At 42.4% G+C, this 135896-nt stretch overlaps 2 protein-coding genes across 11 annotated transcripts; both read right to left on the reverse strand.

The window, feature by feature from the left end:
• Nucleotides 1-23039: 23039 nt before the first annotated feature.
• Nucleotides 23040-54823, reverse strand: mctp2a (multiple C2 domains, transmembrane 2a). Of its 3 annotated transcripts, none has more exons than XM_076734031.1 (23): nucleotides 54740-54823; nucleotides 52898-53905; nucleotides 51595-51654; nucleotides 51396-51507; nucleotides 48969-49111; nucleotides 48778-48854; nucleotides 48558-48672; nucleotides 48433-48456; nucleotides 45905-46081; nucleotides 45075-45205; nucleotides 44780-44966; nucleotides 44423-44516; nucleotides 44227-44329; nucleotides 44042-44144; nucleotides 43847-43948; nucleotides 43654-43728; nucleotides 43248-43367; nucleotides 33267-33386; nucleotides 32142-32183; nucleotides 27301-27410; nucleotides 27092-27201; nucleotides 25796-25893; nucleotides 23040-23661 (listed from the first exon to the last, which is right to left on the reverse strand). In XM_076734031.1, the coding sequence occupies exons 2-23, from the start codon at nucleotides 53891-53893 to the stop codon at nucleotides 23602-23604; spliced, it is 3159 nt and encodes a 1052-aa protein (XP_076590146.1). In that variant the 5' UTR covers nucleotides 53894-53905; nucleotides 54740-54823; the 3' UTR covers nucleotides 23040-23601. The 3 variants fall into 3 exon arrangements, with proteins under 3 accessions (XP_076590146.1, XP_076590147.1, XP_076590148.1); XM_076734032.1 differs by having other exon boundaries at nucleotides 23041-23661; nucleotides 51396-51504; XM_076734033.1 differs by lacking the exons at nucleotides 23040-23661; nucleotides 25796-25893 and adding an exon at nucleotides 26455-26970.
• A 2821-nt stretch (nucleotides 54824-57644) lies between these two features.
• Nucleotides 57645-115287, reverse strand: mef2aa (myocyte enhancer factor 2aa). Of its 8 annotated transcripts, none has more exons than XM_076732262.1 (11): nucleotides 115120-115287; nucleotides 97091-97304; nucleotides 89207-89410; nucleotides 73069-73203; nucleotides 71445-71667; nucleotides 70230-70289; nucleotides 65087-65271; nucleotides 63504-63527; nucleotides 61790-61919; nucleotides 61504-61627; nucleotides 57645-61319 (listed from the first exon to the last, which is right to left on the reverse strand). In XM_076732262.1, the coding sequence occupies exons 2-11, from the start codon at nucleotides 97142-97144 to the stop codon at nucleotides 60983-60985; spliced, it is 1476 nt and encodes a 491-aa protein (XP_076588377.1). In that variant the 5' UTR covers nucleotides 97145-97304; nucleotides 115120-115287; the 3' UTR covers nucleotides 57645-60982. The 8 variants fall into 8 exon arrangements, with proteins under 8 accessions (XP_076588377.1, XP_076588378.1, XP_076588381.1 ...); XM_076732263.1 differs by lacking the exon at nucleotides 73069-73203 and adding an exon at nucleotides 73271-73402; XM_076732266.1 differs by lacking the exon at nucleotides 70230-70289.
• Between the last annotated feature and the right edge of the window lie 20609 nt (nucleotides 115288-135896).

The raw sequence follows: 135896 nt of genomic DNA on the forward strand, positions 1-135896 counted from the left end.
AGTCTGATTTACCAAAGCAGGGAAATAAATTCTCATGTAAAGAACAGTAAGGCAGAAATTTAAATACATCAGTCTTGTGTTGATAATGATGGTCACCGAAGAGTTTTATAAATCTAACCAAAATACAGAATTTACATTTCATCAGTAATGACTCAGTGCGAGGCAGATGAACAATAACTGACTTCATCTGTCAACTGCGAAGCTCCTGATTCTCTGTTCTGTGGGAATTTGATTAACCATAAAACGGTGCATTATGTCATTCCTATTTATGCCATTTAGAGCTGCCAGAAGGTCAGAGCCAAGGACCTCTTTTTTACTTTTATTGAGATGTCTCAGCAATAAGGGTACTGTTTCAGCACAGCTGTATGCCAAGACAGGCCGACCCACAACAATGAATGTCTCTGTCACATTTCAGACTTTACTGTGTCCAGGAGAAGAGGGGGTTTTGGTTCATGGCTGAAATGTGGTTAGCTCATGTTACCGACAAAGTAGTTTTACATGTTCTTTTGCAAAATGTGTTCCTACTGTGTAGGTCAACATTATAATTTGGCTGGCGGTAGTGTCGGGTTTTTGTTTTTTTTTTTCACTGATTAAAATGAGAAATAATATAAACACATGGTATTGCTCCACTTTTTCTCTGTTTTCCTTGTGTGATAAAAAATTTAAAAAATATATATATAAGTATATAGGAATGAGTGTTTAGCTTCCGTTTACAGCAACACCTTTGACCGAAAATATAACAACATTCACTTCAGCACCGACGCCCATGTGTACATATGTGCATTTGGCATGTTTGAATTTGTTTTTCGAAAAGGAAAGGTGTGGATGTCTCTCCACTTGCTGCATTGTATTTCGTGCTATGACCCTTTTCTGTTGTGCTGCTGATGCGCAGTCATGTCTCCACTCTTATAGCCAACACCATATGATTAAGATCTGTCTGCTTTTTAGAGCTTTCTTGGGTGTACAGAGATCTTAGCTGACCCTGCGTAAATGCAGTTGTTGCAGAGGTGACCTGCTTGTAAATGAGGGTCATGGTTCAGGTGCTAGAGGTCACAGGAGTTGGCCCTGTCTGTGCAGGAGGGCACCATAGTGGCTGCCATTGCTTCGACCCCCAAATGCTGAACGTGCATTTGATTTTGTTAGAGCCAATAATGTATGGAGCTCCGAGGCAACAGAGAGGTCACCTCTGGGCCCATTGAGATGTGAAAGGTGACAGGCAGCAGGATCTAAGCCAATAGAACTCAAAGAGCATCTGTCAGATGTCTTCGACAGGAGTGTTTGCTCAGCAATCACATAGCATTCTTTTAAAGAGACACAAGTGCTTTGTGGGTATGTTCTTTAATGCCATCTGATACTGTGCAATTGCTGAAAGATGGTTTAATGAGAGGCAAATTATTCAAACGCTAAAAAAATAGCTGTTAAAAATAATATATCCTCTAATCAATCTTCTATTAACTAGCCTTGTTTTGACTCACCTCGATGTTTGAGAGAAACTCAATGGGATTGTTAAAGAAGTGCAAAAGACTTTGAAGGCTGCCTGTGCTTGAGAATTTCAGAGCAAAGCATCACAACGCACAGCACTTAGGCCAAATCCCAAAGGCCGTGACTGGCGCAGCGTGTCCCACATTAGCTCAACCACAGCTCACTGAAATGGACTCGCCTGAGTGGAATGAAACCCATAAGGCACCATGCACACCACGCCAGCGGCTTTATCAGACAAAGATCAATGGACGGCAGCATTCACTCTGAGCACCCAAGCTGCAAGGACAAATACAGTATCTTGGGGGGTTGTGAGAGCCATTGATAGGCTTAGGCTGTGTATGTGTACGTCTCGCCTCCTTTAATCAGGTTTCCCAACAGCAAACACTGGGCGTCAAGTGATGCGTTTCAGGCAGTGAGGCCTTTCAGGCAGGACAAAAGGTGGGAGAAGCTGTGGGACTCAGGGCCCAGCCCTCTCCTTCGCTGAATGTCTCTCAGTTTTCCAGTGGAGCTCAAAAGGCCTTTGCCCTTCCAGCTGTAAAATTGGCAGACAGGGAGCCTCTACAATCCCCCTCTAGTGTGAGTCCACACAAAACTGCAGCGTTTACTCTGAAGAAGCTGACCGGGCTTTGGTAGAGCCCACATCAGACAGTGGTCAGGACTGAACACAACATGTTCTCCATACTTTTATTGAGAGTGAGAGTGCAGCTCATGTCTACACAGTGTTTTTCTGATGTATTGTGTTTCCTTAACAGTGAATAAATGGATGTAGTTGTTCCATGAGAGAGCCATGAGAGACAAATTAACAAATTAATTAACAATTCAAATTAAAATAAATGGCCACACCCATGTTACACCCAGAGGTTAATATGACACTTATGTTTTGTACTGAATGTGGTGCAAGAAAGAGGATATTATTGTTAAAATAGTGTAATAAAATAAATTTTTTAGGAGGTATTTTAGACAAAGAAGATAGAATAATAAGTCAAATTAATATTTACTCTGCAGAAATGTGTAGTGTGTAGAGTTGAAGAAGTACATAAATGTTGCTTTGACAATGATTAGTGAGAGTTTTTTCTAATTGCTCAGTTATTCACAGCTTTAGGGAGACAAGACAACTAACTCAAATCCTTCAGTCTTTTAAAATCAGTAATTAGTCAAATTCAAAAGAAAGCGTACTGTATGTATTACATATCATATGTTAGTACCTGCTGTACGTTATGATATCACACTTTTGGTTTTCTGTAAAAAAAGATAAACAAATTCTGAAATGATACCCAACAGTGAAAAAAAAAAAAAAAACCCTTCAAAACATAACCCGTTTGTGTCTATGCATCTTTTGCTGCTGTAGAGTAGCTTCAGTTTAATGATCCTTATGCTTTAAGTCTCTATACATTAGAGTGCAAAGTGAAACTGGAGGACTTCATTCATCACTACTGCATCACAAGATAATCAGCTGACCTGAAGCTGCTCAGTGGAGAAAACCATTTATGAAGGATTTCAACAGACACTGTAACATGAAACAGCTAATGTGCATTTAAACAAAGTAACAGGTCGTCACTACTAAGCTGTTTATAGCAGCTTTGATCCAGATGATACTTAAAAGTGTCATCAACATAGAGCTTGATAAACTATTTTAGGCTTTCAGCAATAATGCTAATGTAATGCTAATGCTAATCACACTGAATAAGACCTTCTCAATGGGATGTTTAAAGTATCAGTCGCAAAGAGTTCAATCCTGGTTGACACCTGTAGTTATTTGTGGAAACAGCAAATGAGGTTTAATACTCCAGGTCACATAATTCTGGAAGCAGCAAAACAAACTATTGTCATATTCATAAAGAAGTCAGGAAAAAATTTGCCTTTTTCCATCATTCTGTAAACATGTGATCTGATTTCATGCCTCACACGGCATGAGTCTGCAGACAGCAGGGCACAGAGAAACTGAGAGGATTTCATTACCTTGCTGAGAAGTTGGAGGTTTGCAGCCTGCAGCTCCTCGTCTAAAGGCTCACTGTGGCTGCTCCTTCGTGTTCCATTACTCCCAGCGAGTCACACTTCAAACTGATCCGCTTTTAAAAAATACCAAAAAATATCATACCATGTCACATTTTTGATTAACCATAGCAGTCAGTGCCAGTCTCACACATTGCATTTCATGTGATTACTTCTAGTATTTCACCAGTTTAATGCTTTTAATGTGAAGCTGCAGTCGGAAATGTTTAATTTACATTGGCAGTAACTTTATATAACTTTTTTCTGGGAATGTCGCCACAGGCACCCAGTCTGTCACACTGCAAATACTAATTAATAATGATTTTTGATGACCTTTTCATGTACACAGTCAGAGTTGGGTTGACAAATTATGTCAAGTTTTATTTACAGCTTAATTGTTGTTAATGTCTTTCAGCTCTAGTAATGGTTCTTTGCTTCTGTTCTACAGCTTAACCTTCTATAGGCTTGAATATTATGACAATTGTGGTCTATTGCTATAATTGACCAGCTCAAAGCACCACATTAGCTCTGGCAAAACATACCATAAATGTTTGTTCTTCTCTTTCACTACTCCTATACCCACTGCTCGAGAAACACATGGCAAAGCGGCCTTTAAAACTGACACCACAAAGAGAAAAGACAGCAAAATAACTACTAATTAGAATAGTAGCTGGTCTTCTCTAACCTTTTGCAAATTCATGAAATTGGCTAACGACAAGGTTACGACATAGGCACCAAGACACATTGAAGGAAGACAGTGGAGGAGATGTGCAGTTGACACAGAGCACATCAGCCAGGGCCTGGCCATGTTGTTTACATGATTCACAGGACTCGCTGCTCATCACGGCCTGTGGCACTCTGTCAGGAAAAGAGAGAAAGGATTGTAACTTTGGCCCTATTGTTTAACAGCTCCCAAAGACGGAGGACACAGAAATTATTCTGAAGAGCAGGAGGCACACGGTGGAAAATGACCTTTAACTGCACTTCCTTAGCTGAATCTCATCCAATTAGAGCACTGTATATTTTCCCTAATAGCAGCTGATGAGGCAGGGCGTATGAGCGAGCACGCCCGACCGGCGTTGCTATGCAGCGAGATGGCTGCTTAGCACCAGAGGAGCGCTAGGGAATAAGTGAGCAGAGAGCTTTAATTTGATAGGGTTAGAATCCTGCAGGCTCCAGGGTCGTGGGTCACCAGGAGCTTGTCTCACACTGAATATGAAGAAATCAGAAGTAAATTGCTTACATCTGCTGCCAGTGGCTGTGAAGGCTGTGATTCGCTCCCAGAGGTGTGCACTATCTAACGCAGGCAGCGGAAGGGGGCCTTGGTGCAAAGAAGGCTTGTAATTGGAGTAATTCTGCATTAATAGATGTTAAAAATCCTCCAAGCAGCTGGTTTGAAAAGCAGTGCCTTCATGAAATGCTGCAGGATCACGGGGGCGTTATTCCTTTTTTTTTTTTTTTTCATCTCTCTCTCTCTCTCTCTCTTTCTTCGTCTTCCTCTTTAAATGCCTTTGCTACATTGCAATCACAGCAGCCCGGGTAGCTGTAAATGCTTTGTCTCCCTGATGAAGGCAATGATGGTTATGTCAGACAGGGGAGCAGATAAATAAGGTAAACAAAAGTGCCATGTGAAAATTACTATCCATCAACATTGTCCACGGTCTGGAATGAGAGGAAATAGCTTGTAAGATTACTGCCAATGAATAATGGTATATCAGGTCAAAGTTTGAGATGCTCCATATTGCTTCCTTCATGTTTCCATCTATAGATTCCATACCAGCTATCTGCTTTGTTTGTCTTGTCTTCGCTGTGATTACTGCGGAGCTATTTCACCATGCTACAAATACTGTACATGTTCTCTCGTCAGTGTGACACTGTCTAGTGGTTCATGCTTCTCATCACAGCCCCTACTTTGGGACTGTGTCCAACAGAAAATGGGACAGGCTGTGAATTATCACAAATGCTCTGGCAAATGACACTTCATTGGAAGGTCTTTGTCACCAATTATGTGTCTATTAAGAAACAGTCAATCAGTCAATGTGCAAATAGCTAACCCTCCAAGGGCTCAGCTATTGACAGGATGCTGTCAATAGTCCATCTGATATGATTTAGCTGTGGAAGAACTATGTGCTCACCACAGAAGCTTGACAATCTCGCCGACCATTTGGAGGCGAACTTCTACTCTCGCTAGTTTATTGACCAACAATTATTTTAATGAGCCTTTTTAATGGAAATGTATTATTCACATCGGATTTGCTGAGCAGCTTGCTGTGTGTGTGTTAGAGAGAGAACCTTTTGATTACAAGGTCTTCAGTACATCAAGTGGGGGTCATTTCCTTGCATAGCAAAATAAAAGTTTCCATTTTGCAACAAAAGCAGCACTTTTTTGTGTTATGTAAAACGGACGAACCACTTTCCTCTTGTCTTGTGGCCTCTAGCATATTATGCATCAGCTACATTTGACTAAACCAAAACGCAAATTGGATGTCTGGCAGACTAATTTGATTTCCCCAAAACCCTGAAACTGAAACCCTGTTAGTTACCTCAAATGATGGACACTAATATTGTGTTTTCAGCATGTAACTTCAGCTCAGCAGACTATCCCATCCCAATCAAAACAGTTGCTTCCCAAATGTTATTACATTATGTTGCCATTTTCAGATAAATGACTGTAAAACGGCTCTGCCTCACCACTGATGTCCATGCACAAACACATTACATTTACTGGCTTACTCTGGTTTCATAGAGTCCCACTGTCTCATTTAAGTAACTTATATACTTGAGATAATGTGCTACTATACCGTCATTGTGGATTAAAAAAGAAAACGTCTCTTTACCACATACAGCAATGGCATGGAAGCAGACATTTTTTGATCATTTAAAATCTGAATGCAGAATCTGTCAATCCCTCTCCAACTACAGGCAAAAGGAAGTTAATTTTCGATGTTTACTGTTTAGAGGGCATCTTACAGCTCAGAAAGCTGTCACCAGGCGCACAGAAACGAGAAAAAAAAAAAAAAAAAAAAAAAAACAAGCGTGCATTTTTCATATGAGTGCTGGGAGCTGCTGCTTTCAGACACTCTTCCTGTCAAAGACTGACTGGATTGTCAGCAAGCAAATTATAAAATGAATGACAACTCTGTGACATTGCATTTGCCTTAACCAGTCAGCTGGGTGCAGTAGCATTCACTCACATTCTGACGCAGCCTGATGGATAATCAAACATAGCTGCTGAACATGGCCACAGGGCACACGCTGATATCTATGCCTCAAATACAGTTATTCCTTGCCATAAAATGCATGTGATTTGCCTCAGCTATTGCCATTAGGTAGTTAAGTGCATCTTTTCAATTTTCCCCAAGCTCACAGGAGACTCTTTACGTTCAGGATAGATCAGACTGGCAGTGAGCGAGCTGAGGACCTGATAGTCCTCAACTATCCACCATAATTACCATGACAGACTCACTTAAGCTTCTCCTCCATCCAGCAGTATTACTGACATGGAGAGATCTCAGGATTCTTGTTGTGCATAATGGTCGCGCACCGCCAGAAAAAGCAGGGGTTACGGCATTCGCAGTTTAGACCTTGTTCTCGTAATGAAAGGTGTCTGAGGAACGTAGGTGGACTGAATTTATTCCACCGGGATGCTGTTTAAAGACTGACAGGGATTAGATTAATAACTCATAGACTGCGTATGGAGGGAAGGATATCTCTTTTCTTTCTGGCTTATCGCACATAAAAAAAACACCAATTTGAAATAGAAATTAAACCAAATGAGAAATTAACTTAAAAATAAACTTTTCTTAAATATCCTCTCCTCCTTTAGGGAATTTCTTAAATTTAATTTCAATACTTTTTCTCAATCTTTTTTTTTTTTTTGGCACATTTGAATAATATTCCCTGTTTACTTGTTTCTGATATGATTTGTGGGAAGGAAAAAATAAACAGATAATCATTAAAAGCAGAGTAGTCTCATAAATCAGTGGTGGGTGTTCCAGCTGAGGTAGCTCAATAAGCTTTCCCTTAAACATTGGCCCATGGTAATGGGAATATCTGAGGGTCAATCGGGGTTAGGCAGTCTTCCTCAACAGGAAATGAGCTTTTGGTGGGCTGTGTTCCCAAGGTAATGAGCAATGTGTGTGTGTTTAATCTTAGCTAATATTGTTATAATAACACGATAAATTATTAAAAACAAGCAAATGGCAACATTCTAAAGACCACCAGTGCAACTTGAATTTGCTGCATTATGTTTTAAGTGTTAACATTGGAGCTATGTTGTTAAGCATTGCATGTTTATTTGGCTCCTTTGCTGCCCAAATGTGGCCCAAATGAGCCTTGCGTAGGGTGTTGGGACCCATGATGATGCCACACACCTTAGATATAACCTCTGTTTTCTTGGGCTCAAAGTGAATGCGTCAGTACTTATACAAACTCCTGCTCCACTAGCAAACTTCCTCATCACGTTCCTGCATGCACGCCTTTCCGTCCTTTAATTCTTCGCACATACTGTATTCATTTTACCCCCACAAGTGAGCCGTCAAATCTTGCTTCTCTTCATCTGTTGTAAGGTCATTATTGCCTTGAATCTGCCGTAAAGCAGCCGCAGTGAGGGGGGTATGAAATTCATGTCCTCATATGCAAATGAATTCATGAACGCTCCATATTGTATAACCACATGCATCTGGCATGATTGGGCAGTGTGGGACAAATTGTCCTCAGCCAAGGCATTTTGCTACTCAGCAAAAGCTAATGGTGAGGAGTGGAAACGTGTTCACAATTACCATGATAAAGGTGAGCAGGGGGAGACTGAATTGTAAAATTAGGAACTTCTGTGTGCACGGCAAGAAAAAGAGATCTCCCGTATATAAATACAATACAGACTTAGTCCTGAAATCACAGAACAAATGCATCAAATAAATACTTTATTCATGTGGAGCTAATTTCACCCCGCCATTTTGATCACGTCATTCCCTCTGGAAAATTGCAATTAAGTTTGGAGAGATAAAACATGCCAACTACTCTGCATTTCAAGGCTTGATTGGCCTATCAGCTAGTCAGTATGCCGCCATGGTTTTCATCACTGTTAATTGATCCTTTCTTTAATTAATCTGGAAAGGAAAGCCCATATCTCTATCCTGTCTGATCGTCCCCTCTGTCTGTCATAACACAATAAAGGCCCTATCCTACTGCTGGTAACTCTGCCTTAGCCTCTCCCTCTGGCTCTCGGCCAAATGGACTATTTATGGTGCACCTATCTAACGACAAGCCTGCTGTATGGAGTTCAATGGCTGGGTTCATTAACAGTGCTTTACCCGGCCACTTCTAATTTGCATGCAGTGACACCTTGCTTTTAATATGGATGTGAAGGTTAGTGGTAGGCCAAGACACTTTCTCAACTACCATTGGTCTAAATATCGTTCCTCCAGCTCCTTGTCCCCCGACTGTCACTAACACCACCACATCTTCCCTCTGATTCAATTATACCCCCTCTTTTTCCCGTGCTTTGTTCCTCTGCTGGCATTCGTCATGTATGTTAGCACGCATGATGTTAGCATACCCCACTGCCACGTGGAATAAACCTTTGATTCACATGAGAGAAGACTGTTGATTTGTTTGGTTTTTAATAATGTCATGGAGAACATTGTACATTGGTAAAAAGCTCAAAATAATAAGTCATAAGATATAATGAATATATATAATTTGAGAGTTAAAATGTGTTTTTAAAAGTCATACAAAGCGGAGCACGCTTGCTGAAGAAGAGAGAGAAAGTGTGTTGAAATAATTGTAAATTTAAGAATTACGAGTATTTCTGTCTGCAAATACGAGGGTTTCCATACGTCTTTGTATGAGTAGCATGGGTGTGGTCCTCAGCCAGGAGGGTACATCAAGACTTTTTTTTAAAAAATACTTTCTTTGTCCACAGAAAAAAAAAGTCTCTGCCCTCTCTTTTGTGTATTTTAACAGTTGGCCTGTGATTCTGACAGCTCTACCTGCTGTAATGGTTGCCTCTAGGAGGTGTGAAACAAGGTCTTAACACTTGGCTTTTCACTATGAATGTGTGGTTCTTTCTGTGCTCACAGTTAAAGTTACAATTGGACCATAAAGCGTTTTTTCCCCAACAGACTGTAAAGAAATGGATGGGAGGCAGCTGAGAAATGAACATGTGAGTATCTGTTTCTGTCTAATTAAATCCGCAGAACAGCCTCAAGCCCCGCTCTGCCAAGACTGGATTCAGACAACTTGCAGATACTGTAGCTGCCTCCTGTGGTAGCACACTGCCACCTATTGTTCAAAGTCCTCATCTCGAGCTCTGAAACCTTTGTCTGCCTCCTCTCTTGATTGCTGAAGAGACAAGTTAGCTGGTAACAGATAACTGATGATAGTGACATCAGTCATGTGCTGGGATAAAACACTCTTTTAAGATCACATATCTCTTTTGAAGGCTTCTTTATTACTATTTGTACAAGACATAGGCTACCTCTAATGGCACAAATCATCTGAGCAGGAGAGTAATGTAACCCCAGCTCTTATGTGTTATCATTGTGAAATGTGTTTTCTTAGTGTGGGATTCTGCAAAGGCCCATTTGTTGTTGTTGCTCTTGAGAACAAAGCAAAAGAAGAAGTGGCAGCTGGAGGAGCAATTTTTGTCCATCAAGGGCTATTGAGAGTTCAATTATTTATCTTGTGAAGTGTTCCAAGGATGTGGTCAGCTCATCAGGGTTATAATGCATGGACTGAGAGGACATGTGCATGGAGTATAGGGAGTAGGATGTTGTTGTAGTCTGAAAAAAGTCAGCTAAAGCTTGTTTCCAGATACGAGCACTCCCACGCTCACTGCAGCTGATGAGGAAGTCTTCAGAAATGGACATTGTTCATATCTGTGCTGGTGAGGAGAACAAAAACTGCGAGTGTTCGACACGAGACAAACTTAAAACTGACAATAACTAGCGGAGAAAGGAGAGGATGAGTTCATTTCACTTTTAGTAATATTTATTTACTGCAAGTGTACAATGTGAGACTCAAGGTCAAGCCTGCTGGCCACTTGCACGCCGCAACAGACAGTTTGTCCTTCGGAAAAAAATCTGCGGGAGTCTTAATGACATTATATGTATACAGTATATAAAGTGTGAGGAGTTCATGGGGCTCACGTTCACTCAGTTAATTTGTGATGTCTCTTTATCATTTAAAGACATTTTTATTTGAATATCTAAAAGAGAAGTTAACATGTTTAATTAGCTATTAAGTTATTATTTTTACATTTTTCAATAAAAAGCATTCATTTCTTTATTAGCTGACTTGGAATCAATTAATTTACAGAAAATGGGCGTCAGACTATGCTGTGGTGACAAAATGAGCCTGAAACTGTGAGCATGTCTTGTTTACTTTTCATTAAATGGTTCCATTTGATCCTGTACTATATAGTGGACTCAAATCATTCCACCACACACAGACAAGTTTGTTTCCACCAGTATTTATCCTTTTTGTTTCTCACCGTCCTTATATGAAGCAGGGTCAAATGCTATACAATTATAAAGCCCTTTGAGGCAAATTGGATATTTATGATTTGGGGCTATATAAATAATTGACTTGTATGACTGGTAGTATTATCTGATGCTGGCAGTTTACACACTATACAGTTTGGTGAGTAGTGAATGAATGAACAATTCTGGACCCAACACAAAAGGGAACTCCCTGCTAGCAGCCCCAAGAGGCCATTTTCCTTACACACTATATGACCAGAGTGTTTAAAATCAACCAACAAAGCTCTCAGTTCTTTGAAAGACTTGATCTGGCCAGCAGGACCAAAGCGAATATATTTCTAAGCTCGGGTTACAGCTACTGTGTGCAAAATATTTATTCAAATATTGTCAGAGCGGCAGGAGAAACGCTGAACTGATCAAAGGAAAATTTATCATCCACGCTCAAAGCCAAGGAACCTTCAGCCATATTTTATCTGGCAAAGATACACAACAACAGTTAATGGAGAAAGGTTGGCGGGGGAAAACAGAATATGCATTATGGCCATAAAGAACAGCAAAGTCCTGGATGACATCATTGGCTGTTTTTGGTCCAGCTTGCTGTATAGCAAGCACCATAGCATATACAGCAACATTTATATCATCAGTGTCATGATTTACATTGTTTTTAATCAAGTCAGTTTCCAGTGAAAATGCTGCCACAAAACTCATCTTCACAGAAAGACCTACTGTCTGAGTCCTGATCTAACAGACGGTCTCTCACAAAGCTCACAATTTACCAGCATTTCGAATGAAAAAAAGTTCTGACGTTTGTTGGCCAGACTCAAAAATGCACTAGACCTTCTGGCCCTTCACATCAAGGAAAGACAAAAGCAGCTTCCAGCTATCCAGCCCAACTCCCTGCTATATGTGTCATATCCAAACTTGCATGATAACTTACAACATTTTCACATTTGACTTTAACTAAATGCATTTGTGGAGAGACAAAGCAGATCCAGAGAATTCCATGTGATTGTTAAAACAGTGCCTGAAGCAAAATCCATCACTAGTTTATCCCCCCAAAATGGATCACTTTCAGAATTCCTGCTAATGTCCATCCATTTCTCCCAGTCAAATGGACTCTGGAGAAGTGACTGATTTTACACTGAACTCAATAATCCAAAGCCTGTGCAGCTTAAGTCATGGAGCTCCACTGTGCGTATGTTAACACCATTAAATCACCTCAAATGTCTACATGATTCAATCTTTTTCACAGTGGACGACAACTGAATTGAATTTCCCCAAAGTGGCTGTCCATTTCCTGTCTGTGTGTGACGAGTGGCTATGGTTGCTGGGGAATTCAGACCCACTCTCCCATTCACTTAACTCCCATATCACATTTAGCACAAAGCGAGTGGCTGCCCATTTGTCAAAAATAAAAAAAATGAAAAAAATGCTTAAAAAAAATGTTACATGAGAATCAAAACAAAATGCACAAGACTCAAACATGCTATTTCTGATTTAAAACTCTGATTTACAGGCAAGTTTTCTCTCTTTTATGAATCCTGTATGCGTTTTCAGCTGTGTGCAGAATACTCTGGATGGACATGGATATTCTTTTTGTTTACTGTGAGGATGTCTCAACAGTAGACTGTATTCAGTGCCTACATTTTGGCGTTGCAGCCAGATGAGGCCCTGGCCTTGCACAAGCCTGTCAGTGGCACTCTATAGCACAGCAGCTCTTAGTGGCCGTGACTCCATGACCTGTTTTCCCGCTTCGTTGTGAATAGCTGCTGGCACCTGTCTCCAGACTGTCTACTAGATGAGGAGCAAGTTTAAAGAGATACAGTTTTATTTTCACAACCATTACATTTGTGCCTTGATCATGTTATTATACTATATGCTACGTCTGCACCGCTCTGCACAGTTTGACAATGCCCTCCAGGTCAGGTATAAGAATAACAAAAAGGAGTCTCCTTCTGTGTTCCTCAAAGAATCTTTGTACAGTTGCATTACTCTCCGAGCAAATGCTCAGCAGGAATTACGAAATATAGAGGAAATATAGGAACACTGTGTGGCATCAGATGAGTGCAACTGAGGAGTTTATTTGGCGCCTGGCCCTAAACAACCTTTGTGCTGGGCAAATAAAAGAAATAAAAAGACATTGCACTGCTATGTGACATCAATATGTCCAATAGCTTGTATCAAAACTTTGTTGCGTTGCTTTTGTGTCAGTATAACAATTCCACTTTTAAAGTATGAGCTCTCTAATCAATTGTAAGTTAAAACCTTCCACCAGGGGTGCAGCTGTAGACGGTGCAAGCAGGCTGGGGAACACTGATTCCCTCCGACAGACTGCGCCTGTTTGCTACCTGCTTAATCCCGAGCATTTTAAAACTGTGTTTGGAATAAATGGACTAAAGGGAATAGAGCACCTAAGAGCTGAAGAAATGGAGAGCTCTACAGGGCTTGATTGGCAGGCCTTGTCAGTAAGTCTCTTCCAGTAAGAGGCACCTGCCTCAGCCCAAGTGGGATCCCCGCTCCAAAGTGAAGCGCAAAGGCATTGTCTTAATTATCCCCCTCCTCAAGCCCCACCACCCTCCCCACCACCACCACATCTCAACAAGACGAAGAAAAAAAACACAATTAACGGTAAGCGTTTAGGGGAAAGAGATTATTTACTGGGGCCCATCCAGTGGAGACAGACGCTCACTGGTCCTGAGAGACAAGCATGTCCATCAGCTTGGGGAAGCCAGGCAATCCAATTAAGGTAGAGATCTTTCAAGCGGTCAATGCTAACTGATAGCGTTCATCATCCAGCAATGACATTGCTTCAATAATTTCTAATTGAAAGGGCAAAACACTTATTTTTCAGTGTAAAATATGCAAGATCATCATTTGTTTGTGAGAGGAATAGAAGAACCCTTAAATGGTCCAAAACACAGTTGTTACAGTTGTTTGTTACAGTGTGCATGTAGACCAGCAGACTGGAGTCTGAAGGTATGTGCTGCAGGTATTACCAGTCATTAGCCACCTACATGGAAGAGTGACCATTCTGCGATGAACAAGATTCTTATTAAGACAGCAAAAGGCATGTGAGGATGTGACAGCAGGAAGATCCCATTGCTCTCTATAGTGTGCAGACTTCTCTACAGACCCTCCAGGCTGAGGCAAAAAAAAAAAAAATAATGCTGCAATTCAAAGAGCAGGACTTTACTTTGAGAGAGGCAAACCAAATGAGAGTCTGGGCCTTGGGTCCCCAGGTCAGCTAGCAGGTGGGAATGAGATGAAGCAGAGTGGAGGGAAGAAAAAAAACAGGATGGCTGAGTGGGGACGTCACATCTGGGCTGAATTAGTAAAGTAATACGGCGGGCCCAGAAAAGTGTTTGAGGATCTGGGAGGCAGATCTCCTTTCCTTAGGAACAGCAGGTTAGTATGTCAGCGGGGAGTCCAGATGAGAATGATTAGAGCTGGCCTTTGAGGAGCAGGTGCCTCTTCTACCTCTGCTGCTTAGCACTGAATGGACCGTCATTAATCTTACATTGTCATAAGGAATTTAAGCAGATGATACTTTATGAGCTTGTCAAATTCCACCTTGTATGTGGTTTGTTTCAAAAGTAGAATTCTCTGCATGTGGACCATTATGGACAGCACAGTCCCAAAGCCTTGAAGTCCAAACTGGAAATCTGCTGGTGGAAAAAAGAAGAAAACAGGGGCCTCTTAATAACTGTAAGTGGATTACCTCACCTAACATTACATCATGGTTGAATTTGTAAACACATTATTTGACAATATCGCAGCATAAAATCATGCAGCCAGCAGATTTAACATCGCCTGACTGGTTGCTGCCAACTATTAAAATGGAGAAACATCCACTGACAAAATCCTGTAAGAAGCCAAGAGTAACAACAGTCTCTCCTTAATAGTCTCATAATTTCCCCCATGGCTCTATCATACTCACTGTCTCCCTGCTCCCCCAGCCCGCCTGCTCCGTATAGCAGGGACAGACATGTTTGAGAATTGATTCAGCGCTACATTAAGTAATCTAGTAATCATTTACACCAACTGTTTTTGGAGAAACAGGAGCATATTAAACAGGCATTGATGTCACTATGAGGAGAGTGGAGCGGTTTGGGTGCGATGTGAGTGCTTTCTGACTTGGACGGCCCACGTTGGGCTTTTGCTCTCAGTTGCCTCCTCGAGCGGTACAATGAAGCGGAAGATCTCCTTTTTCACGCCACCATTTCCACCCCATTTCTTTGCATCTCATTGTTATCCCTATCTCCAAAAACAATTCAGTCAGTCGTGAGGCTCTCCCCAAAAGAGCAAAGCATGCATCTGCTTGCAGGCGAGTGGGAAGAGCAGCTGTGGACACAGACCACTGCATGAGAACCACAGTGTAGGTGTTTGTCAACATAAAAGGCTCTAGACAGACAGAGATACTCTTTCACAATTTTAGATACGCAGTGGAGCACTGCTTTGTTATTCATTCCACCTCGTGATTGCATGCATTTTCACTACATTCAGCTCCACTTAAGCATTGTGATAGTGATACAAGTACTGATGTAGGGGGCTAGATTATGGGGCTTTTATACTTTGACAAGTTCTCCATAAAATATTTTTGTTCCTTTTTCAAAAAGGATTTAAAAACACACCTCTCTGTATTGCGCCTGAAACCTGAAGTGCTTTAATAAGAATTGTATGGTCTGTAGCTGTGAGCTATCTTAAACTTTAAACCTTGGACAAAGACGGGGAGATGGAAAAGAAATCCAAGCCAAAGGCAGTCTAGTTTGAGCGGCTTCGTAGACTTGCCTCAAGTGCATTGTGCAGATTTTAGGGTGCAAAGGAATGAAAATGGTTATCCTCACCTGGCAATGGCGTTCGCGTAAAGCAAAAAAGGCTTGTGCGCTTGCAGAATATTTCAAATAAAAGAGGTTTGAGGTGGTTGTTTGCATTTGGCGAGAAACAAAGTGATGTCTGAGGAGAGAGAAAATCAAGACTTGAAACATGAAGAACTTTAAAAAGCCCCCCCAAAAATGGTCTGATAATAGATTCCAAATCAGGATTTCTGCAAAACAATAGCTTGTACAATATAAAATAGTGCACAAATAGTAATATTTGTTTTGATTATTTAAAGAGCTCAACTTAAAAAATAAAAATTCATGCGCTCCAGTTGCTCCAAACTTCGGCCTGGGTAAAGTGCATTCACTCACGCAGAGGTTTGGGATGGAGGTGTGGGTGGCTGCAGATCAGTAATGATTTACAAATAATAAGTAGAGGAATGAACAAATCAATAAATCAGTAGATCCCTGGATATTTGTGAGGCAACCTTATTTCTTTATTTAGCTGGGTGTTTTATTTGTTTTCAGCTCTCCAAGGCAGGAGCAGGAATCCCAAATTATCCAGGGGGTTAGGGGGCGCAGTGCCCCTGAGCCCCGAGCCCCATAGCGGAGGTAACGTATTCAATGGCCTGGGGCGAGTGGAGGAGAGGAGCGGCCCTGCTGCATACTGATGGCAGGGAGAGAAGCCAGTAATTGGAGCTGCAGAGGAGAGGGGAGAGGAGGGCAAGCACTGGGAGATGATGGCTTTGTTTTCTCTCTTCCTGTCTGTGCCGCTCAAACTCCTCCCCCCCAGACCTCTCTCTCCCTCACACTCACTAAGTAGAGATATGGAGAAATTGAATAGAGATACTTGCTAATTGGTCTCTTGCTGCTTGCTTAAAGGACCATAGACATTCTTTTTCATTTGCCTATTGAAACTAATAAACTATGTCTGTCTGTGTTTGTGTGCTGGTGAGTGTGTGAGTGCAGTGAATCAAGGATTACATGAGGCACTGTGCAGTTCTAACGGAGAAAAGAGGAAGGTGTGAAGGACTGCTATTACAGTAGTTTTAAGAATGGTGGTGGCTGCTGTTGTTGTGAAGACTGAAAGAGGAGCCACTCGCTAAAATGAGCATGTCCTTTAAAAAAATCTAAGAGTATCTATAATACCACACCAAAGCTGCACCAGATCATTTACTGCTTTATTTCTCTCTCTTGTCGTAAAACATATGCATTACGTCCATGAAAGCCAATTTAAAACCAGTGCTGGCTGATATGATGTAAATTGGTAAATACTATTTTAATCAGAGCACATCGCAGTTAATTAAGAAAATTACTTTGACAAATGGTTTGAAGCTGGTGTAAGAGCTCAAGCCAACATTGCAATCAGGCTCATTCCTTATGGTGGTGCTCCCTCATGTGGGTAAGGAACGCTGAGAAGGCAGAGCATCGCCATCAAATCAGCCAGGACAAAGTAGGAGTGTGGAAGTGGATCTGTAGCCTGAATAATTCCAAAAGTGGTACATTATCCCCACGACGTCCTCTGTCGACACGGTTGAGTGGTATGAAATATACTGGCAAATGGCCTGAAAAAGGGAAGGAGGTTGCGGTGGCGTGTTGAAGTCATCACTGCTGGCCAGTCTGCCCTTTACAGGTTGAAGCCCACAGGTCACGAGAAGGACATAAGCAAGTGGAGCTTTCATTTCCTGTCAAAGAGGAGCAGAGAGATGCTTTCCAAGGCATCAGTCGCAGGCTAATTGGGCCCCGGTGGGTGACACTGCAGCATCATAAATAAAACAAACACAGTTGTGGTGTTTCTGCCACTGGACTCTTTAAACCTTCATCACAGAGCAAGCGGTTCCGATGAAACACCCAGCCTAATTACTGTGGTACGGGGCTGTTATCTGTTCTGCCTCGCTGTAATTGATCCTCTTTTTTTCTGCATGCATTTATGTTTTTAATCAGAAATGAGAGCATGCAATGCCTGAGAGCTTGAAGACCTTGTAGGAGCCAATAATTAGCCGCTCTGGTTAATGGGCCTAACTGTGCTCGTGTGCTGCGTGACTCTCTGGTGTCATAATGTGGTAGAGCTTGGAGGAGACAGTGCCCAGGGGTGATACACATGTGATTAGTCTCCTCACTTCACCGCAGCCCTCTTAGCACCTTAGCTTTGCAGTCAGCACCACAAGCCTCTGGTGGAGAAAATTACATATCCTGAACTGCACTCACTAATCAAATCGGCTCCGCGTGAACCTCTGACTGATCCATGACCAGTGTTAAGGTTTAATCGTCTTTTTTAATTCTCTTGAAAGGAACTGAAATATTGAAACACACAAAGTAGTGTCTGTGTGTTTTCCAAGTAGGAAGAGTAATACTTCAAGTTTACCAGATGAGAAAGTAATGTGGCCTCTTTAATATGCTGCATTTGTGTGTTTGTATATAGTGGCATGTATGCTAATTTGGATAAATATACAACTTGCCCTTGGCTGTCAATTATAAATCGGGCTAATAAAAATACACTTAGAGTCTCTTGCTTCTTTTAAATTCACATTGGATCAAAATACATCAGCTCCCCCAATTGTCATGTTGTGCATTCCTCATTCTGCTGGGTTTGCTGGTGATTTCACTTTGTTATTCAGCCAGTGGCTCCTTCCTTGGGACCATATATCCATATTCATTCAGAACCTATAGAATGTGTCAAATAGAGGTGTCCTAATTGTGTCCTTGATGAAAGGCTATTAATATTGAACACTTTCACGTTCACCCATGTGCCAGCACGGAGGAAATGTGTTTTCCCCTTCTTTCACGGAGACAAAAAGCAGATCAGTTCATATCTCTAATGATACCTGATTCCCCAGGGGTGAGTGGCGAGACTAGCTGTGGCTTTAGCAGATTCATCAAACAAAATATGGTGCTCTTTCCTCAGGAGGCTCAGAGTCACATTGCATTATATCACCGTTAATTAGAATGAAATATGCAGTTCAATTATTCTTTGTATTGTTTCCTGACGCATGTGCCCGTGCTAACTATAGAGCACTGATGTAACACCGAATGTTAGAAAGCTAAGCACTTCATTTCTTCTCCTTCCCTTTTTTCCCCATCAGTTTATCCTTTTTTCAACATAACAAAGGAAACCCGTAGCTATTCCACAGAAAAACATTTGATAGTTTGAAGGTTCTTGTAGTTCTCATGAGCAGTACTGTCATGACTGTCGCAGTAGCTGGCCTGATTGGCTGGGTGGCCGCGTGTCTGTTCCCATGTGACATTGTTTTTGAGGCAGGCAGTAGCTGTCCTGTGGCCAGTGTCAGTACCCAACAACCTCTGATCCGGGAACAGCAACTGTCAGGCCTGCACCTGTAACACTGGGACCTTGTGTCCACCCCCCGTCCACAACGTGGGGTTGCGCTCAGACATGCTTTGCATCTCGCCGGCACTCATTGGCCCAAGCAATACTCCTGAGACTGGGCATGATCCCAGCTGTTGTCTTCATTTTAATGCACTCTGAATAATATTAAAGCAGAATCAGTTGAATTTATTAATGCAGCTTGCCCCTTAGAGAGATGCTTTTAAAGGCCAATGATTTAATTTCAGCTCTTAAAGGCCATCGTCTATTCTTGATGCTATAAAGAATTATGGCTTTTGCCATGTCTTAACACCAGTGTGTACTGTGGCCCACAAAATGAATTATTAGTAAACCGGAGCTACTGAAAACAGCTGCTATTAGTGGCCATTTTTCTCTCTGTTGTTATCGCAGTCATACTCCCACCCCTATTTACAGACACAACATCAGTTCTGGTTACCATGATTTATATCTTCTATCATCTGGAGTGACTAAAGTAATGTGGCGTCTGGTTAGTTACAAACTGGAAAAAAACATCAATGGCTGACTACAGCATCATTTTAAAAGCATCCTGTGCGGCCACCTCAGGTAGATGTGCTCACATTGGCAAAACAATCAGCAACTGTAGCAAACTCAGTCTGTTCTGTCATTAGGATTGTGTTTCCACTGTGTTGATGCCCGGCAAATTCTGCTCTGTGTTGGTGTCAGGGTCATGTCTGGAGGCAGACCATAACCTCTGCACCTTTAATTTAGGCCGGTTGGGACTTGGAGCGCAGCCACTGATCTCCATGACCTGCTTCTCAGGTGGTACATGTAGACCAAATAACACGTGCATAAAAGCTGTAACACATGTAAGTCAACTATAAGTCGTGCTTTTCTTACTTTGTCCCACTGTGCGCATTATGTCTCTCAGAGAGGAGGTCAGGGAACCTTTGCAGCATTGCACATGTAACAATTACTAAGGAGGTGCTGAGAATAGTGGCTTATTCAAATGAGGAGGGGATTTTTTTTTTTTTTTTTTTTTTGTGCTACGCATCTCCTTGTAAAGCAGCGCAGAACTGCAACAGAGAGAAAGGGTGCAGTGTTCTCTCTCTCTGCACTTGGTAGTTTGACGCCCGCTCCGGGGCTGAACATCAGAGGAGCGGCTGCTGAAAAAACAGGTTGTATGGGTCCTTGCACACAGCCTGCCTGTGGTGCTGCCTGAAGGACTGCCATGGAAACAAGGAGTGTGACAGGCTCTGGGGGGATCCGCCACAGCTGCAGGCACTTCCTTTTTGACAGCCTGATGAAGACATCACTGCCACACTATGCACAACAACAACAACTACTGGAGAAAAAATGTGATCAGACAATGTTAACTGCTGTGTGGCTCAAATGTTCATTAGCGAGCTTGTAAAACATCCAGGGATTTTCCCCACTGCATTTGGGGACCATATTGCACAGTGACTTCCTCTGCTGAGACACACAGCCTTCCCAGGAGAAAATACATTGATAAATAATTCCTTAAATATGACTACATCTCTTTGAAGAGGGGCTTATGTGTGTTTGTGTGCGCAAACTGTATCTGTGTGTATGCATATGTGGCATGAGTGTGCATTGGCGCATGCAGACCCGAATCAACAATTGTTGCAACCCTGTCAGACTCGTCTGTATGATCCACTGACTCTGTATGATACAGGGAACATCCAAGTCCACAACCTTGGTGCCACAGATTCAAAGATTTGACAGCTTGGAAGCAGGCAACCGTATTCCCATACGACCTCTCATAATGTCACTGGCAGCATTTGCCTCAATCATATATCTGTATGACACAATATTATTTTTACTTAAAAAGTGCTCTTCACCAAAGTTAGTTTTTTACGAGTTAAATTGGCCCTTATGCGCCCACTAATTGTCACGTTCTTATTATTATTACGTCCTCTGTCAGAGACTTAGACATCCTGGTGCGGCAGTTTGGTTGTCTGCTGATATGTTGATTAAAAGTACTCTGGGAGTATTACTTAATTGGTTTCACATCTTGCGGACACTTCGTCAGGTCTCACCAGTGATCTGTTGTACCCTCCACCAATCCCTCCCCAACTCTGCCCTCCTCCCAGCACAGCCACAACCAGCACCCCCACTCCCCACAGCCCCAGTGGAGCCAAGAATGTAGGAGGGTTTCAGCCAGTGTGTGGGATTTAGCTCGTCAGAAGCTCAGGGTCACCTCCACACCCTCTCACTTTGAAATGGACCCCTGGTGGCAGCTCCTGGGAGAGCCCAGTGATGTCTCTATCAGCCTGTCAAAAGAGATAGCCCGGGGCTCCACGAGGTCCCCCTGAGCCAATCAAACTCTTCACAAAGCACAGATGGATGCTCTTTCACCAGCGTGCTACTGCTGAGGAGGGGGGCACCCGGCCGCGATGCTCAGTCCCCCAATCAGTTAGAACAAACTCCCATTGGTGGTGTCCAAGCCTCAGTTCAGCCCAACTTCAGTTCTAACTATGTATATTTTAAAAGACAGTAGCTGCCACTCAGAAAGCAGGTAAGGGAGGAAACTCACTGTTTCCTCTTTTACCTGCTTTCTGTCTTTAAAGCTGCAGAGGGTAACAATTCAATCACTCGTTGATACCATCACTGTGGCATTAAGCGTGATGAACCAGGAGCTCCATGTGGAGCCGGGACGTGTTGTTCTATACTTTGTGCCATTGTAGGAAAACAAGGTTAGAAAATAAATTAGAAATTTATCACAGGTTGAGGGATTTTGTGCAGGATTTGACTTCCACTTTCTCCAGTGCTCGCATCACTTTAAAACAAAGTGTGGAGATCGGTCTGGCTATGAGAGGCTAGGCTTTCACCATCTGAAGGAATGTCAACACGCATCTGCATTTGCAGGGTAGCCAATAGGAATGGCATCTCTCCGAAGTGACCTGTGATTGGCCAAAGTCTCCCGTCACAGCCTAGACTTTCTAAAGCCTGAAAACAGAGCCAAGAGGAGGCGCAGAAGTCTAGTTTTCTCTCAAACCACTTGAATTACAATACACTGAATTTGGTTATTATGGAATTTTGGCCCAATGAAAAATAAACAGCCTGAAACAGCTTCAACTGCTCTGTATATTGTCTATCTCAAATAATGAATAAGTGCAGTATGATTTTTTTTGAAGGAAATTGTCGCAACTGTTTTGTGAAAATCAAACTGCCAAAATGTTTCAATGATTGATTTTTTGTGTGTAAAATAAATATGGATGAGAAAATTGATGAAGGATACACTACGTCCCTGTACTTGGAAAAACTATTGTGGGGAGACAGATGGAAAAACCAGAGTATGTGTGCGTGTGTGTGTGTGTGTGTGTGTGTGTGTAACCATTAGATAGGCCAGGTGATTTTAGTGGAAATGTAAAGCACTAAGTGCTGAGGATGGAGAGAGCACTCTCTGTGAGATGAGCTCTTTCTCTCTCATCTGGACCCTGTTATTGTGAGAAGGCAACAAAGCAATGCATTAGGAAGCACACTGGAGCCACACAGCTTTGATGTGAGCTCGGTAACCAAGGCGCAGCGGTGGCCGGTGTGTGAGCTCTGTTCCAATGGCTGTGTTGTGTAATCAGATGTGTTTACTGTGTATTCAAGTAAAGAAGTGGTGTAATCCATCCTCACTAGAGTGCAGTTATTGAAAAAACACGGGCAAAAACAAGAGCTCAAACTGATCAAGATTCTTTATTCAGGATTCTTGCAAATGCTCCATTTGATGATGCACACACGATAGTAAGTAAAAATAAAACTCTAAAATTAATCAGTCTGACATACAGTAACATAAAACTTTACTTAAAAAAATAAAGTCAGCTGGAAATTCTACACATTCATATAAATATATAGTTGTTGCTGAGATAAAATGAAGAAAGCAGTATATTATGTATAGTAAATCCTTACCATAGAAAGAAAGGTAACGTGCAGAATTCTGTCCTAATATTTAAAATATACAACCAAAAATACTATTTTCATTATTATTTCAAAATTGATTGCAATATATATGACCATACATATGGCCTTTTTTGACCTTTAATTATATTAACACGTGGAAGAAGAATAAAAAATGCCATGGTTTGGTTTCCAGCTTAAGATTGCATTAACTTTACCTTGAAGCAAATTTCTCAGTTTCACCAAAGTCAAAAACAAAGCAACAGTGGAGGTCTAAGGTAAGCAAAACCTGATGCTTTTCATTCCTTTTTTAAATTATATCCAAAGATGAAGGCTGAGCCTTGCAGCGCTCTCTTTTCTTTACCTCCAGGCTTGTGATTGACAGCGCCATGTGCTGCCCTCCTAGCTGCTGCAGTTCACAGCCTCTGTCAGGGGGGTGGCAAACACACAAGCCAGAGAGCGGCTGGCTGCCCCTCAGCAGCAGGGGGCAGAGTTAGGGTGGTACGGTGGGGTGCACGGGGTCATGGGCTCTGCTGGCACGGGAGCATTGTTGTCAGGTGGACTGTGTCGGGCCGTATTCATAAGGAGACCAGCCTTTCATCCAGCGTGTCCGCCGAGCTTACCTTTTCCTCCGTGGCTGGCTCTGACTGGTGGGCGCTCTCAGAGTGCTGTACTGCACCTGTAAAAACAAACAGGAGTTTGGTCAGAGGCAGGTAATCCGAGCTCAGTGGAGCGCACGGTAATGGCTCCCCTGAGGAGAGCTGGTGCAGGGGAAAGCGAGGCGGGCTCGCCTGTAATGAATCATTTTTTAAACACAGGAGCAGAGGGGATTAATCACAGGGAGGAAGGATTTGAAGAGTCAAGGGTTCCGTACCAGTGTACGCCCCCCTCATTCTGCACCACTATCACAATATTAGAAACAGACATCAACTGTTGAGATGACCTGCCAGGCCAGTGAGGGAGTTGCAAACTGCATAATCACTCACTGTAAGTTATGTCCCCGAAAGAAAACTTTGCTAAAGACAGAGAACAGTATAAATGGAGTGCTGTTCAAGTAAGAAACATTGGTTGACGTGTAACTTTCTTCACAGCTTAACAGACCGTTTGCGTGACTTTGATTTCTTCAGCGAAACACGAGACCTGAGATGTGACATCTGAACTTAGAACCTCCTGTTTTCTTTTTTCTTAAGATAGATTTCCTTTTCCGGAAATTCCTCAATGTTCAAAAGGATTTACAAAATGAATTTATGTTGTAGGATCACGTTCTCTTTGACATTCAATAAATTTGATTCAATTGTCCGTATTTTTTTTTTTTTTTTTTTAACAGCCACCATAATCTAAGGAGGTCTGATCATAGGGAAAACTGAAAAGGAGAAGAGCTGGAATTTGAAAACTTGCTTTTGAAGCATGCTTGCTGAGCTCAAACAATGCAGTGAATCTGTTGAATAAAGGTAAGAACTCTATGCTAATTAGCTGGTCTCCATTATTAGAATGGGAGATGGAATGTGGGAACAAAGTGACTGCCTCCTGCATCAGAACATGAAACTGTCCTCAGAACTGACAGATGCTTCTTATTTCAGGACAGACACAGTGTTGTCAGAAGTCCCCGTTTGAGGCAGACTTTGTAGATGTGCACAGGCACTAATTGCCAAGTCACATTTGCAAGAAAGACAGGAGTCAATTTTCAGCCTTTGTGGTGTTTTTGTGTCCACACCTATTTGAGGATTGAAGTTCTAAGTCAACAAAAACAAAATATGTGGTCTATTGTTTTGGGTCTCCTGTGTATATGATGTTAGGGTTATTTTTCACAGTACATAATGAAACATACTTATGATGAATCTTAAAGGTGTTTTGTTTTTTATGATTGGAGCTATTTTCAAGATGTAGTTTCTCTTTTAAACCGGGCTAAAAAGTATTGTTTCCCTGAGATTTGAAAGTGAGTCATTTTCAAAGCTCAAACATTGTATCCCAATGGGGAAGAAGACACACAAAGGATTCTGAATCAAAAATGTATTCACCACCTTGTTTTGCCAACTCAGTCAGCCAAATCTCAAACAACACAGGCTCCCTCCAACATCACAGAGAAGTCAGGAATGGCTTGCTGCAGGAGGACATCAAGGGTGCAGCAGAGAAACAGACTGGGGTGAGAGTGTCTTTCCAGATCCAGACTGTCAGGGTTTCTCGCTGAATTCCGTCTGGCGAGTTACCTGGGAGATGAAGGCCCAGTGTGGCACTTCATTTCCTGGCCCGAGCAAAATTCTCAGTCAGAGAACGGCGAGCACCCAGCACCACTTACAACACCCTGACAGCTCTCTTCAGCTCTGTGATGTAAATGCAAATGACATATCAGCCATGGCTAATATGTAATCACATATGGCACCCAGCAAGACGACTGGGGCTCACGACTACATTAATTGACTCTACCACCCTGAAGTTGACTGAGGCCACATCAGAGTTTCTGCGCTGACACAACAGCCAGACACGTCAGGAGCCCTCTGCCAACCCTCGGCCAATCACCGGCTTTAATGTCACAGCGCTTCAATCAGACAGACAAAATTGCTAATAACGGACGAGGCTGCAGCAATAAGGCTGAGGACAGATCTGAGCATCTCCTCACTCAGGCACTACGGCGACTACATGGAGCTGCGCTGAGGAATAATTGGGCCAGGGCTGCTTTAAAGGCGAGAGTCCATTAATAATCAAACAAAGCCAGAGGATATATTTCTGCAACACTTGGGAATTCTGGTACAGCAAATAATGCAGACATCTTCAGGGAATTCCCTCCCTATCTGTATGTAAAATTGGACCCTTACCTTTTGAACATCAGAAGGCACCCTCTTGAGGAAATCCAGTATTTCATTATTGTCAATAGTATATGGGTTGCGCAGCTTCTTGGTAAATTTGTTAACGCCTGTGAAAACAAGAACACATTAATAAATAAAGGTGTCACACCAACCAGCATATTTTTACACAGTTTTACAGTGTAAAGAATAACAATAATAAAAAGAGTTGTGTAACCCTATCTGTGCACAGTATAGAGTTCCCACCAGTGTGTCTGTAACTGCATTATATGATGCTGTTTCAATTGATCCCTTTCAGCCAAAATGAATTTAAGCCAGGTCAATACAATGGAGACAACCATGGATAAAACCGTACTTTATCAATTAAAGCAGATGAAGAACGCTAACTCCAGTTGGAAAAACAGGCACAACATCCATGACAACTTTTCCTCACTTTTGTTTGCTTCAACCTGATCATCTCTAGCACATCTATATTTACTTTGCACATGGCTGCTTACCACAGAGAAAAAAAGATCTCTGGGGTCTTGTAATGGGACCATTATATTCACAGCTTGGTACTGCCTGTACCTCAACATGCAGACAAAGAACCTAAGGACTTAAATATGTGCAAGCAACTTGAAAGGCTTGCCTTGCAACCACAGAGATGGGGGTTAACTGGGGAGGCAGAGGAGTGTCTCAGACTGTGTGTTTTTGTTTGATATGATGGTTTTTTGGTATTGATTGTGTTGAAGGCAGTGTGGAAGTACAGTGGTTGTGGGCTTACAGCTGGAGGAGGAGAGCCTGTTATGGGCGGCATATCTCCCTGACCACTGAGATGACTGTCTATTCTGTATGACTACAGCAGATAATGAGAGGCTAGACCAGGAGGCTACAGACTGCCCAAGGACATCATGTATTATATACAGCTTGCTACTCTACCTCTGCTTTGTTTTCACACAAACCCTGGGCCTCGCCTCTGCTGGGCTCTGCTACATCAGCCCACACTGAGCAGCGCAAACCTCTGCAGCCGTCTGATCTCTGTGTATCTGCAGAGGTGTAGGGATGGCAGAGTTCTTACATTACTGTACTTCATTAAATCATGGATTTCCAGTTAGGAAGATTGAATAAGAGTTGTGTTTTGCAACAGCGGAATGGGCGTTGATTTTTATACAATTTGCTTGGATGTGTTGGTCTTAGTAATGAAAGATCTATCAAGAAACAGAAAGTGGGAGTTTGTTAGCGTTTAGTGCACTTTTAGCGATGCTTTTTTTTTTTTTTTGTCATTTACAATTTTATGAATTCGAACGTTTTTGCAGATGTAGAACTTACCCCATATCAGCACAATGTATCGAAGTGGGATCAAATACAACAGCGCTGTTGCCACAAAGAGCACCAAGCAGGCCAGGCAAGACAAGAACGGCACAGACCAGTTGAAGATGCTATAAAAGAATAATTGGGTCAGACTATTGCAACGTTGCATTAAAAAAAACAGGAATTTCAAGAAGCTTTAGAAGACACGTATAAAATGTGCAAATTACTTCTTGATTCGCTCTCCGATGTTTGCAATTTCCTCCAAGACATTCTGGACAGCCAGTACTACTTCCTGCACCATATGTATTTTATCCATCAAACCTTTTTTTCCAGATTCCTAAAAAAAGAAACAAACAAAAAAAAAGCACAGACACTGATGAGGTACACTGTATGTCAATTGTTGGGCAGGGTAGACAAAGCCCAGTTTATCTCTGCTGTGCTATTACGTGTGATTTATCTATTGAATGGCCCATAATGAGCAAACACTGTACATCTTCAGACTATGCTTTTGAAGATGAGACAGACTCGGTGCTCAGAAGCTGTTATGTGGATGGCTGAGAGATTTCAGCTTTTGTCCGCCACATACAATAGAGCTGTTGCACAAGTGCAGCACAATCAAGACTCTCTGGTAGATGAAAAGTACACAAAATGGCCATCTGCAATCAGGCAGACTAGACGACCTAGACAAGAAGTGCAGGGGGCCTCACAACTTAGGAAAGATTCCATTCCAGCAGCCTGCACAGGACAAGTCTGAACACGCTTTAGGAAATCTGTCAGGTTTGCTAACCTAACCGAACGTTCACCCCGCTCAGAACACCAGTTGGATGTTCACTCCTTCACCCGAATCGTTCTTGCCACAGCTAACACTGCACACAAAGTATTATTTGCTTTTAATGCGCTGACATAATAACGTCCGAGTCTGGCGAAGCAATAAGTCAACATGTGAGAGGGGTTGGAGGGTTTGTCTCAAAATGAAATGAATGTGATCACATCAAGGCTGAAAATAACGACCAGCGTGAAGCCTTCCAGAGGCAGAGGAGTGACTTGAGATAACACAAGTAACACAAGCTAAAGAGGGATGAGAACCCTCACATCAAACGGAGGAAATAATGACAGGAATGATGACAGAGGGAGAAGGGGAATGAGTGTGTTGGGGGAGGGCGCTCTGATGGACCCTAACAGGAGGCTTGAGGATGTCTATATGTTTATGTTACAAGTCAGCCGCAGCAGCAGCCTGTGTGCACTGACAGGGTCCAGACAGAATGCCTTTATCAGAGCTTCATGAGACAGCCCCTGGGAACACACTGTCTGCCAGCACACAGAGACTCCCCACTGTCAGGCCCGCTCTTCTCCACGAAAGGCGCAGGAAGAGAGCAATTCCCACACTAGCGGAGCCTCCCCCACTGGGCTCAGATCTGGACAGACACTGGAGGCTCAGCACTGTCCAAAAAAGGAGAAACTATCACAAATATGCTTCCTTTGAGATTAACATCTCATGGTCTCATCACGACGGAAGAGGACTATCTGTGTTTCTGCATCATCTTGCTCCACTCCACTGCGCTGAGGGCACTGAGCAAACCTTTATGTGTGTCCTTTACTCCACATCAGGTGTTAATTGAGCTCTCATCCTAAGTTTATTTTGAAAGCGGGGAACACTGTTAGAGTCTGCTAAAAGCCATTACAATCCGTGTCGGTTAGCTCCTGATGGACCCAGAGAGCCATGGATTGGGAAATGATAGCTCACTCGATATGGAGCCTCATCAGATAGGCTCACATTCCTTTTCATATTTTCATTGAAAGATGTTTAAGCGACCCAATTACATGATTTAGAATTCAAATCTAATAAGAGATATGAAGCATTATTTAGCTGCAGTGGACACACATGCAAGGTAAATTGTGCCAGAAGTACAGCTCAGCGCAGGGGGGGGGGGGGGAAAGGAGGAAACCATATTGGCTTTCATTTCTAAAAGGAAAAACAGACAAATAGACGTACTCTGAAGTGTGCATCAAGAGGCAGAGCTCTCATGATTATCATTATTCATGTGCTTTAAGATTCTTGAAATCCTCCATCTCCTTAGCGACCAAAACTGAAGTCCGTCGCACATTAATCATTTGATGATATTCTTTATCTTTGTTCATTTCTCTTTTCAGCATGTTCACGAGTGCAGAGAAAACAAAAATAAATAAAAGATCTCCTTCTGAAATGGGAAAGGATGGGTAAACTGGGGATGGACTAAATGAATCCTAAATGTGTACTGATTAGAAAACCTGTGTGAAATCATATTCTCATTTCAGATAAAATTGTAAAACCTTCCTTTTAAGGTGCGGTAATGGAGAACCAATTTGATCTCCTGCACAAAGGTAAACATACTCTCACAGACACGTGGGGCGTTATCAAAGGCTGGAAAAAGCTCATTTAGCATCACTTTAATTAGAATAAACGGTGCCAAATTTGAATTCTCAGACTGAATATTTTTCCAGTGACTTTTTCGACAAAGATAAGAATTGCATCTAAATGAAAAACACCTGTGTTCCAGGCAAATTACCGCTAAAGCCAGCTAAAATAAGCTAACAAACAATTTGCTGGGATAAAACACTGAAAAAGCTTTCATGTGCTGCTTTAATGTGCTGCTGGATCCGTGTGCGGTAGCTCTCATCATGCACACCACAGATCATGACATGGGCAGTCTGTCTGACTGGTGAGCTCAAGGAGACCCAGCGGTGACTGTGGACTATCGGGTGAGAGATGGAGTAACCCCCCAGCCCAGTCTAGCACCCCCACAACCACCTCCTCACCCTCCCCCCAACTCCCCTGGGCTAGGCTCTGGGAGCAAGTCAACCCCAGACCAGCAGTGCCAGCCGGGGGGCAATGAAAAGGCTGTTTCATCTTCCCTGTTCATTGCTATTGGAGATCTATGGGCTTGTTTTGCCTCTCTGTTTCTTTATGTTATGATTAAATATTGTCTATCTGCACAATTGATACCTAAGGCCAAAGGGAAGTCACTTTGCCCACACATAATTTGTAAGCTGTCTCTTTCCCTGAGGACAGATTTGTTCACAGGCAGAGAATCTGTTCTGTATTATCCTGCTGTAACACTGCCTTGCCTTTCGTCTCTCTTTAACGTCATGCCTTCACATTCTTGCTGCTCTGTCTGAGGTTTAAATATTTCCTTCCTCAAGGGGGAGAAAAGGGGGATAAAAACATATTTGAGTGGTAATCATAACCTTCTCAGAGGGAAAAGCCTTTATTCACATGTTACAGGAAAGACTAGGGAGGAAAAAAAAGCAAAGGCTTTGAAGTCATCAAATTTAACACTGATCACTCTTTAACCCCAAATATTTTTAAAGAAGACTTTGATAGGAGGTGTAAAGCTACACTGCTTGATCTAACTGCATGATATCACATTCAAGTGACAGCAAGACCATAACAAGACTTTCAAATAAGCCACTTTAAATTAAAGCTGACAGCTTAAAACAAACATGGGTGACTGCTTAATTAGTAAATGAAAGGAGATATTTCATTTCCTCTGAGTGTGAAAGGGCTTAGGGAAGCTCATGGAAAACCTTTCAAAAAGCTTTAAAGAGGCGAAGGCTGAGTTCAGAAACACATGCAATGCACTGAGCCAATCTTAAACCTTTCTACATTGGAAAAAGTAAAGATTCCTGAATTATATATTGAGGTTTCAAGGTAAAGACAAATGTAATAACAGTTCTATGATATTACATTCAGTGCATCTACATAATCCTGTCTGATTCAATATTGATAAATATTCATAAATGCACTGAATTTTCTGTATGACCGCTGTTTGTTTAAGCACTGATTTGCCTGTTTCCCTCGCCATGATAGCAAGTGTGGCTTGTGTGTGCAGACATATCATGCGAGTTTCATCTGTGAATTAGCCCATCCTTTCAGACAGGATTTGGTGGATGTGCCTGTGTTTTTAAAAGAATCTGGCTTTTTTCACAGCCTCAGGTCATCACAACAGAATATATTGAGCGCATTATGGATATGAATCCTGGGCCTAGACACGCAGCACAAGGGTCAACGCTCGGAGGCTTTGCGTTAGCTCCACACTTCATTGCCATAAAGCAATAATACACATCCCTGTTAACTCTTCCTTCTTTTCAGAAAACAGTGGGATGAGCATAATTGAATATTATGTGCTGTGGGGAAGTGTAATTTTCAGGCTACTTAAAGATTTCCTGTTGTTTTGTTTTCCAAGAGACACTGGAGAGATATATTAATAAACATCATCATTTATGATTTCTCACAAACGAACAAGTGAAAATGACTGATAACCTCTGGGGCAAAGTCTAAGTTTACTGCTGTGTTATTGTACTTTGTTCATTTGTCATGGTGCTAAAAGGTCATTCTCATCCTAACTATCACATTTAGACAATGATGATACGAAACAAAAAAAAAAATGTACTGATTTTATCCCCAGCAGCTGTGCAAAATCTAATTGATGGTGCTGTTTAAATTTGATTTATAGATTTTCAAAGGGCTGCAGTATCTCAGTGGAGTACATTTGTAGAATGACACTGAATACCCAGAGGAACAGAATAAAGAGCTACATGCTACAACTGTTTCATAGATGTTGCCCTCATTTGGGATGCATGAAAATATTTCTATTCTTAGTTAGAAAGGAGCCTCTGCGAAGTATCTGTCATTGTGACTATGCTAAAATACTGACTAGAGCCTGCATGGCTCTTTTGGTGAAACCTTTTCTAAGAAGCAGATGTTGATCTGTAGAAGAATAACAGCTATTTGCTGAACCAGGGATTTGTACTCACCATAAGCACCATACGAAAAGGCAGACGCTGTTATGTGTTTGATTTAACCTTGGTTATTCACAAAGAAATATTAGCATGGCTCACACATCTGAGATGTCCGAAAACGATTTTTACACAAGTCATTGAGTAAGGTCACTATGAAATGTTAAAACAGTCAGTGTTAATGGCAAACCTTAAAAGATGCATATACATTTATAGTGAAAATTGAGAAATGATAGCTTGCCTCCAAAACATATTATCCCTTAAAACGTTAGAAAGAGACAAGATAAAATACCTTCTCGTCTTCCTCTTCGTCGTCACCCATGCTCACGTTCACCTAAAAGAAAATAAAGGGTAGTGGGTGATTTCAAACGAACGCGACATGTGGGCACTGGAGCATTTTTAACAAACACCTAGTAATGAAATTTTCTTTGAGTACATTCACCCCTATTGGGAGAGGCTTGTTTCCATAGAGACTGCATCACAGGGGTGACCTCACACAAAAGGAGAGGTGAAAGAGGGCCTTCCTCACAAGAGCACTGTCACACCAAAGCAATCTCATTTCTCCACAACATAAGCACACAGAAAAACAGAAAGAGGGGAAAAAAACACATTTAATTTGGATGCTGTTGCCTAGATCACTTTATATCAAGTCATCCCTGACCCCAATGTGGTGCACACTGTGACATTGCCTGGGAACAGAGCTGTGTCATTGCCAGCCAGAGGGTCACAGAGGGGTGGCAGAGTCTCCGCACTGGATATGAGGGTGAGCCTGGGCTTTAACATTGTCCAGGGACGGCATCTTTGCCAGCAGCCATAAACACAATCACCGGGCTGGGTATGTTGCTTCAGGGAGGGTGTGTGAGCAGGCCAGGCCCCTGGCTGGCCGGTGAGAAGGCTTACAACACGGTGAAATTGGGGGGCAGTCGAAGTGTGAAAGGCATTAACCTTCACAGACATGTGTAGGGCAAACATAATTTCCATAACAGCAGATAGAGATAGTGGTATGTTGTGGGGAGAACTATAGTCTTGCATTTACAGATGTGGTGAGACTGTTTCAACAGACTGTAGGCTATACATACATTTACAGTGATTGAATTTTAGTGGCTTCTTACTGCTTTGTGTTTTATTGGGCCTCTGAAGACAATGTAGAAACAAATAGCTATAAAACACGTAGAATGCTGCAACAACTGACTGTACTGTGAGGTGCATTTTATAGAACAGCTCCAGTATTATACAGTATAGTGTAAGAGCTGTTCATTAACATCACTGTAAAACTGCAATTTGTCTAATGTGTGCAAAAAGGATTTCATTGCATCAGGGTGTGGGTTAACATGTAGATAGAACTTGCACCGCTAGGGCATGCGCCCACCGATGTGCGTGGATGAATACTGAAGGGTGCAGGGTACTCGTCACTCACCAGGTCCTGGTTGGAGCTGGCCTTCTCTGCAGTGAGTTGGAAGTAGTGCCATCCAATGAGCAGAAGCAGGAAGAGGGGCAGCATGAAGAGCTCCCAGTGCCACACCGTCACAAGGAAAATCTGAGAAGACAGGACATGACAGCATAACGCAAAGCCCATCACACTATAGCAGGGACACAGCTTTCAAATCCCAGCAAGCCTGCTCCCAAAACAAAATATATAATGGGTTTAACCACATCCTAAATCTCATGAAAAGCACTACAGACTGTAAAGCCTCTGAGATTTACAGCCGATGGCAACAGATTTTACTCTTAGTGGTTTGAAAGTAACAGACATTCAGGGACAACTTTTAATATCTTGAAATCCTATTTATATACACCAATAACACTGTGCTGGCAGAGTGCCTTACTGCAGAACAGAAAGTATGACATGGATAGGCATGGTATGCTGTCTTTTAACTAGCACATCAAATCCTCTTAGATTCGGAGACAGCGAGGCTCTCTGACGAGGCGCATATGGCAACTGGAGAAGCATTTGAAACATTTACCCCCTCCGTGGTGATGATACTGAGAAAAGCCAAGACCCCTGGTAGAAATAAGATGGATCACACTGAATGAGTAATCCCTCATAATTCTGTAAAGGAGTGGTGCTAAGCACGTTGCACAACACCCACTGCATTTCACAGTAGAGCACTAATTGGACGGCTGCATTTAAACCCATTTAGTGACAGCCTAATGAGTCTGTCTCCAACTGAAATTATCAGGAATGTGTGAGGAGGATCACACCAGCAGGTCGACAGGGATGAAATAAAAATGCCCCCCACAGCAAGTTGAATCTTAAAATCTATTACAGTGTGATTATGCACCAATACACCCAACATATGGTCCACTTTTACTTACCACAGACATCTTTCACAATGTAAATTTCAAATCTTTCTCATACTTTATATGCTACATTTTTGCTAATGAATGTATCATTTGCAACAGTTAGATTAATCCTACTTTCTTAACAAGTTTGTCTAGGTTCATTTGAAAACATTGAGTGTTACTGCTAAGCTGAACCCTCGCGATGGTAACACTACGCAGTCTAGGCTCAGAGAGCTGGAGGCTGCTTAGAGTATGAACAATATGTTCGAGTTAAGCCCGAGACAGGATGTGAAGCACTGGGGCCTTCAGGCCTCAATAGCAGGCCTGTAAACAGCAGACTGCTCCTGTCATAGCAACCATACAGAGTCCGTGCATGTTGCTCTGGGGGCCGGTCTACCTACTGCCACACCAGGCCTAGGTTCAAACGGCCACCAGGGAAACGTGAACCATGAGTAATGCAGACAACACTGTGGCCCAACCGCCCTAGGCTTCACCACTGTACTGCTTATCATCCCTCACTATAACCTGGGAGAGAATGGCTGAGCCAGAGCATCAAGCAGAAGCACAGCGGGATGACCAAGAAATAAAGAAATGAACAATATGTTATTTTTTACAAGAGCTCATTAGAATTACATATACGGCAACAAACTAGAGCTGGTGGGGGATAAAAAAGGTAAACAATGAATATGCATGATGTACAGAGGTAGCTGCAGTACATCTCCCCTCTGTTATGAATAACCTACGTCATGTGTTGTCACCTCAGTTCCCATGAGGCGATTCTAAAGCGACGCTCCCCTCACCCCAGAGGAATTCAGCTGGCTGGTGGACAGGTAGCTTGTCATATTCCCAGTATTCTCATAAAAAAGGAAAAAGAAAAGAGGGGAAAATGTGCCTGGAAACTGACATGAGCCCAGCAGGAATGTTGAACCTCCTTGCCCTCCCTGCAAAAGCTGCTACATTAACCACTAAAGTCTAATTGCTTGGTCTCTGTCTTTCTGTGCAAGTCAACAGAGGGAGCCAATTCATTTCCACCCGGGGAGCCAGCAGAGAGAATCTGTCACAGGTATTCATAATCGCCCACTAATGCAAATTTCTGCTCACCGCGTTCTGGCTCAGTGGACAAGATAAAAGCCTACAGAAATACAATGCCTTGTGTCTAAACTGAGTGCTTAAATGAGGGTATAAACCAAAACTGTCAGAAATATCTCCTCAATTCCTCCCTCATGGTATGTCAGCCCATGTGTTCAGGATTTACATGCTTTTTTAACACCAATAAAAATGATGGAGAGAAACATCTGGGAAAACCTCTCAGATTCCTTCACTCAGGTGCACGTACTGAGACTTCGCCGTCAGATATCCCACGGTAATGAGCAGAGGCAGGACTATACCTTCCCCGTGTCTCCTCGCATTCTCCAGAGTTTCAGCGAAATGGAGACAGAACTAATTCCTCACTAAGTGGTTTATGTTTTATTAGCAAGCAGCTGAGTGATTAAAGGACATGTTGGACAAAGTGCAACCTTTCAGGCGTAAGTGTAAATTTGTATAAAAAATAATCCACATTCTAATTGGCGTTAAAGATGGGCTCCATTTCAGTCTCAAGGGCCTGACAGCATATTTTTTTCATCCGTCAACAAATTACGCACGACAAGCAAAACCTTGAACTTTTTAAACATGGCAATGTTGCACGAGTGGTAACGCAGCCACTGATTTAAACAAAAGGGACATAAAGCAACAAACAAAAGCGAGGCAGGTGATAATTAATGGCATACCTGAGCATTTAGGTGTACACACAGCAGAACTGGATAACGAACGACTTGTAATTGAACAAGTGTTAGTATGTATGTCTGGGAGGAGTGTCTCTAATGTAGGAAACCTCCCTTGACAAACACCATTTAGCTGAAAAATGCCTGTATGATTATGCACAGGGTGCCTCGGGAGGAAAAAAAGAATGAATTAATAAAACTATTAGCACACGGTGGAGTAGATGATGGAGATGCACTCTCCTTAGCCACCTGTAAGCGCTTGGAGAAGGGGGCAACCCTGGGCAGAGCATTTCTGCCAGCAGGGTTAAGAACAGCCTGACAGATTTGTTTTATAGTGCCATTAATATGATTCCACTAAATGCATTCTGCGCCTTCTCATGCAGATCCCCTGGCCAGCAGAATCCAGCACCTAATAATAAAGCACTCAGCGATTAAAAGTGTGAATAAAATAACTTAAAGCTGAGCAAGCATGGCAGCTCCCACCACCCACACTCTCCCAGGAGAGGTAGAAGGGATCGTAGCAGGAACAAAGGGACAAAGACACCCTCTATAAGAGTTTCTACCATCCTGTAAATTGATTAGCAGAGTAGGGGGTGGCCCTGTCCACCAACCCAAACTACTGACTGGCAGACGTACCACCAGACTGCAAGGCTGCCAAATGCTCTCCTTATACACTACAGCAGACAACGGGCTATAAATACAGGCTTCACATCAGCCTAACACACATAATACTGTTGATGAGGCAAATTAATGTAATGTCACAGCACATGAGGCCACACAATATCAGTGTTGTTACTGTAAAAAAACAGCTAACTAAAAAAAAACAAACCCTTCCACTATTTTTTTTTAACATGGTAAATTTCAAAAATACCCTTATTTTTAAGACTATGTACCATCCAAAAACAAGTAAGATTTAATCTTGGCTATATCTTCACTACTCTCTTCAGTTGCACTCCACTTGGAAAGCTAAACAAAGCGAGAAGAGCGCCAGCCAGCATTATGAGGGTCAGTCATGGGGGCTGTGGACGGATGCCAGATTACGTGAACATATACTGAAAGAGTTTAACAAGGCTGACTACAGGCTGCAGGGTTTGTGTATATATGTGTGTGGTTGTCTGAGTGTATGCATGTATTTTTGTGCGTGTGTGCGGGAGACAGAAAAAGGGCAGAATCCGTGTGTGTGACTGTGTGCAAGTATGGGATATACAATATATTAGGAAAATAAATTAAAATTATTATAATTTTAAAATCACGAATGGGAACTGTCTACAAAACCTCGAATAGTCTTTATTCTGACAGAGATGTTCTTTTTTTTTCTGGGTGAAATCAAGGGCAGTAAAATTATCTGCATTACTTCCTCAATTAAAATACAAAAAAAGAGATTAATAATGAATCACAGGCACAAGTAGCAGCTCAGCTCACGCAGGTCTTTTTTTTTTTTTTTTTTTTTTTCTTTCAGCCGGGCTGAAACAGAGTCTGGCTGAGGGCTTATGTTGGGGATAGGAGCGGCAGGCTTTAAAGTAGCTGTAAACGCAGAGCAATGAGACATGTAATTTGTGTTGAGCTTGGGCCAGAGTGGGGACAGGCTTTCAGGGGGTGTCGGAGGCAGAGGAAGCACAGATAAGATTTCTCTTCAGGGCAGGTAGAGTGTGTGGGCAGCTATGGTGCTCTGAGCTAACGCTGAATAAATATTTCACATATGCTCAGCTCAAGTCTTATCGACTGGGGAGAGAGAGAGACAGAGGAAGAGGGGGAGAAAAGGAGAGAGAGGCGGTGTTCGAGTGAGAGCAATAAAATGGGGAATCTCATGTCCCTCTTCAGTGAGGAGAAATCAGTTGTAACAGTTCTGGAGTGTGATGCAATTTACAATTCAATTTTAAAATCAAATACAGTTATAGTAACATTGATATTTGCTGTACCTGAGTTACTTAAGTCAAGTGGTTAGTTTTCCACTTTGTTTTCAGGTATTACTATTACCTTTCTTTATGATAGCTAATAAAAGACAACAAAAGTCCACTTTAGTAATAAATCCATAGCTAAATATAAGCATTAAAAATATATATATTTGTTGGTTAAATTAAAAAATAATGAAGCATAAAAACTGCTGTCTAATTCCACTTAATTCAGTGTTCACCAATTTGCCTAATTTGTAAACAAAAGGTTAGCCACAGCACGGTGCAGTGCAATGGTGATAGCAGCTCTTTATCAAAGCACTGAGGAAGAGCAGCCGTGCAAAGCAAAGGTATTAGCATTTGCTCACGGGGCCAGCTCTGGCCGTTGTCTCCCCGACTGTCTGACACATGCCAGGGCCAGAGTAGCACCAGTATGAGGCTGGAGCGGGGCAGTCAGCGGGGGCCCCGTGGTGCCTGTCAGTGGTGGCTACACTGACCCCACACTCCGGCACTGGCCACTAGTGTTTAATCCGTGTCGGGAGCGTTAACACTGAGCGACCTCCTGGGTGACAGATCTGCCATGTGAGCCTTTTCCCCTGAGGAGGTGGGGAGGGAGTGGCGTGGACTCTCTCTCCCTGTCAGCTCAGCTCACACGCACGTTAACGCGCCGGGGCCAAAACTGGCCCCGGAACAGCCACGCACAAGGGCGGACAGGTCGCCGCCTCGGCTGCCTGGGGAGAGGTGTCCTCTGTGACTAGGAAGGTGGCAAGTATGTTAAAGGCAGTCATTATGATATGCACACACAGACGTACTTCATCGAGGCTGACAACATGCATAATAGAAAACATTAGTACAAGTACAAGTACAACAAATGAGATAAAACCTTACCATCTCAGGAGTCAACATCAACTTCATTTACTTTGCGCTGTTTAATAATGCTAAATAATAATGACAAATTTGGTTAGTTTAAACTGAATCAAATGTGTTCTCAAAGCTTAAATCCATGTCCTCAAACATATAAAAATCAGAACAATTTCACAGCTGTAAGAAAGCGAATAGTAGCAGAGAAAGCTTATTAATCCGACTAATAAGGGGACATGTTTCAAGGTTACATATCGCATTCAGCCAACCTCAAGAGCTGTCAAGTGACACATAGGCATTCAGGGCAGCTTAATAATAACACTGCGTTAAATCAGGAGGCACTGCTGAGCAGTTTGCAAGTAGTCATAGCCTATCATTTAATAATTAATAGACCTCAGACTCAAAACCATGAACACACACATCACCATCACTGCCATCATTTTTTTCCCTGGTAGACACATTCCCACTGCGCAGTCTGTGAGGACTCCCACAGCCACGGAGATTGAGAGAGTGTAGCCCCCATGAGAGTGAAGAATCCCACTCCTTTAAGGCCTCCAACTTTTTTCCAACAGAGACTAAACAGATGCAAAGCAGAAACAAGGAGACAATTCACAGGCGTGCACAGTCCTCTAGCTGTTCGCACAAAAGCTTGGCCACACTGCAATGCAGTAAACCACAAATCGGCAGATCCAAGACTCACAAAGCATCTCATTTTCAGGGACAGTGTTAACAAGAACAATTATGACAACTCTGATTATGGCTTTGATCTCGGCTGGGCTGGTGTTCTGGTTAATGGCCCCGACTGCTGTGGCTCTACACAGGTGGTCTCCCGGGACCTCTGGAGCCAGATCTGACCCTGTCCTGCCCTCATCTGGGGAGACGATGATTCTATCAGCCCCAAAGAAGTGCCCGTTGCAGCTGCCAAGTGTGTTTACAGCTGCACCGCATCAAACATTCATCAAATGCCATCTTTACAGTGTGTGATGTGAGGCAATCAGCATTTCACAGGCTGTCAAATGATGTCTAAAGCGGTTGCTACCTGGCAGTGTCAAAAAGAAAACGGTTCAAATACTCACATAAGGTATACAGGTTTCTTTCTAGTCTAACTCCTGACAGATGAGGTACCTCATATGTTAAAATATTAATTCTACTTAAATACTTAAAGCGGTCTAATGACAGCAAAGCTCAAAATCAGCTTTCAAGTGTAAATGATCCTTTTTCTTTTTTTTTTAACTTTCATCCATTTCATCTAAATCAAAATTGTTCTCAACTTTAAACTTCTGAAGCAGATTAATTTGGCTGGCTAATACATGCTCATTTAGCTTTTTTTTTTTTCTCGTCCCTTTTTTTTGTGAAGGAAACTTGTGTCTCTTGGTCTAATGCACAGAATGGAGGATTTCACTCCAAGTTGTTCCCACAAATGGCTCCTGTTGGGAAAAGTAACTGATCTCCTCAGTGCCTCCGCTCACGTTTCCAGCAGTGCTGTAGCTCCATCTACAGGTCCTATTCTTGTGTGCAGCAAAGAACTCTGGGTGACCCCTACGCAGTCACTGCTGATGTATAGCACATTCATCTCGCTCAGTCTTAGTGAAAAGCACATCTAAAGGCCGTTATTTTATGAAGATTTTAGCTGTCACATTTCCTCTCTCTCTCAGAAAGGAACATGCTGTTGTCAAACTCTTGAAAAGCGCAGATCCTAGGCTCATTACTGTAGCATAAACTAGAAGAGGGGGGAAAAAAAATCCAAATTTCTTGTTTGTATTTCCATTCACTGATGAAAATGTTTATGAGGATTTGCCAGAACTTCGTTTAAATGCGTGAGACAGATTTTTTTTTTTCGTGTTCTTGTTTTTTCTGGGGTTTCTTTTTGTTACATTACCTAATTAGAGAGACTATTTTAAAACTGCTACACATTGGTGGGAAATCGAAGGCGACTTCAAACGGTACGGACTCTGCTGATGAGATTGCACAATCAAAACAAGTGACCTCCTGCACTCGCAAACAGTGACAATACCGCAAGTGTTTCCATTCCTTACAGAGTTTCCTCTCACACAACAACACTCAGCAGCAGCATGAAATAAACTTTATATGTTCCTGGATGTGCAGCTTTCTGACTGATACTCATGAGGGAAAAGTTATTTTAACGTGAACAATGAAGACTTCTCCAAAAACAAACAGACAAACAAAAAAAAGAAGAAGAAGAAGAAACTCATTTTTTTCACATTCCCATTCACTTCCTTAGCATGAACCAAAGCAGTGATCCCTCATACAAAATTTGAATACCTTGCACACCACACACCAACAACCACTTCATAATGCATACATGAATCTACATAAACAGGATACAAATGTAGACTGCATGCTGTGTGGAGGTCAGAAAATTGGCCTGTGGGACTGAGTGATATAATGGCTAAGTATTCCTGGTAAAGCACTACGTGAGCGTCCCGCAGTCCCAGTAGAAACCACAACAGCGGTAATGCATTACAGGATGTATATGGTGTAAAAGGGTAGAACTGGTCTGCCTGCTTGATAAATAATGTATTGTAATGTATATTAAAGCTAGACCCACCACTGCAGCGTTTCCTACCGGCATACCCTGAGAAGCCCTGCGCTGCCTGCCACTGTGGAAAAGTGCAGACACTAGTGGTATAATTATGCACATCTGAGAGGCAAGCAGAGGCCATCTGTCAATGTCTGAATCAGTTACCTTATTACCACTGCCTAAAGATATAAAGATAGGAGTGGGAGCTGCTTTCATTAAGGCACATGGTGGCATGCTGCTTTAGACAGCTCCAAACACTAACTTAATTGCAAATGATGACTTGGAGGAGGAGGAGTGGCTGTGCAATGGGTAGCCTTGGAGTGGGCAGGAGCAGTAGTGTGGATAGTGGCGTGGCACTAGGTTTGTAATGACAGTCAGTGAAGACCTCGCTGCTACCCTCAGTGACCGTCAGCAGTAGTTTGGGTTCAGAGTTTACCCTGTTACTATCAATTACATGCCATATTTACATGTAATTTGCATGTTTCACCTTGATTGTTACTTGTTGAGAATATATTGAATCATTGAAAAAAAAAAGAAGTTTTCACTTGTTGAACCCTCAGTCTGCTGATGAGTGGGTGATGAATGCACAGTGTCCGATTCACTCAGGTTGGCCAATTCTCAGCGTGCACCTTCGACACTTAGACTATTTGAAGCACACCTCATCGCAGACAAAAGGCGTACTCTGACTACTCTGTTACTGTCTGCTTTTAAAAATATCGACCTGTGAGCTGGTGTTCGTGTCTGAAAACAGAGCGCTTGTTGCAAATGAAAGGACAAAGCAGCTACAGTCGATGTTACAAGAATTACCATCTTCACTGATCAGGGGCAGATGATGCATCACTGACAAAAATAAGATTGGGAAGCACTACACTGAGTAACAATGATGTTCATGAACAGCGAGTGTGTCTTTTTCCTTCATTCTAAGATCTCTATTTGTGTGCCTGACTCCTAAACAGCAGGTGGAGTAGAAGTGGAAATGAAAGATTAGAGTGTGCCACCACACACTCCCATCGCCCGCGGAGGATCTAATTATAGGTGGAAGAAGATGGCCCCATCCCGCTGACCTGTCACCTGTCAGCCTGCCTATCCTCCTGCTCTCCTGCCCATATCCCTGCCTCCAAGTCTCTCGCTATCAGCCTTCTTAGACCGCGCTCTTACCGAACTGTCTTCCTCTTTCTGCGCTCCAACTTTCTTTCCCAGATAGTAGCCTGCCTCCCACTCGACTACAATCGCCTGCATTGTTCTCTGTCTTCCTGTCTGCGTGTCTGCCCGCCTGTCTGTGTGCCTTGCTGTTCTAAAGGCTGTGATACATTGAGCCCGGCCATTGCCTGGGGGGATTTGCACCTCAGGATCAGTGAGAAGGGCTTATAGAATACACCAGGTATGAATTGCATGTCATTCTGAGACAGAGCAGACAGAAGAAAGGCGGTGAAAGGAGAGTTCTTCACACACCCTGTCTGTGACCGCTTCTTCACCCTGACACGGCGCTGGCAGAGCTTTCATGGCAAGTGTACACTCTTAATCATGACATTACATGTGCTGTACGGAGGGGGATTCACAGGGTGATTTAAGATTATTTAAGCTTAGGACCTTAGATCACATACCCTCATTAAAAACAGCTAAACAGAGACATTTAAACAAGGTTCAAATCTCGGAGGCAGACTGTCACTCCTCTGCCCAGGGAAGCTGAGACCGTGATCCTCCTTACACCGTCCCCCGGGTTAGTAGGCTTTGGTGAGAAGTCAGATGTACAAACGCCCAAACCCCACCCCCTTCAAATACACTCTAATGTCATCAGAACTGAAGGAAAGCCAAGTGGGGTTTGATTTAAAGGATAAAGCACATCCATCACATACGCATGGGATAAAAACAGAAGGCAGCCATTGTTTTTCATGGGAAAAAGACTAGCAGAGAGAGAAAATGGCTAAACCAAAGATTTTCCTCAACATCTAATTCACATAAAATGAAAGAGTTAAAACTGGGCTGCAGTGAAATGGGACAAAACTTGTTCGCCCCAAGGCTTAAAGGGAGTTCATTAACGTGAGGCAATGACTTACCAGAAAGGCTATTAGACTCCGTTGCGTGCTCTCCCATTGAAAACAGCTTTTAATGTACTGTAACGTGTACAGAACTGCTGTGCTGATTTTTCGAACCCGATATATATTCCGGGCAAGAATCTAATGGGAAATAATTGGAACAAAACACTGGTTAGTATCATTTGATACTGGACATAATGATTATGACTTTGCAATGAGGTTGAATCAGCTTTACAATCCCTTATATCCTATTGTGAAGTTAAACGTTTAAAGCCAATTAAACAAATGACTTTGACTATGTCCGATATATGACTGTGTGAAGCTTTGCTGTGGCTACTTTATTAGTGGGATGTGAGGGGAACATACTAGTAAGCTTTTTTTTGTTCCATTGGCTAAATTCTGCTAAAACATCAATAGAGATAAAAACCTTTTTGGAGAACTTCAGGTTTTCCTCCATTAATTTTGTCTCCTTTGGTTTGAAGGTTCGGATACCAGCTCTGACCTGGGACAAAAAACAAAAAGAATAAACACTACAGTTCAACTGCTTTTTGACTTCTCAGTGTGTATATATGTAAATTCACCTTTCTAACAAACTTCAACATATTTAGCTCGATCCTTACTTTGTTATAGATAACCTCCAGCACCAGTGTGATGGTTCCTTTTGATATGCTTCCCAAGTCTTCTTTCTTCAAGGACAGACATATCTGCTGCCCATTCTGAACCTTTTAGAATAAAGAAAACAATAACATGTAAGATCTTTACAAAGTAAATCCTATCAGAGCAGTAATGCAGTGGCTGATCAGAAACAAACTTACGGTCAGTAATGGAATAGCCACTTTCCCCAAAAAGTTTGGGGCTTTGTCTCCATTTTCATCAAGGACAGTTAACTCCAACACATCATGAATGTCCTTAATTGGGCTGTGACACAAGAGTTAAAAAACACGTCATTCACACTCAAAATACAACACAGAATAAGGCAGATGTTTTTTGCCTTACTTACAACGTAAAGGCTTTGCCCCACTCTGGATTGATGGTCTTGTAGACTGTGTGAGTCTGAAGTTTGCTGTTACCGAGCTCAACAACACATAAGGGGTTGCTTTTTCCTGCAAATGACGGAGGTGTTGTTATTTAATGTAAAGAAAAGGCCATGACCATGAAAACAGAAAACAGAGAAGCGGCTTGTTGTTAAGGATTACCATTGAGGTCAGTTGCAGGAAGATCGTTTGCTTTTATAACCTTGACCTGAAGGAAGCCAACCTCCCCCATACACTTGTGTGAGTTCTTTAAGCTCTGACAAAGAATGAATATGATTAAAAACAGGTTATTTAAAACACCTTTTAAAGCACAATTAATAAATGCGCCACATAAAATTGCATTCTTAACAGCTGATGTACAACACAGTGACATTTATGTTATTGTAAATGTGTCGTATGTGACATGTTTGTATTTCTTATTGAAATCGGCTGATGTTAGAATCATTACTCAACTGCAAATACGAATATTTGTGAACTGTATGTTTGCATAAAAATAAACAAAACCAAAGAAGAACTTACAAATTTCTCCTCGACAGTGTCTCTCTCATCAGGCTTCTCCAAGATAGCTGTTTCAATGTCAGAGATGGAGACTCCCCAGCAGGGTCTCAGGGTGATCAGAAACAGCAGCCTGCCCTTTCCTGGGTCCAGCACATGATTGTAGAGCTGCCTCTCATTAAGTGGAAGTCTCAATAGGTCAATCTCAAACCTGAGACACAAAAGGAAAATAGCTCCATTGAAACACACATAAGGCTGAGTAGTTCTGTGGAGGAGCCAATGTGAGCAAAATTAACACTACCCACCAGGAAATACTCACATCCCCCATGATTCCTCACCCTTCCTCCCTCTCTTTGAGCACACCTCTACCTGCAGAGGTTCCTGGTTATCTTCAAACTGATTGAAGTCAAACTGCTCTCTCCACTGGGGATTGGCCTGAATGCAAAGGTTCTGAGGGCAGTAAAGACAGAGATTCAGCACATACAGTAACGTGAAAACATACACACACACACTTTGACGCAATGTCAGGTTTAATGCATTATCAGACTGAGCAGCTCCTGCATGACAGGTGGATTAAGTCTTCATTCCGTTCAACCAGAACGAGGCAGGAGAGGAGAAAGAGAGGTGTGTTGTGTGTATGTGCCTCTATTTGTGTGTGCTTGTATGTGTACACCTCGGTAGCCACTCTGGGATTGTAAACACTGACAGCTTCCAATTAGAATCAGCTTTGTCCAACAAACAAACAAGCAGAGAGGAAAGCAGAGAGGTTTACAAAGAAATAACACGACAGCACAAGACAAGTGCACCATAGAATCATCAGGGGGGAGGCCAACAAGTACAGGTAGATGAACAGGGCATGCTGGGTATGCAAATGAAAGCAATGAAGCCCAGCACCCAAAGCACAGGGAGAAGTGAGTGGCAGCCTTGCCCAGTCTAATGAGCTACCTCTGCTATGGCCCAGTGAGCCAAGGTGGAGGTGAGTCACTGACAGGCACCTGCTGAGAGAGAGAAGCAGGGAAGTAAGAGATACGGGCTGGGAAGAAAGATTTGAAGTATAAAAAGAAGGCATTAAAAAGACAGAGGAGCATGAGAAAATGCAGAAAAGAGAAGAGAAAGAAAAGAGGACGACTTTTAAAAAACAAGTCCAACCTTGCTCTTGTACTTCTGATCACCAAGACGAAAGCGGACGTAGATGTCTCCGTGGCCATACTGCGGCAGGTCCTGTCCCTCCACCAGGGTGATACCAAGCACCCCAGACCACTTCTGGTTCTTCAGCTGAGTCTTCTGCATTTCAGCAGGCCGCTGGGGTGGTGCAGCCTGGTTCTGCTGCAGGACAAAGATATACATAGACAGTGAGCTTTTGGGGTTTTTTTTAAAGCACCATGTGTGGAAGCTCTGTGCGCTCCCCTCTGTTTACCTGCTCCTGCCTCAGCCTGGCACCTCATCATGTTCACAGAGTGCATGAAAGTAGGACAAAGGTTTACACTATACAGCACATCTCTGTTGGAGCACATTAGCACATCTCTACTGACAGGCAAGCCACACCATGGAGGCTCCTGGAGAGAGAGGAAGAGAGGGACGTCAGTGAGCAGCCAGATGTCCCTGGCTGTGACAGTCCCACTCATCACTGGCTCCCAGACTGAGTGTGGGGAGGCAGGACACTTGGCATACTGCACCAGAGACAGCAGGCAGCAGTGAGTAATGATGCAAACCACACAGCTCTCTCATCAGCAAATTACGCATACATGCAGTATGTATGGCCAGCATCAGAGTTTACTGCATGTTGGCACAGGCGTCCAGTTTTAATTTAACCAGCAAAATAACAAATCTTTTCTACTGGAGTGAATCTACAAAACTAACAATGATGTTGTACATTCAAGAACTCTTTGGAAATCAAGCAAATAATGCACTTCGCCTGCCGTGTGTCACAGAGGGAGTGAGAGAGACAGGCCTTGATATGTTTCCATGTTAGAGTTCCCGTGAGGCCATGCGGTGATAGGCCAGGGCTGTAAAAACAAACAGCAGAGAGGTTGTGTAGGGCTGACTGTAATTAAAGAGCAGGACCGTAATCTGCTCTAGCCTCTTTGATTGCCCAGCTCCTTCGACTGCCCCGGCGACGCTGCTTCAAACAGCCCCACTACAACTCCCCTGCCACTCCGGCCCCTCCTCTTCACTACAGGGTCACAACCCACATTGCCACCCAATCCGGAGGGGATCAAAGCACATCTCAGGGACCTGAATTAACATGGAATACCACAGGCACAGCCCTATAAATATCAGCCCCTTCAAAAGAAGAGGAACAGAGGGAGTGGAGGAGCGATATAAAACAGGCCTCAGCCAAGTCATCCCAAGTGTTTATCTTGGACACATTTCTATCTCAGCGGCCAATAAAACAATTCCACTTAACTGTAAGTGGCCCCTAAAGAGAATCTATTCCTGGTCCTAAAAGGGCTGTGCGATTGCTTCCATATGGTGGGACAGCATGGGGACAAGCACGATGAGCTCAGACCCAGGTCCATTTGGCTGGTACCTCAGCACTGTCCATCCACAGCTGTGATATTACATCCTAACATCTGGGTTATTGCCCGCTATGCCTGGGAATTATCAGCGTTGCCGATCTTAGGCATCCCACACTGGCAACATGCCTCGAACAGCAGAGCCCCCCTCCCGCTTCTCCCATACACGCCCCCCACCCCCTTCCTGTTTGAAACACTATCACACAGCAGAGTTTTACTTAGGCACTTGCCATTCCCTGTCTCTGTGGTGGTAACACAGAGGGAGAAAACGATGTTCTGAAAGAGGGGGAGTAGAGCTGGGTATTCAGCACTTCCAGGATAGGTGTTAAATGCAATAAGATATTGTACGTTTGTCAAAAATGAAATGGGAAAAAAATGGCACTGTTACATTGTTAAATTAGCACTGTGATTTAGGCAGCAGAACATTGTGAAGAGTCCCATCACACATTTCTGTCTCCCTTTGAGTATCTTTAACCATCTGTAGTGGATAACCTACAATGTGTATGAAAATGGCTTCATTCCTTTGTCATCTAATTTCAAATTGAGATTGTCTACTGGACCATCAAGAGACTGAACAGTGGCAGATGTAGTGACTACATAGGTGCGAATATAAACCCACTCGCTGCAGTGTGAGTCCCAAACAGCAACCCTCCTATTTCACTCTGAATCTAATTACAGCTGCAATATATTGAAAGCCACTTGAGAAGAGATGGAACTTTGTTTACTACAAAACCAAATACTGCTCTATAATTCTCATCTACGGGCTCTTTCATGACAACATATTCAGACACTATTATTATTATTTTGGATTTGATTGGAATGTAATATTGTATCGTACTTTTTCCACAGCAAATGACACCAGTGAAAATAGTATGCATTGCAAAAAAAAAAAAAAAAAAAAAAAGGTTCACTAATAACACCACAAAAGAATTAGGCTGTGCTGAAACCAAGGTTACACACAAAAGCCGAGTCCTGAGCATACACCTCATTCTTTGTTGCACCATAGTGCAGTGAGCTACTGCCCCCTAGTGTTTCAGAAAGGGATAGCTGTGGACGCTACTGAGGAAATGACAAAGTAGAGCTCAGGAACAGTAATGGCATTCTGGATACAATTTGGAAATTCATCTTCAAAAGTAAATATAATGATAGAAAAATCATTACCTTGTTCTTCCTCTGTGGCCATCTCTGTGAAAAAAAAGAAAATGAACATGAATCAGTACAAACAGGGAGGAGTAGGCACAGAGAACAGCATCAACAAACACTTCTCATATCAGAAATCCTCTTACGGGGCTTCTTTTGATGGTGGCATCTCTAAACATTAAGCAGACGTCAACCATAATAACTCCCATGTCGTCTTCTTTACTTTTTGGATCATCAAGATGCAACTCTATTTCATAGGTTCTGTGAAGAGACAGAAAAGAATCAAAGTGATGACTACTTTTTGACATCCTTATGATAATCTATTGCCTAAAATATGATTAAAAATATATATACAGTATTCCTTACTTGTACAGTTCAAGATTTTTCAGGGAAATAGTGCTGGAACCCATGAATTCATCAGCAGTTCGGTTTTTATCATAGACCTGCAAAAATATTGCAAATATCATTAAGATTATAAACAGAAATCGTGCACTGTGTTACGGGATCATACTTGTATCATAAGACAATGCACTTCTATTCAAACAAACGATGCCTACCCGAACTTCCACGATATGCTCTCTGTCTCGAAGAGGATATGAGAAGGACTCATTCCACCGCGGATTCAGGCTTTTATAAACCACTTTGCTTTTATAGAGCTGCTTTCCTTCAAGTTTGAACTTCACATAAGGATCACTGGTACCTAAAATCAAATACAGAAAAAAGAGCAAATCAGCAAGATAATGCTGTGTGACACAAGTGGTAATGACATTAAAGGATTTCAGAGCAATCTATGGTGAAAGTGTATCATTTGGTGCAAACTATGTTTATTTCATGTGGAACATATTGCCAGTATAAAATGTACACTGTGTATGAAAACACACACATACACTCCGTTCGCCCATGCTGGTTGTGTGAGAGACTGAAATATGTGAGGAGGAGGTGCACCCCACACATGGCAAAAACAGAGGGATGTAGCTGTTTTAATTGTGAAAGAGTAGAAACACTCGCCAGCATGAGGCAACCAGAAACCAAAATCTAGAAGCAACCAGTGTTAATCTCCCAAGCCTGTTAAGAAAGTCTGTCTGCAAGTGGGGTGGGGGTATGGGACTTCTTTGTTTCTGCAATTGCATGCAGATTGGCCAAAAAATGAAAGCCAGTCCCATGCCTTCATTTGTATAGGGGAATAAAGGGGTGCTTGAGAGAGCCTGCAGGGAGGCTTGAATCACATGACAAAGGCCCTGTGGGGATGGGCTGTCAGGCCTGTCAGCTCCCCACTCCAAATGAACATCTCGCAAAGGCAGGCAGGACCCACAGCAGCTCCACCCTGCCAGCCTGTGACAGGGAAACCTCTAGGCAACTTGACAGGAGGAGAATGTGGCAGCTAGCAAGGAGAAAAGCTCTGGCATGACTGAGAACGGTGACGATGGAAATTAATGGGAAAAAAGGGGAGAACAAAAACTAAGGAGTGGGGGCTGGTGGCGTGGGTCCTTTCAGAATATGTAATGACAATGTATGCCATTGGTGAGCCTTTGGCACGGTGTTTATTGTTGGGCAAACAGTGGAGAGACAGGGGGCGTGTGGGGATTGCATCATCATGGTGCCATCTTGTCAGGGAAAGTAAGGTCTCAACTAGCAGGGAGTAGGGCACTGGGCTTGGAGGGTACTCTGCCACCAGGCAGGAAAAAAATAGTTAAGCATTATTCCAAGAAAACATGAAGGGCCCACGGCGAACCTGCGGCATGCACCATTCTCACCACCTTTCACCATTTCGGTGTAAGGTGATTTCCAAAAGCTGCAGAGCTACAGTAAAGTGTAACACCGTTTAAAACCAATAAATTAGGCATAATCGAAAGGTTTAAATAATTAATTATATAAGACTGACATAGTTTTGAAATATTTGGAATTTTTTACTATGAAACACATTTATCACTATAAAACGGCTAGTTTATAATTTTCACTTTAAGCAAAACAAGTGATATACTGTAAGTCAAATGATTTGCCAATAAATAGCCACTCTTACTGAGACCACACATGAATTTTCTCATATCTTGTAGTTCCATTTACGGCCACCTGATGTCACTGCTTCCCCAAAGCTGAGCCTGGGCCTAGGGGAAGGGTTACAATGAGTGCAAAAGTGTATTTCACACTGGTTACTCTCATTCTCTTTCTCAGATCAATACCATTGTATCGAAACATCACTTAGTTATGAGAATCAGTTCATTAAAATGTGCTGAAATCTAAACCATTTTTCAAAGTCCATGCTTGATTTTACACCTGCACGTGAGAATTTCTAACCGCAACTATAGATCCACTGCAATCACAGACCCACATGCACTGCTTTGGGATGATTACATTAATAAAATGTCTTACATCTTCAACACTCCCATAGAAAATCAAAAGACTCATTTTAACTCTACAGGCATCAGCAAAACAATTTAAGAGAAAATCTGATGGCTTTATCATCGTCTGTCTTCAGTCATACTGGTCTGACTGCATACTTGTCTGTGTTTTTTTCTTCTTTGTACATATGCCCCAAGACAAGAGACGTCATCCTCGCAAGTAAACAGAAGCATTAAATGAACACAGCCCATCTTGCATTTATACACAATGACACATTTCCCACTCCCAACGTTCCACTGTCTAATTAGCTCACAAATACAGCAAGATTAGCAGGATGTATATGAACTGTACGTACGTACAGTGGTTCATCAAGGGCTCACCCTTTAAGCTGTAGCCAAAAGCCAACACAGAAAGAACTGAACAAGAACTGCATTCTTTTCAGATGTACAAGATATGTGAGGTGGCATCTCTTGATCTGTTCTGATACATGCAAGGCTGAAAACTGCCACAGTAAAGAGAGCACTTCAGTGTTAGCACATAAAGAGCGACTAATTATCCACTCAAGATGTAAGTGAGACAGTGTTTTAGTCACACAGGCTGTGAAAGGCCAGGACTTATGAATCACCTGCAGGTTGATGACGTACCTGAGCGCTTGTCTCTGATGACCAGGTTCTTCCCCTGCTTCAGGTTGATGTTCAGGAGGTATCTCTGGACAGGAGCTGGTACTTGGACCTCAGGCCCTGCTGTCATAACCTGCTGCGGAGAACCATTCACATTTATTGGCTGTCTCATACCCGATGTTCGGCTTACTTCAGTGGGCACACCAGTCCAGTGAGTACTCACAGAGCTGTCCAGAGCACCTATCACATTTTCTTCAAAGAAATCACACGGTTCACTGGACATCTACATGGAGAAAGGTTGCAATGACATTTTATGAAACATCAGAATCAAATCACTTGGTATAGTGCAGTCAAAGCTGAGATGTAGGTTTGTTTACCGCTCTGTGGGGTACATGATATTTATTACTTTTAAAAAGGGTGTTTATCCATTTTAAGACATACTTTTATCTAAATTGCTGCTTATGTGGTTTTATTCTGTGAGATAACAAAGCTCTTTAAATTATGTTAACCATTATGTTTCAGGTTTGGCCCTCCAAGGGAAAAAGTTTGGGCTCCCCTACTCAAAGTATTCTGCACGACAACAGACAGTGTCTTTTAGGGACACGGCCAATGTGTCTACATGATGTAAATACTGCTAACAGACTGTGAAGAGTGTCAAAAGTAAGGCAACGTGAGATGTTATCAGTCTGTCTTTTTGTAGAGCTCTCCATGGTACACTGTGCATCTTACTAGTTGCACAGGTTTTTGACTGGTTTCCCTAAGAGGCCTCGAGACAAAACAATAGTCTTAGTTTCAGCTATACCCAAGGGCTGCATAAAGCCAAATCCCAGGTTGTCACTTTACATTTAACACCAACTACATTAGGATACTTTGGATATGTTGCACCAGTAGAGTGAGTAGTTTCTGCCATAGTGAGTATATATAATATACACACTATGTCTAGATGTAAGTCATGAAATGTAATGAAACCACAAGCCTTATCTCGGGCTTAGAAAAGGAATGTCAATTTCACGCTGTTCACCATATCAGAGGCTGCGGACAACTCTGAACATACCAGCTGAAGTGTGTGAAAAACCAAACCACACCATTTGAAACTGGAATGAAAGCACGCAAATATGACTGGTGAGAGAACGCATGAGATCATACTGACGCAGTTATTGTGGTGCTGCTTCACATGTCATTAGTAACATGTTTTTATTTATGGTACCTTTCTTACTTTCTCACACAGCCTCTTCTTGACCACTATGTTACAGCACTGGAGCTTGAATATTTTCATTTAATTCCTTGGATATTAACACTTTCATTTCAGTTTCTTGAACAGTATGAGCACTAAAAGTTACTGCATAAGCACTGAAGTGTATGAGTTTGGAATTACATCTATTTGAATTATCACCATGAAAGGAAATCACTACTTTGATATTCAAATAACATAGTTTGAAGTCCACGCACAGTACAAATAAGAGTATCACACTCTGACAATTCGTGTGTTAGTTAAATACACAATACAATAATACAACAAAACTGACCTCTCCTATTTCTTCCAGGGCCTCCACAGCCTGGACTTCTTCTAGCAGAGCCTCATCCATGGAGAAGTCTCTTATCAGAAGGGGAGAGCAGGGTTCCCGGTCCAGTTCCTCTGAGTCTGTCATCCAGGGCACGTTGACTCGCTCCTCGCTCGGAGTACCACAGGCAGAGTCCAGAGAGGTACCATCTGCACTCTCCAAAGGCGAACCCACAGTATCCAACATCAGATGCATTCTATTTGCAGCAGCTTTTTGGACTGCTGGTGGGGTCCCTTTTTCAGATGATGGCTTTCTCTGCTCAGATGATGTGGCCCTCTTTTCTGTAGAAGGGTTCACTTGGTCTCCAAAAGAGCTTGCTCTGGCCATTGCTGCAGACAGAGGACCTGAAAGCACCCTGTCTGCTAGGGGGTCTTCACCATCCAAACTCTCTCTCTCCACAAGGTCTGGCCTTGGTGAAAGAACATTGGTAAAAACAGACCTTGGTGCAGGAATAGGGTCAAAAGTAAATTTAGGTACATTGTCATGGCCTTTTTTATCCACTTGTGCATATAAGGCCTCTAAGTTCACCTTGTTCTCTGACGCTGAATACATCATGTCTTCACTATCCACATAAAACATTGGCTCCACTGGTGCACTCATTCTATTTGAAGCAGCAGCTGTGAGATCTGTGAGAACTCTGAGTCTAGTTTCTGGGACGGAATCACTCAGCTTGTCTGTGAAAAGTGGTCCATCAGTGATGAAGCTGCTAGCAACAGAATCAGTATCACTCACACCAGGGGAGATGCCAAAGAAGATGGCTTCAGAGGCAGTGGACACCAACGCGCTCTCTGTAGAAAACCCTTCACCTGGCACCAAACTAAGGTTGGGTACAGAAATACTGCGGCGATGGGCCAGCTTCCTCCCCTGCTTATCAAGTGGCTTCTTACGTGGCTTCTTCAAGTTGACCAACTTAGTTTTCAGACGCAGGTTCTCCAAAAAGTTCTTTTTCTTGACATCCATCTTGAGTGAAACCTTTCAGATAAAAACAAAAAACATGACATCAAAATGCTTTGTTTTGACAAGTGTAAGGACCTAAGACAATGCACTTCAACGGCCATAAAGACGACTGTCTGTTGGCTACACTCACGCTTAGTATTAAGCACAAAACATAAAGCCTCTGACCATTTTCTCCTATTTTTATCTACATGAGGTTTCCTGTCTGACACCTTGGCTTATATAATATTTGATAAAGGAACAATTCAATCCAATGAGACTATTGGTATATTTGGTGTCTTTACAGAAGGTGATAACGTACAGTGGGGCTGCAACTAATGATTATTTTCATTATTGATTAATCTGCTGATTCTTTTCACAAACTAATCAATTTATCTGTTAGTTTATATGTCAAAAAACTGTGAAAAATGCTGATCACAATTTCACACAAAGCACAAAGTGACGTCTTCAAATTGCCTCTTTTGTCCAACCAACTATCCAAAGTCCTCTTAATTTACTTTCACAAATAACAAAAAAGCAGCAAATCCTTAGCTGGAACCAGCAGATGTTTGACATTTTCCATGATAAATGACTGAAATGATTAACTGAGTGTCAAAATATTTATCCAAAATATTAATTTTCTTTCAATCGACTAACCAATTAATTGACAAATCATTGCAATTCTAATGTACAATTGGTCAAGATGAAGTAACACAGTGGCAGATTAAGCACTTCAAATGTTGCACAACCATAAAAAACCTTACTATTATTGCAAAGACCTTGTGTCTGACATTTCTGAATAAACCACTTCACCTGAAGTTATTTTACGTGGCACTGCAGTACAATTTAGACAAAGAAAACCTCACACTATACCTGTCCAGCCGACCTTTGTTGAACAGTTCAACAGAGCCACGCTCTAAATCAGTCTCCACCGAAAGCAGCTGTAAATCTCCAGACAGGCAGCTCTACCATCCTAACTATGATGAAAAAGAGGAAGTGAGACAACACAAAATGTAGTTAGTGCACTTTCCTGCTTGAACACAACTTTGAAGCCAGGTGATTGGTGGAGAGGCCAAACTGGGCGAAACTAGCCATACCAGTCTCACAAGGTGAGTTTCAACGACTATGAGAATGCCACAGCAAGGTGTTGAGTCCTACCCAAGTCTTCCATCCTAGCTGAAGTTACAGTATGACTTCAGGTATGTGGGATCAGAAAAAAAAAATCTATCAAATACCAAGCACATTAAGCCACTGCAGTGAGTGATTAAATACACATTGAAGCACTGAGACTATGATGAAACAGTTGCTCACAGTACAGCAGGTTGAACAGCCTGTTTATTGCCTGCCTGTCAGTCTGTTTATTGTTGATTATATTTGCATTTGTGAGGCTATTTGTCTCTTTTAAGACTTGCATGCATTACATTCCCTCTAATATGCGTTCTCTTATAGGTCCAAGTGTTTGAAAAGAAAAATACTTAATGCCATAATCTAGCCTAATTCTACTATACAACTGTCCTTCTTATCTGTCCAAAACAGTCCCAAAATACTGCTGATGGATTCCACAACATGACTGAGGCATATGAAATGTTGGCTATCTGTTCATCTTATCTCATCCCTGATCTTCAGCACAGATCTGGCACTCGGTGTCTGCCTTGTCATACCAAACTCCATTTCCTTCACACAGCCCCATATTTGTTTACAGTGGAACATGGTTTAGCCTAAGCTCGTCAAAAGTGAGCATTTGTGTTTGCAAAGTATAAACTATAGCTTTCTGTCCACACATACAAGCCAATGCAACAGACCCGCTGGTGTTCACTCTCTCTCTCTCCTTGTCTGCGCCGAACAGTGGAGACTATACGACAACAGATGTGTTTGAGTCTGGACTGAGTCTTGTTCAATATTTGCTGATGTCTTAAGGAGATCAGGCCCACATGAAAGAACCCCAACTTGGCTCCCAGTTGAAAGGCAGGGCTGGGGATCTGAACAGGGCAAGCCCCTTCGGCAGGTGGCCTGTCGCCCTTCTTCTCACACAACTCAAACAGCCCAAAACCCTGCTTGGTTACTCTACACATGCACACTGGACCTGTTCCAGCCTGCAGCACAGCTGGTCTGATGGACGGGACGCCAAGAACATGCACTTGGGGACAAATATACTGAGAGATGCGGATGCAAGCCTTCACACTGAAAACAGCCATGAAAGATGGGAGGCTGTCAACTACACAGCTGACCTAAACCCCTGTTTGTCTTGTAGTGTTTTATGTGTTTCTATTCATCTCAATTTAGTTTTTTTTTAACGTATTATCATTTCACATATGACTATGGAAATGGAGAAAATGTAAATTAAGTCCTGTATTCCAAATGCAATTTAAACAACTGTAGTAGTAAAATGTAGTTTTGTATCAAAAGTTAAAGTTTTTTAACTACTTCATGCAACTCGTCGTCCTTACTGTTGGAAAGTTTCCACCATGTTAATTCATCATAGTTTAGACTGTACTGAATGTTTTAGACGTGAAACCCCACTGTATAAAACTAACTACTACCGTCAGATAAATTGAGGGAAAAGTAAAAAGACTTCAGTTTAAAATGCAGCCGCAGTTTTCACAAAAGAAAAAATACTCAAGTGGACGTAAAGGTGACGTTACCTCACAAACGTAGCAGCTACGTTAGCTAACTTATCAACTTATCAGTTGCTGTAGTTAGCCTTCACGTTACGCTTAACGTTAATGGTATTTCATTTCATTTTACCATTTTTACGTTATACTACCAATTGTGATTTTTCAGTGATTAAACTTACCCTATTCAAATTAAAAACACACCTCTACCCCTATGGACAATCACAACCGACAGTTAGCTAGGTACTAGCTTGGTTAGCTACCTGTTGTTTTGGCTTATGCTATAGTGTTCCCACCTGTTTTGACCTGTTAGCTTCAGTGTATTACCAACTTACCTTCCCCTCAGCTAACAACGTGCATCGACAGACCTGCAGCCTATAGCACTGTGTAATGTATTGTATCACAGTGCCTCCTGCTGGTGATACTGTGGAAGTACATGGGGTCAATATGAGAGGATCTCCTGTTAAGCACATTGGTCCATATCACCAGTAAGCAGCCCAAAATCAAGCTTGAAAAATAGCTTCAGACAAGTGGTTCTGGCGAAGTGGTGAAAAATAAACACATTTACTCAAATACCCTGGCTAAGGACAATTTTGAGGAACTTTACTTAAGCATTTTTAGCAAACTAGATTTTATTGGGAAATATTGTTCTTTTATCTGACAGTTACTAATTATTTTTGCAGATTCTGCAATTTCAGTCAAAACATCTAAGCAGTTTACAAAATTAAACTACCCAAACATATACTGCACAAAGCAGTCAAAACTGGGTCCACCTCAACCACTTGCAACATTAAAAAAGCGCCTTACATGTCAATGCACCACTATAATAATTATTATCCTGTATAATATCATTTATCACAATGAGAACTCCTATTCTTCACATTTTGATAATACTTGTTACTTTTAATTAAATAAGACCTCAAGGACTTTTTCTTGTCTGTAATATTGTGTAATGTCACTACTTGTATTTAAGTAAGAAATCTGGGAACTTCTTTCACCACTGGAGCCATTAATCAATGGTATATCTTCACAGTACATTGAGCAGCACTCAAATACATGTTCAGTTTGTATCAGTGTGTGATGGACCATGGCACTGCTCTCACTGATGCATGCAAAAAACAACATTTCTAGGCAAAATTCAAAGATGAATAGACATGGAGTTCAGATTGAGCATACATTGAGGTGTTTAATAAAGTTGACAGTTTCTACTGTTTGGGACTTCACAGGAGAACAAATTCTATGTAAGAGTTGTTTACTTCATTTTATACAGAATAAGAGAGATAACCTAAATTACACATTAAAAGCCAATATTTGTACTTTTGTGAAGAATACAAATTTTGTACAACAATATCTAGCATAGTATCTTAATTGTTTAATAAAAAGTTCACTTGAATATTTATTGTATGATGAAAATAAAATAACACATTCAAGGGAAATAAAGATTAACTTAAAATCTCTTTCGATTTTGAAACAAATAATTTCATTATTGGCAACAAAGTCCAGCTTGTGCCGCCAAACGGTCTGAGCGTTCAAACCGAAAACAGCTTCTTTAGTTAAGTGAACTATCAACTACAAACACTTACCAAACACATAGTTCTGTTTATAAAAGCCATGAAGCAAAGCAGTGTACTCTTACACAGCAAAGTGAAGAAAGTCCTCTACAAAGGTTCATTGATTACTCTTTCCTTTCACATTCATCAGTTGTGCACAATTTGGACATAGACCAACAGAGCAAAGTGTATCACAGTGCATTCACCGTGCATTTGGTTGTGCGAGTCTTTTCTGAGAAGAGGCAGGTCTGGTCAAGTTTGAGTGATATTTTTTTTTTTTAACCGAGAGAAAACAGAAGAAAGATGGTGTAATTTTTCTTTGGGATAAGGCATTTCCTAACTGTGCATATACTGTAGATAGAGAAACTACAAAATTCCCTGATATGTTATCAAGTGCTAAAGTATGTGCTCAACTATGAGGTGATGCTGCCGAGACAGGCAGACGCTTTTTGTTGTAGTCATTTATTATTGCTATTTTCACCAGCTGTGTTAAGACTGGATTACATTATAGATTACTATACATTATGTAAGGTATGTCTACCAATGTATATGAACATGAAGAGATTGCCCCGGGGGTGTCCAAATCAATCATTTATTAAAATGTACTCAATGTAACTTGACTTGTAGTCCAGCAACCTCCAGCTGTGGCACTTCAGGATAAGAGGCTAACAGTCTACTCTGTTCATCCTCATGCTTTGCGGACTAACTACGACCAGCACTGACATCATATTCTGTATATGTTGTGTGAACTGGGGCTGAGACTGCATAGATCATTGCGGGTGTAGACTGAGAACCACCATGGAGCTGATGATGGGGCGGCGAGGACAGGAACCTCAGAAACACACACAAAGACACGTCACGGCGAATGCAGAGTGATATCTTTCTCGTACAGCAAACTTCTCATACAAATGTGTGCAATCCAGCAGTGAGATTGAAGTCGATGGCATTTCATCGTTGGCGTTATTATGAATTAGCTGCTGAATTATTTGCTTCTGTGGTGATGGAGAAGAAAACAAGTCACAGCCTTCTTTTCCCCCCCTTCTGTCTCTGCACGGCGTGATGCCATGGGCATCCACCAACACCTTCTGCGTACATGACTTCAACGCCTTCACATGTTCAGAATCCTAAGGTTCCTCGGCCTACAGCACTCTGACTGATAAGAGGGCATTGATGTAAGATACAATTTCTGGGGCCAATTAAGGAAACATGAGTATTTTTTTTGTACATAATTATGACTGACATTTCAAATAGACTGCGATATTTACAACCACATATGGGCACAGGCATGATCAGTTTTGTGTGAAGGTCAGCAGCCACTTTTGCCTTGTTGAGTTCATTCAGTCCTGAATTCTATGAACTAATAACAGGATAGTGGAAAGGGCTTGAGAGATGGCATGTCTTTCAGTTGCGCTACATGCAATAACAATAGATTATTCTTCAGTGTGGGGCTGGGACCTTGGGTTTGAATGTTGGCAGTGTATTCAGCAGCTGCTGGCATACAACTAACACAAGCTAACAATAGGAGGGAAGAAACCCCATTTCCCCTAGCCTTGTGATCATCCTTCACAAATATGAAAACAGTGGAATTTCAACCTCACAGCATTGTTATTACAATGTCTTCAGGACAAACAGTCACCACTAATAAAGAGAGAAAAAAATAAATTGACCACTCTGAACTAAACGACATGGGAGGTTATGTTGGTAATTCAATTTAGAAGAGATTACAGTAAAATGAACAAAATAGCAAATGTCGACCAGTGAATGATCTACTTTTTAAGGGTCTACTCCTGTAAACTTGGCTGTAATCCACAAAAATATACTTTTCTTGAAAACGGTGATCGTACAGTACATTCAGCATGTACTCACACCCCGGTGATATATATTAAAGTCGTTATTTACACAACACAAGAAAATGTTTGGCTCAAATCTTCAATTATACAAACAGAACAGCAAATGTTCATGGCTTTAGATATCGATTCAAGATCTGGTTTACATGACTTTACACTGTTTGCAATAAAGCACAATAAAAAATAAAACTATGATGAAAGAAATGGTGCAGTTGAGTGAACTGTTAGGAAACTGTAGCAACTGTACAAAACAACACAAAAGAACAGCTTTGGCTTATATTACTGATGAACTGTTACACAAATGTGAACATGTTGATTTTCTCACCAGTTCAACTGGACAGGTTCGCATTCTCTTGATTGCACATTTATATATCCTACTCTTTTAAATTATAAAATGAATAGTATGTCATTATTGCAATAAATTCTGTTGCTATTTTGTTTTTACCTCCAACAGTATTGTTTCATGTATTCACTAAAGTAGTCTCAACTGGTACAATTATTTACTGTGCGATCAGAATTCTCGTGTAGAATTAATTAACTCCATGTTCTCCGTGTCTCCTGGTGGACTCGATCAATAAATTAGAAGAGGCCACTTGAGATAAAGGTCTTGTATGGTTACAGCATGAATTTTAAAAGGTCGTTCTTGCAGTGAACATTATATTTAAGGGTCCTCAGCCCGAAAGCAACACGTCTTTCTCTGATTGTTTGCAACTTGCGAGCACAACAGCAATACAGCAACTACATGTAAGTGTCTGACTAGACCAGTGACTAAAATAATCTACCACCTATTGTTTAAGAATTTTCTCTGAAAATCTTTCTTCGGCAAACGTCGTCTGAATTGCACCAAGTACCTGATACCACCTGCTTGTGCATATTAATTCAGTCCAGCTAACTGAGATTTTTCAAATCTTGCGGTTATCAGTTTGAGAATTTGCTTTAGATATGTCCTGACATGTCTTATACATTTGCCACTCTTACAAATTGAAATGGAGTTGAATAATAGTATCATAATGATAGCTCTAAGGACCCTTGCTCTTTCTTTCATCTCCACGTCTAACCCCTCCCTCTCTCTGACTGGCTGGTGACTGGAGGCCTGATCGGGGCTCTTTATGTCACCCACGTGTCCATGCGCAAGCGCTTGACCGAGGGGCTCTCCCTGTCCTCAGAGCCAGCAGGGGGTCTGCCCAGCCCCAGCGGGGAGTGGAAGTCTGGCCGGTGGTCCTCACGATCGCTGCCGTCATAAGAGCTACAGGAGGAGCTGAGGCTGTCTGCAGGTGAACGTCCCAGAACTTCCTGTCGGCTGGACCCTTGCTGCGGCTGCTGAGGGGGGAAGCCGGAGGGGGTGACCCGCTCCCGTGGCGGCGAAATGGGCTCGGACTTGATGTTTATGCTCTGGCTGGTGTTGATTGAGAGGTTGGAGCCCTGAGGTAGGTGACCTCCACCACTGTAGAGAAGATAAGCATGACATTCTGTGTTCAGTCTAAAAATGAGACAACAAATGTGAGGTGGAGATACAGCCAGGAATATGTAGATGTGTGATTCAGCATGATATCACAGAGCACAGTGGGTGTTGCTTTTATGTGAGGGCGTCTGGAGAGTGTGGCTTTGTTTGGAAGTGTGTTACTCACACCAAAGAATTAAGAGCTGCCTGGCCCAGTTGATGCTGTTGCCATGCCGACATGGAGCCCAGTGAGAGCCCAGGAGAGCTGAAGCCCTGTAGGGAGGAGATCTCTGCACTGCTCAGGGAGAACTCTGCAAAAACAAAAGGAGCCACACACAGTGAGATCTCACTCACATTTCAGCTACAGCACCGTGTGCCACTGAGAAAAGAGCAGGAACCGACAGCATGTAGTACAAACAGTCACGGCTGAGGCGGTTGTTTTCAGTCTGAGGGGAGAGCGAGGCCAGACTCACCAGCAGGGTTGTAGGAGGTGGGCATGCCTGAGTAGACCAGGCCCTGTGGGGGTAAGCTGGGGGTGGTGACAGACACTACTGGAGTGGCCAGCGGCTGGGTGGACTGGGAGCTGCTTATCCTCTGGGTGTTCTGCAAAACACAAAAAGCAACATAGGAAACGCATGAAGAACACTAAAAAAAAAAAAAAAACATCATTAAAAAAGTATGCATGTTCTCATTATTTACAACATTTCATCTAGAGTCTGCATTTTTGTTTTATTTTGAAGTTGGTACTTTAAATATTGTGGTAATCAGGAAGCTGAGTGTAATAATAAAAGCTGCCACCAGGTGGAGGTGTAGCTTCATGGCAGTCAATATTCTGATCCTTCCAATTCATTATTGTATGTTTTGACAAATATGTCAAAAAGGAAGATAAAAATACAAGAAACAACATTCATAATTGATGTGTTTTTTTAATGGGACTTTCTGATATTCATCCAGATATAGTTCACCAAATATATGTATGTGTACACAACAAACTGCAGATATACTTGTGAATTTATCCCACGTTAAAAGCGGTTACCATGGACTTACAATGGGGTGGATTTCAGTAATCACAATAAAGAATTAATTTCTTCCCTCGTTTTTAAGTGGACAACTGACAGATCTGGTCAGTGCAGAAATCACAAGAACTGACATGCAGCCACAGGCACAACAAATTATTCATCAGATTTACTACAATCTGCTTTGATGAGTTTTACTTTGTTAAGCACGAAAAAGAACGCCGTTACAGTGAGTGCGGGGTGAGGAACGCCTGTGATGGGCGAGCTCCCATTCAACTGCGTCTAGTGCCTACACATTCAGAGTGCGACAACTCAAAGCGAGGGTAGTGATTAGTTTTTATAATCAAATAAACAACCTTTGAGAGGGTGCATGAGGATAATATAAATGACAGAGTAACGTACAGTAAAGCTCCAGTGGTTTTTAGTGCAGTGACTGGCATGCAGTCCACACAAACACACCTACACAGCACGGTGTGGTCATGCAGCAAACTACGCCGTGAGCTACAAACGCACACACTCCAGCTACACTAATCAAATGCAGACATATTTTAGAACAATACTATAACAAATCATCACGATATAATGTAACAAACAGCTGCCAGCGTTTGAAGCAGCATTGCATCATGATCTAGTTGATGGCTTCCTTGTATTGTTCCAACACTCTCCAGCCAGATGACTTCACCAAACCCGAGTATCTCACAGAATGATGTCATTTAAAATGATGTAATCTCCTCTTCCTTCGAAAAAAAATACCAATTATTTATATTTTTACCAACTAAACCCTTTTGTCATTCTAAAACTTTCCAGATTGTGACTACAGAATAAGAGTTGAAAAAATAACATTGATTTAGCTTTCTCTCTCTCTCTCTCTATGTCTCTCTATGTCTCTCTCTCTCTCTCTCTCTCTCTCTCGTACTGCTGGTGGTGTATGACTAACACTGACGTGTTGGAAATGGAGGAGCCAATTTAACAGGCTGAGGCAATTTTCACAGGCCAAACCCAAAAACATGCAGTGACAAAACATTTTTTTAATTTATTTTTTTAAATGTATTATTGCTGGCAGTTCTGAGAGCCAATCTCCGGTTTGAGCACTGCCTTTAGTCTAGCATGTGTGATTACCGGAAGCATGTTCACATTTCAGCCATTTGCCCAGGCATTTGTCACAACTCACCAAATCCATTTCCTCCTCCTCCGACTGCCCTCAACAGAAGAAAAAAAGAGAGTTACAGAGTTAAGAAGCAGAGCGACTCTAAATCGCTCTGGAAAGTAGTGCCAGCTATCTCGAGTTTACAGTAAAAGGGACAATGAGGGCTGCAGTCATTGAAAAATTGCACTAGTTTTATGTCTATAGCCTGTTCTTCTACTCATGAAGCATTTTAATCAGAGCACAGGCACCTGATTAATTTGTCTTTATTGAACATTCAAGTATGTGGCCACAATCTGCCAGCACCACGTGAAGGGGAATTTCTGCAGCTATGAAGTTGTTATCTAATAAATGATGAAGAAGAAGCACTCAAATCGTGAACAAAAGTCAGAGAAGCTAAGAGCAGAGAGGAGCAGGGCTGCAGAATCATTCTGGATGTTGACCCACACTCATGTGATTCTGATTGTGACTGCACTCATGTCATAATCATCAGATGAAGTTTCTTCACGGGTACCGACAATGACCTCATAGCGCTGTGTCCTCCCTATGCTGCAAGAGGAACCAGAAGCCCATCTTCCATCTTTCTGTGCTGTGGGACATACTGCGACCAGGCCGGGACTGTCTTAATACCCACACTCAATCAATAGCAGCAGGAAGACACGACAAGGGCGACAAGATATTATCTGGCTCACACCCTGGGCCCCTGATTAAGTCTTCATCTACACTCTGTCACACTGAGATGTGATTAATTTAATACCATTATGGCCTAATGACAGGCTGTCTGCAGACCTGCCACAGCCGGCACCCTCCTCAGCCTCCTTCTAAAATGCTCCGTTGGCTCAGACAGAACAGAACCTTCCTCCAGCCGCTGCCTAACCTGTTTCAGACCTCTTACGACACAGCCCGTCCCGCTCTACTGATTCCACATGTCGACACGGTAACACACGGCTGTTTAAACACCGCGCTCCAGGCTAGCTGTGGCTCGGCACAAGGAGGAGCACCCACAGTAACCCGAGGTATATTTACCAAACACAATCATTTTCCTGGAGTGGCTCCTGTTGCTGACAACACCACCGACACGCAAAGTTGGAAATAGTACATTGGCTGGCCAGCGTCTGAAAATCTCCCACTTATGGTTCTTTTCTGAATGTTGATTTATGGCCAGGAGAGTGTAGTTTAGCCTCAGGTGTTCATTGTGGTCAGAGCGCTTCGCACCTTCATTATTATAATTAGAGAACGCCTCTCATTTAAACAGAAATAATTGACGAGTTATGACACCTGGGCTACAGATTCTTGGCAACAGATTCTTGACTCGGCCCATGTTTTAATGGAGGTGATGCAAGAAGAACGCAGCACAGGAGGAACGCTGCTCAGATACACCCTGTCAGCAGGTCCCACATGGCAGACAGTCCGTGGTGAGGTGACAACCTCACTAGCACACCATGTTACACTGATGTGATAACGTCAAAAATGTTTGTGGCAGACTGCACATTCTGCTACGAATGTCTCGATTAAGACACTGAACAAAGCTCAGGTCAGCCCTGCAGCAGAGATACTTAGAGGTCCTTTAGCTGGTGACACTTGTGTGCAGTGGAGTGCTCTGTACTCACCAGTGGGGGCATCATCCCCTTGGTAGATGGAGGGATAACAACCCTTAGGTCTGGCTTGCGGCTTCCCATTCCCATGTTCCCTCCAGGGGGTGGTGGAGACTTGGTGGGCATGACTTTACCCAGGCCATTGCCGCTGGGTGTGCTGAGGACGCCCGGAGAGCCCCTGGGGTTAACATAACCGTTCCCTGCAGAGGTACACAGCAACAGAAACACATCATCAAACCACGGACTGTGACTGACAACACTCCCAGTCATCAAGCAAATCTCTCGCACAGCGTTGTTTTCCTGCTGCCGCACGCAGCGTTAAGTGTTTCCAACCCTCTGGGAAGTTTTAATAGACTTGGATAATTATCCTGCACATTTACAAAAATAAAATGTCCATTTCAAAATTGATGAGCCTTTTATTTTTATTGTGAATGATTGGATCAAAGTCACTTCTTTGCATCTTGGGAAGAGGAGCAGTTCACTGACAAATGTACTGTGACTGTTTAAAAGAAATTGCTGAAGCCATTACAGTTGAATAAAAAACAATAAAAGATCTCTGGATGTTGTTTTTGCACTGTGCACACAAACAACAGCAAAGCGCTAGACTCTCCCTCCTTTCGACATTCACACCTTGATGTACATGGTCATTAGTCATTTCCTTTATCGAAAAGTGAGTCCCCACCAACTTATTATCGGAAGTCCCATCCTCCTAACTCCCACTCTATTGCTGGACAACTATCCCATGCAAAGGCTGAATATTATCAGTGGGTGTGGACAGATTACTTAAACTGAATAAGATAAATCCTTTCCACAGTCTGTAACACAAAGTCTACATAGATTCATAGAATAGTTTTCAAGTACTGTACCTTATTGTATAATATACTCTGTGTTGTGTACCCTTAAATAATGCACAATTTGTCTTGGAAACAGCAGCATCAAGAAAAAGTGCCTTCCCTCACAAACATAAGAATTAAATCAATGAAATCTTCATAAAGAAGCAAAACTACAGTCTCAGAAATGATCCCTCAGACACTGTTAGATTATTCTGATAACTGCTGCATTTCAAAAACACGTGTTTCAGAAAAAGATTAATTCTTCCTGCTTCTGTCGACCCACAGTACCCTTTTTTCAATTGCAAGATACTGTGTGACTCATCTGAACAAGGTCTGCAGTGGGATTGTGCAGATTCCACACGAATCCACTCTAATGAAAATGGAGCAGCGAATTGCTATGAAAACAATAGCCAAACAAAAGCAAGATTTCAAGTGCGCTTGAATTTTAAATTGAACTTACTTTATGTAAGTCTAAGTAAAATGTATACACCTTTACAATATATACATGTTGAAATCCTGAAAACAACGGGAAGACAGAATGAATTGTATCTCGCACTGCATCAACAGATCAGTAACACTTCAACAAGTTGCTGACTTCTCCATTGTGTTCAGTATATCCCAGTGAAACACAAAGTGTGTGCACAATGAGTAGGCTCTTGCGTAGGAACATAATGGAACAATAGTCCCTCTAACTACAGATAAGGACAGCAACAATTCACGGTCAAATAAACAGTTATGATGCCGACAATAGTATCACACAGCTGAATCAACAGTATATACAAGCAGCTATTGCCATCAGCTCTGGCTTTGATCATACAAGACTTGGCTGCTGCAAGAAAACAATGTTTACAGAATTAGCAGAGTAAATGTCCAAGGCCCTAAAAATAGCAAACCCTGATTAAAAGCAGTGAAGATGTCACTGAGTGGGAATGAGATGTTAGTGCAAATAGAAATTCATGTGAAGGAATGGATTGCAGAGTGACTAAATGGTATGTCAGGAGCTTTCTGATTGCAATCAGTGAGCCGTGAAAGCTGTTGTTGGGGGGGGGAAACAAGACAAGGGAGATGACAACATGAGGGCCTTTTTCACAACAGACATTTTGACTTTTCATAGCAGGGAGAACACAGGTGTAACTCATAGCATTAAAGATGGCTGCATTGCAACATGTACCTTACACTGTCCACCAGCCGCAGCAGAAACATAGCACACATGTTAGCATAGAGCTAGTAAACCTCAGTGTAATGCAATGTTGTGAATTACACTTGCTTTTTCTGCTGTGACATATCAAAACATCCACTGTGATGTTAGCTCATTAGCTAGCTAGTTAGCATCAAAAAAAGTAACAACACACCTCCTGGTAACACATCCAAACAATGACAATCTGAATAAAATCCCATTTTGTAAAAAAATTCATGAATGGACAGAAAACAAATAGCCTGAAGTTTATCCTGAAAAAGGGCTATTCATCATCTCTTTAATCAAATATAATATAGTCAAGAATAAATAACACTTTTTAAATCATTCTGTAAATATTCCAAATGCTCCTGTGCCCCTCGCCAGCACGTCTAATGTTTATGCAGCATTAAACCACCAAATTTCATGGTGCATGAAGCTGTTGCTGTTGTAATGTTATAAAACAAATGCTGCTCATTTAGCATTATAAATGACTGAAACAGGAATGTAGCGACACTGTGTTCTACTTATTACCATTTCAGCCATTTTTTGTCCACTTCTCTACCAACATATGCTGGCCTAATAACAGTATGACACACTGGACACAATGCCAGGGCAAAGACAGACAGACAGACAGACACTCAGTGCTCTATTCCCCAGCTAATTTAGACTTGGATAAACCCATCTGACTTGCATATCTTTGGAATGCACCTCTGATTATGACTTCAGATGTCTGAGGATGAGAAAATCCCACACTTCTTTCAAATAATTGCCAAGTAGGGAACACATGTCTGAACAAATACTTCGACCACAAAGTTCATTTTGAGCCAAGGTAACAGCCACAAGTTAAGGCCCAGCCTTGCTTTCAACGGGCTTTTCTGATGTCTGCCCTCATTCCACTTTCACATTTCTCGAACGGATCGGTCGTGCCAATAAATCCTCTCTGGCTGAGACCTTTGCATGTTGAAAGCTGTTTGGTTTCAGTTCGTTGTCCTGAATTATTAACGTGGAGTGTGAAGGGGCATTACATAAGGCCTTGTGTTTACAACTGAAACATTCGGTTTTCATTTTAAGTTCAGGGAAAGAAAACACAGAGACTTATTGTGTCCAACATCCCACGTGCGTCAGGTTTAGGCAAAATGTCTCGATGAATGAGAAGAGAGAGTAGATGAGAATCAAGGCCTCCAAAAAAAGTTTTCTAATAATAGATGCCATGCGCAGTCCTATTGTTGTGTCTCTCACAACTGAGACCAGGCAGGATGTGCAGAGGGTGATTTGTTAAGACTAATGCAGGTGGCAACCAGGTAAAAAATTGGTCTTGCCCCCCACTCTTTTCACATTATTGTTTTTGTTCTATAAAACATGGCTATGATTCATCTTCATCCTCCACCTTAGAATACATGCTTCACATTCAATTAACCCCACCACAATGAAACGCTACAATAAAAGAAAATAACTTTCAAAGAGTAAAAGCACAAACTTGGTGCAACTACAGTCTCAGTTATTCCATTCCAAGAGCTTACAATGCTCCAACATTCATTTAAGGATGTGTAGCTTGGAGACATATTGCCCAAGAGAGAGCATGCTCTTAAATCCTCCACGTTCACCACAGCTTTCATTCTTAACGCTCCGCAGTCAAGGACCAGAGCTTGTAATTAGGTGTAATTGTATGAGTTGTTGAGAGAAAAGCAGTAATATAGAACAGCACACTGGAGTAACAGTATAAAATGAGACTTAAGTAGATGTTTTTTTGAATGTGTAGTAGCTGTAAAGCCATTATCTGAACCAAAGGCTGAACAAGAACAACAACAGATGGCTTTTTTTTTTTTTTTTTTTTTTAGAAAAAACAACTGATTTGTTTTGCTCGCCAATCATGTTCACTGTGACATCAACATATGTGTGCTTGCAAGTCAGGCAATTCTCATAATCAGCTAATAAGTAAATCCTCCAGATGCCACAAAAAACCTGCCCAGCACCAACAGGGACCCAGAGATGGCATAGCAAATAATTTCCTTCTTCTATTTGCCTTACGTACAAAAAAAAAAAGCACGTAATCCTCTCTCTGTGGTGACACCATCGAACAGGAGAGGAGATATCACACGGTACGTCTTCCATCTGGCCACTCTGAAAGGCCTCTGCTGTGGTCATAGCTGCTACTTGTGAAAAATCAGAGCTATGTCAGGAATGGTCATCTGACAGCAGGCCTGGAGAGGTTTCTCCTCTCTGTAGCCTTCGCTGTTCTACACACTTGGTACAAACAACAGCTGCAGCATGCTCACACTGTGCCAAAACGCTGACGCCCCCTGGCAGAGGATCCTAACTCTAACCCGACCCCGGTACCACACCCCAAACTTAAAACTCACCCAGCGCTCTCTTCAAAAAATGCTGACTGCAAACCAATCCGACCTGGTCTCCATACGCTCTGATCAATATCTGACCAAATATCCTTGGTCTGCTACAAGCTACGGACATTAACTGTGTTATTGTTTCATAATACTGCATTTTGTCAGAAATACTATACGGAGTGACAAGGAAAGAGTTAAACTCCACCTGCCTCCGCGCCTCACACAGCACATTGCAGCCATGACAAGCTGTCCGGTCATTGTGTACTAAGGACTTAGTGGGATGTCATGGCCCGAATACCTACAGGGTTATGCTGGTCTAGGCATCTTACAGGCCCTCTCCAGCCTTATAAGGGCTGCCAGAGTGGCAGGGGAAAACAGATGCACCTGTCAATAGAGGGAAGGAAACAGGAGGAGGGAGGGCTACATAGAGGTGACAAGTTTAAAGGAAACACTGCGTTTATTTACCTGCCAAAGTCAGTTGGACAGCTAATTGCCTCGCCTGGTCACCAAGGCTGGTTTCAAGCACAAACACCACCACACTGTGTGAACGCTGCCGAGCCATTTCCCATCTCTCAAACATGCACTTAACAAGCATATCATACGTTCCCTCTGTTGAGAGGAGCAACACACGTATTCCCTTTGCATGCAGTGAAAATATATAGGGGAAAGGCTCAATCAGTCAATGATAGTGACAACTGTCTTGAACCAATCACAGATGGACACGCAACTATCCAGCTCGCGTGCTAAGCAGGAGGCCTATTGGGCAGAGCTACAGAGAGCTAATGAATCTCTCCGGGAGGACTTACCCGCTGGGCTGGAGCCCACACCACTTGGCACTGAAAGGTCTGTGGTATCCAGCATGCCACCTAATGAGATGCACAGAGTGATATGATTAACCATCTGCATCCTTCTGCAAGCTAGCAGAGCATGTGATGCAGATGCCAGACCACACATGAAAATGTCATGTAGATCTATCTTCACAGCACAGGAATGGGAGGCATGTGCTCCCGCCAGTGTCCTCATGATGGGGAAATTTTCAATATCTGATTAAAGACACCACATAAAGCTGTGTTCCGCATGGCGTCTGTGACGTTCATAAAGCTGGAGATGGTGAAAACAGCATTCCGCTATAAGGACGGACCTCCAACATGCAAATATTTATTTTCTTGGAAATCACGAATCTATTGGAGCCTCTCTTAATATCCGCATGAACACCGTGCCAAGCAAACGCTTTGAAGAGATGCACTTAAATCAAAGCACACAATGCTAGCGTGCCACATGGGCCTGGACATTTTTTTTTTTTTTTTGCTTTTGAAGTATGTTGATCCAATATGAATCAGAAGAAGGAAAAAGAGACCTTGCAGCAAATAATCACGAAAGAGGAGATACATATTGTGATAAACAACCACTAAGTAAACCCCCTGCAAATGGGTAGGTGTCAGCCAACTCTGATATGTGGTTAAAATTGAATGCGGCATTTCACACCTTGTTGCATGTGCCTCTATTGCATGCAGTGAAGTCGAATCTTGCAAAAGCCATCTGGACTGACTGAGTCACACCAGTTGTACAAGTACTATCATAGGTTGACTTCATTTTTCCAAATGCTGATACAGTAAAAGGTGTGATAATGAGCATTTCAGAGGGTGTGAAAAAAACATATCACGCAAGCACAAGTTAAAGGGTGTTAGTATGACATGACCGTTTGACCTTAGGCCATCTTAAAAAAAAAAGTGTAAAAAAAAAAACTTTATATTTAAGAGCCACAAAAAAAAACTTAAGTTGCATTAAAGGAACACGTTAGCCTAGCTTAAAAAGTGGAAACAAAGACAAAGTGTTAACTTGGCTCCATGGAAAGTATACAAATATGCCGAGCAACACTTCTAAAGCATTGTGGTTTCACAAAAAACAAAAAAACAAAAAAAAGAAAAAGAAAATCCTACAAAATAAAACCTCCTCTGAATGGTTTGGATCATCCTTAGCACACTACTTTGACCAACTGACTAGGAGTGGTGTCCACTAACCTGCACTGCCTGCACTGGTGGGCCTCTGGGGGCCTCCATTTGAGCCCACATTCCTGTGCAGAGAGGCCTGTGGAGGGGACAGCATCCCACTGTCACTCAGGGAGGCTGTGGCTGCTGCCAGGGCCTGGCTACCCAGAGTCCCTCCTGGCTGGTACATGGCATTAGGATTGGACACAGGCACTGCCACATGCATGGAGAAGTTCTGCTGAGGCAATGCTGTGGGCTACAAGAGGGAGACAAACACATGGACATATTTACACACAAACACAGACCAAATCCAAGGTCTGATGGCTCAGTGGTTGTCATGGCATCATCAACAGAGAGCAACCAGTGAGGGTTTTGCATTCATAAACTAATAAATTCACAAAATATTCAGGCAGAGCAAGACATATTGTGCATTTTAACCTCAGCAGTTGATTTATAACAGAATATTTTAAGAAACACTTCTGCCCGACATCTGAGGGCTATTGAGTGACACCATATAACCATCAAAAACGTTTATTCTCATTAACATCATACATACAGAATACACACAAATCTTCAGTGCTACCGCAACACACAGAAAACACAGACAACACAAAATCCAAAAACATGCATTCAGGTGATCACTTTGGCATTGCGGCAGTCAGCACTAGAGAATTTGTGTTTCGCCTTTTGAAACGCCACTGTGCAATTCATTTCTCAGCACAGCAGAGAGGGGTTGGAGGGGATTCACAACCAGAAGAGTCGTGACTCACTTGCATTTTACCTACGAAGTGCTGACTGTGCAAAGCATAAGTGAGAATGACAGGTGGCAGTGAGAACGTTTCATCATAGCATTATCCAGTGAGCCAGTCGGGTGTTATCATTAGTTTGTTAATGGCAAAGTGATGCTCTTCATGTCAGGAACATAGAGAAAACGACTTGCTTAGTAAGCACTATGTTCTTGCATAATTCTAATATTGTCACGCATGATAAGATCACAAAAGATTTGTGGTGTTTTAGCGGGCGAGCCAGTGTGGTACTTGATGAAGGGGAGGGAAGATGCTAAATGATAGTGTAGCGTTAGTGTGCTCTGGGAACACTTTACTGCTGGAACTGTTCTGAACTGAGTATGAGATATTTTATACTAGACTGCACTGAGAGAGAGGTAACAGAAAGATCATTACATTATCAAGGAACTGTGAAGTTTTTTTTTTGTTGCATTATGAGATAAAAATCGTTAAATCTCAGAACCCGCAGGCCTCTATGGTAAACACTCGATATGAGAGTAAGCATTTACTGTACACACATTCCTGATGTGTTTAAATCGTGACAGCTGTTTGATTTATGACATGACCATGATACTCGGGTGTAATCTTTCCAGCAGAAGCATGCAACATTTCACCTGCTCACATGAAATGTGATCTTATCAGGGTGTGCCAAAATATCAGTTGCCGAACAAATCAACGTGAGAAATAAATGCACGCCCAGTGAAGGGGGCATCAATTTTAAGCTAGAGTAGTTCTGAAAGAAGTTGACAGAGGTTCCGGGGCAGGGGGGGAGGGGGGAGGTAACAAAAAGAGGAAAAAAGTTAAATGAAAAAAAGAGTGAAAATCCTTTGTGCCACAAAGCCAAGCAAAGATGTTGCATTTACAGTACTTACGATTTTATGATTTCTCATCATATTATCAAACTCCTCATTAATTTTTTTATACTTTTCTTCTGTGTGAGGAGTGAGGACATATGAGGCATCGGGGTCCGGGCTATCACAACCTCTGTGTTCTTTCTTGTTTAGCGCCTGTAGTGAACATCAACATAAAGACAGGAATCAACACAAAACAGCAGGGGACAAAGGAAGTACTTACACCACAGCGCTTGTACATTAAATCACTCTCTTCGCTTAGTTTGCCGAAATGGTCGTCCATGAGGGGGCTGTGCCCAAAACAGTCATCGGGATCAGGACTAGCACAGTCATTATGGCCTTTGTTTCTCAATTTCTGAAATGAAATTGCAAAGTTGAACAGAAACAGTATACAAGATGTGGCGGTGTGCTTTTGCTGCTTGTTGGCAAATATACATTTCTACCAGAAAACTTGCACAAAAATCAACATTAGCTGAATGTTTCTCCTTCAATTGCTTCTTCTGCTGCAGTAGAACATGAACAGCTGCTGCACCAATGCTAGGCTAAACTGTAGTTCAATATAACACTCTGTACCAAGGGGGAAAGTGAAATGTCACTCTATATCCTTTCACCCTTTACAAGCGTTCCAAGAAACAAAATATTGTCCTCCTCCCTTTTCCTCCCCCTCTCGACCTTCCCCCACCTCCCTCTCTGTTCTCCCCTCTCTTGCTGCAAGTGTGTGTTTGCATTTTTCATCATATTTCAGTTATCATAAGCCACCCAGCTGGAAGAAACTCCTGCATAAGAAGATCCTACAGCAGAGCACTTTAAGACTGTCCCAGTCTGTAATTCAATATGGTTGTCACTCGCAGGATCTTATCAAAGTTAATGCATGTGGGGAATAAAATGGATTATCAAATGTGGTCAAAGATGCTTATTTGAGCATGAAATTGAAAATTATTGTAAAAGAGCTTTGAAGTACATAGGATGACATGTTGCTATGTTATAAAGAGCCTATTCTTACTTCAGGGGGGGAAAAAAAACAAAAACTAAACAAATAAATGCAACCCTGTGCTCCTTTGCTCGCCTTCATACAGGCAGTTCTCTGCTCCTCATTAAGGCTCTGAATAGCAGTGTTAACAAGACTTGCTGACAGCATGTGACAGCTTGTGATATCAAGGAAGTGTACATCAAAACATGATTTATGTGTGGCTCTCAAGGTTCCTCTATCAGGCTACTGCAGGTCCTCAGCAGCGCTCTGCCCTGTCTGTGGGCTGCCTCGGAGGCCTCATGTCTACAGGAAGGTCGCTGACTCCTGTGGATGCAGGGGTCAGAGTGTGAGGGAGAGGAGAGGAACTTACACACACTAATGAGACCTTACTCTCTCTTGTTGGTCTTCATCATCCAACAATGTGGAAAATGTGTGTGTGAGTGCAAGAGAGAGAGAAACTCTATGAGAAGGAGTGCACATGGTGCATATGTGCAATGACTGTGTGTTGAGTTGGACATGAGAGTGTGTGACTTTTGCGTTTGTGTGTGTATGGCGGGGGGGGGGGGGGGGGGGGCGGGGTATTTCTACAGCTGCTACATCCTCTGACAGCAATGTGACAGTACGTTTAGGTCTGTGCAGACAATGCGGCTAACCCAGCGCTCCTCACCACAACCTCAGTGTAAGTTACATTTCCTAAAACCTGTGCCATGGCTTGCTCGTTAAAACCAGATGACGCTAAATCCCACGCCGCTCGCTCCATCTCCATGCATTCACATTCACGCAATTTCAGAGAGACTTTTTTGGAACGCAGGAACAACGTTAATCTGCATTGTACAGGCAGAAATGTGACACTGTCCACAGCTGAGACAGAAAAGAGGAAGTTCAGAAAAGCACCCATATCTCTTCAAACATAAGTGTCCACAATGCCCAGAGGAAAGAGAGAGAGAGAGAAAGAGAGAAGTCTTCGGGATAATGAATGGCTTGCACTGTACCACAGATGCATTACTGTTTGGTGTGGTACAGAGCAGTGGCATTCTTCTCATTCTAAGAAAACGCCTTGCTGGTTCATTTCCTGTTTACTGAACGAACCCTCTTTAGTTAGGGTCCTGAAAGGCCTGTGTTTACTGGGGTTAAACTATGCACTTTCTCCACCAGTGAGCCAAAGATCTGATCTCAACCTGCAAATTTAAGTTCCAACCTGCTCATTATGGGAATATCTTGGTCGGACGGGTCGGGCACGGCTGTGCAAGATGGGCAGGGCTGCTCTACTTTCACAACAAGCCTGGCCAACCTTCAGTACGCCGCACCCACTGGCCCAAGCCATTTAGGGGGGGGTTGTAGCAGCACAGTGGGTGAGTGGGAACCAGATAGCAGCAAACAAGGACAAGCAGCACTCAGATTTGTTCCATGATACATGACATGAATCACTGCAGTACATATTATCTTCAACAAGGTGCACTGAGGGTGCTGTGTACGCAAGAGTTAATCATCTCTGTGGCCTTTTTAATGCACATAACACTGAAGGCCTGGGAGAGAATGGCTGTAATTCTTTGTTAAATGACTTGGCATGTTCTGGGTGTCCCACAGACGCTGCCCACAGCTCCCAGTAAATGGATCACTAAATCAGCACATGGCCAAACAGGTGTCCCTCTTCCAAACACCTGTCAAGACCTGGCTCCCCATGCTGGCCAATCAGACGCAGCAGCGCAGAGACAAGGCCGTAGAAGGGACCACATGGAGCCCTGAAGGCCACCCGACCCCAGATCAACTTTGCTCCTACATGTCAATGCTGCAGACTGCTCCAGACACTACAGCGTTCTGACCTAGAAAAAGGAAAACTTACCAGACAATCAGGATGCAAAAAAGAAAAGATGACTTCTTTTTGCATTACGGATACTTTGATAAAAGCTGTTTCAGAATGCCTCTCGAGCTACATGCTGAATCAAGCTGTGGGGTTTGTACTTTGGAAAGTAAAGTTGGCTGGACGTGAATACAGCTGAGGTTGGGATTTTCAGTAGCATTTCTGATGAAAGATAGGAGCTGTTTGTTGCGGGGGGGGGGGGGGGGGGCTGCGGAGACTATAGACAAGGGAACTTGTGTAATCTATTCACAAGGCCCTGAGAGGCTCACAAAGATGAGCGGGAACAAGGCCAGCTGCTATTTTCTCACAGGAGTCCAAACCTGTATTGATAGAAATTTGGCTCCTCAAATAAAAATGAGACTCTGAGTGGCATGGCTGACGTCAAACCCATTGGGCACTATTGTCTGTGCGTGCATGTTTGTGTGTCCGTCGGTTTGCTTGTGTGATAACTTAACTTCTCTTAAAAAAAAAAAAATGTTTTCCATTGCCGGAGTCCTTGAGACTTCCTTGTGCCGAAGAAAACATCTACAGTACCTCCACCTGAGCCCTGACTACTAACCTAGCTGTAACCATGGGGAACACTGAGCACAGTAATTGCCTCTCCAGATTTGCAGTATATGTTCGGTACACAAGGCTGCAGTGCAGTGAAAGGCAACCTTGCATTCCACTTTGATTAGAAATCAATGTAAATATTTTTTCAATGTAATTGGATCCAGTAAGTACCATTAAGAACTCCTTTTAAAACATGTAAACATTTTTTTGACAAGTCATCATTTGACAACATGCCTAGACTATGCTCAGTTCTGGACCTTACATTTGCTTTGAAACATTATATTCACATTTTTTATTGCAAAATTGAAGCAAACACTATTGCACGGATTAAAAATAAAACTCCGACCATTGCATAAGCCACCTACATCACCTGTTTCTTGAGAAGTACTTTCAGTGAAATGGGCCCAAGCAATTTACTCTGCCGCTGTGAGTCTTGGAAAACAATTTCACTCTGATGTTCTCCCTCTCTTGTGTCAAGAGAGCTTTCTGCATTTAACTTATTCATGTACTGCACAGTACTGTACATGAATAGAAGGCAGGGTGAAAGGAGAAAGATAGTGGTTTGGTATAAAAGCTGAACTTCAAAATTGTGGGGGAGATGGCTGAAAGGAAGGCATGGAGAGGCTGTTTCTATAGTCTCTTCCATTGTGCTGAATCACACTAGCTTTCACTTAACAGTTGCTTTCACTATTGGCAGAGCACCACCTGACCTATGACTGGTGCGCCACAGCTCTGATTACAGGCCCCTCAACAGAAAGACAGTTTGTAGCCTAATGCCAATATGGCTGGAAATTACACGAAATGTTCCAAAACTGGAGTACAACATGAATGTTTAATGCATGTGTTTATTCCAGCCTTCCCTAAAGTACACAGAAGCTATATTTTAACCAGTCGTCATGCAGCAGCAGCCTCCCTTTCCCTCATTCCAGCCGGGTCTCCCAGCCTCTCGCCCTGCAGTGCTGTGAATTAGCCCTTGTGCCCGCCGCTACACTAAGCAAGGTAGCGTGCTAATCCTCATGACATCACCATTGTGTCCAGGCCGTTCCATCTAATGTGCTTATCAAAGGGCTTCTTTGAGTGTGAACGCACTAGGAAATCAGCATGGGGAGGCGGCTGATAGGAAGGCTTTTATCTGCTGAGGAATATTTCTGCTCTTATATAACATCTTAAGAGACTTTCACTACCATCATGTTCCCTTTCCCCCTGTGGTGCTGTAGTCTTCACTTGAGGGGAATAAAAGCCTCTTTTGGTTGGTCTTTAGGCACTGTATGCCATGGCCCAGCACTAGGTTACTGTTATGTGGGCAGCCTTCTCCTCTCTCCACTTCCCACCACATACTGTGAGTTGGGAGTGAGGGACTGTTAGATAAGGAGACCTCTGTAATTCCCAGACATATCTTGTTTAATCTCATGACCATTTGCACATTACTGAGCGGACTGATATCAGGATATGAGACTGGATTCATGTCCTTCCTTTGGTTTACTCCATTGTCTAGTAACTCAGTGGACAGGAAGAGAAGCAGGAGGGGGCCAGCTCTCTTGTCTGCATTTTATTTTGATATTGTCGTCTTGTAGCTGTTAGAAAAACAATATATAGTGAGATTCAATCCCACCTGACACCACGACGACAATGGACAGACTACAATGAACTGCGAGCTCAAAGTGAGACTAGCAGTGACCTTTTAATCCAAAGTGAGTCATGCTCAGTAAATCTAAAGCACCTGTAGATACAGTTGAGAACAAACTAATCATATTCTACATTGTATACTGCAAATGATCACCTGCATTGGACTGGCTAGATTGCCAATTAAATATAGCCCACCTATGTTACAGGATGAGAGGCAATTGCTGTGCAGTGAGCGGTCCCTTCAGAGGCTTCTGCTCTGAGACTGTGGTGAATGACCGATGTGACAAAGCTATTAGCCGCCACAGTCAGAGAGAACAGTCTCAATCAGCGGACTGCGTATTTTCAGTATAGACAAGAGGGAATTAAACTACAAATTGAGGATAAAGGCAAACCAATGTCATCATTATCTACAGATTAAAAAGAATGAGAACACACACTCTGTTCCCACTCCACATAAAGAAAAGGTGGCGCACATTAAAAACTGATCAGAAGAAATTACAATGCACGAGAAACACCAACGTGCAGATTATTGAAAATCTTTCTACCCATTTTTACTCCCCTCCTCACTCTCTCACTCTCTCTCTCCCTCTCTCTCTCCCTTTCTCTCTGGTCATTGAGTGGATCATTAGCTGTCAGGGCCCTTGAAACCATACCCCCAACTCTGAACTCCCATTCCTGCTTGCCTCTAAAATATTCATAAGGACAATTAGGAGTTCCGATAAGGCGAGTACGGAGGGCTGGGGGGGCGTGCGGCAGAGAGGGCAGGATGTGCCAGCAGGACGTCTGTTCTGCAACACTCTATACCCAGACCACAGACCTGTCCTCATCAATCTGAGACACAGCAGCCTCCCTCTTTGCCCCCAGTCAGACCATGCAGCCAGGGGAAGGTGGCATGGTGCCAGCTAACCCCCAGTCCCCCGCCCCCCTCCCATCCCAGCAGGCTTTGCTCTGTCCTCGCCCCTGGGCAGGAGGGGTTGGCCGCACAGTGGGAGGAGGGGGGCACAAGGGCAAGCTGATTGTTGCACGAGCTAACTCGCAGAAGCCGCTGCGCACGAAAGCGAGGTCTCATTTCAGCCGCTCAGCCCACAAGGTCATTGAAGAACACAGAGGGTGGACGCACGGCTTGTGGTTCTAATGATCTTTAGCATAACTAGTATCACTGCTGCTCTCTAACTAGATCAAACCAAATTAGGTCAGCTCAATGTCTGACCTATTTCATGTGGTTCAAACCAGAGTTATGACAGGTATGTGGTTCGAGCTCAGAATGAGCAGCTATATATACTGCATTGTTACTGCAATGATAACAACTTAGCGTTACTTCTGTGTTACACCCTACGATTCTGCCAAGTTATTTGGGTTCATCAGTCCATAATATGAACATAGTCGAACGTGGCGCACATTACATTTGTAAAAAATGATAACAGCCGTGTCTTCATTTCAGGAATTTTAAGACATTTTGAAGATGATCAGTAGTGTGTTACTCGCCTCGTTCGTTCGCACTCTACAGGTAGCTGCGTATTACTGACATGAGGGAACTTTTTATAAGTATTATAAGTAAAGAGGAAAATTAAAGGAATGTATACAACAACCAATGTTATACAGACACCAATGCTGATCAGCAACAATCACAAATATAAAAAGCACACTAGACGGTCAAAAACAAAGAACATTATTGAAGCATTTTAATTGGACAACACAAAAATAATCATGTTTAATTTGTGTTTAAGTCAATATAAAATGAGTGCAGACTTCAGTTTGTCGACAAACTGCTGACAAAAAACTGAGCCATAATATTCAGAGCATTAATCTGTGGGGGGTTTTGTCAGTATGACCAACAGCAGACAGGAGGTGTGTCACATGTCATTTCTGTGGAAGCTGATGCATAAACAAGAAAAAGTCCACTCTTCTCTACTCATGACATATAAGACAGAAACTCCACACATTCGGCTCAAAATGCAGCGTCTTCTTTAAACTATCTGTGTTAGTAGTTTGTCAAAGAGCTTTTTCTGTTTGGTGAAGAAACTCTTCAGTTTAAGATTTTGAGAAACAGCATATCTACTTTTAGACCTTGGAGTATTAACTCATTAGTGTCCGTGGAAACCAATGTTTAGCAGGCACCAGGGCTTGTGGTCTTTTGTTGTTGTGTCTCCTTTCATTATGTGCTCTCTAAGAGACCCTCGATTTGAGATGAGACATATGCAACACAGTTGAGAGGGTGGAAAAAAGCCCTGACGTCAATGAGGTACGACATGTGCTAAAAGCAAAAATCTCTCAGCAGTAACCTGGTAACAAGCATCACACACCGGAGAGCAGAGACATAATAAAACAATGAGATGTAATACATGATGGTTTTTAAACCAGCACTTCATAATGGAGTTAAGCCATTCAGCAATTCAAAGGAAAACTGCTGTATAGTCTTACAGGACAAAATCCCATATTAAGAGCGGGGACACAGCTGATCACGGAAAGTTTGATTCCAATAATCAAAACTACATTTTCACTGTTTGACAATGAACGGCCATTAGGCTGCCATCAGGTAACAATTACAGTGTATCTGCTCCTTCACAGAGAACACACATTACAGAATATTATGTGATATACTCTGAACATTATCACAACTGTTTCATTATACTGAGAAAACTACAAAAGAGGACTGGTGACCCTTTTTCACTAAAAGCCCAGAGGAAAAGGAGTCCTTGTCCTATAAAAAGGGGCACTTTGAAACCCAGCGTGTTGCTCGCAACAGAACCATTAATACTGCTTCAATTCTCACCAGGTTACTCCATAAGAGATGTTAATGTTAAGATGCAACGCTGTCTATGTCGAGAGGAGAGTCATAACAAATGAAATGAACAGGAGCATTTACGCTACCGCGCTCCGAACTTTAGAAATTCATACATGCAAACATATGAATGCATTGTTGAAAACGTTCATTAAACAGCAAACGAGGTGGAGTAACGGCGTAGGATTTATCTTGGTATCTAGTATCTCTCTACTCGCAGGGGCTTAATATACAACTGAAACCACCCTAATATAACTGTCAGTACCATCACCCGTATTCCTGCAGCTAACAAAGCCGTCTCTCTGTTTTCACCATAACACTCGAGTTATTTATTTTTAACTTGTCCTACTGCACCAGTCTGAAAATAGACACTGGAGCTGTATGAACAGCCGGCGTGTTTGTTTTGACCCAAAGGCCCAAAGGTTAAATGCCTCCTCTCAGGTATACAAAACACTCATGTGCACACAGGAAATAGGAAGTAGCTCATCTTCACAACTGTGTGTTTATATGAGCCCCAAATGAAGAGGCGGTAATAGGATTTCATCAACACAAATTAATGGCTGCCTATGCTGCTACTTTACCGTCCTCTCCAGAGACAACGGATTGACTGACAAGCTTAGTATTTATGTGGCAACATGCGGAGGATACTTAAAAAGAAACCACAAAGCAATATCATAGAGAATATTAATGTCCATTATGGGTTTTTTTTTTCAAAGTTCCATAAAAGTAATCACGCTTAAGGTAATGCCATCCTATTTAAGATAATCTACTGTACTGCGTGTGACCTACAGTCCAAATGAAAATAAAGAAATTCATTTCAATATCACTCCAATAAATCACAGGAGACCAAAAGTGCACATACTTTATTTTCTGTAATATTAAAAAATGGGCCGGCAGAAAATTTCACATATATTGAAAAGCCCTGAAAAATCAACATCAACCCAATAAGTCTATGTCAATAGCAATGACATTTGATTTAGCTTAAAACGGATTTCTCATCATTGCTGCTGCGAGGTCTATGGTGAAATACCAAAAAAGGAGAAGAGTAATATGATGATAGTGTAGTGCGGGGAACGAGTGAGGGAGGAAGATAATGGTGAACAGTTGGAGGCGGATATTAACCATAATCGACGTATTTAATTAATGAAAGCTGAATTGGTTAGATTTGTCTTAAATAACCTACATTGTACCTACCATGAGGCACACACCTTTTAATCTTCAGTCATTTAAAGTCCAAATTAAGTAAAAATCATCAAAGTTTTTCAATCTGATATCTGATTGAAATATTTAAAAAATTCAGATTGTGTGGTTACATTTAAACGGCTGCTCTCCGTCTCTGAGCCACCGTAAATAGACCGGCAAATGATAGATAATGATGTAGATAATTACACTCAAAGAATGAGCAATTTGACCAGTCAGACAATAAGAAATCATGGATATTTCCAACTAGAATAATGACTTGTCACAAGTGTAATCTACCCCAGATGCAAAATGTTGAACTAACTTGCTTTTCTACATTTCCAGAAATGGCAGCTCACTGGATTGTAGAGAAAAAGAAGGAAGAAAGAAACGAAGAGAAAGAGTTAGCTGGGTAACTTGAATGGTGAGGAAAAAAGGAGGGTAATTGTCTAAATGTAGTAATACTTCAGTGTAACTGGCTTATTTGACATTTTGTGGAATACATGACTGCTGAATGGATGTGAGCTTCTGCAGTCCCCTCTTCTGTGTTCACTGGACAATGGAGGCTGCAGACCAGAGCAGCGGATCAGATTTACAGCCATAGGTCAGAAGACGGAGGGGAAGGCTTAAAAGTCAAATGACGTGCTTCTCTAAACCGCACAAATGACATCTGAACATAAAGACACAGACTTGTTTGGGCACAAAGTATGGCAACAACAGGTACTGAGGTTGGAAACACTCTGCTGCAAAGGAAGTGATGTCATTGATGTTTCTGTTCACAGCGACATCAGTTTCTTTAGAATAAACAGACAAAGACATCTGAGAATAGAATTAGAAGCACACAAGAGCCACAAAGACAAAAACTCAGAGTGTCCACACAGAAACCTTCAGAAATGCATGAAAACATATTAAGACGACCAACTTTCGATGGTCTCGTGTATAAACGTGCAAACTACAGCTCAAAGCCTACAATGATATTATGAGTGAATTCCTGTCTTTATCCAGCCAATATCATGGACTTGACTCATTTGATATAAGAGATCTACTGCACCAGTCAGCACAAACACTGAACCTGTGAAAATACAGTAACGTATCAACTCTCCACAACCGTGAAAATGTAAGTTTATCCAGCTATTTACAGTAAAACCACACATATATTTTATAATACTGTCCAGCTAATGTACTGGTGTTACATTAGCTGACTTGTTTTCCCAAAAGGGACAACCTTTTAAATTTTTCTCCACCAATAAAACTTCAAAGCTGCTTTATTGTGCTACGTTTTAGCCCATTAACTACAAATGATGCACTGTTGACCTTACATTACTGCTAAGCATTTTCTAAAGCACGCTGCAGAAACTTGGTGCGATAATCAGTTCAGAGATTTGAATATTGTTCATTTTCTAAATAACAATAACTGCACTTACTTTACTTAATTACAGAAAATACAGTTTTATACTATTTAAAATGTAAGAACATGCAGTGGGCTGCGCATGTGTACCCTTCTATGTTGGTGGCACTGTGGCACAGTCATGTGTTCACAAAGTGGTGAACCTCGCTTCGTCCTTGCTTGCTAAAACATTAAACATCTTGTCTTTGTACTGTTTTCACTGAGTTTGACAGAGAGGATTAGCAAATTATCACCTTCTGTTGTGCTTATGTTTTACACAGCGTCCTGGCTTTATTGGAATCTGGGTTTTAAGTTGCAGAATACACCAGATGTAGATCTGCGTCCTGTTTTGAATTAGAACTGGCAGGATTTGTCTTTCAGGGATGGTTGGTTCCACCGAGCTACAGCCTACAAGGTCTGAACTACTGAAAAAGAAGGAAAGTAAACAGAAATCTGTTTCACAGATGTGTTTTCACTGGCAGGTTTGCTAGAATGAAAGTAGACACTAACTTCTAGTTTGGAGTTTGGAGTTAACTGAATAATTGATTATCTTGGAGTTTAAGCAGACAGTAACAGAGGAACTAGTCTTGTGTGGTGGTTTATATCATACATGTAACCAAGCAAAATCATGACTACTTTTTTGTTTTAAAGTGATTCTGTAGTCCTGTATTTCCAGCTCATTGTAAGTTTTTAGATTGTACCACATCTGTTCTGGTCAGATATGACTTTTAATGAATTTGCCAACTTATAATAACATTGGGCGCCTCTTTAGGCTTATACACACAAAATCACTGGCAGTGCGGTGGCCCTTTAAGAAGGGACCGCAACCAACCAGCTCTACTCATCCGACATTTCAAATGTCAAAAATCTTAGCAGGTAATGCACGAGCTGCAATTCTGAATCTGAACTTATCATCAAGTCACAAAAATGTTACGTCTACTATTTGTATTTCCACAGTGTCATCCTCCTTTGACGTGGTCTTATCTGTGATAATATATCTGTCAACGGTCGAGCGTTGCAGCTACAATGTAAGATGTATTAGTGTGTATTATTAGTTTGTGTTCATTTGTGTTTTTCCTCATTATTATATGATCAAGTTGTAAAGTTTTACACAAAATATCCACATACTCTACTGCCTTCATGGCTAATCATATTGCATAAGAGAAGACGGTAGTAGTGACAGTTTCCCTGTGTGCCAGCCAGAGCCTCATTTGACCATCCTGTTATGTTTTTGTGTCACAATTATAAATACACACTGAGGACAATCTGCCTCTGCTACTCTGCAGTCTCACCAGTGTGCTTTGATATTCGAGGATTTGTGCTTACTGTTAAAACAAACACAAACAAGCCACACACCACAATATCCTCCACAGACTTCAGAGTTGAAAGAGTGCGAATCTACGAAATATTTACATGGCTGAAGCTCATCTCACGCGGGAATATTTGATCAGAAAATGTGCTGATGGGGAATCAGACGCAGATTTAAAATGCAAATTGCGAAGCCGCTGTATCACAGTGGGAATGCCGAAAAACAAAAGAGGTGGAAAAAAAGTCATGATTACACATTTAGAACCACATAACCTGTTCAAAACCTGACTGTCTTAACCAGTTAGCTGCAGTTTATATGCATTTCTCTGTTTTCTAATCAGCATTTAGCTTAAAAAACTGTTTAAATCTAAAATTACAGCTTCTTCAATTATACTTCAGACTATCTAAAGCGAGATCCCTCTTTGATTAAAACAAAATTCCATTATTCTTTTACTCTAATCAAATAAAGAATCAGATTTATTGAGTAAGGGTTTTGGACACGTTCATTTTTTTTCCCCCCTCACACTCTTTCATCTCTCTTCCTACCCCCGCCGCCCTCTCCTCCGCCGCCACCCCCATCCGCTCCCCATTTCCAGCGAGCCATCAGCAGGAGGATAATTGATCAATCATGCTAATTGAAGAGTCTGGACAGCTAGCCCACCATAGCAGATGTGCCAATTTGCATTCATTAAGATAGAAATGAGTCTTAATCACTGCTCAGCCTTTGATTGACAACATAAACATCCCCTGTTTGAAGCTCCTGGTGCCCGTTCAGCCCAAAGCACTGTAAGGGATTCATTCCATCTCACAACTGGTAATAAAATTCATTTTTCTTTGAGCTGTAAGTCAATGAAAATGCACTCTTGAAGCACAGTAACTTAATGCCTTCATAGGCTTAAAAAAATATGATATATAGGACATGATGACAAATTGAACTCTTAGTTGTGATTGTATGAATTGCTTTTGTCACTGTAAAATCTGCAAAGGGCAGTGGTGAAATTGAAAATTAAAATAGGAAATCAGCCCGATTGTGATGAAAACACACAGCTTGACATTCAGTAATGGTCAAATTTTACATATCTTATTAAACGATTAATACAGCTCCATTTATAACAACAGCTGATAGAGATCATGAAATAAAACCTAATGGAAATGCCCTGATAATTTTATGCTCATTTCCTCCCACTGTAGCAGTCTTGTGAGGAGGGGGGCGTTCCTTCATAAATAGAGAGGGAATTGTCTGTTTTTCCCAAGTCACATTAACAATGGCCACCCCTCTTTATTAGGAGGAAGATAAGCAGAATTTACCTATGAATGATCTCAGGCTGTTTACTCTCACAAATCATCAGGGTAAAAGACCTTTTTAAAGAAAGAGCTGTGAAAAGTCAACGCTTTGCATACGGTGCAGCCCAGTTATTCAAGCAATTACAAAGCACAGCTATTTGACTAAAATTACACTCTAAAATTGGGTTAAAGCCCATTCACATCCTGATTTTACAGGATTACATTTAAGCGTTGACTTAATGTCGATTCCGTGCGACTACAAACCTGATTAATCCTCATATATATACTATAGACCTAAATTGTATAGAATTGCTCAAAGAGAGGACGGTTAAACGCTAAATGAAGCCTGTGAAGTTACTATCTGATCTGAAGGTTGCTTCTGGAGACACAGCCATCTTTGTGTGTGCTGGAGAATGGTGTGAGGTTATAGTGGAGCATGAGCAAAATCTCATTAGCTCCACTAGTGGAGAGGGGAGGAAGAGTAAATATTATTAGATTATTCTAATGACTAACTGCAGCATTTTCATTTGTGGCATAAAGAGAATTCAATACGAAGCACAATAGGAACAATACCATAAAACCTTCAGTCATGAATACTCTGCTTGGTTCACAATAACACAACCATATTAAATAGCACATTTATTATGCATGTTACTCTTCTAGATTAGAAAAGGATAAAGATGCAGCAAATGTGATCCTCAAAAGACTTTTTTACAGTAATCATGCTGCTTCTTTTGTGTTGCGATTCCTTACTGCGTATGTCGTTTTGAGAAAATAACTTGAAAAAAAATCAAACAGTAAAATTACACCTTTATACTGTTATGAAATGTTAAAAAAAAATGAAGGAGGGTTTGTGTGACACACACAGGTGAGTGCATAAAAAGAGAGATTTCATACAACAGTTCACCTGTCGCCTGGAGTGTTGGTAAGGTTAAGACCGTCAACACACACAGACACGCGCAGACACACACACACACACACAGAAGGAAAATCGGAGCCTACTGCTCTGCTTTGGACTGCGAGCCAAGTTTGAGACAAAGTCCACAGGCCTCCACTGGGCTATCAAACTGTGGCCCAGGCATGCATCCATCTGTGGAAAACATGGAGACTGTTCTCCCACACTGCACAGCTCAGCCTTTATCTACAGATGGTACTACTGAGCAGGAATGTGACCTTTGATTTAGTTTCCCTCACGGAACGAGCATCTCAATGAAGACTGGAAGAGGGTTTTTCTGGCCTCCCAAACCGGACAAATGAGCACATGATTGTTTGCGTGGCAAAGATTGGTTTAACACAATTTAAAAACTTGGATAAGTGTCCAGTGTAAGTGTCCTCATGTGAGGCCCATTTCGCTGGATAAATGGAGGGAGGGGTGGATTCTTCCCATCAGTACAAATGCATCAGCTCCTCCATGTAGAGTACATAGATCTGTTCAGCTGTAGAGAGGCCGGCAGCCTGGAAAACTGTTCACATTAGATGCTAAATTGGGATAAAATCATTGCTTTATCAACATTATCAGCCACCTCTGACACCGGCTCTCTGGCCAAGGGAACAAGAGGGGTTGTGCGGTGATGCTGTGAAGTGGACTGGGTTGGTTACTTCTGCTCTGCTTCTTCATTTCTGAACCTTGACCATGTAGCCAGCAGGCAGAGGGGGATTTGTGCATATCTGCAAAGACGCTGGCCTGAGTGAGCGGGGACAACAGTGGCTTGTTCTTGCCTTTGTGCAGTGGGGCTGCTTCCTTGAGAGTAGCCAGAAGGGATGGGTGGGAAAACTGCATGGCACCACTGGTGCTACATTATGCACAATGTACACTCCAATTACACCATGTTGTCAACATAAACACACATCAGCAGACCACAGATATATGTGATATAAGAGCCTGAGGTGAATAACCCCACAATGACTCTGAGTATGGGGTGTTGTTGTGTTTGCTTGTTTAAAATAAGACGGCTTCCAGAGTCACGGCAAAAACAAATTTGTGGTCACCGTTACGTAAGGAAGGAATGTGTCCATGTATTTTTTATGCAGGTGAGCCCCTGCTCTGCTCTGAGGGCCCCTGATGGAGGAATGACTGCACGAGTCTACTGGATGCAAGAGCACTCTTCTGCAGCTCTGCCAAGCAGGTAATTCACAAGCAGCAGCAGCATGAATAAAAGATAATGGGCCACAGCTGACTCCTTTATGCTGCATGTAATTTCACTAATTCCTCCAAGTGAAAGTCTTTTCCGAAGCTGGGATTCTTGAAATTTTTCAATCTCACCCATCTTAATGTCCCTTAATTGGGCTGCAGTAATAAAAAAAAATGTTGTACGTTTTAGTGGGCAGGTGGCAGTAAAAGTATTGCAATGCAGCAGTCTGCATTGTCTAACAAACAAGCATCTCAGTGCAGAAGAAGCTAGTCTCAGTGTATTTCAGATGACAGCTCTAAAAACAAGCCAGCAACTTTTCTCCGAGCAGTGCCATGATTTGCTCAAAAGGCATTAGCATACATTGTATATGCTTTCATTTACTCAGAGCGCAGATACCAGCCTCTTAAAGCACATCTTGAATAAGCTGAGAAACCACACATGTGCCAATGAAAGATGTTTGGAACAGGACGTATCCCTAATCATTCTCATTTACTTTGGCTTTTCCACTTTTGGCTGACAGTTTTGTATACTGGCATAACAAGTGGCTTACTCTTCCGCTAGTCGCCGGGCATGCAAGAGCTGCCAGGAAACCCAAGTGCTTGTTGAGTTTTATAGAGCAGTATGGAATGTACTAAACACTGTATTTTCACTGCAGCAATAGCCGAGCTGATGGCCTGTGATGAGGAGCAGCCAGAGAAATGAGCCCTGCAGGTACGATATCTATGGGAAACAGAGTCAGCAATGGTGGTCAGCAGCTACTGAGTGCAGAGATAGGTTTTCCATGTCAGTTGATGGCACAGGAGAAGCCGGACTTATCAGGGAGTGCAGACCTCCTGTGCCATATCTGAATGGTGACTACAAGGAAACTGTTCCTCACTCTTGTGTGTTTAAAACATTACCCTTGGAGCATTTACAAAGTTATCAAATAGTAATTATATTTTATAGCCCGAATCCACTTAATCTGATGAATTTGAACATAAGGTTTGCATAACAAATCATAAAAAAGGAGAAAATAGTGGATCACAGTGAACCACAAGGAAGTTTTCCCAAACAAAGTAAGAAGGCGGGACTCACTCACCTCTACAATGTCCGAGTTGGTTCTGCTCTCATGGGGTTCGTTGTACTCTGTGTATTTCAGCAACACTTTGTCCATGTCTGTGCTGGCATACTGGAACAGTTTGTTAGAGCTGTTGAAAATGATGAGGGCTATCTCACAGTCGCATAGTACGCTCAGCTCGTACGCCTTTTTCATCAGGCCAAACTTCCTCTTTGTGAAGGTAACCTGCAGACCACAGAGAAAACAAAACCACCCATTACAGAGGAAAAGTGTTTCGCCAAATTAAAAAGAAGATTGAACCCGAGCGCACAAAATTTGTTCATCTAAAAGTGTGAATGTTAATTTGGCAATCTTATTATAAGGCAGTCGTTTAGTTCTTCCACTCAATGCTTATTGTACAAGTGGTGGAAGAAGTCTATTACTTAAGTAAAAGCATAATACCACAGTGTCAAAATCCTCCATTAGAAGTACAATCAAAGAAACAAAAGTACTAGCAAAAAGTAGTAACAAATACTCATTTTTCAGCATGTTATCATTAATTCTATGATTGGATGAATTTTGATGTTGTTTTAAAGTATGAGCAGCATTCAAATATTACAGTTGATGGAGGTAATTTTAACAGTTTCATATACTGTCAGCTGGAGCAATGCACCATATTCTACAAACAGATGTAGTACAGGTACATAAAAAGTACAGTAATGGAGTAAATGTACTTCCACCACCGACAACTGTGGTGGCATCTTGCTCTGGGTAACACTGCAGAGGTGCTTTATGCTAAAAATGTGCTTTTTAACATGTGTATAATCTGTGTATAAAATGTCTAACCCTAAAGTAAAGACTTCTGCTAAGTTTGAAAAGCCTTGCAACTGAAAAACAAACAAACTCTCATCTGGAGAGTACAATGCAGGCTCAGCCAGGAAAATAACAGTATTAACAGTCTCATTACATCACAGCAATGTTACTGTAACCAAGGTGACAGATAACAAGATCATTCCTCCTTTAGGAATGATTGCAATGACACAGTGCTCGTCTGAAATGTCTAGTTATCAGGACAGAGGTCAGGGTTAGAGGCACAAGTCAGCGAGCTGAGTCAGAGCTTTGGCAACAACAGGGGTCCATACATTACTGTAGCCCCTGACTCCATATACGGAAAGCTATCTCTGTAGTGCAGCATAAGCCTTGTAACATGAGCCCTCAGATGGGACTTCGGGTCATACATCACTCCAATGGTAACGCAACCCTCTCTGCAAAGTGACTTTATGTCCTATATCTCTGCAGCTCTGTCTCTGTGGTCGCTTCTGACCCGTACACACATGTCATTATGTTACACCACCTCTTAACAGTACGCTACAGTCATTTCTCAAGCTGAAAACATCACTCACAAGGAGGGAGGACAGACATGCAGCTGTTTTCTGCTTCGGTTTTGTAACGGTTGTATGAAAATAGCTTCAAAATTTGTACATTTGAAATCACGGCATCAGAGTTGTGTTTTTCTTCACTGCTTGTGTCTTGTTAAATGTGCACTGTCCGACGTGGCTTGCGAATGTGCTAGTAAAAGCTGTGCTGAGAGCCGCAGAGGAGCGCGTGTGTCTGTATTCTCCATCAGTTTCACTGACCTACTAAGAGAGGAGTTGAGCAGATGAGCTGGCTTTGTTCAACTTTAATTGGTCACAGCTTGCGGCTATACCCTCATTTTAACTGGTATAATGCAGTATAATCCTATGTGTTGCATGGTGTCGATGTAACTGCTGAGGCACTGGGGTCACTCCAACTGTGATAAATGAATTTCAAATCTTCCACACTACAGGTAATTACACGGGACCATTATTCCTGCTCTAGACATGGAGGAGCCTGTCCTCGTGTCATTTTCTATTCAGTGCATCCATGTTAGTCGAGCTCATATGACAAACCAAATTCTAAAATGACATTTCTTGAAATGACAAGGTTTAAATACAGGAGAAGCTGAATCAAATGACATGTTTGCTTGCAATTCGCAGACACATAAAGCCTTTGACTGAGTTTGGTGGAGCAGAAAAAGCATTGTGTGGTTTTGTGCGTGTCATTCTGATGATTTTCTCAAGGTGGATCGCTGCATGGAGGCATTCAAGGGGATATGATTCGACCAGTCTCAGGTCCCCTTTCTACCCACTTAGGGCACCTGCAGTTCTAAGCAGCCGACACTAGTCTCCGACTAAACGCCAGGGCTGCCCACTCGCTCGTTTACCTGCTCGCATATTTGTTTGTTTGCCTAACCAACCGGAAGCAGGGGCTCGGATGTGGGGAAATGATTAACAAATTGTATGCTCTTTAGCAGATGAATGTGGCTGTTAAGCCATGGAGATGTCACCTTTCAGCAGGAAGCCCAGGATGAGACGCTGAGCGAGGACTTTGTTCCACCTGGATGCATGGCAGAGTGCTGAGTGCAGGGCTGCTGACCCAGGCACCGCTTCATTTCAACCTCAGCAGCAGCAGCAGCACTGAGACTTGGTCCTTGCCCCAGCCCCGAACACAGTACCTCTACAAAAGCCAGCTGCTGCTCACACAGCCATTAAAGGTGACGGCCACATTACTCTTCTGTACTTACACAGTTACCTTTAATAGGGAGAGAAGGAGGCTGTTTTGTACAATTTTGTCCTATTTTCCTCCTTTTGTTAGAATATGTAAGACGTCGGGCTTAATTTCATGAGTCGTGACAAAGAACTGCTCCAAACAGCGACAAACATAACTTCCCTCCACCCCCATCTTCTCTGGGGTGACTGGTGAGACGGTGGAAAACCACAGACATCCTTGAGGTCAAGTGGGAGGTTCACTGGCAGAGCTTTCCTATGGTTCACCAAGTCAAAAGACACCCACAGCGACACTCAATGTGGTTTTAAAAATGTGACTCGCTCCTATAGGAAGATGTGGTATACATGTAGTCTACCTCCCTGACTAATTCATGTATTTCACAATGACAGGATTAGCCTCAGTATTGTAAAGCTGTGCTCTATGGCTGTAACAGTGCGTCTCACAGCTGTCCTGAAACATGAAATGCCATTGGAAAGACAAGGGAGGCCACATTTAAACTTCCAACAAACTGGAGTGACTCCAACTTTCTCTGCCTCAGATAAGGCCATTATAACAGCTCACACAATACCAGGCAGATCAGTGACTATACTAGCGTTTCATTTAGACTGTGCCCAGCTGAAAACTCTGACCTTTTAAAGGACTCTCACAATGTCAAGATAAGGTGCTAATTCTGATCTCAATTCACACTTTCCAACTCCTTCCCGAATGCCCCACCACTGTTACCTGTTTTTACTGAGCTTTAATTGAGCTTGGTGATTCAGTTTCTTTTTCATACGCTGGGTATGAGTTTTATGTGCTTTTCATGCAAGCTAACAAGGCTCCACAAATTTCAAGATGTTTCTGTAAAAATCATCTCGGTCCAAATCCACGCTGGAGCAGAGGAAAGAATGCCATCTCTGTCAAGTGAGAGACTGTGTAGATTCACCATATTTGTCTATAAACTTCTGAAGTGGTTACTGAAACTGAAACTAAGGGGAAAATTACAAAAAATTCAGGTAAACAGGCAACAAGTGAACTGACCTTTTGGAGAAACTGAGCTTAATGGCTCCAGTCGCTTAAACAGGCTGAGCAAAGTGAACAGATTTCTTTTAAAATGATAACCTGGAGTGCCAAACAAAACCATATCTGTAGAACAGTAATGAGACAAATGCATCTAAAATCTATATCGCAAGCATATTTGCCAGTCAACCATGCTTTAAATGCAATATTCAGTTTTTGTTTTACGCTTTTCATCTCCTACAAGAGAGACCCTGCCACAGAAAACTGTATAGTATAGAACAACATATGCTACAACAAACCCCAACACACACATCCACACAGAGTTGACGTGTCAATCATAAGGTCTATCAATGTCTGTCCTAAGGCAGAGGTGACAAGATGACAAACAAGACATCTGGGACTCAGAGTGCAGCTGTGACTGGGGCATGGCAGGAGATGCTTGAGTCACTAACACCTTCAGAGGGGTGAGGAGCTGGAGGCCTTATTAGAACCTCATGTCACCTCTGACGGCCCCCATGGCAGACATGAGAGTGGTTTTGAGAGTCACAGAGGTCTGGCACCAGCTGGCAGAGTGACCCAGGCCCTGTGGCTGCTGCCCTGGCTACGCAGCGCTAGAGTGTGCGGGCCTGGGAGACAGGCCAGGGCCACCGCGACTGTCTGCCTGGATCAGCTCTCACTGGGAGAAAGGACAGCCCCAGGATCCCCATGTGGACAACTGAGGGCGCAAAGGCTTCGTCCACTGGTTGGGATTGACCTTGAAACCTACAGTAGCCGTGACTGATCCTGTTTAGTTAAGAGAGTGACATGCTAGTTCACTAAACGTGAGTAGGTTTCCTAGAAGTATCTCTAATCAATGAGGAGAATGATCCAGTTTAAGGACAGTTGGCTCGCTCAATTCGTTGCAACTGTCATAAGAGACAGTGCCGTAAATAATTCTGCATCATATAAGAGTGTGAGCATTTTAGTGATCCATAACAAGGCACTCCTTCTGACAGCAAAAATATGATCACCATCACCCAAATGCATGTTTTGCTGCTTCAGCGCAGTGTTATGGAAACTACATATCATCGTGAACAATGATAATATATGCGCCAGCTGTCACATTTAACAGTGTTCCTCTGTTCTGTCCATGGTCCATCAACAAGCTCTTTACCTGTCAAAAAAATAATGACGACCGCTCAGAACTTCAGGAATGGGTGAAGGCTGAAAAATGGGAGGTATGCACTGTGTTGCTCCCCGGAGAGAACGTGAGGGAGGGAGAAAGAGAGAGAGAGAGAGAGAGAGAGAGAGAGAGAGAGAGCTGCACTGTGCCTACAGGCATCTGAAGTGCAAGAGCAAAATCCAAAATGAGCCACAGCAAGGGCAGGCAACCCTCCACCCAGCAGCAAAATCATCAAACTTTTAATGACTTGGGCAATTACCCCCAGTGAGCCCGCTTAATGGCATCCAGAGGACGTCACTGCTCACTAGGCTACACCAGCTTCTTCCCTACACTAACTTGCAAGACTAATGTGTACCCTCGTTTCTCCACCAACCCCTCCACCCCCGTAGATCCAGGCACACTAAGACAGCTGCTCTGAGAAGCAGGTGAAAGACCCTGAAAATGCTCATTGAGTGCCACTGGCTCCGCTGTTGTTATTCCGTGCGGTTCATGAGTTCTGAACCTGTCAAGTCAAAACACAACAGAGACTCAAGGGCAAAGTTCACTGGCCCATACGATTCCACTGTAAGGCACTGTATGCGTGGGGATGCTAGACAGAGAGAGAGAGAGAGATGATGAAAATGTGAGTGATAGATAATACTGTGTGATAAATGTGTGTGACTGTGACTCAAAGGGTAATAATTGCTGTGAATACTGTAAATGAGGAGAATCATGCAGGGAGGTGCTGTTGTCTGGCTGTTACATAGCATTCACTTGCAATCAGTCTGTCAGCCTGGCTGATGACTGTCTCCCTGTGCTGTAGGACCATCACTTATGCAGGGCATGGCTCGGGAACTTGCTCTTTACCATCCTACAGGATGCATGACAGGACCTCTGCTGCCTTCACGTCTCAGTCTGTACACCTCCGTAAAGCCACACAGCAGAGACACACAGTTCTGTGTGAAAATAAAGCTGCACAAAAAGGTCTAACTTACACATGAAGGATGGAAACAAACTGTACAATATTTTCACTTTTATCTTAGCTTGCTTATCCCTTTCGCACAATACACTTCATTACTCTGAATTAACATGAATCATTGTCATTACACACTGTAGGTAATGACTTGAAGCAAAATGTATAAAAAAAAAAATATCAGCAAAGTTCACTGCCTGTCTCAACTCTGCACTCACAATTCCTGATAGATTGTGCAATTACAGACCTTTTCAGCCTTTGCCACACTCTGTATTATAAATCCTGAAAGGTTAACAGCCCTCCTAAAGCACTCGCAGTGATAATGCAAGGGAGCTCCCGTTGTCCCCACACAACATCCCGTACAGCAATACTATCTAATTAGCCCACTTAAGGACTTGTTTCATTTTAATGCTATGAGTATGGATAGCTAGCAGCAGAGCGGCAAAGATAAAGATTCAAATTGTCTCCTGACAATGGGGACCGTATGCTAATGGCTATTCCCCTGGTTAGGAGCACGCCCCAGGGAGATGGCACTGTGCGCTTCATGGCTCAGGAAGAAAAAAAAAAAAAAAGGAGAGAAAGATACACGCGCATACATCACTTTATACCAAAGCTTTATTTTAGCATGGCGGTCTATTGTCAGAGCAGATTCTCTGCTGAGCCAGCTAAAACCAACTAAATGCGAGCTGAAGTGTCTGCATTCTGCTGATAAACTTTCTCACAAATTATACAGTGAGACATTTCAAATCTGATGCAAACAGTCAACTCTGGGAGACACATTAATAAAAAGCAACGTCTCTCTCTGCAGCTCCGCTTTTTTGTGAAAGAACAAAACAATTGCCCTCCCCTAACCCCCTTCGCATATGCACTGTAAAGAATGGATCATCTGAAGGGTTAACGTGCTCACCTAGCGAACAGTTGACAACCTGTTTTCATGTAATTTTCTCTCTTTTTTCCCTAGATGTCACAGGTCACTGCATACAGTGTAGATAGCAGCAATGAGCCAGAGGTGATTCCTCTCCTGCCCTCCTGTTTGGATCCCACCCAGAGCCAGGTGTTATACCGATAATTGGCCCGCAGTGTGGATTTTTGTTTTGCACTTGGCTGAACTGCTAGCCTCACAGTAGCAGACAGAGACACAGTCAGAGTACCGATTGGCTAGAACCATACCATTTTAATACCCTCAGGAGAGGAAGCACTACTGTACTTCCATTATATTTCTGTGTGCACAGCAAAATGTTGTCCCACCTGTGAAGGCATGCAAATGATATTTTGAGGAGGTGTTAACAAGATGCATTCTATTCTGCTATGGGAAACCTTGGCATCGTCCTTAATTGGTATAATTTGTCAAAAACTGTGCTCACGCTTGCTCAACTTAAAGCAAAGGAAGCATAGCTAAAAAAGAAATGGACCCAGCCTTCCTGCTATAGATATCCAAGGCTGTTATTCTTGTTTCAAACAGACCCAGGCTGTTTTGTACAGTGTTTTGCTGTTTAGGAGTTTATATTTAACATGAGCAGACAGACTGAATTCCAGCTCTCTCCCTCTCTGCGGCTAGCTGGGACCAGTGTAGCCGAGGCAGAGAAGGGTGCTGTGTGTCCTGCTGACCCACCCTGCAAATGAGAGGGTGCTGTGGTGCAGTGGCTGCTCCTAATTACTACCAAACAGCTGCAAACACATAGGGCTACAGCGAAGGGGCCCAGCCATACTGCCAGGCCAGGGGACAAGCCCTACAGTGTGGGGAGGCCACAGGCGGCCCGCTGTGTTCTTCGCTACCCTCAGCTCACTCCCACGCCATGAGGCCCCCGCTACAGCCCAGCGCTCCTGCTGCCTCATCAACTTCTCTGGCTGAAATTGCAGGGTGGCAGGGGAATCATGTCTGTAAATACGACCGCACTGACAAAGAAATGTCATGGTCCCTGTTCAGCTGGCTGGGACTTTGGGGAGGGAGGTATGTCTGTTTAGATCCATGCACACCATGACAGCTGCTGAACTCTGGTCCAAGGCAGGAAGGAAAAAAGAAGAAGACTGTAACCTTCAGACAGGTACAGAGGAGACCGTTTTCTCAGACACAAAAGAAGGAAACAGAAGCAACTTGTAAAATAAGATAAGAAACAAGGTAATATGATAAGAATAAACTGTAAAATAAACAGGATTTTGAAACTCGAAAAAGTGTTTCAGACACAGACAGACAGATAGATAATTACAAAATTCTGACACTCACCTGCCTGTTCCTCTCATCCATGATCCTGGTTATCTGTATCTTCTTCCGCCCCATGGCTGCGTCCTTTCCGGTCTCTCTGACACCTCAACAATATCAGAAAAACAACACAATTTCTTCCCGCGCTCTCTTAGCACATCGTGCAACAATCTCTCTTCTTGTAGATGCTCTTTCTTCTTCTTTTCGCAGTACGCTCTTCGACAGCTCACACCACAATCTGCGAAAGGACAAACAGAGAAAAACAGAAAAACGGGGGGGGGGGGGGGGGCAGAAAGTTAACTTGGCACTCAACAGTGTCTCCTCAGGTACTTCAAAGCACCGGAGGCCTCTGTTTTCTGTTCTCAAGCACATTCAGAAAGTATGAGACCCACATGGTGTAAACCTTATCTCCTCTGCTGCCTCACTTGAGCTGCAGCTGAAGTCAGTGCGAGATGGCTTCACACTTCCAGGGCAGCAGCTATACAAGACTCACTGACTCGTTGTATTGAATTGTACATGATGAGACAGGGCGGACATGGCAATACGAGCTGCAAACACATTCTGCAAACTCATGACCAAAATACACTGCAACTGGTTGGAACCAGTAATAATGAGTAATTCAATCATTCTAAAGGCTGATGCTAATAATTTAAATTACTAGTCATTTTGGGGATATATGTTTATTTGCTTCCTCCAGTGTTATATGACAAGACTCACACTACTCTGTCAGTTAAATACAAGGCTACAGCCAGCAACCGGTTAGTTTTTAGTTTCTGAACAGAAACACAGGGAAACAGGTAGCCTGGCTCTAACCAACAGTAACAAATACACCCACCAGCACCTCTGAAGCTCAGTAACTTACATGCTGTATCCTGTTTGTTTAATCTGTACCAAAAGTAAAGTCTAAAAACGTTAATTCGCTGTTTTGCAGGGCGTTAGGTGGCAGATTATTTCTGGGCCAGGTGGAGTACCTTCCCATAATCTCCACTGGTTGCCTCGCAACTGGTTTCAGACAAGAAACAGACTGGTATAAGTCTTTTCCTCTAACTTTCAAAGTGAATGAGTATATTTCCCAAAATGTTGTTGTAATTACTGTCTCTATTATGATAGTTTTACGAAGCTACATTCACCTTGATAGAAGTTAGTCTACCTTCCCCTACCTGCAGAAACAGAGCAGCGACATTTCCTTACTCTTGCTAAGCTGACCCACCCTGATGCCAGATTTGCTCTTAAGATGATTAAGTGAGCACCCAGTCTGGGGTTGACAACAGTTGAAATCTCCTGGGCTGGAGGAGAAGCCACGGGGGCTAAGGAGGGTGGGGGTATAGTCCCGCATGAGATTGTAACCTGGCCAGTGGTTAAGACTGCACTGTTCCCCAGGGAGCATCTAACTCTGTCCTGTCTCTGCTTCTCTGCAAGAAGAGATATAGCCCCCTCCCTGGAGGCACATCCATCACTTACACCCAGCAAATAGAAAATGTCTAAACAACTCTATTTCCCCTATGAGTACAAATGTAGAAAGGTTAACAACTCAGGCCATTAGATGCAGTCAGCAGTTGTGAGGCAAGGAAGCCAGGGGCCGAATTGGCAGTGAAAACGAAAATGACCAGTTCCAGTGGCACACAGTCATTATGGGTTACAGATGGACTGGCATTATGGTGTCTGGCTGTCTGAATCGGGGCTCCACTGTAGGCAAACTTGACTGAGATCACCTCGCTAACTACCCACGCATAGCCGTCTGAGCCAGGAAAGTAACCGCCTGAACCCCCACAAAGAATTTCCCCAAACCACATCACAACAGGCCAGGGAGAATGATGATGTTCTTGTTCATTCACCATTTCACACACACACACACACACACACACACACACACACACTGACAGAGTAGTGTTGAAATTAGAAGTCGGGGGGGTGAGCTCTCCCAAAGACAAACCTGAGCCATCATGAAAGCAATCATTGTGCTTTTTTTTTTTTAAATGAGCTAATTTCATAACCGTTCATTGTGTTTTTATTATACTGAAACTTTCAATGAATTCATTGAATGGGAGGTATGCTGGTAAATTCACTGTGTGTTTAAAATGTTAATATAATTGTGATTTTTCCAGGGCTTTTGATTCTTTCTCTCTTTCATTTTGGTTAGTGGGTAGCTCACGTCAGATTTCATGACACAAAGTCAAAACAGAGGTTTAGTGTCACATATAAGTTCAATGCTTTTTACCAAAAAAAGAAAGCGGTGTGGTGTATTTTATCTGCATTGTGGTAAGGAGATAATCGTGTTTCTGATGTTTTTAATGCTCATAAACAGCGTATCATATCCCTTGATAATGCAGCATGCTTCACATGTCAACAGCCAATCTTTTAACGAACTGGCACAACAAAGTCTTTTTTCTTTTAAGTTACTGTCCACATGTTGAATGTCTATAATTGAACTGTCAATGGAGCAGCAATCCTGGAGAGCAAGCCGGAAGAGTGATGGGTATCGGATCAGCGCTGAGGCAAGAAGTAGGCCCCTACACCTTACCTTTATCCTGGCAGCCAAACGCTCATCTCTGATCTCTGGACATTCATATACCCAAAGCCATAGCATCAAGGGTTGTGTTTGTTCTGACATATACATTACCACAAAATTATCCATAATTATGGATATTGACTAAAATTAAACATTTTTTCGTGATATGTTTTTAAGTTATATAGTCCAGCCCCGGGTGGATTTATCTGTAATCCTCTGCATGAATTGACCACAACAGATTATGTTCTTTGACAGCACATGTGAACATGTTCCTCCACGTAACGCGAGTGCATGCAATGTGTCCCATCTAAAATGCCAATCTGCTCCTCAGAGATGCTGCGGTCTTGCTCATCAGTCCAGTGAAACTGTACATCAGAGGGAGTCGAGACACTCTCACACAGACACGCATGCGCACATCTTTTCCTCTCTTTATACAGACGAGCTGTCACAACAGGACAGTTCAAGTCTAGAGGCATAATAGACTGTGTCATGACATTTCTCTTACACAGATACGAAATGACAAGCTGAGAGGGCCTTCAGACTGCAGGTGTGCCGCGCTCCAAACTTAGTGTCCACATTCATCAAAAGTTAGCTTAGCTCCATAGCTAAACATCTTCAAAACAACTTAATTTTCATGATTTGAATGATCACTCTAATCTAATGCTGCAGTTGATCATATCTCAACATACTTCGCTGTAGATCAAATAACACAACTTCAATTTCCTGAACTAAGTGGGAAATTTTCAGCTGCCACGACTACCCAGATAGACATGTCAGAAGATGGTCAGATTACAGAGAACAATGTCTGTACTGTAGCACAGTACATGTTTGTGCCTGACACCGACTTCTGTTGAGTGTTAGAAGAACAACACAGAGTATCTGTTTATGGCCTAAATCATGTGCTCTTTGTGTGTGTGTGTGTGTGTGTGTGTGTGTGTGTGTGTGTGTGTGTGTGTGTGTGTGTGAGAGAACCAGAGACGAATAGATAAACATAAAAAGAGGAAAGGAAAAGGGGCAAACTGGGCCTGGAAGCAGGAGCAGGACAACGCCAGGCTATGAATCTACCTCAATAAGCATGTACAACCACGTGGTCGATACTTGATGCCTACAGGAAGCCTACAGTAAAAGTCCCACCTCAATAAGTTCTACATATTGAATTCTGTCATTAAGCTTGAGTATCGGCCAAAGGTCACACATTAAAACAGTTTTCTGTTCCATTCCATTCATTTACACCAGTAAGCTAACATGCTTCAAGCCACCACTGACTTTTCCTGCATGGGCTGCACGATAGACTGATGTTTTTCAATGGCAGAGTTCCATTTTTTTGGCCTTTCTGTCAGGAGGTTATTTTACATCTTTGCAGATACAACACATGTTTAACAAGAACAAGGACTGATGTTACAGCTTATTAACAGTGAACCCTCACTGGAGTTTAAAAAAAAACAAAAAAAACTGTTTGATGAGCTACTTTGTCTAACAGGTCGGTTTTAGTCTGGGAAAACAGACGGCGCACCGTGTAATTATACTTAGGGAAGCCTCTTCCGTGTGGACACACAGAGGACAGCGAGTGCAGCATCAGAACTGAACATCTCTGTCTGTACCTGTTCTCAACTCCAGTAATCCTACAGCACAAACTGTGACTGTTACAGCGGCTGACTACATTATAATGTTGCAGATTCCTAAACCTTGCTGGTGCACAGTATAAACGTCTCCACTTAAACACTTCTACACTGAGAAATTCGGTGCATCGTACACAGCAGCACATTGTACAGCAGCATCTCATCATACACTCTTTAAAAAGACCTTCATATGATACACCTGGCCCGCTTTGATATAAACCAGTCCAGCACCTCTGAAAGTTGCTTACCAAACATTTGTAACACATAAATCAATGTGCAGAGAATATGTCGCCATAGGAACGACCACATCAGCTTGACATAAAGTCAATATGACATGTCTAACAGAACGAGTCTGTGCCTTACTGTACCTTCTGTGCAGACATGCAGTTGAGGTATATGCAGCGTCTCTGAAAGCAACTAAGCATTACAGTGGTTTCTGACCAGAGCCGCTTTGATCCTCTGTGACGAGGTGTGAGACTGGTCAAGTGACAGGAGGGCCAGTGAGGACCGCGGAGACACCGGGAGGCTTGGTGACAGGCCTGGCTCTTTCACAATCAATAAAACATGCTCAATTCCCAGTGTAATTACTGGATCCAGCACGGCCGCCTCCCTCTCCGCTTGTAAGCCTGTGTTCACTCCACACAAAGTTGAAGCATTACTCCCTCAACTGTCGTCCTATATAAAAAGCTAACCGAATTACATAGCAGACTTATGTTGCAGGATTACCTAACGAACAAAATCGAGCCCAGTGTTATTCTGTACGTTTGTAAAACAATCAAACCAGATCTACTCTAATCTTTTCTGGTCTCAAATGTCCAAATAAAATCTAATATATGAAAGGTTTTCTGAAAATTCACCCTGTCTGACTTGCTCAGAAGCACCCACTATGTGCCTCCAATTCTTTGAAGGTGATGGACAGCAGCCAAAGTCTTGAGCATAGCCGTGACAGTTGTGCTTCCTGTGCAAGGCAGCGTTAGCCTCGGTATCCTACCACAGGCCGTGGGCAGACAAGACTCAACTTCCTGCCCCTCCACTTCCTGTTATTGAGGACCCTTCTACATGCCCTCTGCGGGGGAGTCAGACAGAGCCGGAGAGAGACAGAGAGGAGGAAGAAAGGGAGGGACCACCTCTGGGACACCCTTCCCCTCTGATCCTTCCCCTTATTACTGTCCTGACTGTAAGTCTGAGACTAAACAACAACAGAAGCTCATCTCTTGTGGCTTCACTCTGTGTGCTTATTATGTTTACTGGAAGGATCATTACACGGGCTGGACGACGTGCACACGCTGCTGTCAGCCACTCACTTTACAATTAGTAGGCAGAGACCTTTCCTTGTTATTCAAACACTCCACCAGTTGCATAAGACTGAATCACAGCTCTCACAACACAAGTTAATATACATTGAAATAACATGATTATGACAGAACTACATTTCTGAGAGGACCAGGGTTGGGTACCAAAACCCGACACCAAAGTGGCTCCAGTTCCTATTTGTACGGGATCTAACAGACCTACTCACAATGCAGTTTTGGTGCCTCGTTTCAGTGCCACTTAAATGTCTGACGAAATAGTTGCACTTCAGTGCTCAGAAGTGGACGTTACAGGCAACAGAAGCTACACCTTACATCGCTAGTGAACACTGCACTCTGATGGCAGCACTCTTTCTACATTGATCGAGCAGCACGTAGCCTAACTAGCTAGTAGCTATCTGGAAAACGGTTAAAATGCCAGAGACTAAACATTCTAAAGTGTGGCCGTATTTCACTTGAAAGGATTCAAACGTCGATGCATGCAAAAAATGTTAAAAAACAATGCAATAAAGGTAAAGCACTAACAAATAAGGCTGAGCGACTGGATGAATATATTGGCCTATCAGCGACTGACTGAGTTGGGTTTTTTTGATGGCAATTTTTAACATTTTATTTAATGGTCTGCCCCCAAAGAGGCCAGCAAGGCCAGATGCAGCAGGGACAACAGCATACAGCCAGAAATGTTTTCACATCTAACCCACTAAATGAAGGGTTTTTTTGGTGATGACAGACTGGAAGGACTAACGACGACAGTTTTGGTGAGCTACATTAGTCTTAGTTGCCAGAAGACGTACAGTCGTATTTTTCTATCAAAGAAAGAAAATAGGTATTTTTGGCTTCTTGACATTTCATGAGTTTGCATGTAATTATTCAGGAGAGTTTTTTTTTTTGCTAGAGACAACAAATATAATATTTCTGTAAAATAATCGTGGAAGTTTGAGGTTGGAGTATTTGGCTGTTTAGTACTGAAACTGTTTCAAATGACTGGGTTAGGTTATATTTATTATGTAAATATGTTATGTAAATTAGTTGTTTGTGTTTATTCATATCTATATACTTAATACTATTGTATACTGTAAAGTGTTAACAGTTATTGTTCAATTTCAAGTTCTAATTTGCCTTCACAATAAAAAAGCCTTTAAGGTTGTTAAATGGTTCTTCTTTCTTTTTTTCTTTTTTTTTTTTCTGTTTAAAGTACCATTTCAGGCACCGTTTCTAGACACCGGTCCCATTTTATAAGAACCGTTTCAGCAACAGTATCGGGAAAAAAACCCTCATGCATGTAATCTGATGTGCATTGATATGGGAATTCAGTGAAATAATCCATGACGACGTACCCAAAGTGTATCGAACTCAAAGTGTCAACACGGTGGCTCAGATATGATTAGCTTCTGGCAGACTGAAGACATAAAGCGAAGCGCCTAAATCCACAGTTTTACCGATTTGTTTCAATAGAGCCTTGACACCAGCGCGGTAGGAAATGAACATCCACCTCTTTGTTCTTGCTTTCATCTGGAGGTGCTGTACCTGTAAATGGGGCTGTTGGCCTGGGGGGAGTGGAGGCAAGCCAGCCCTCTCACACTCTCTCCCTCTTCCCTTTTGTGAGAGTGCGCTTATCTCCCTCTCCAGCAGTGAAAGGCAGGATTGTGGCCCCAGCAGCATCACTAGTGTTAATGTCTCCTGATGCTAATCTGACACACGGCTGATCCCTCAACAACCCCTTCCTCCATCCCCTCTTTTCAGCCCTCCCCCCCTTCTTTCTTTCTCTCTTTCTTGCTTGCTTTTTCTCATGATTTCTTTCTTTCTTTCTTTCTTTCTTTCTTTCTTTCTTTCTTTCTTTCTTTCCTTCTTCTCTCTTTCTTTGAACTCATGTTATACATTCCCTCACCTCAGTTTCCAAGGCAACTAATGAGATATAATTAATAAGAGCTATCGCAAGGGCATGCGAACAAAAAAGTGAAAAAGGAGGCTTTGAGAAATGTAGCAAGAGGTGGGGCAGTCTGCAAACCATGGACGTTCTGCAGCACTTCCCCTTCCTCTGTAAAAGCATTGCTTGGGGTGACATTTCTCATACCGAGAATGAGTTAAATAACATTTCAAGGAGAGGGCTAAATGATTTTGGAACGAACACCTTGACGGTGTTGAAAGAAAATCAAATACATACTGCATACCTACAAGAAAAAGGCCTGCAAAATATTGGGATTTTTAAATTAAGTAAATGTTTCACAAATTGCACCCAGGATTAAGACCATACAAGAAGAGTTGCCAAGCATCTTTCTTGTCTCATTTCATGAAGCAACATGTTTTCCTCTACATATCAAATCTGATCCTGACTCAATTGAGACATAAAAATGCATTGTTCAATAGGAGACAGTGACCTGCACAGTAGGGACAGCCACAAAGCCAGCAGTGAGAGCCTGAACTGAAATGGCAGCCAAGCAGACAGCAAGTGGTTAATCTGCCCTGATGACTGGTAGCTCAGTCCAACTCTCCAATGACCCAGCTGTAATCCCACATTGGATCAATGCAAGTTCAAACAATCCTCCGTGCTGCTAGCACCTTGCTTGGGCTGGGGGATGGTGCCGTAAGACAGGGACCAGGAGACGGAAAGCTACTTATCACCTCCAAAATGACATCAAAAGGAAGGAAAACCCCACAGGATGAACCTGCTCTCGCTGAGAAATGTTTCATTGTAGGACACGTTATACAGCCGACTGAACGGAAACGATGTCGCTCTTCAGATAAATACCGGACATGTATCTCATCTGCAAAATCTGAATGACGATGAGTGGATATAACAACCAATAACCAAAGGACATCATATGCTGACAGTATTACCAGACAGGCATCCTCCATCTCACTCTCACAGTACTGTCAGGGGATGAGAGGACTATGCAAGGTGACTTTGACTAAGTGCCTTGGGGTTTCATGAGAAAACGCCATTGACATTACATTAATTTCATGTCTCTTTTTTAACTGACTTAGTGCCACAGAGCCCTGGATAGCAGGGAAAAAAATGAGACAGACGTTTTTGTTTTAGCTTCAAGGTACAGGCAGTGGGCATCTGGAGGCCAGGAAGACAACAGTGACAAATAGGTGACATGATCAGCAAGCAACTTTTTCCTTACTTCAAGAGTCATTCGACACAGGGACGAGACATAGCAGCTCGGCAGAGCAGGATGGATGTTAGTCAGAAACTTTCCACTGCACTTTGTGTGTGTTTGGGTTTGATAGCAGGTGTGCATATGAAGAAGAGACAGAAAGAAAACAAGAGAGAGAGAGAGGTGGGGAAGGGGGGAGAGTCAGACAGAGAGAGTGGGAGAGAGAAGACAGTATGACTGTGTTAACTATGTGGAAAGATGTAAGGGAAACAAGACTAAAAGAAGCACCCCGCGCCCATCCCATCCCACCTCTGTGGTAGTGTGCGGCAGCGGCGTTGTAACATAATTACTGCTGGGACACTTCTATTCCCAATGATCCATTTGCGTCAGTCAGGTTTTCGAGCCCAGCCAATGAATGGATTCTCAGTTTCTCAAGGATAAAGAGATGACCCTCTCCTAACAGTTATATCCATTTCATGTAGAAAAGCTACTCTCCTCCTCAAGGTAAATCCCTCGACGCATATTTGAGTGAAACTTTTATGAACAAAGAAAATGATGATAACTTCCTTGATGTAAGCGTAGGGTGATGAATTATGTCTAATTAAAAATGAATGCGCTTGACGACTGAGATACGGAGATATCATAGACGTACAGTACAGCTGCTATAGTGTCCTACTAGACCTAGTTTGTGCCTCTAATGTATTACTGTTGCCGCCGAGAAACTAAGCATCCCAGTTTTCAGAAAGTAATGACCCAGCCGTCTTTGAAAAAACCAGAAGCTCGTTTAACAACGCTTATTTACACAATTCAGGTAAAATACTACATCAACCCCGCGACGAAGACTATTTTTAACCTGTTTTTTTTTTTTTTTTCAAATGTGGTAGCATACATACATATTTATGTTTCTTTCCAATTTTCTATGTTTTCATACAAAATACCTGGTTAACATTTAACTTGTATTTCACAAGTGGATTTAGAGATATAGTTTCATTTTGAGAAAGCGGAAAACGTTTTATTGTGCGGCAGATAGTTTGAAAAGTCTTCCGGAAACACCTTCAGAACAACTTTAAGTGTAAAAGACCTCCAGGATTCTTCAAAGACAGCTGGGGTATTTATTTTCTGGAAACTTGGATGCTTAGCTCTGTGACTCCAACATACTGGTGATACATGAGAGGTACAATCTGACGCCAGTGTCCTGCTAGACATGCACACTGTTAATGCTACAGTATTTCTCATAGTAGCAGCGCGTGAAGCCTCATTGTGACTTGAGAAACTTCTCTATTAGGTTAACCTCTTCACCCTTACAAATAATTTCTAATCAGTCAATCTATAGCATGTCATGCCATAGCTGTAAAATGCAAGTGACAAGACTAATGGCTAACTACTCACTTCCTATTAACACCGTTGGTTTAACAAACTATGTCTCTGAGCAAAAGGCCTCCATCACCAATATTCCTCATGACAGTGTGTCACTTTAACAAGCCAATGTCTTGACATGGCACAGCATCGGTATTCAGCACTCTGTGCCGATGAACACTTCCTGTGTCACCCTTTGCTCGTGCTGATACCGTCACACATCTGAGTGAGTTTAATTTTCATTTTCACTATTTCATTACTTTGTGTATTTGTGTGTGTGTGTGAGAGAGAGAGAGAGAGGGAGAGAGATAAATGCTCTAAACTGGTGGAGCAAATATTTATAAGAAAATCTTGTATCTCTTTCCGTCTTTCTAAAACTTACACACAGACACACAAACAGAAAAAAAAAACATTAGAATTAATACATGCATGGTCCTAGAGGTTTCTACATTTGCATAGCATTACAGTGTGAGACTGTGGTCTGATGTGGTGTGATGGCATGTGTCCATTTGCATGGTTGTCTATCATCAGATGGACTTCACACCAGGGAACAATAATAATGCCAACACCATAGGGAGCATCAGTCCCCCACCCCCCCAGGAACCCTTCGAGCTGTGTTAAGTGCCATGGAAGCCTTTTGATGTTGCACAGACCTCAACTCAGAAATGGTAAACAGCAGAGATGAACCAAGATCTTCCTCCAGGGGGAATCCACAGTGTAAGGATATTAGGGACGTCATGCATAATGTGTCTCAGCAGCAGCGCATTTACCCGATCTCAACATATCTCTGGAAACACTGTGGATCCAGATTAGATACTGCGATTCCAGACATTCAATTCTCCCCCGATGTTTGATGATCAGCAGGCAGATTTAACTAAATAAACAGTGAGCGCTGCAGAGAGACAACAGTTTTTGGTACACATACATGTGATCCATATTGTTTAGGATTATAGTTACTGTCTGACTTCAGAGAATGTCTTGCTTTAATGGAAAAAAAAAATTAAAAAGCTCAGAATAAATATTTGATTTTCTCTTCCCATTTTTATCTTCCACTCGATGCCTCTTTCCCACAGTGTTCCATTACATAAAAGGTTTATGCAATCTGAGCAGTGAGGATGGCCATGAGTCATAACAACAGTGGAAGGGGCTCGCTAAAGCAGCATTGATTTTTTTTTTCCTGTCTTTTTCTTACAATTTCATGTTCCACAATTAGTCTTTTAATGATCTCGCAGGGCCCTGTCATTCACACATTTCATTTCATGTAAAACATTTCAAATAAAGCAACTGCTCACCCATTTCTGAAAACACAGCGTGACACATAGCGGCAAGGAAATATATGCAGTCTGGTTTTGCGAATGTCTGTCGTGGGGTTTTATGTTATTGGGTTTCTGTGCCGTCATCATGAGAGACAGATCTCAATTTGAACAATCAGTCGGCTTTGTGAATGCTGTGTCTTAACAGGAAACAGGAGCTTACTTTTGTTAATCGCAGACCATCCGAATGGCACAAAAAGTGCACAAGGCAAACCATAATTTCTTTATCACTCATCAACGCTGACTTCAACCTGTAGGATGTCCTCTCTTGTCCATCTCCATTTGAAAATCTGTTGACATCACTGAACGGCATTCACTGAGCAAACAATCTAAGGGGTATTTCAGCAGCCACAGCCAACAGTTTCTCCCAAATCAGATGATGTGTGCTAGCTGTCACATGAACATTGTGTGCAAACAGTGTGATAGAGAGAAAGGGAGACAGACAGAGAAAGGGAAAGAGAGAGCGAGACCCCCACAGGCCCTGCTGCTGCTCGCCTCTCCAGGAATCTTTTCAGTCAAACTGTTTGCTGATAGCCTCTGGTCCTGAGTCCCAGGGCCAGCGGCTGATGATGGATGCCCCCCTCAACCCCCGTATACGTTCTGAACACCCCTGGCAGTTGGACCAGCGACAGAGGTTGAGGGGAGGAGGAAAACAAAATCAAGAACAACACAGTCTGACATGAATACAGGCTGGCAACCGCTCACTGGTGGAAACACTACACCATTTTCAACTAGATTTGCAGCCCACAGCACACAGATGGAAAGTGGACTGGGAGAAAGGGAGAGGACAGACGGGCAGACGCACAAACAGCGGGCAGACTCAACACCTCACTCACAATCACAGTCACACTATAGAGAGCTGGGATCTAGAGACTGGAGATGCAATGACAACACTTTCTGAATGCCCTTCATTTTAAAAGACAAAGTTTTCATTCAAAATTGCAAAATCACAAATATGGTCTGCCAGAGTACAACACTTAAAGAGTTGAGGATGCCATCTGTGACTGTAAAAGCCTACAGATGATGTCTGACCTGGCTTACACCCCCCCCCCAAAGACATTCTTATAATCTTGAATCTGCACGCACAAAAAATAAACGCAACACACTGAATCTCAATCCAACGTACAGCAGTTTAGAAACTCGTCCTCTGGCCAAAAAGAACGTGCATGAGGCGTTGCAGTGCTCACGCTGCTAAAGCTCAGCCCCAACGGCAGAGAGGAAGACAACTTTGAACTACAAGTCAGGGCCCTGCGGTGGACTGGAGCAGCTTCCAGGGAGAAGAGGGGGCTGGGTCACTTCCCTTCCCCGCTCATATGGCTGATGTGTGCTGAAGAATAATGGGAGGAATCGCATCCTCCCCAGCTGTCCTGCTTCACAGGGCTTCTCAGACAAACATGAAAAACAACGATATCGCAGACCAGGCCTCCTTCCTGCAGCTTGGGAGGCCACGGGGCCAGTCCAGCTGCGGGAGATCCAAGTCTTCCTTCCAGCAGCTACTGGACTTTTAGTCAACGTGCTCACTGCAGGAGCTGTGACATCAGGTCTCACAGCTGTATTTACTATGTCAGTCATTGATAAACACTTCTCCACGGACTCTACTTCTTGTTGCCTTTAGTAACATAATGGAAGGCTGGATTAAATGGCAATAAAGGCTGTACCTGATGTTTCAAATCGTCAATTTCAGCGCACAGTAAAAACACAGAATAAACACCTTCATCACAGACGGCTTGCCAGACTTTGAGGAAAGTTTACTTTGCACATAATTCAATTGTTTGTCTGCGTGCGATGCTTCTACTTAATCGACTCCATACAAAGCCAGAGAAGTTAAATCTCCAGTGAGAGATGCTTTTTAAGATCTACAGCAGAACATCAGGAATTCAATACAGTGGGGTATATTAGCAATCATGGGGGATCTTTTGATCTAGTAAATTAGATTATAATATATTCCTTTGATTTATGTTTTTTTCATTTCACCAGTCTCATTAAAATTCAGTTAAAATGCGACTCAGCAAAGAGATGTCTTTCTTAACTTCCTTTTCAACTATCAGTTTTGCTCCATACATGATTCAACTTTATAATATCGCCACAGTGCTGTGTAGCAGCATAGCCACCCTCTATTATTACATCTCCTCGCAGGCAAGTGTCTTCTTCATGCTAACAAAAGGAAAACAAGCTAAAAAATAATGACTAACCAAACCACAAGACACACACGTTTGGGTTATGTGTCCTCTGAGTGTGGCCTACTCACTTTTGAGATGATGCAGTGTGATACTGCGGTTTTTCTTGCACTCCAGAAAGCCAAAGAAGGTGGAGGAGGCATCTTAGAAAGGTGCTAAATGACTTGACTTCTCAAAGTCATGACCCTTGCCCCACCACATGCTTCCACAGTCCCTGCCCTCCCAAACCACATTGTGTGTGCATGTGCTACTCTTTCTGCTCGTTAGAGAATGTGGCTTTAACACGGTGCACAGAACAGGAAAAGATGTACGGTGCTTTGAAATAGAGGCTAAAATACAATATTTGGATATATACTAGATAGAAAGTAACTATGGTGTTATTTTATGATACTACAGTAGCTATAAAACGCCATGTGTTTGTTTGTTTGTATTCAGAGTCACAGTCGGCGGATGGTATAGACGTGAAGTGAGAGACAGACTAGGATCATAGTGGCGAAAAGCAGATTAAGAGCAGATTTAGAGCGCGGCTCTGCTTGAGGATCTTCCTGCTGCCTCTCCTGTGTGGTCCAGCTTGAAGAGGTGAGGAGACCTCCGGTCAGGCCTCGTTTGGAAGCGCACGGGAGACAGGAAAAGACGGCGCGGCCTTAAGCTGCTCTGCCCTGCTCAGCAGCACATGTGCTGAGTGTGCCAAACGAGGTGGCTTACCACCAGAGGTCTCAGTCAAGGGCAGGACAGTTGAAAGGTCACTGCGAGCTGCCTTGCTATACAAACAGCGCCTCAGCGAGTAATACATTCACCCTGTGAGCTTACATGAGGCTATTAGAGAGCTGAAACAATACTGGAGATTCTCAGCAGGGTTTCTGACGGAGCTGAGTGTTTTTATAGCAGTCATTGTGGTATTTATAAATTATACATATTCAGAACGTTGAAGCATGAGCTCTGTGAATTGACTCGATGGTATTCGAAAACTGTACTTAAATGTACGCACTGTATTTTAATGATTAAATGAAAATTCCTTGAACTCTGACTCAACCACTCCATGTAAAACAGTAAGTAGTATTTAGCGAGTTGATGCTGTCTGACAAGCAGTGCCAGTTCACATCCGTACCAGTGCCCCATGATCACAGCACACGAACCTCCTGTCGAATACAAGCAGCACATGCAAACACCACAGAGAGAAAGGGGTCAGCAACTGAACCCACGAACACAGCGGTGCTAATCGAAGGTCCCACCACGACCTATTTAGCATCAGGCAAACTCAAAAAAAAAAAAACTATTTCTCATGCCTTCAAATTCAAATCAGATTTTTACTGCTTGAAATTTACAGTTCAAGTCTTATTAGTGGTTTGGTGTCCAACAACGACCAGCTGTTTGTTTTCAAGAAACAAAGCAGAGCGAGCCTTTTCTCTTCAGTCCGCAGCAGACGGTCTACACTGAGCTGGGGTCTAAAACATTATCTGCCAGGCTCAAAATTCTGCATCTAACCTCCAGGTCTCACAGGAAAATGCTGGAATCTCCATATTGATGATAGATCTCCGATAAACAATGAATCATGTTACTAAGGTGCTTTTGTTAGTCAAAGACAACACTGAATAGTTACAGTGTGAGCCTGAGCATTATCACGACACTTTGAGCGACCATCCAAAAAAAAAAAAAAAAAAGCCAAAGTGCTAAAACTCTGAGTATAAATGAACTGCACAAAGACAGAAAGGAAATGAGAGGAAAAAAAGGTTTCCAATGACCTCAATGCATTTAGGGAAAGCGCCTTTGTTTCAGTACCTTATCACAGCCGGTTTCAACAACCAAGAAATAGTTTTTAATGTTCTCAACTGTACTCAAAACTCACTTTAACACAACAGTCAGCCCTGTATAGATCCCACTTCAGAATCACAATCACATCAAAAAAACATATTAAAAAATCATATAACAATTGTAATATCCATAATTGCTGTAATGTTAGAGCTAAATCTGCAGTACAAAAGAACATCTTGGCTTACCAAACAATCAAAGAAACACTATCCTCTTTATTGGACCAAGAATGTTCAGCCTCTATCTCATATTTTTCATTCAGCACATCCTTGGCTTTCAGCTTTCTGGTGTTTTTTGTCCTCCTTGGAAAAATGTCCTGGGAGGAGGAAGAGTGGAGGAGAAAGACTTTCACTCAGTGATTCAGAGGCGTCGTGTAAACGCCAGCATTCTCTTTCTGACAACCAGCATTAATTGCAGATCCGACTCGCCCACACACTCCACATTTCTCCTGGAAGGAGAAGCTGAGACACTGAGATTGAAGTGGGATGAGGAGTGCAGCAAAAGATGCTGCAGCTGCCCGTTCCTCACACCGTCACCACCTCTCATTCCTCCCTTTCCACTGAGAACTCGTGCTGAGACTAACACGCACTCACGCACATTTACAGAGACATGCAGGGGCACACAAACATTACATGTAACAGGGCGAAAACATTTAATAAACAGTGGTAGTCACCGTGGAACAGCATCCATCCGTCATCAGATCGTTGATTAAAAGATACGGGCTGGAGTGACATCTGAGTTTGTTTGTAAAGGTGGTACATTTTGGGGTCTCTGAGGTTAGAGCAACAGTTCACCGAATGCACAAAAAAGACATTCACAGTGGCTCTATCTGGGCCTCCACTGACATCATATTCATTCCGTTGACTAATATGCGACATGAATTGTTAAAATGATATTCATTTCAGCAGCGTCGGAAGAATCCCTCATCCACACATTAGACATAAGAGCTCACGTGATGTGGATCATGAGCAACAAGGCCCATTACTGGCGAGGCCTGGGGCAGCACAGAAGCTAATGACTACAGATTGGAGGGTGCTTTACTGCTTTGCTTTGGAAATCAGTGGCAACCAGCTGGTATGGTAATGTACATGCCGTTAGAACAGCCATAACGGTGAAAAATACAAGAATGCTCTAATACTGCTGCAACAACTCGCGCCCCTGAAGAATTAGCTCAACAATAAAATTTGTCACTGGTTCGACCTGAAAACTGAGGGATATGCTGTAAGAAGTGAAATATTTTCTACTGGAGCGAAGGCAAAGTAATCATTCTTAAACAGAAGTAAACAATTCACAGTCACAGAATCTGCTGATCTGAAAAAAAATATACTGGATTTTATCCATCGAAGAACACAAAACACAGTTTACAAGCTGCAACTAAAACTTCTCCAAAAACTAAATTAACACCAGTATAACTAGTGGAAAGAGAAGGGGACTGGGAACAATTTCAGGTTTGGTAGTAGTATTTTCTGTTACGATGGAATAAAAAGCTCCCCCTTTTGTACAATATTAATGAGACATGTTTGGTGCAGACGCCAGAAACATTTGAGAAGGTCAGGTTACTGTTGGCCGTTGCCCAATCTGGCGAGAGGTTAAGGTCACAAGAGTCCCGGAGATTCAAAGAACCACCGGACAGCAGAGATCCCCCCTCACCTCACCCCTCTGTTACCAAACGGCCCATACAGCTGACCTGAAATTTACTCCCATACCCTGTAACTTTAACCCCCCCCCCCCCCCCCCCCCAAAAAAAAGTGGCATCTTCTTATGAAGTGAGAAGTCTACCAAGACAACATTAACTCCAAAACAAGCCACATTGATTCACCCAATTTGATCCATTTCAGCTGAGCAGATTTCAGCTTTAACCCCCATCATCTCTCTTCAATAAAGTAACGACAGAGTGGGTGAAAATCAGGAAATATTCTGTCAGACACAAGGACCCGAATCGCTCTATGTCACGCTCAAGTGGCAAAATAACATTTGCTCGGGCTTGATGTCACACAAGTTTCCTCCTGTTAAACAGATCACAGTATGCTGTAGATGAAGGGACAACACGGGTAACAACATGTATGGCAATAAGCAAGTGCAGTGATGTCACCGTGCACGAGCTGACCAGCACCATCTACATTTCAATGCCACTAACGTCAAGCAGTTATCAAACCTGGCAAGCCATGTCCAAAACTCAAAATACATCAAATACTGATTTCAAAGTGGGTTGGGAAATGTTTTTTTGTAGAAGTTGCATCATGTGCAAACATACACTTTGCTGTAAAGTCAATTTCAGCCCTGAACTTCTATTACCGGGATATTTGCTGTGTGAATTGTAGCTTGTTGCGACGGCTCAACGGCGTTGTTATTGTACACACACTGATTACTATTTTGCCCCAACGATGCTCCTGTTTTACAAAGTGCAGTTTAACGCTTGACACTTTCGATCCCACGGTGGACTACGAAGGAGTTTACAGAGTCGCAGCTGACGGAAGGACCGCGCTGAAGGACGTGCGGTGAAGCTTCTTCCCGGCGATGAATCCTGGAAAAGTTTCTCGCGATTGAGTGGTATCAACAGCGCGCGCGCGCCTGGCTGCACCCTTTAAAACAGACACTGAGGCGTTTTAATGGCCCCAAAACCTCCCCGACAGCGTGACATGACTGATGTTAAGTGACACGACACGGCTTTTACACCCCGTATCCCCTGTTCGGCACGTACCCCGGAGAAGATAGACGGAGAGATAGAGAGATATAAGCTAACAGTTATGTCTCCCAAATCCACTCTACGTCTCCCTCTTGCGCTTCTCTGCTCTCACTCTCTGTCGCTACAGCTCCGCCGCCACGCTCCGCAACATTGTTTCTATTTCCGTTACTCACCTTTACTCCCAAGTCAGTCGCCGTGTATAGACACTCTATATCGGTGGCTCCGGTGGATAAACGTAATTTCAGTTCACATTTACACGCTGACTGCTATTTTGGGGGGAGCTGACAAACTCCGAAAAAGCCAGTCTCCCTCTTGTCAGTGAGAGACTCCTCCCCTTATCTGACGAGCTGCCTCTCTCTCTCTCTCTCTCTCTCTCTCTCTATCACACACACACACATACACACATCGAACCATAAGCACAAGTAGTGAAAGTGTGTTTATTCGGCAAATGTAAAAGCGCAGATAAGTGGTAATGGGCTCCTCCACACATGTCCCACTTTTATTGATTACTGCTGTCATATATATTATTGTGTGTGTGTGTGTGTGTGTGTGTGTGTGTGTGTGTACAGACATAGATTTTTAACATATTGCTGTCGTTTGACTGTCATAGTCATTACAATAACTCCAAACAGCCCTGAGGATGAGACAGTTACAAGCTAAACTTATAGCAACTTTAGCGGGACTAACGGGCAAAAACAACGAACAAAAAAGTCCAACTGTGAGTTACTGAAGTCTGTTTTTGGACAAATATTCCCCCCAAACTACTCAGCCTCATCACATTAGACACATTTGACGTCATATCGCTAAGACAACAGCAATGGAATTTAGTGTGAAGGACACTCCCTGCAGCCACTGAGAATCTGCAGCGTCTGTTGACCAGCCACTCAGAGCGGGGGGGCGGGGCGTGTTATGACTGGCGTCTGAGCTTGTCACGTGTATGTGCAGGATTAGAGGAGGTGTGGTGCCTGGCCTTTTTTTTTTTTTTTTTCACTGGCGTTTGGAGGCAGGTGCGATAGCAAATTCAGCGCAATTAGCATCTCCTGTTTCAGTGGTATTTAATGTGAATGGGGTGGACGTGTGACCAGGCAAATACACGGTAACTACACATGCGCACCTGATATTATTAGTTTTGGAAAGTAAGTACATTAAGTCTAAAGTTTACCTAATTATTTTTCTTTTTCTGCTATTTTCTGCTCCATCTTACACTTTGAAATATTGTACTTTAACATGAAAACTATAGTTACTGCACAATAAGATTTATATAAAACCATAATCTTTGAAATTGTACAACATAAACCAGTTACAACAGCAAAATGGTTCATATTCACTAATGATTTCCTTAATGACTACTTTTACTTTTGATAGCTTAAGTTTGTTTTTTTTAATGTAATTTTTTTTTGTAATTCTTATGTTTTCTTAAGTGTAATTCTAAATGCAGGACTTTTACTTGTAATTAACTATTTTTACATTGTGACTTTCCTACTTGTACTTAAGTAAAGGATCTGAATCCTCTGTTTCTGCCGCTGCTTGAGTTTAAGAGAAATCACATGAAGTTATACAAGCTGCACAAGTTTCACACATTGGGCTTCTGGTAGTCAAAGGCGTGGTGTGCTGCTTTTGAATGACTGCTTCTCTATCATATGACTTTGTCACAGGACTTCATAGACACATTACTGATTACTTCAAGTGTCACTTGGAAATGTCAACGACAAAGAGTCACCACACTAATTCACTTTAAGTTTGAATATGCTCACATCTCTTTCTGTGTTTTAGAAATAGCAGTCAAAGCAATCTGGTATTCGTGCGATCAGAATCAGTGATGTGACGGCAGCATTAAACCCTGGCTGAAAAGTAAAACAATGCATTATTATTTAGACATCCTCCTCTAATTGCATCCTGTTTTATTACTCTGTACAGCATGCTCACTAATGAAGGAAATGCATTTTCTCAAAGTATGGCTGCTGCTGTATGTAGCTCATTTGTATTAGTCTAGTCTAGCCTGGTCCCAAGTGTATTGTGCTGCCTTTTTCACCAGTTTGTCCCAGTCCCGAAGGAAAAGGCCATGTCTAGTCTTCCTCATGCCTGCTGTTTCCTCAAGGCAAAGGAGTCACAGCTTGTCCTTAATGGCTTTTAACACAGTTCCTGCATTACTAACCCCACCTCAGTATTTATCAGTTAAATTACTTCTTGTGTCATAGTTTCTAACAACAAACTTCAATAATTGCATGATGTTCAGTATGTAGTCTGCATTATCCTGCTCTTGGTCTTGGCCATGCACCAGTTCAGGTTAAATGAGGGCGTTCTTTATGGCCGCATGAGGCGACAGGGGCTGGCTCTTCCTGCAGTTTGCTTGAGCCTCAGTCCTCTTTTGCTTTATGCTGCAAACTCTGTGCGAAGCTGCCAGGTTTTAACAGACCAGTAGAGATGTAAATTAAATACTAAACCAACAGGGAACTGTTATTGTTCTTATGATGGGCACAGTGATGCTTCATTTATACTCTCATACTCCCTTCTGCTTGTTATACATACATGAACAAATACTGGATATTTGTTCATGTATATACTGCACACACATATATATATATATATATATATATATATATATATATAGAGAGAGAGAGAGAGAGAGAGAGAGAGAGAGAGAGAGAGAATACTCCATAAGATAATTATTTGTGGCTAAAATTGCATTTCATGGTAAAAACAAAGCATTTGGAAGCCTCAGAGGATTGAACTATCACAGAATGTACTGCTAAAGCACTGATTCAATATCCAACATGGGACTTTAACCTGGAGAGATTTTGACTTATCTTTCACTGTCCCAGACACCCATGCACAGATAAACAGGTTCATTGGTAACAGGTGATAGTATCATGATTGGGTATGAGAGGGGCATCCTGGAAAGGCTCAGTCGATCACAAGTGAGGATGTATCGAGGTTCACCACTTTGTGAACACATGATTGTATAAAGGATGTTACTACATGGGCTCAGGAACACTTTGGAAAACCACTGTCAGTAAATACAGTCTGCAAATGACTGCATTCTGTTTTTATTTATGTTTTGCTCAGCATCCCAACTTACTTGGAATCAAGGTTCATCTTAATGTCCAAAAAGTATTCGCTCTTTCTGATAACTCAGCATTCATTCACATGTTCATGTTATCTACAGATTTACATATCAGTCATAATATTAAAAAAATCACATGAGTGTAACGTTAAGCCAATGAAACTTGCTTTCCATTTTCTGAAAGTATTTGGTCCACAAGTGAAAGCCCTTTAGCAATATTGCATGACATAAAAGTGGTATAACCTGACAGAACTACTGACTGCAGTTGTTCACTTTTGATCGTCTCACACATGCGTGTTCCTCTCCTCTCTCCTCTGCATTAGACAGTAACAATAGTCGTGACAAAAAGACTCAGACAGAAACAGTCCCCAGCTGTTTTCTTGGAGTGTTTTCAGTCAGTAAAGTTTCTGCTGTGTTGTGGTTCTAAGTGAATTCAGGCTGATGCCAACTGACAACAGTGTGGATCCAAATTGCTCTCAGCATCTCCTTTAGCAGCACTTTGTGTCGACGTACACCCCACTCCCACCCACCCACCCCATCTTCCCAAAGTGATGCCAGCAACAAAAAACACTGATGTTAGCACAAATGCAACCAACGCTAAGGTGAGTTACATCGGCTCGTTATGGTTCACCTGAACACGAGGCTACAGATCAGATAAGGATAGACAGAACTTTATTTATCCTGATGGAAATTGTTGATATACAGTAAAACATAAATAGTAAGATCATTTCTCGATTCCACATAATCACACAAAAGATACAACCTTGCGTTAGATTCCGTGAAGAAACCTGAGATCTTGAAATGACAATAGTGTTAATTGGCATCACATTTCCATCATGTGCAAGGAGTCAAGACCTTTCCTGACAGCTGTGTCTCACCTGCTTGTTGTTGTTGCACAAACGCCTTCACAGAACCTGCTGTTCCAATCTCCACCTTTCCCCCTATAAATCTTCACTTTCTTTATCTCTTCTTTTCGTTCTGTCTACAACTCTTCGTCTTCTGTCTGCTGCCTCTGTTTCTCTCTGCCCATTGATTTACCGCAAAGCCAGACCAGCTGGCTTTGGATGCTTCCCTCCGAGCCCTAAGAGGCCCGTCTTCACACCCTCTTCCTCCTCTTGTCCCTTGGTCTCTCTGCCGGCAGAGAGCGAGGGGTGCAGTGGTTTGAAGGGTAGGACCCCAGATGGACATAGACATGTCGAGCATGCGTTATGTGATGGGGCTTGGCTGACGGCTCTGTGGACCAGCCACAGCTGTCAGTCATAACTCTAGAAGGTGTTGAGGATTTCAGCCTCTCACAGATGGCTGGAAAGAAGGTAAAAAAGTAGTTTTCTACGACATTGAACAGTTTTACAGAAAGTACTTACGGGTTTATGTGTGTTTCCTCACTGTAGTCTGATTTATAGTGACACAGGTCTTCACAGTGCGAGATTTGTTCATGTAGATTGCTGACAAAACTTAATCAGATGGCCATGTGAGGTTTTAAATTAAGGGGGAAAACTTATTTTGCATGGCATAGTAATAGTGATGCATTTCAACAAGTTGCAGGGACATGCCAAATAACGGCTTGTTCCAGCAAGGCTTTGATGCGCGACAGCTGGCATTTCCAACATTGCACCAGACCACAAATAGACCCAGACACTCTTTCTCTCCAATTAAAAAAGAGACTAAAACACGCGTCTCATGCAGCGAGCTTTATTAGGCTATATAAGTCAAGTTTGATCTACAATACGATAGCAGGCAAAGAAATAGATGTTTATTTTGTAAATGAGAAAAGCACAAACAGATCACTGAGTCACACAATTTTCTGAGACAGTAATCTGACCACGGAGCTCTGAAATAACATTTAATTATCTGAGGTTCATTAAAACAGCCAGTCTGAGAAGCCCTCAACACCCCTCACCAATCCCCCGTCCTCCACTCGCTGCAAACTACACATTCAGTCATGGGACAATCACTGCCAACAAATGCCTCACTGCGGTTTCAGTGACTTTTGAGTTAACATTTCTGAAATATAAAGTTACATATTCGCTACTCTGCAGTATGAGTGCCTAACATAACCACCAATTGGGCTTATTAAACAAACGTGCAGGCAGTTGTTGTAGTGAATTAAGTTTAATCTACAAAACCAGTCAAATCTAGAAGGGTTATTAAAGTAGATCACTTAAAAATGTGTCACTTGCCTGAATTCATGGTTTCAAAGTGCTGAAACTCTCCATCAACCGTGATTTTAGTCGTATTGATGGTACAAAACTCTCCCAACAAACTCGTATCAGAGGAGGCCGCAGCAATGTGTTAGATAATCAAGATCAAGATCTAAAAATACTCCAATGTCTCACAGTCTGGATCTCTTCTCTCATTACCCACTGTAATTAAAAGTAACCAAGGCCTGCCAGCTCCAAATAGCATAGAATAGCACACAACTGTTAATGTGAAGGAATGACACTTGAAATGAAAACCCTCATGGTATCAGGTCACTGAGGAAAGTGGAGCAGATAACGCAGTGCTTTGAGAACTCCAGTGAATGTGGGTCAGTAGAGAGGTGTCCAGTTAGGCTTCCCGGCCAACTGCAGCCAAATGTTCGTTCGCAAATCAAGAAGAATGCAGTTTGCCGTGTGTTTGTTATAGAGGTTTAATGATAGGAATGACTTCTCAAGTGTTCAGTGATGTTTTTTTCCCGTGTTTATATCCCACTTCTGTACAACTTTGACACACTGAAGTAGGTTTTGTGGAGCGTCTGTGCTCTTCCTGAGGCAGAGAACGACAGCATACAAAGGCCCTTGTGATGAGCTGATGATCTCTCTTGAGATTGCCCGTCTCTTGGGTCTCTGAAAGTATTCTTCTCTGTTTATCGCACTGCTGAATGCTTATCAGCTACAAGGTGGAGTAGCCTGAGCATCCCTGCTGTCTTGTTTTGCTTGATTGGCCCTCTTTTTTTTCCAGCAGATGTACAGAGATCCAGATAATAACACAAGGCTCTTTAATTATCTGTAACATTCACATGAGCCTATACAGTAGCTCCATTTATAAAATGTAGTCTCCGTCGTACTGAGCTCATTAAAAATTGAACAAGGTCAGGAATGAAACTGCTCTTACCATTATTCATTTTGTCCCTAATTTCAAGTATTATTTAATTAATCACCTGGAATGACTCAAATAATTCACAATGCCATAAATTGCTGGGTGATATTAGCAAATTTCATGCATGCAAATGTACGTTTTTGCTTTATTTTCTCTAACTTCTGCCTTTTTTTTTAATATATTTTTCAAAAGAGTCTGTTGAAAATTTATTCAAAAAAGAAAAACAACATTCATCATGCCTTCATGATGGCTTTTCTGGTTTTCAGGGGATAAAACTTTGATGTTCTATGAGGCATAACGATCAATTTGTACGTCTTGCATTTCACTGTTGGCTAATTTCACAAATTATCTGACTTGATGATTGCATCATAAGCAAAAACCTGTCACTGTGTGTGTGTGTGTGTGTGTGTGTGTGTGTGTGTGTGTGTGCATGTGTGTGTGTGAGTGCACGCATGTACGTGTGAGTTTCTGACATCGCCAAAGCCAGTCAGCAGGTGCCATCACTTCTCATTCCCACCATTTACAGTGTAAAGACATGTTGAGGACGAGCAGGATCAAGGGAGTCTGCCAAAGGAAATGTGTGGGAGAGACCACTCTTAATTTCTGCCTTTCAGCCAGTTCTCCTTTGCATTTTAGCTACGATTCCACATCAAGCTAATGCTGCTGTAATTCAGTTTGTCAGACTGTATAACAAGAAAGCTAAAGATATCTGAATATACTGGGACTGTTTACCTGTAGGCAGCATTTAGAGAAGACGAAATGTTCTCCACTCCGCTCTAAAAGCTGGGGGCTTTTTTAACCATTAGACCTTTTTAACTGATAGGTGGCACACTAATGAGGCCTAATTGTGCACCAGATTTCTTCTCAACACATTTGAACTAACTTAAGTTTTTGCTATCGTATTTCCTGAATTGCTGCTACGCTGCTGCCTTTGAACACTGAGCACAATATCACAATATCACATGCATATTCCCTCACAATGCTCTATTACTGCACGGTTGATTTCTAAAAACCTACCCTGTCGCACAATTGTAGGTAGTAGGTGCCCATTTCTCACTAAGCATTATGACTCATACCAGGCATAGAGCAGCTATCCAACTCTAATCCACAAGAGATAATTTGGTATTCATGTTTTACAAATGTGCTTGAGAAAAATCCCTAAATCTTTTTGGCAAGTGCAGTCGAGAAAGTCGTGCAAGCATGTCATCCACCATGAAAAGGCAGCGGGATGGTTGAGTAAAGCAGGGCTTTGTCTCCCGAATTCAGCCTGAAAGGCACTGCAATCATCAGCTTTCTTTGTTGCAGACTTTGTCTTTCCAGTATTTTACTGGTTTCTCAGAGGTAAATAGAGGCTTGACTCAGTGGGGCACATGCAGTTTTCCTACAACAGGTAATAAATTTGCGTGTCAGGCCTGCGCGTCACAGATTAAACATGCTTTGTTTGGGATGATTTATGAGTGCGATGTCGTGCTGGGTGCACTTGGCTGCGAGGAGCTGAGGGTTTGATGGCGGTGAGGGGGTAGCAGGTGGGGCGGTGGGTTGGTGAGTGTCAGATTTGTCTTACAGGAAGACTGATCTGTAGCTGCTCCGAGGGTGCCCACTGCAACACACACCTCTGTCATTAATCACACACAGCCTCGGAGTACAGAGTGCTTTGTCTTCTCCTCCTCTCACACCAGCGCTGCAAGCTGTCACCGTCCTGAGAAAAGCTTACTTCAGAACAGCTATCAAGAAGTAAGAGAACCTGCTGGCACCTTTCTGAAACTGTAGGGTATGTATGTATTCCCGCTGAGAAACATATAAAGTTGCAATACTAATACAGCACCCCTTACTAATTCTCCTGTTAGCAGCTGTTGCATGTCGGTATCTCTATCAGTCATGGAAGGAAAAATTGCAATAAAACCAAGAGATCCTTTGTATTAATATGTTCTTGTCTTCGTCTAGACATTGCCTGGCTATAATGCCTGCACTATTCTTGTACTCCTCCACCTTCAAAGAAGGTTACCTAGATATACAGGATTAAGATCATTCACTGTCCTCATGAAGAAACAGCTGATTCAGCAAGGAGCACAGCTAAAAGCATGTTGACTTATAATCCAAATACAGCTGACCGCCGATGCCCCACTTTCTACTGATCTCACACACTCACTCCTTCCATTCTGAGCTTGAATTTGAGGTAATTAATCCCAGTAGTGGCATTAAATTAGAGGTCTTTTTTCTTTTACTTATGTCTGAATATCAATAAAAAACATCGTTGGCATCACACTACATTACATTGCACACAGTATGTGCATTCAACGTAATTGGAACAAGAGCTGCAAGCCAAACAAACAACTAAATGTGTGTTAGTTGCCAGTGAGAAACACGTATATTCTTGAAGATAGTGTCCCCTCTCACAATTTGGTATCTTATAGCAAAAGTCTACCAAACCCCTGTCTGACACAAAACCCTCCCTTGTAATTTATTGAGTACTTTCATGGACATAACAGGAATAATAGGCGATACTGTGGCAGGAAGAAAGTTTTTTTTTTTTTTTTATGAGACCCACAGTGGTGAAATAAGACAAAGGAGATAAAACTTGTTATGGTGTACAGTAATGGTGAGGGCATAGGAGGATCACCAATAGAAGAATAGTACAGGCAAAAAGGACAGAGGGTAAGAAGTCAATTCTTGAGTCTGTGGCTTAAAATTTTAAGTCCCAAGTTAGTCAGAAAAGAGACAAAGCAGAGAGCAAATCATGAACCAACAACCTAATAGTTGTACAGAATATACACTTATCGAAGGTGTCTTAAGACCTGTGTGAAACTGTTTCTTCTTAATGTAGTTTTTGCTCCATGAAACTGTGAAATTTTCACATCAAAATCTATGTTTTCTTCACACTGAAATATGGGCTGAAATTTACCATCCACCCTAGGCATCTCATAAACAGTTAATTTCTGAATGTAACCCTAGGTGGTCAGGAAGGGGAATAACGATCTGTCAAAATAGAGCTCAGGTCCACAAAGCATGCTTTCAGTGTGGAGGGGCAGATATGTGAAGTATATAATTGCATGCACTGTTTAACATTTATTACATTCAGCACACCATTGCGGTTTGTTTATCGTAACATACCGGGCAAACAGAGTTGATGTGTGCCTACGCAAATATTTGCAGCACTATATCAAATTCAGCTACCAAATTAAGGATATCAGAGAGGCCAAATAGGGTCGTGTGTGAAATAACAGAGATGTTAGGCCGTCCGCTGTTCCACACACAGATTGCCCTATCACACGAGTTGTTGAAGTGTTTGCACACAGAGCTTTGCCGCCTGCAGGCTTATATATCACACTGTGCCTTATTAAGAGCTTTAACAAAATCTGGCTTTCACTAGGCCCCCCTTAGTCACCACTCTGAGGGCAGCAGTCTTCAGGACCTCGGTTTGCACACAGCCCCCATCTAAACGCCTCGTCCCCCTAAACAGATCGGGGCAGTGTGCTTGTGCTGCATAGATAAAAGGGGAAGAGTGGAGATATTAAGGCTGTGCTGTATAAATTCAGGGCAGAAGGGGTCTAAAGTGATATGCTTCTTCTTGTAAGTGGTGTAGGAGATCAGACACATTCAGCTTTATTGGATGTCATGGTTTGATGTGATTCAAATGTGCTTTTCAACGTACTGAACTGCCTATGTGCATCACAGAATCCTTTAGACGATTCAAGGTTTTTTTTCCTCACAAAATGTAATTTTCAATCAGATTTTACAGTAACATGTTCTGGTAACCGTGAGGAGAGCATGGTAGTGATACGAGTTCAGTCCTGTCAGACAGAACAAGCCATCCACTATTATGCAAAAGTAATGAGCAGTGGTCCCAAAGAGTGAACCACTGACCCAAAAAATGATTATCTCCAGCTGCACGCTGACCCACTGAAATGACTTCACTGTAATCACTGTAAGTTATGATGTATTCTGGGTGTAGCCTTACTGTATCCTACTGCTTCAGTCGAAAAAATAGGACTGAATTTTATTATAGCATGCTGGGAATTCCCCTCCATTTCCTCATGCTCTTGACCTCCCGCTCTCCATTGTATGTGTGAGGAGAGGGTCTGGGGCCGGAGCGGCCGGAGCAGCTCTGCCAGGCTGACAGATCGGCTCGTCGTGCCCTCTGCTGCTCCGTCTGCACTGCAGCTCCATTGTTCTGCCCTCTCAGGCCGAGCCGCGGGGCAACTCCTCACCATTGTGTCTGACAGACTTGCAACCTGATACCAAGGCAGCAGGCGCCTGCCACCGTCCCTGTGGAACACTGATGCAGCATGTATATGTGCGTGAGGGTGTGTGTGTATGTGCGCTCTAAGTTTTAATCATATTTCCACAAAGAATTGTGTCATTTTTGTCATATTCCTCCTTCTCTGACACCAGGGCCTTCAGAATCAGAACCAAGCAAGTCGTTCTCTATCACACAGGAAAAAGGAACATGATCCAGGCACCACAGGCACAGGAACAAACCGGGGACCATGCAGTAGTAGGATGTATGTCTACAAAGGCCCTATGCTTCTATTTAGTAGCAAACTATACACTTGCAGACACATCTTTACTGCAACAAGAGGAAGACTGACATCTTATCTCACCTCCACAGAGAAATGGAAAAACTGAGCCTGAAGAAGCCTATAGTGCAGACACAACACAACAGCCTATACACATCAAAGCAAGCCCCAACCAAGCTGAGCATGCCGTTGTGTGTCACTGAGGAATAGTCCTCTTTTTATGTAACACACAGATGATTAAAGAGTTCAACACAGCAAGCAGACTAATGACTCCACTGGGTTGCAGGGGAACTCAGGAGAGAAGAAGGCAGGGCCTCTGGAGGATACTTGCTGAAACAGGGATAGGTTCTAAAATATACAAATTTATTCATCAGAAAGCAGTCTTTTTATGTCATCGATGTGTGCGTATGTGAGCGTGTGCAGGTGGCACAGAGTGAATGTGAGCAGGGAAGGCGGAGGGGGAGAGAGGGAGATGAGAGAGAAGAAGAGGTAGCAAGTCTGATAGTATCAGCCTTCTGTGAGCTAAAAAACATCAAGCAGCCGGTAACAACCAACATGGAAAAAATAAAAAGAAAACTGCAACTCTGCCATAATATTGGCTTCACTCTATGCCTCTTCGTTTCTGCTCTAATAGCACAAGGGATATTTTAAATATCATTAATAAGTTATGTTTTAACATGTCTAAATGAGCATATTTCTTTCTCTATGAAGTTTTCATTTGCTTTTCCGTTCGTATCATACATGGTTATGGAGGCTATGCAAAGGCAGATTTTTTTTTTTTTTCCAGTAGACAAATAGACACCAGTGAGTCTCTTGTGAGTGGTGACAAAGTGATGAATGGTTGTGTTGTTTCTGGGACAAAGTTATATCATATGAGATTAAGACAATGAGCAATCTTCAGGCGTCGAATGTGCCAAGTTTGATCTTATAATCAGGTGCATGAGGATGAAGCACATATCAGCAGCTGTTCTGGTGGGGCTTATGTCTCCATAAAACACAAGAATTCTGTACCAATTCTCAATATATGCTTCATTCATATTTACATACAGCATCATACATGCGCATGAATCACCAATATTTTATGTTTTTGTGTACTGTATCCTGGAATATACAGAGTATTTTGTCAAACTATACTAAAATTCGGTGTCATTGCACAGTGATGAACCTCCATTACTGACTTAACAACTGAAATTTCCAGAGTTTTCTGTGATTCTGTCAGTGGATCAAATACATGAGCCAATGCTGATGCTACTTGGGAAAATGAGCCAAACTTTCTGTGAAATACAAACTTTCTTAAAATGCTATGAAGTGAGTTGATAGTATATTTTATTAAGTTTGTGTTCCAATCATTTCGGATGATGAATATGTCTTATTTGTGTGTCTGGGGTCACAAACAACACTAGTTCTGCCGCTCAGGTCCTTGTGTTGATTCTTAACCCTGGCCCTTTCTGTTTTGAGTTCCTGTGTTCCTCTGAGTTAACAGGGTTCCTCTTACTCTCCAGAGGTCTGTCAGTCCGGGTCACACTCATGGTTGCCAAATCATAGCAACTCATTGTTTAAAGTGGAAAATAGTGATGTGTTGATCGTCCAGTTATGACACATTGGTACAGCTGAATGCTGATCTGTGTTCTGGTAGTTCTCAGAGTACGTCACAGTTTAAATCTGTTTAATAGTAGAGCTCTTCATTGCGCTGTTTATTTATGTCGCTGCTCTGCTTTCATCATGGATTGGTATTTGTTTTCATCCACAACACAAAACTGGAGCAAGCACAACTTGAAGAAAACATTTGGATTTGTAGGTTGAATCCACATATGAATTCAATGATGATGTCATTCTCTCTGTTTGTCTCTCCATCATACATCCATTTTCTATACCTGCTTATTTTGTTCACGGTCGTGGGAGGCTGGAGCCTGTCCCAGCACATATTGGACGTAAGGGAGAGTATGTACTGGACAGGCTGACAGACAGACACGGCTGCTTTTTTCATTACCTCCATGCAGTCAACACATTTTTGTCTTTTGTTTTCAATCATGCAGTCACTTGACCAAAAAACCCTTTTTTTTTTTTCTTTTTTTTTTGAACGATGACAAAGCTGTGAGCCTTGAATTTTGGGGGGATTCCATTCACTCTCCTGTTGACATAACTCTGGGCTGCAATGCAAACCATTGTGCTCCGAGAGGAAACATATTCCGTCCTGAGATTGAGGTGCTATTTTTACAGGTAACAGACTTGGGGAGAGACTCAGTTTGACTTCAAGAGAAATAAACCTTCAGTAGAACACATGTAAAGCTCAAACTATTTAGAAAAATGGCACCAAATTACAGAGCATCTGATACTATTATAACTGTTTCATGACTAGAATGAGTGGTGTTTTCCTTGTCCATCTAAGGCTTCTCATATCTTAACCATGTGCAGGAGTAGCCCCTCTTTAAGTACGAGCTCCTCGTTGTTGTTCAGAGGCTTTCTCCTGTTCAGAGGTACACCGTTCTGTCTCAAGTTCACTCTCTACCATGTTTTTTCTGTGTTGCCTTCATGCAAATTTCTCACCTGCATCTGTGTCGTGCAGAAGAACGCGAAGCGTCATCCAAATGACAAAAAACATTGGTAGAAAAGTGTGATTTACGACAGGACAAAATAAACAATAGAGTGTGATATGAAACTACAGACTATTATTATATGATTCATATCATCACACATGGCAAAGTCCTGTCATATATTAAACATGGAGTCAATTTTCTACTTAACATAACCAATAATCAAAGGGAGAATCAAGCAGCGAATTTCAGCTAACCTGTTTTATAAGCAAATCTCTTCATCCCATCTCATTCCATTTCAGTCTTTTTCAATTCAATCTAGGGACTGTTTAATTTCAGTCCCATGTCCACAAGAGCTTTAGTTCAAGGCTTCTTTTAGAAATAGAATATAATACCCAGAACATACATCGTTTGAGAGGGAGAGCTCTTTATCCCCGGATGTGGCATTGAAACAGTAAATACAAATCCACTAAAATGGTTACTCCTCATGAGCACGATCCAGCAGGGATGACAACATAAACAATGGTGCAGATAGTTGTTCAAACCAGCTGCACATTGCTATTGTTAGGATTAGCGTGGTAATCTCAGGGCTGGAAAAGCTCACTGTTGAGACACCTGATCAGCCAGGGTGGATAAGTATTTGTTCCTTTTTCATTTCAGACAATCATTACAACCAGCGTGCCTCCACATTATGGTGGACATGTCGATTGATATGGCACGAAGCTGAAAATAGAGAACAAAATATATAAGAGAAGTGTTTGCAAGATAGAAATTGTGAGAACGACAATGTAGAAGAGGACTATGTAGGCAAAGAAAAGGAGGAAAGGGAAATATAAAGGAAGAAAAAAGAGAGCAAAATGAGTGCTTGTGTTTGTCTGGATGGGCAGAAGGCCTGCAGAGCTTGGCAGGAGTCCTGCCTCTGACAGCAGCTGCGGCCTCAGTTTTATATCTTCAGGTGGTGCCTTGACTCGGCACCAGCCTTTCTATCTCCAGCTCTCATGTTTTCAATCAGAGGGGACCATAAATTATTGTCAGCAGTAATCACAGCTGTCCACTGTGGGCCTGCTGAGGGGTCCCAGCCTGTCCTGGTGCATCAAGTCACACTGGATCATGGCACCTCTGATGTGGGCATGGGGAAAGACCTGCAAGCGGGCTAAAACACAAAACAAAAGTTTAAAAGGGGTGCTGTTTTATCCAAGAACCTGGAGCAAATGAAAGTGATCCGCAGGATGAGGGGATTGAACACTGACTTAAAGGGATAGTTCACCTGAAAATTAAGTTAGGATATGTCAGAATCAGATCATAGGATCACAGCTTTGTCTTCATCTTCACAGTATAGGCACTTACAGGCACTAGGACAACAGACATATTGGAGTTTTAACACATGCAAATTCTCTGTTATCCCTACTATCCGCAATATTTCACAAGCTCAGATGAAGATTCCTGAGTGTGTGTGTTTATTTTTTCTGATAACTTCAGTGTAGTCTTGATGACAAGGGGGCGAGCTGTTAACTGCTGAATATTAAATTTCGGGTGAACAATTCCTTTTATTCTCTAACGCTGGAAAGCAACATAAAATGACAGACTGTACATCTGTGATCAAACATGATCATTAATTGTTGCATTCTTTTAAAAAGATGCGGTTTCAATTCATTCTAACCCTGGATGAAATGGGAGTCTGCCTGTTAGATTTCCACTAAATGCTGGCACAGCTCTCCTCCCTAAAGTCGTAAAGCAGACAAAGTGGGTTTCCCCTCTTTCTTCTGTCCGCAAAATTCATCTGGCTCCTTTGGCAAGCTGCCCGGGTAATCGTGGCACGGTCTGTGTTTTTCACGACAGCACTGTTATTTTGCTGTGAAAACTCTCAGCATGGGGTGGCACACCCACCTCTGGCAAGACACTGCTGTCAGAGCTGATCAGCAGAGAGCAGCCTTCCCTTTCAATTAGCCCTGTCTGTCTAAGAACAGGGCCAGGAGCACCAACACAGAGCCACACAGGCACCCAGCGAAGGAACAGCAAGGAGAGCAGGTGGGAGGAGAGGGGAGAGCTGGAGAAGTAAGCCCCAAAACTCCAAACGGGGACTGAAATACCCTCCACTGCTGTGTGCTAAGTCCCTCTGTACCAGAAAGGGCTCTGCCATGGCACGTCACAGTAAACACAGGCAGGCTCCATGGAAACACGGCCATTTGGCAGAAAAGCATGGGATGAGATATGGCACCAATGAGGCAGATAATTCCCTGAATAACTATATCTTCCCCCTCATGTGCTATCAGTAATGAGGAGTGGGTGTGCATGTGTGTGAAACAGAGAGAAGAGGAGAACAAGCAGCGAAACAGCCATGTCAAATGTTACCCATGGAGTCACTTAAGAAAAAACACACTGCAATTTATGTGGCACTAATCAAAACACAAATTAGAGGTTGTTTGGGGAGCTTATGAACAGCATTGAAGTGCTTGAGGAGGAGTGCTGGGAGTGAAAAGAGAAAGGGTGGCAGCCATGCCCCTAGGTTGTTTATTACAAATGCCACATCCAGGTGGGATTTGCAGAGTTGCACCCTAGCCAGCATCTTTCTCTCAGTGGAAAGAGCCCTGAGGTGGAGGATGGTAAACATGGGCAGCTGTAACACAAGCACAAATGTCCCTGTTGGCTCAGCTGGGCTTTTCAATACAGAAACTGCCTGAGAAAGTAATGTATTGATAACCTTATCAAGTCTGTGGACATTCTTAGCATTCAGAATACTGCTGGAAGATTCTCTTCTGCAAATTTCAAACAGCATACTGCCAACAAAGTGCAGTCAAAGCAGATCCAACCCTGCTAAGTAAGCCTGGCTGGATGGAGAACTTCCCACAACGGTCTGTCTCAGGTTAAAACAGAGCACAATCTTAACACGGTGAGCATTTTCTTCCTCTTTCAGTGTTAAATTCATCAAAGCCAAGCGCGCGCTGAATAAAAGCAGGCAGTGAGAAGTTACAGAGAAGAGACTGTGTGGTATGCCACTCCAATTTTCCAAGCTTCATTTTTCCCTAATAGTCGAAGAGATGCTCTTCTGTAATGAGTATCATGTGTTTAAAGCTGCTGTGGAGGGTCATTGTACCTATAAAACCGGCAGCTCTGACACCAGCAGACTGGAACCTGGAAAAGCCATCACTGACTCGAACTTGTAAAACTTGAGTGTGAGTGCAGTGAAGTGTTTGTCACATGTCTGTCATTATTTTAATGCCCCCTTTCATTAGAGAACACTAATTAGAGCAAATATCCTGTTGACAAAATGTTCTCACTACAAAGACAAGGTCCATTTAGTTGCTGTTCTGGACCTGTCGGTCGTATCACATGATCTTTATCAGCAGATGGAGTTTGTCCGGTCGTCATGGAATCACAGACAGTTAAATTTCCATTTTTTAAAACCAGTCTTTCAATCCAAAACGAACAAAAAGTGGAAGGAAATTTGACCCTCTGTGTAAAACTGGTAAAAACAAAAAAACAAAACTCAATGCGCTAATGAAGATCATTTTGCCAGGTATTTTAGCTTAGTTATTTATCAAACATCGTGATTGAATGAGAGATAGCTGTAGTGCTAGTGACGCTGCTAAATTAGTTTCAGTGTAAACAAATTGCTCGGGATGCTTGTGCATTTTTGTATTGCGTGTCAGAGCCACTGCTGGGAACAAGACCCAACACTGTTATGCTGTGCATTGATGAGGATGTGAGATACTTGAGTGGATGTAATGCTATTAACAGTGCAAATGTAATTCTATTAGTTGGGCAATGTAATACCACAGAGCAAATCTAATAAGGCAGTTATTAACAATGTCACAGCTCAAACACACTGTTGTGATTGTTAAGTGGCATGGATGACTCTTCGCATGCTGTTTTTTCAATATGAGCTGGACTCAGCATCTCAGCACCCTTTCAAGCAATGCCAAACTCCAAGATCCAGCTGCTGTCTGATATCTCTGGTTCCACATGCATCCTCTTCAATCCATATGTAACTGAGGATATGCCTCCATCGCTTTGTTCTTTTGCCATTCAGAAAATATCAATCGGACATTCAGGGGATGTTTCTTTCATCCTTGTTTGACCAAACTTATGACGATGATGTGGTTTGACTTTTACGGCCGGAGAGAAACAACAAGTGTATCTCAGATGTTGATGATTGAGAATAAAGACCAAACAACTAATCTACTGTGTGTATCCTGATGTGAATACAGCAGTTTGTGGACACCATCCATCTGTGTGTCATGTGTTTATTTAGTCTAGTCTAGTGTCTTTTTGGAAATGTTCTTTTGCAGACAGATAGAAGACAGACATTTAACATCAAATTCTCACCAGCAACAAAGAGTTAAGTAGAATTCAAGAAGTGGCACACACATTAGCTTTTGATAGAAATTCCACATATTAAAGTCTAGATTTAAGAGCATGTTGATAAGATCATTTTTTTACTTCATAAAACATCCATAAACACATAGCACATTATATGCATTTATGTTTGAGCGCTTTGCAGCTGCTACTTTACATTCTTGAAGAGAATTAAAGGATATTGAGAGGAGACACACATTCAAAAGAAAATATAAGGATTTCGAAAAGGAGGAGCTGCAGGACTCTAAGTACAGAAGGAAGGACAACATCTTCTCTCACCTTTCCAGCTGATGTGTGGGACGGGGGCCCCTTTGGTGAGCGTTGTTGTCAGCCGAGACAAACTGCAGCTCCTGGGAGTGCCCCAGATCTGACAGAAACCTCCCCCTCCATCAGTCACGTCATCTGAGTCAGTGAAGGAGTCTGCGCCCTGCTCGCGGTCACACTAACCAGGAGACACAAGCTGTTCCTCTCCAGGTGCTCATTAATGCACTTGTCCTTGATACCTCCACCATACAACAACACAAAGACAAACACATGCCTGCCGTGTTCTAATTACACTTGCGCGCACACACTCACAAGGATGTGCATCATGCGCTTCACTAAGAGACTTGTAAATGTCAAACAATGGCAGACGCCCCGTTATTTCCCCCTCCTGCTGTTGCTGCTGTTGCTGTTCTTGTCTGTTTTTTTATTTTTGGAAGAGGGGTTACACACTGATAGCGACTGTTGTTGTGAAGCTGAAAGAGATAGAGTGAATGCAGTGCTATGTAAAGATGGTTTGAGCCTTTGAAGTGGGGGACGTTGGGGACAACTGATAGGAGAGCCAGCACTGGAGTGGAGAGCTGGGCTGGAGGAATTCATCAAGCTTACTCGGCAATTAGCATATGGGCCTAATTATCATATGAAACCAATCCTCCATAACCAGCCTGTGCCTGCAATATGACTTCCTGTCCCTCTACATTATCACCCATCCCACTGAAAAATGGCGAGCATGGATGACCTCAGTATTGTCTTATACTTCTCCTCTCCAAGACCTGCGTGAATAACTACCAAACCTCCAATGTTCCTCTTTCCATTATGCAGTTAAGCCAGACAGTTAATTATCCAGGAGCAGGGAGGCCGGGTCTCTTTGCTGGCTGCGATAACGATATGCTTTGCTGGGCAGAGAATGAAGAGGGCCAGCCCACAGGGAGCCGTGCTGATGTCAGGCAATCTTTCAAAAAAAGGCCCAGGCAATTAGATGCACCAGTGCTACCAGGGATGACTAGTGTTATTGAGGATACTGGCTAGCATCTCTAATGGGGGTATTTAGGGCAATTATGATAAAGATGTCAGGGCGACCTCCCCGCGACGGCTGCTTTTACAAGGGGTGCTTCTAAGTGCAAGATCACAGAGCAGAAATAAGGAGTGACTAAAGATGTGGCCGGTCCCGTGTGGAAGCCTCGCCACCAGCAGTACTGCACTTAAGACTTGTCTCCTGTGGAAAATACTGTCTTGAGGTGCTAAATGGGCTAATCTGCCCTCACAGTTGAGTTTTTATGGGAATTTTGAGGTCTATTATGACAGTCTCAAGAAAATAAACACTCCAGTGTTCAATTAAAGAGTAAAGCCTGGCTGATTTGTTTCCATTTAGCATCATAGATTCAGCACATCTGGCCCGGGGAGAGATCGGAGCACTGTTATTATTTAATGGATGAGGGACGCTGACCATCTGTAAGGTAGCAGAGCCCCACAAAGGGGGCCTTTCATGTGGCTACTGTAGCACACTGCTTGCGTTTGAATTGTTTCCATACACGCGTTTACCTCAGACCTCACCTCTCCACCACTGGCATCCACCACACCTCACATCAAAGATACAGCTCAGGGCCCGAACCACGAGCTACTGGTCACCGCACACACCTACAACCAGCGAGCCCAATTGCAATGTTAGCATATGCCATCCACATGGCTGGCATGACACTAAACACACACTGACTAATGTTTGAAGTAAGTTCAAAGAGCCAAAAGCAGAGGGAAAGTGCAACGTGGAAGCAGCATGTATCCTCTTTCCTCCTTTAAAACGGCCAAACAGCTGGTCATGTTCTTACAAAGTGCTCAGTACATTTCCATGATTGTTTTTATACCATGTCTGTGGATAATGCACCATGATATCCCTCTCTCTGTAATAACCTCGCTGGATAGATATTAGACAGTCAGGAAACAGCAACCCCTCTATCCAGATGGAGAAAAGCTCTTCAGTGAAGCACATTCCAAACGTAAGTGTTTCTTTCTGTTGTAGTTCATGGAACAGAGCCATACACTATTCAGGAGAGACTGGGGAGATTAGATATGAAGTTTAATGCAATAAAACCCTCGAAGTACATGAGCCTCTCATTACAGTACTGTAATGAAGGAGTGCTGCTGGAGAAAATTAAGCATACAAGAGAAATGTAAAGCTTAATACACCAAAAATGGTGCTATTTAGCCATGCTAGCAGCAATGTTGGTCTGTCTTCCTATTGGTCAGTGGAACCATTTTGGTTCAGATTGAAATATCTCAACAGCTATCACATGGACCGCCACGTGCAGACATGGCATGACTCAGTGGGATAAATCCCTTTGACTTTGGTGGTTCCCTGAATTGTGTCTGGTGCCAGTGGACATTTCTGGTTTTAGTGAAATATCTCAACAGCTATTGGGTGGATTGCCATGACATTTGGTGCAGACATTCACTTCCACCTCAGGAAGAACTGCAATAACTTTGATCCGTTAACTTTTAGTCTGGCGCAAACCTCACCTGCACATCGTGTTTAGCTAGAATGATCAAAGTAGCAAAATGAAGAATTTGAATATGGCAAACTTTCAACAGCAGCATGTTGTGGTTATGCACGTTTGCATGCTTACGTTAACATTTAAGGAGTTCTGTGTCTAAATAGAGCCTTAGATTGCTGCTAGCATGACTGGAGAGTCCTTGTCTGCAGTGTTTAAACATTGCTTGTCTTGATCTAGACTTGTTCAGATTTGTCTGTTATCTTCAATGATATTACTTTATTACTAACCCTCCTGTTGCAAGTTTAACCTTCATTAACCATAATGAGTTATGTCCCCGACAGTGCCAATAATACCAAGACAACATGTAAAAAGCCTGCACATTTTTCCTGTGAAATGAAAGACTTTTATCATAATCATACCATAATAAGGCACCATTCAGCTTTAATAATATCAATGCCATCGTGATCTCCTCTCATGCCATGATTTTCCTTTTTTCTTAATTCACCCTCTCTAATTTTTCACATCGGCTGCTTTTCATCATTCGTCTTTACTCCTTCTACAAAATGCTATCAAAGCATTCCAGCATCATAAGCAAATAGGCATGGGGTGGGGGTGGGGGGGGGTTCTCTGAAATACTAGCCAATCAATCAG

This window comes from Chaetodon auriga, chromosome 6, assembly GCF_051107435.1.
Source record: "Chaetodon auriga isolate fChaAug3 chromosome 6, fChaAug3.hap1, whole genome shotgun sequence".
NCBI lineage: Eukaryota > Metazoa > Chordata > Actinopteri > Chaetodontiformes > Chaetodontidae > Chaetodon > Chaetodon auriga.

Bases quoted from the DNA above. Each gene is read 5' to 3' on its own strand.
- mctp2a (XM_076734031.1), bottom strand. From the start codon at position 53,893: ATGGATGTCAAGAAAAAGAACTTTTTGGAGAACCTGCGTCTGAAAACT. The intron at 48,673-48,777 runs GTAAGGAATACT...GTCTCTTCACAG, and splicing joins AAAAATCTTGAACTGTACAA to AACCTATGAAATAGAGTTGC. The intron at 43,729-43,846 runs GTAAGGATCGAG...TTTTTGTCCCAG, and splicing joins TGGAGGTTATCTATAACAAA to GTCAGAGCTGGTATCCGAAC.
- mef2aa (XM_076732262.1), bottom strand. From the start codon at position 97,144: ATGGGGCGGAAGAAGATACAGATAACCAGGATCATGGATGAGAGGAAC. The intron at 65,272-70,229 runs GTAAGTCCTCCC...GTACCTCTGCAG, and splicing joins TGTGGGCTCCAGCCCAGCGG to GGAACGGTTATGTTAACCCC. The intron at 61,920-63,503 runs GTGAGTTGTGAC...TGTGTTTTGCAG, and splicing joins AGGAGGAGGAAATGGATTTG to AACACCCAGAGGATAAGCAG.